Source organism: Lissotriton helveticus, chromosome 4_1, assembly GCF_964261635.1.
Source record: "Lissotriton helveticus chromosome 4_1, aLisHel1.1, whole genome shotgun sequence".
NCBI classification, from domain to species: domain Eukaryota; kingdom Metazoa; phylum Chordata; class Amphibia; order Caudata; family Salamandridae; genus Lissotriton; species Lissotriton helveticus.
Window position 1 is genome coordinate 1,741,721,189 of NC_136063.1, and position 144,179 is coordinate 1,741,865,367.

The window sequence follows — 144,179 nt, forward strand, 5'->3', positions numbered from 1 at the left end:
ACTTGGTGGTCCTTTGACCACTGCGTATATAAGAGTGCTTCCTTCGTTATTTGCTTATATAAAGAACTTGTTACTTTAATCCAACGGTGTGGTGTCTGTTCATAGTGTGGTGTGAGCTCCATGTGTACGATCCTAGACTCGAAGTCCTCCCCGGTGAGGATCTCACAATCAAGACTCGGCAAGTTCTGTGGGGGAGGTGGGTCTTGGGGTGACCGGGTGAGCATAACCTGGCCCTCGGAGATCGGCCCTTCTAACATGAGTACAGAGTAGTGAGTGCAGAGTACTGAGTGCAGAGTAGTGAGTAGTGAGTGCAGAGTAGTGAGTGCAGAGTAGTGAGTGCAGAGTAGTGAGTAGTGAGTGCAGAGTAGGGAGTAGTGAGTGCAGAGTAGTCAGTGCAGAGTAGTGAGTAGTGAGTGCAGAGTAGTGAGTAGTGAGTGCAGAGTAGTGAGTGCAGAGTAGTGAGTAGTGAGTGCAGAGTATTGAGAAGTGAGTGCAGAGTAGTGAGTAGTGAGTGCAGAGTAGTGAGTAGTGAGTGCAGAGTAGTGAGTAGTGAGTGCAGAGTAGTGAGTGCAGAGTGCAGAGTAGTGAGTGCAGAGTGCAGAGTAGTGAGTGCAGAGTAGTGAGTGCAGAGTAGTAAGTAGTGAGTGCAGAGTAGTGAGTAGTGAGTGCAGAGTAGTGAGTAGTGAGTGCAGAGTAGTGAGTAGTGAGTGCAGAGTAGTGAGCAGTGAGTGCAGAGTAGTGAGCAGGGAGTGCAGAGTAGTGAGTAGTGAGTGCAGAGTAGTGAGTGCAGAGTAGTGAGTAGTGAGTGCAGAGTAGTGAGTGCAGAGTAGTGAGTAGTGAGTGCAGAGTAGTGAGTAGTGAGTGCAGAGTAGTGAGTAGTGAGTAGTGAGTGCAGAGTAGTGTGTAGTGAGTGCTGTGTAGTGAGTAGTGAGTGCAGAGTAGTGAGTAGTGAGTGCAGAGTAGTGAGTGCAGAGTAGTGAGTGCAGAGTAGTGAGTAGTGAGTGCAGAGTAGTGAGTAGTGAGTGCAGAGTAGTGAGTGCAGAGTAGTGAGTAGTGAGTGCAGAGTAGTGAATGCAGAGTAGTGAGTAGTGAGTAGTGAGTGCAGAGTAGTGAGTGCAGAGTAGTGAATAGTGAGTAGAGAGTGCAGAGTAGTGAGTAGTGAGTAGTGAGTGCAGAGTAGTGAGTAGTGAGTGCAGAGTAGTGAGTAGTGAGTGCAGAGTAGTGAGTAGTGAGTAGTGAGTGCAGAGTAGTGAGTGCAGAGTAGTGAGTAGTGAGTAGTGAGAGCAGAGTAGTGAGTGCAGAGCAGTGAGTAGTGAGTGCAGAGTAGTGAGTAGTGAGTGCAGAGTAGTGAGTGCAGAGTAGTGAGTGCAGAGTAGTGAGTAGTGAGTGCAGAGTAGTGAGTAGTGAGTAGTGAGTGCAGAGTAGTGTGTAGTGAGTGCAGAGTAGTGAGTAGTGAGTAGTGAGTGCAGAGTAGTGAGTAGTGAGTGCAGAGTAGTGAGTAGTGAGTGCAGAGTAGTGAGTGCAGAGTAGTGAGTAGTGAGTGCAGAGTAGTGAGTAGTGAGTGCAGAGTAGTGAGTGCAGAGTAGTGAGTAGTGAGTGCAGAGTAGGGAATGCAGAGTAGTGAGTAGTGAGTAGTGAGTGCAGAGTAGTGAGTGCAGAGTAGTGAATAGTGAGTAGAGAGTGCAGAGTAGTGAGTAGTGAGTGCAGAGTAGTGAGTAGTGAGTGCAGAGTAGTGAGTAGTGAGTAGTGAGTGCAGAGTAGTGAGTAGTGAGTAGTGAGTGCACAGTAGTGAGTGCAGAGTAGTGAGTAGTGAGTAGTGAGTGCAGAGTAGTGAGTGCAGAGCAGTGAGTAGTGAGTGCAGAGTAGTGAGTAGTGAGTGCAGAGTAGTGAGTAGTGAGTGCAGAGTAGTGAGCAGTGAGTGCAGAGTAGTGAGCAGTGAGTGCAGAGTAGTGAGTGCAGAGTAGTGAGTAGTGAGTGCAGAGTAGTGAGTAGTGAGTGCAGAGTAGTGAGTAGTGAGTGCAGAGTAGTGAGTAGTGAGTAGTGAGTGCAGAGTAGTGAGTGCAGAGTAGTGAGTAGTGAGTGCAGAGTAGTGAGTGCAGAGTAGTGAGTAGTGAGTGCAGAGTAGTGAGTAGTGAGTGCAGAGTAGTGAGTGCAGAGTAGGGAGTAGTGAGTGCAGAGTAATGAGTAGTGAGTGGAGAGTAGTGAGTGAAGAATAGTGAGTGCAGGTGCAGAGTGAGTGTGCATAGCAGTGAGTGCAGGTGCAGAGCAGTGAGTGCAGGTGCAGAGCAGTGAGTGCAGGTGCAGAGCAGTGTGTGCTGTTGAGTGCAGAGTGCTCTGTATTGGCAATGTAAATGACAATGCCATTTATGTATGATTTAAAGAAAAAAAAAGAAATGTCATGAGCAATGCCAATAGCTCTACCTTTAATGATGCCGAGACCATTGCATTGTAAATGCTTGTTATAAACCCGCCTGTTAAAGCAGTATAAATTGCCTGAGTATCATACGCTCCAAGAGATTACTGAAGGTGACATGATTTATTTTCGTTATATCATAGAAACAAACGTTCTTTTTTTATGCACTAGGGCCACCCAAAACGGAATGACACGTGTACAATTATTAAGACATAAGGAGACAGGTCTGGTGGTTAGTGGACTAATGTGTCCACTGTAGCGGCCTGTGTTTGACCTTGTGGTCAATTGTTAAAATCCCAGTGGTTCCACATCCTTCTGAGGTTGATAAAATGAGTACTATTGAGCTGGGTAAAAATAAACATTTGGGGCCTCATTTATGAGGTTTTGCACTAGGCCAGCTCTGCAGGCCTACCTGCTGTGTTGCCCTACAGCAAAAGGAAAGGGCAAGAATTTGTCATGTCTAATAGATATTGGCGCATTCCTGTCCTTTTCCCCATGCCAGCGCACAATGGGATGTCATGCGCCAAGACACAGGCACCTTTGCACCATGGTGCAAGGGTCCTTGTGTTGCGAGGATGATTCTTTTTGTGCAGGAAGGGAACCCTTCCTGCACAAAAACAATCACAAAAGGCTTGTTTCTCTTTCTGTCTGTCCTGTAGAATTTAGCACCGGGGGAGGGAGGGGGGGGGGTTGGGAAGGGGTGCATAGGTTTTTGCAACTGCCTCAGATTTACGATTGTTCGTAAATCTGGGGCAGTGTCAAAAAGCCATGGATGTTGCATGGAACACCTCCAGCACACCTATTGCACACCCCTTTATCTCAGAAAACTGTGTTAAAGGGAACAATAATTATGAGGAAGCATTAAGACCAAACAATTGGCTTAGTGCTGCCTTGAAAATTTGGAGCAGGCTCCTGTGCCACGGAATGTCACAAAAAGTGACGTACCTGCGACTCAAGGGACCTCATAAATAAGGCCCCTATTATTCAGCCCCAAAATGACAGCCACCTAAAAATAACAGTTTTTTCACATAGTGCCTGCTATAATGTCTTTTTTGCTGTTTAATTTCACTGATAATAACAGGGGCCAGATCATATAAATAGTGTCAGGAGCACAAGAGGCAATTGCCCTCATTTTGCACTCAATTTAATAATGCAGAAGGGGGGGGTACAGTTTTTATAATACATATCACTTGGCAAAAAGTTGGCTCCTGTGCAATGGAAATTGGTGGCTTCCTTGTGCCTGCATCATAATGCAGATGTCACAAGGATGAAAAGTACTTGCAGTACTTCACAATGTGTGCCACACTACCAGATATCACATGCTTCCCAAGAGTGTCTTTCGGGAGGGGCAAAGAGAGTTGGTGTTAGCCAATTGGGTGCACAACCAAAGGTGAGGGATCACTTGCCAACCGTTAAATTAGGCCAATGATATTCCAGCCTAGACACTAGCAAGATGGCAATGATCACATCAGCAAGTATAGTTAATGAATCTAGGTTCAGGAGCGCGCATTTACAGAATCACAAAATAGAACGTAAGTCTCTGCTGTGTGTTTTCCTTTGTCTACTTGAAACTAATGGAGTCCACATACTAAGTGCAGATATTCCTTAGAACAAATCAAGAAAATGAACCTCATTGATAATGACCCTCCTGCCCCACTATATCACAATCAATAATCTTTCTGTGAACCTCAGAAGGATGAAATGTTGAGTCAGTCCAATATTTTGCAGACACCTATCTCGTCTCGCCTACATCATATTCACATTTTTATGTCTCAAGCCAGATATACAAGAGAAATCCTTTGCTGATGAACATTTCAAAGGACATATCTGCTGTCACTCTATGATATTAAATAATACATGTAGACACCATTCATCTAATCTATTTCAAACGTGTTGAACTTAAAGTATTCTTATACTTGACAGCTGAGGAAATTGGCATTCTATTAAATTTCAGAGGTGTGCTCTATTGAACTCAACTGTAAAGGGAAATACACATAAAATGCTATTAGATCTACAAACTCAGAGACTGCCAGATGCAGGAGTTGCAGCGTGGTGTAGCCCTGCCACATCAAGACTGTCAGCTATTCAATATGTTATATCTGATTTTAGTAAGAACTCAGAATCCTGTGCTCTTCGGCCAGGATTACTACAGTTTAAACTTCATTGAATAAATGCCAACACCATAAAGAGGAGTACTGCAAGAACCCTGAAATTCAGCAGCGAGCCTCTTCAAATCTTAATATATCAATGAAATCTCCATTTTTGCTGAGATTTGCTAAATGTCATGGTGCAGGGTACAACATTAGAGCTAACTATTCATGTTTGTGTTTAAAATACACAATCTGCAAACTTAAACATTGTGACTGAAGCTCCAAGCAATGTTTTGCTTAATCATTCAGGGATTGTTCCACCACGTTTGGGACGAAGTAACCCATCCACAAAACTCTAAATCAGGCTCTCAGTCATGAGTAGAAAATCCGATTCAGTTAGGATAACACATAACAAATTTTACTGGAGACCATTTACATAATTGTTAGTCATTCTGAAAGCCGAATGGTGGTTACTTTGGGTGGGTAAGTAACTCCTGCAGCAGATTAAATATATTGGAAATTTATATTTAATGACAGGCAGTGCCGCCACACCTTTCCTGGGCAAGCTGTTATTGAGGTGATGGAGCGAGATAGAAAACAGAAATCTGTTTAAACTTGTGAAGTCACACTTCCATAAATAAATTAATAATACTAACAATTTGTGCTGTGTGTGTGCTAATTCAATCTAGTTTAAAGTTGCATTTTCACAGAACACACGGGAAATTAACATGTGTGCTCATAAATGTGCATTATGTTGCATTCTCATGTATGTGGAAAATAATAAATTAATCTTGTCTATTGTCATGTCATAACTAATAGCAGCTGTTTTTATATAATGGCATGTGCTTATTTTGCTTTCCTTGTCTAAGTGATGTCAATTCCACTATTCTAGGTGCACATAAGGTTTTATGGATTCATGAAGACTAGTAGATATAAAATGCTGCTTTATTTGTGCTTTACTGCTGGGTAATTTAGACTAATGGGTTAATTATTAGCAATGATGGGAGGCAACAGAACAAACTGTATTTCTTTCATTAATTATTCTTTTTGTTTGTTTATATAATAGTTTTACAAATGGAGCTTAGAGAAGGCTGCAGAAAAATAGTACACTTTTAAAAGTGGCGCAGGAGAGGTGGCGCAGAAAATTGACGCTCTTTGAAAAGAGGCCTATTAACCACTTGGCTGCTAAGGCACCTGATGATCTTCCATTGACTTTCCATTGAAATCAATGGAAAGTCCATGACGAGTTACCCTTGTCATTAGCGCTGAAGTGGTTAATGAAAATGGCTCAAGAGAAAATAATTCTGAGAAGGATGGAAAAAGCCTCTGAGCTTTTATTTTGAAAGGTTTTGGAATGAACTGCTAAAAAGATGACTCTTTGGAGAAATTTGCTAACGTTTGCTAATGTGCCACGGGAGTTCAGAGCGGACAGGCTCAAGGTTGAAAGGAAGAATCGTGCTTTCGCTACAAAATGTAGCAGCCTAAGGAAGAGCTGCCAAGACTTCTACATGAACAATGAACTAGTGAATTTGCCCGGGCATGTAAGAAGGAGGTGTCACAGTTTACTGTGGTACGAGGTGGCTCAGCCAATGGAGAACTAGAATTCGTCTGCTGGAATGTGAAAAATAGTTAGCTCAGCTTAATTTAGGGTATAAGAATGGGTTCAGAGAACATATAGTTGGCTTACGCTCGAGAAATTCTGGAGGACGTGTTATGCTGATGGACTTTACACGTGAGGAAAGGAGTTTTTTATTAATTACTTTATTTCTAGGTGATGAGGGTAGAGACAGAGAGATAGTTAGGATTTTGGAAATGCTTAATTTTACTTATTCCTGCTAATGAATAATAATTCTTGATTTATGCTCTTTTTATTAATACTGAATAAATCTTTCTTTATGACATTTTCTAATGCTTACTTAATAAAATACCAAAACCTAAGTTTTACTAGATGTGTTTAAATAAACTTTCTAAAATGACAAGCTGGTCTTGATTATTGTAGATAGTTTTAAACAACATATTTAGATCTTATCGCCTCATGATTCAGTTGCTCTATTGTTGATATGGGCCTAGTGTTGTATTGTAAGTTTTGTGGTAGAAGATAGTGTCATTTGTGCAATATTTTGGTGAGAGCGCTGGAGCAATTTCATGGTAGCCATCGGACGGTTTATATATGTTGTTTTTGACATACATGTTACATGCATGATACATATATGTTGGTAAATTCATAGGATTAAATTTTAACACTTTTTGAGTTCGTTTTGTTTTGTGCTATATGTGAGTTGTACCCGTACAGTTTGTGTGATGAGAAGGCAGTCACACAAGATGTTTGTTCTGCTTCAGAAGTGATATCGTCGTGTATCACAAGTGGTATCGCCGTGTACCACGAGTGTTGTCGCCGTGCAACACAGTGTTGTCGCCGTGCAACACAGTTTTAGGGCTAGGTGTGAATCTTGTATAGTGAGGATTTTCTAAGAAATTAGAGCAGCATGAGAATAGGGACAAAGCGCCTGTTGTAAAACTCACTGTGATAAGAGTATTAGTTATATTCGAGCTTGAGTGAAGGGTAGGGTAATGTCGGTGCATGATTATCTATAAACAGGTGAGAGTCCTGTAGGGGTACATGTTTTATATCTATAAACAGGTGAGAGTCCTGTACGGATAACGTCGTTATTTTGCTAACGGTGCATGATATCTATAAACAGGTGAGAGTCCTGTAGGCGTTTCATGTGTGTTTGAATTTAGGGATTTTTCCGTGTGAAAGTGCGTGATTGTTTTGTAAGGTATGTTCAAGTGGAACTTTCGAACAGTCACTTAGTTGTGCGTTCAGAGGGAAATGAGTTAATATTTTACTTGTTAGAAGGGTAGAGTAAAAAGATTACTGTACTGGCAAATGAAAAATATTCTATGGGAATAGCGCCTTATATTCCGAGAATGAGAATACTTGAATGCATGTAAAACTATCCTAATTAGAAGAAGCAGGCAGATGAGTTCGTTTTATGTATTCACTAAATTGTACCAAAAGTAAGGTACTTAGGAAAGTTCAGAGTAAAGTCTATGCCATTCTAAGACTTTTTATGATGTTGTGCAGTGTTTAAATACACTAAAAAGCATTGCACGCTATTTAAATCAATTTAAAAGTGCCCCGATCGAAAATTGTAAGGGAGGGGCTGTTTTAGGAGTGAGAGCGTGTGGGGAGAGCCTGCAGCTGCAGCTGCTGCATATGTCACAGCCCTGCCGCGCTCTGGTTGGTAGAACTGTCTGGAGCGTCATCATAGAGTAGCTCTCTGATTGGCTAAAGCTGTCTTGTTATATAAATTTGTCCCCGTTAAAAATTTATTCATTATTATTGTTATAATTAAACTGCTGATATATTTAGAGTCAGCCAGCTGATAAAGTGGTGATGACTCGTGTGCATTCACTCTGCTTACCGAGTGAATCATAATAAACAAAATTTACCGCTTTAAATTACTTTCCTACCGAGTTGATTTAATTTGTCTGTCATTGATGATATACGACAGGCGTTGTGCGTTCTTGTATAGGAGGGGTTGAAAACGAAGGGAAAAGGTTGTAATAAAACGGAATTGTGAACGAAGGAGCCGCCTTTCTATTGGCTCAGGCCCCGACTCATCATAGAATAGCTGCGCACCCATTGGCTGGTGATGCACAGCGTCATAAGGGAGCCGCGACCGGATTGGTTGAGGCTCGAGTGTGGGCTTTGTAATTATTGCCTGCCGAGAAACTTGGGTTAGATGCATGTTGAAAAGCAGTAGATCGACTATTTGTATGGGCCAATTTCTATAAGGAACACACACCTGGGTAAAGAGATAGGTATCCACTCTGATTATCCCTGTTGCAGTCGTGGGATTGTTTTTAGAGTGTGGTATATAAATAAATAATACCGGATCTAGGTTTGACTGGACATAGCAATAACAGATAGCTCAATAAATAAGAGTCAAGATTCGAGGTAGTAGGAGTTTGCACGTTTAATACAGCATAAAGGGGCAGGAACAGGACAACCTGCACGGGAACAGGATGGCAGGGCCCTGCAGGGGGGACAGGGAATGAGCGCGCTAACTTTAATAACAGTACACAAGCATATATACTAAAACAATTGCATTACAGTGAATACAGTAGGCGGAGCAGTGGGTGTGGTCAATAGCAGTCGCGAAAGATAAGGGTGAAAGTGGGTGTAACAAGAGGCGTATACATAGACATGTGATGTAAACGTAACAGAATATGTCATAAATGGGGCGGAAACATGGAGGGGGCTACCTAAGGAGCCGGGACCTCTAACCTGATGGTGCGCGCAAACTGACAATGACGTGTTACTAGGAGAAGCTGGGGGCTATGAACTCTGCGCTAGGAGTAGAGACTGAAGTCTGGAGAGTCAGGGCGACATGTACCTAAACCCTATCTAGTATCTAATGTTTAGAGGACATGTTGATATAAACTAAGAGTCAGGAGGGGAGAGGCTAACAGACTCTAAGACTGGAGCATGCATTATTCTACATGTAGTGCGTGATGAAGAATATTAAATGACCATTAAATGCAGTATTTCTCCTACATGGAGACGTAAAGGCTAGACAATGACGGAAACTATTGATGCGATTCAGTAGCTTAGGAATGCAGAGAAGGAGGGCTGGACTGATAACTAGAATCATAACATACTCTTGGCAGACTCGTAGGCAGAGCCAGGCCGAGCCGGGCACTGTGAGGCAGGAAGTAAGTGAAAGGTGGAGGATACAGGTGGGGGCTGTATCGCTCCTCAGCGAGGGTTCAGGAGACAGGAGCTGAATCTGGTGTCCGGGCCCTTTTGAGGCCTAGAAACGGAGACTTTTCAATGAAATAACGTGCACACTGAGAAACGTGGCAACGTAACCTTACATAGGCCTAATACTCGTAGCTTTCACGAGAACTGGGAACTGGCATACTAGAGATGGACACAACTATAATTGCGTCTTTAATCAAACATGGGGGATACATATGCATATTAATCATGCACACATAGCATAAGATGGGAAATACGTAGGGACACAGAACATGGCAAAATTTACTTTTCCACAAGAGGAGAGGCGTGTTGTGACTAATGCTGACAAATAAGTGCACGCTATATAAAATTACACACATAAAATAAATTAAAAGCAAATGCGCGCTGTGTTCAAAGAAAGGACTGAGCGCGAGTACGAGAGAGAGCTGTCTGCAGCGGCTCCCTACGTCAGCCGCCGCGCTCCCATTGGTGAAGACGCCGACGCGTCATAGGCAGAGCCGCGCTCTGATTGGGCGAGGCTTTCCCATTAAGTATTCCTTGGTCTCGAGTGTCACGGAGGAGCCGTGCTCCTATTGGCTGGTGAGGCGCCTTCATTGCTTCGGAGCCACTGTGCTCCGATTAGTTAAAACGCCACAGCGTCATAAGTAAGGCCGCGACCGGATTGGTTGAGGCTCGGTGGATACTGTGGTTGGCTAAGTGTCATGAAAACAACACTCTGATTGGCTGAAAGTATCGCTAACAGCGCTTTAATTGGCTGAGACGCGCTGTTGTGTCAAATTTATTGCCGAGTAAATTATAAAGTGTAAAAACACCCGCTTTGGATTTCCTTCCTAGTCACATTATTATTCTAGTGTCACAGCTGATATATAACGAACGTGAAAGAAAGTGAAAGACTGCTTTAACAGCAGTATAACGTTACTGTTACAATCGTGCACTGTGATACACTGAAAGTATTTCAAATTATTGAAGTAGTTGTGCAATGACTGGCTAATACGTAATGCTATTGCATAGTGAATAAATTACAATTTAAAAGATATTCCGCTTTAGTTCTTATGCTCACCGCGTTATTATTTTAAAAGAAAAGGTTTGTGCAAGGAGAAGAAGACTGCAGCAATAGCAGTACATATCATGGCAAGGGCTGCGCTGTAGCTAGTTGAGCATTACAGAAACAGTGCTGTGATTGGCTGTAACTCGCTAACAGCGCTGTGATTGGCTGAAGTGTTTCAAGTATTTTGAATTTGCTTTTTCTATTTCAAGTATACAAGAACTAGCATAAAACTTAATTTTAAGGCAAGAGATAGTTTATAAGAAATGGGAGCACTGGGAACTGGTCCATAGTGCTAGGAAGGATTTGGTGTAATTAGCAGGTTACCACCACAATCACCGTGGTATAAATAAACACAACAGAATTAACTAGAGTAGAGACAGCAGTGATAAATGGTTAATAAATAGTGGCAACATTAATTGGGATTTTAGCAAAAACTATCACAGTTGTGGTTTTAAGCTGCTTAACTGAGGGAAAGAGTAAAGAGTGGTACAGCATAATTAAATAAATAAACATCACTGAACCTTTTGTTGGCTGCTGTATTACTAATGTGATCACTGTATCAAACTAAACTACATATAATTTATTGACAGCAGAATAGGAGCTATTGATTATCAAATTAGACGGAATATATTAAGAGGATTACCTGTGTTTAAAGTGGTCAGGCACGCAGAAGAATTATTTTAAAAATACAAAGTTCTGTCCTTATTTTGATTGATTAATTGGATTATTTCCATTGATGTTTTTAGTTAATTTACATTTTACTGCCCAAAATTAAAATTGAGAATTTAGAAAAAGGAGAAAGCAAATTTTAACAAAAATTATTGTTAAAGGAGTCTAAAAGTTTTTACAGCAAATTATTTTATTTAAATTAAGGCAAACAGGTCAGGTTTTCTTTTTCCACAGGTATATGTTGCAGAAGGTGTGTAAGTGAAAAATAAGTACATTTAAAACACATGTGATTATATGTTGGTATTTATTGTTATAAATAAATATTTTGCGTTGCTACTGTTTTTGCAAATTCATGTTTTCCTTTCCAGGTTATAGTGATACAGGTAAATTAGGAGAAATATTAAATTGACCAAATTATAAGATTATTCTACACCTGATAGTGTTAAATTAATTAATTAATTGATCAGCAAGTGCTGCAAGGCAAATTTAAAAAGTATATTTACCAAATTAATTGAAGAAAATGTCTTCCTTGTATAAGAAAATGAAAAAGGTTGTTACTAAATGTGAGAGTAAATTAAAGATTCCCAAATTAGCGAATGTAAATAATAAAAGTGTCAGAGTAGAAAATATTGATCAGTGTAAAATTGATGTTGTAAATATGGATCAAAACAGAAATTCAAGAAGACCCCCAGAACAGATTAATGTAACGCCAAAAATACCAGATCAGATTAAAAGAGTCCCAGCTCAGACTTCTTCTCAAATTGACGTGACCGAAAAACATGATGAGATGCTTGGTACATCTGGAATTAATATTCCTGATCATGTGAATTCAATAAATAATTTGAAACAGTCCATGAAATATATGGAAACAGTGACAGTCCCTGTGCTGAGAAAGGATGAAATTAGTTCCGCAGTTTTAAAGGTCCCATTAACTGAAAAGGTTTATTCTATTGTACTTGAAATTGAACTAGTAGGGATCAAAACTCAGCAAGAAACAGAAATGACTTCAGTTCTAGCAGGTGAGAAGTCTGATACTGATCTAATTGATTTGACACAGTTTGATGAGTCAAAATTATGGTCAAATGAAAAGGAAACTGAGATAAATGAGCTAAATAAAGAGTTGAAAATACAGCGACAGGTAATGATTCAGCAGATTGAGAGGGCTTCATTGCCATTGCAAATTTTTGTTAATGAACAGACAGAGAAAACAGTTACAGGATTAATTAAAGAACAAGAAAACAGTCCAAAAGGATTAGATGTACTTCCAGAATGTTGGAATAAAATTGATGTTCTTTTGAGTGAAGACATCAAAGTAAAGGACACAATTGATCAACAGATTGAAACATTGACTTCTGCAGGTTCACTTATCAGAAATGCAAATTTAAATAAAAGGTTGATTGATGACATTCAATTGGCAGAAAGGTTTGCTGTCATGATATGTGCAGCATACAAAAAGAATGATGAACATGCTTTGAGTTCACTAATACTAACATCTGTAGTTGAAACATGGCAGGGAGTCAAAGATTTTCAAGAAGAAGCAACTCATGAGGAGAAAAACACATTGTTGAGAAACACATGGTTGAGAACAGATTTTAGACAGCGAGATGAGGATGAGATTTGGATACACAAAGATGACAGAGTAGTTTTACCAAATAGCATGATTACTGACATGGATAGAATGTACAATGGATTTGCAGAATTTCTTTACCAGAGGTGTCTGGCTTGCCAGCAAGTGAACACAATTAAGAGAACAGTTGTGAGATTGGAAACAGAATTACAGGAGAGTGGTTCATTGACCAGATTACAAATGGATTTCTGTGAGATGTCACTGCATGACAAATTGTGCTACATTTTTGTGATTTTCTGTTTGATTACAAAATGGGTTGAAACATTTCAGATGCGATATAATGATGAAATTACTGCTGAAAAGTTATCAGATGGCAAAAGATATATTGAAAACAGACTGCTCCATTGTACAGATAGAATAGAAATTTCAGATGTTGAGGAGCATGAGAATATTACTATAAAAGACAGAGATGCAAAAATGAGCCTAGCTACAGGTACAAAGTGGATAGATGTCCTTCCACTTGTTTTGATGTTTCTGAGAAACACTACTGATAAAAAGACAGAATTAAGTCCACGTGATATTATGATGGACAAGGTCATGAGTCAGGCATTCATACCAGAGAAAAGAATGATGACTATCAATGATAGCATCAATTTGGAGAACTGCAGGAATTTATCAGATGAAATGATCTCTGTGTTTGATGAAGATGAAACTGAAGTGCAAACAAGAGAAAAAGAGCAAGCACTTGATCTGTTACCAGGTAAAAGGATCAGGAAGAAGGTTCGTCTAAAAAGAAATTCTCTAGTGCCAAGGTGGCAGAAAGGGAGGCCAGTCAGTCTTGTCACAACAAATGCAGAGAAGTGCAAAAGACTGAAGAGGTGGATTGACACTGGCCATACTTTTCGTGTATCTACACCTGAAAATCCTGATGAGAATAGTGTCACAATTGATGATTCAGATTCTGAAGAAGAGCCTGAAGAGAATCCAGATCTTGAAGATCGACAAGTTGGTCGACATCTGGAGAACATGAATAGAAAACAAGCCTTGTTTGAAGAAGACTTGAAAGTTGTGACTGAAGACTCAGAAAATGATGGAAATCTGCCAGAAAAAGAAGCAGAAGAAGAATGTGATCAGATTGTGATTCAAGACCAGGAGAGAGTATTGAAAAGCAGAAAGGAAGCTCTGAAAGCAGGAACAGGAATTCTGAAACTGGGAAGTAGAAGGTAATTGAAGAAAGAAGATGAATTACCAAGTACCAGTTACAAAGATGACGTTCCTAACGGAGTGAAGCTGCTGAGTAAAGAAGTACCTGAGTCCAGAATGAAAATTTCTGACACTGAAACTGACGAGAGTGATGAAGATTTTCAGATAAGAAAATTCGGAAAAGGAGCTTGGAGAACAGAATGTAATGTGACCAAGCAGAAGAAGAAATTACCAAGAAAATGTGATGAATGGCCAGGAGAAAATGAAGGCCTAAAATTCAAATTGAGATACAAATCAAAGAAAAAGATTGATGAAAAATCAAGTCAAAAAGATTCTGAAAAGAAAAGTGAGGCAGGAAAGAAAATAGAAGTGATACCTGTAATGGAGGTAAATAGTTGCAGTCAGGAAAAGATTGAAGAGAATAGTGACAATGATTGAAGTACTTACCTGTTAAAAATTTTTAGGTTTCTGTTTTTGGCATAAGGCTGAAGAAAATGTGTTAGATGACACAAGGTCGAAGAAATTCTGTCAGCTGAAAAATTAATTTGTGACATTAGGTCGAAGAAAAACTGTTAGAAGGTTTAAGTATATAAAAAAAAAAAAAAAAATTTGAAAAAGGGGGGTGTTAGAAATTTTTAGAAAATTTTGGTAAAATTTTTAAAATGTTTGTTTTATTTTTCTTTGCAAGCTTAATGAAAATACATTCAACAAGCTCAAGATGCTTAATTTTAAATAAATGTTGTAAGATGTCTCTGATATATGCTCTTAATAATTCTGCTTTGGTTAATTTAGGTTATTGTTCTTTTAGAAATTAACAAGGAGAAGTTTAAGGTTAATATGACAAGCAAGATACTGACACTTTATTAGTTATAGTTTTTGCAACACTTTTATTGAAGCTCAGTTGTATGTTACACAAGAGAAAGAAATAGAACTAGAGGGGTTTCTTAAAACTCAATAAGAGAATTGTAGATAAACTGATGAGATAAGTCTTTAGAAATACTAACACAGGTGAAATTGAATCATGTTCATCTTAGATAAAAAAAATTGCTAAATTTTTGGGTGGTGGTGTGGTGATTTGTTAATCACCAGATGAGGAAGTTGATGGAGCGAGATAGAAAACAGAAATCTGTTTAAACTTGTGAAGTCACACTTCCATAAATAAATTAATAATACTAACAATTTGTGCTGTGTGTGTGCTAATTCAATCTAGTTTAAAGTTGCATTTTCACAGAACACGCGGGAAATTAACATGTGTGCTCATAAATGTGCATTATGTTGCATTCTCATGTATGTGGAAAATAATAAATTAATCTTGTCTATTGTCATGTCATAACTAATAGCAGCTGTTTTTATATAATGGCATGTGCTTATTTTGCTTTCCTTGTCTATGTGATGTCATTTCTACTATTCTAGGTGCACATAAGGTTTTATGGATTCATGAAGACTAGTAGATATAAAATGCTGCTTTATTTGTGCTTTACTGCTAGGTAATTTAGACTAATGGGTTAATTATTAGCAATGATGGGAGGCAACAGAACAAACTGTATTTCTTTCATTAATTATTCTTTTTGTTTGTTTATATAATAGTTTTACAAATGGAGCTTAGAGAAGGCCGCAGAAAAATACTACACTTTTAAAAGTGGCGCAGGAGAGGTGGCGCAGAAAATTGACGCTCTTTGAAAAGAGGCCTATTAATGAAAATGGCTCAAGAGAAAATAATTCTGAGAAGGATGGAAAAAGCCTCTGAGCTTTTATTTTGAAAGGTTTTGGAATGAACTGCTAAAAAGATGACTCTTTGGAGAAATTTGCTAACGTTTGCTAACGTGCCACGGGAGTTCAGAGCGGACAGGCTCAAGGTTGAAAGGAAGAATCGTGCTTTCGCTACAAAATGTAGCAGCCTAAGGAAGAGCTGCCAAGACTTCTACATGAACAATGAACTAGTGAATTTGCCCGGGCATGTAAGAAGGAGGTGTCACAGTTTACTGTGGTACGAGGTGGCTCAGCCAATGGAGAACTAGAATTCGTCTGCTGGAATGTGAAAAATAGTTAGCTCAGCTTAATTTAGGGTATAAGAATGGGTTCAGAGAACATATAGTTGGCTTACGCTCGAGAAATTCTGGAGGACGTGTTATGCTGATGGACTTTACACGTGAGGAAAGGAGTTTTTTATTAATTACTTTATTTCTAGGTGATGAGGGTAGAGACAGAGAGATAGTTAGGATTTTGGAAATGCTTAATTTTACTTATTCCTGCTAATGAATAATAATTATTGATTTATGCTCTTTTTATTAATACTGAATAAATCTTTCTTTATGACATTTTCTAATGCTTACTTAATAAAATACCAAAACCTAAGTTTTACTAGATGTGTTTAAATAAACTTTCTAAAATGACAAGCTGGTCTTGATTATTGTAGATAGCTTTAAACAACATATTTAGATCTTATCGCCTCATGATTCAGTTGCTCTATTGTTGATATGGGCCTAGTGTTGTATTGTAAGTTTTGTGGTAGAAGATAGTGTCATTTGTGCAATATTTTGGTGAGAGCGCTGGATCAGAGGCAGTACATAGTTTCATTGATATGGTATTCGTTGGCTCCTATGAGTGATGAAGAAGTATCTACTAATAAAAACAGGCCACCAACAGAGTCACTCTGTGGTTCAGATACCGCATTTTGCTATGTGGCTTATACTTAGTCTCCATTTTAGTTGCCCGTTTTAACTTAGCATCATTTTGTAATGGTGGTTTGCACATGTTTTCTCATTGTGATAAGGGACCTTTGACGCATTTATTTTTAATAGGCATTGTTTCTCTGTAGTTTGCACATGTAGTTACCGGGTCGTAGAACCTCAAAACATTATGCATTTGTGCTATCCAAGAAAAGGACGTCACCAGGATACATTAGGATTGCTCAAAGACATTAGTTTATTCCACAGAGAAGATCTCATCCATCACACCAAGATGATGAGGGTATCTGTCACAGTTCTAACATTCTTCCTCTCAGCCCTTCTATGACATATCCCAGGACATACACAGCATTCCATTTAAAGGAAGCCTGATGACCACATGGTTTTCTCAGATGCCAAGCGTAGGTGCCACAGCATTGTTTTACTTTCTGTGCTTGTAAGAAGACAACTTTTCTGCTTTAGTCCAATTAAAACGTTGTTCTGCACATCTGGCACAGTGTGAGAAGCTTGCTGTTTTATTAAAAAAACAGCATCCATGCTGAAGTTGATGAGAGGTTGACTTCCCACCAGAGTCGTCATGAAACGCTGCTGTGAACTGTACCTAAAATCTAGTGCCTGAAAAAGATGATAGCTGTATACTCAGACGGGGGTGCATTTGTGGATGCACTGAGCCTGGCTTACTGACATACAGTACCAAGGTATGGGGTTAGGCCATTCCAACATGCCTGGCAGATGGGTACTCCCGATATGCTCCCTTTACAATAGAGATTAAAAATAAATAGGAATAACTTTAGCAACAATATGAACAATTAACATGGTTGAATTGTTTGCGTTTTTCACCATTCCAATAATGCTTATAACAATGATGTGTCCTTCTAGATTCATAGAAACTGTGCAACAATTTCAGTGCACAGAATTTGTAGAATCCATGTCGGAATTTATTTTCTACAGATCTATAATGCTCATTGACTATATTACACATTTGTTCCATGTGTATATTGTACTGTCATCCAAACACATCTGTACTAATCCTTTGTAAGATCAGAACTCACATATAGGGATGGGATATTCTTCTATGAAGGAGTGAGGCTCCCATATGTGAGTCTGCAGAAACTTGGCCAGAACTCAATTTCAAATACTGTGGAAGGGAAATATTTATTTGATTAGTTCAGTTGGTCACATGCACTTCACTCCCTACATGCACACATTGTGCTTTCACACAGATTGAAATAAGCAATGGAACTTTGGTAAAAAAGAACACTGCTACCTTATGAGCTCTGGGCCAGATGTACAAACATTAGGAATGGTGATTTTGAAATTGCAATTCTTACTGTATCGCAATTAGAAAATCACAATGTATAATGTACAAAATAGTATATTTGAAAATAGTGATTCCCAGTGGAGGTTGTAAATCGACCTTTCTCATGAATATTAACATGGTAGGTCCCAATTTGCAATCCACAAGGACTTGCTGGCATCACAGGGATGCTGGTCTGCTGGGCTCAGAAGACCACCATGTCTGTAAGTGCTTTTAAATAAAGCAATTTCGTATTTAAATGCAGCCCATTTTCATTTTCAAATAAAAACCTTTAAGTTTCTTTTTATAAGAGTAGAAAGTGGTCTGTGTGACCACTGCCTGCTCTTAAAAATGGCTTTTTTCACATTCTCAAATGGGAAGGAGTACATGGGGGACTCCCTCACATTTCCAATTGTGTGTTGTGCTGAATTTATTTGTGTAGGCTTTAAGACTCTGTGCACTTTACCACTACTAACCAGTGCTAAAGCGCTTGCACTCTTTTCCTAAAACATGGTAGAAATGGCTTACACCTGATTGATCCACTTAATTGTAAGTTCCCAGTAAAGTGGTATTACATGTACACAGGGCCTGTAAATCAAATGCTACATATTGCCTACAGTACGTATTGTGCCATCCACTGAAGCAACCCTTTACAACATATCTCAGGCTTACCATGGCAGCCTGTGTGCAGTTTTAAACTGCCATTTCAACTCAGGAAAATGAACCATTTGCAAGTCTAGACCTACATTTTTAATACATATATGTCACCCCTAGGGTAGGCCCTAAAGAGTCCATAAGGCAGGGTGCAGTGTATTTAAAAAGTTGTACATGTGTCTTTGTGTTTTGCGTGTTATGTTATTATTATGTCTATGTGCATTGCACCTGTGAGGGTTGCCACTGCATAGGAGTGGGGACGTAAGCCACTGATCCAGCGCTTCTCCAAACCAAACCTCCAAACCATCACTATATATCCTAGGAGCTATCACACTTTACTCGTCGGTGGAGCCCATAACACCGCGAGTCTTTCATTCACACAAATCACCCTGCTCCCATGATCAGTGAAAACCAGAGGAAGAGATGCTGGATTTAGCAGAATGTCTTACTTCATCTATTTTAATCTGAATTTTATACACTATATACATCTGCAGTTTATTAGATCTTATCATGGTTTTAATTTGAAGAAACATTAAAACACCCCACTATTTGGTCAATGGATCAGCTAGTAAAAGTTAACTAATGGACAACAAGACCAGCTTAATTCTCCATTTATTTAATTTTTATTCAAAGATTTAATCTCCTAGCATGACCTTATTTTATTTAACCTAAATTCAAAACCTGTTAAACATTTTAAATTCATCTATGGAAAGAGAAAATTAAATTCAAACAGTTTACATTTATTAGCAGAATAGTTCAGGAAATAAGTCAAAAACATATTACCAAGGATATCGGCAATGGAAATCAGAGTTAGCGTAGAATGGTTCCCAAAAACAGCCTCTCTATTCTTAGTTGATGTTCACCTCCCATCCGGACTCCGTTCCCATCAAAAGTTAAAGTCAAGAAAATTTCAAAGTCTTTGCACCATGGAAAATCAATCAGTCCGACAGCATGTCGTGGTGCTAAAAATTAATTCAAAAGCACGCCCTTGCTTTCCTCCAAACAACCTCCTTTATACCCTTTTTCCCTAACTATCTATCTAAAATTTGAAACTTTTAGGGTCCACGCTCAACTCTCATTGGTCCATTCAAGGGGTGGATGACGATCACCTCATCTCCTCATTGTCTATATTTCCGCCAAGTCATCGTTATGATTATAAGAAAGTTCTGATTGTTTATTATTAAATTTTTTCACACGTGTCCTTTAACTTGTCACTTCACCAAATTTTCATCTCAATCTTGGCACCATTCTGCTCATCAGGCCACGCTGACCTTGACCCTCACTGCACAGGCACAGACTGCTTGCACATCTCTCTAGCATAGTCGCGCATGAGTAGAAACCCACTGTTTCGAAGTCTCGCAAAAACCCTGCGCAGTCCTTGGTCAAAGATTTAATGTTTTTTAGACGGGGCTTGAACCCTCCTCTCTCCTCCATCTCTCCTCCATTGGCTAGCTTCCTAAACAGAGGCCAGCCATTGGAGGAGAGGGGCATCACTCCAATCAAGCACCGTCTCTTTCGGAATCGGGGGCGTGTTTTTGGCTTTCTTTCCACCTGTGACGTCATCCGTCACTCAGAACGCCAAAAACACACCCCGAATCCGAAATTTTCAGAGCTTTGAGGCCGCCATTTTGGTTCCCCTGTTGAGGAGTCCGCATCTCTGCTTTCCTTCCCTCCCCAGTCAGTCCGGGCTCCGGTGCAGTTCGGGGTTATATTTCCGTGCCCCTGGCTCACGTCGGTCCCCGCGATCACCCTTCTTCCCTTACGTCTGCAGCTCTAGTGTGCCCTCCCTCCCAAGAGCATGCACAGCGAGAAGAACTAGCACTGCAGCGCCGTCATTTCAGCGTGTGATGGACTGCAGCAGCGATTACCAGCAGATGAGCCGGCGCCTGGCAGCAGCCCCCAACAGCACGGCTATCAGCAGCAACACCCGCACGCCGGCCATGGGGAGAGCGGACAGCGCTGCCACCGAGCAAAGCTGGCCGAGGTTCGGTCGCAGACTGTCCGCATGGGGCTCCCCCCTTCACAGGTATGCAGGAACACCTCGGCACAGAAGCGGGCACGGCAGGGAAGACCACCGTTTCTACTCCAAGACACCTTTCACCCTTCTTTTCTCATGAGTTCACCCTCTCCCTGTCCTCAGTCTTTCCTCACCAGCCCCTGCTGTCCTTTACACCTGTCCGTTCCTCTTCGCCCGTCCCCTCTCCCTCATTGGTAGCTGCTCCCCATTTCACCCGTATTCTCACTCCCATATCTCTTCCTGCTGTCCTTTTTATCAGTCCAAAATCTATCTCTTGCTCATTCATCTCTGCTCTCCGTTTATCCGTCTTCCCTCTCCCTCTCTCTCACTTATTAGTCCATGGTCTCTCTTTCACTCATCTGCTCTACTAGTTCGACGTCTTCTTGCACCTGTCGGCCTCTCTCAGCTCACACATCCCCGCTCTGCCTCCCGCCTGTCGCCTCTCCCTCACTAGCCCCTGCTCTCTTAACTAGTCTGTACCCAACCCCTCGCTGGTTAGTGCTAGGCAGTCTGCTTTCCAGTGAGTGTTCCCTGCTCGCTCCTCCTTTCATCCGCATATCTACTCTCCCCGCGCTCTTCTTCTTCACCGTGCCCTCTCCTGCGCACTAGCTCCCGTGAACCATTCCCCCGTCTGCCACCCTTCTCACGCTAGTATTTTGTATCCATTCACCATTCGACCCCCCCCGGCCCCCTGCTTTCCCTCGCATCCGTCTGTCCTGCCTCTCCCTCGTTGCTATCCGCTCTCTATTTCATCCCTCTGTCCCCGCTCCCACACTGCCTCCTGCTCTTTCAGCAGGCCGTCCCCGCTCCACTCACTGGTCCTCTTCTCACCTTTTCACCCGCCTCTCCCCATTAGTCCGGGCTCCGCTTTTCATCATTGGGCCTCTCTATCAACTCTAGTTGTAGTTATCCATTCGCCAGTCTGCTCTCGCCGCCCTACCCCCCAAATTTGACCCTCTTCTCCGTTTCGTCCATCTGTCCTCTCTCCCTCATTAATATCTGTCCGCCTGTCCCTCAATCTCACCAGTGCCTGCACACTGATCTCTTTCACACCAGTCCATTATCTCCGTCCCTCGTTTGTCCCTCCTCTCTTTCTCCTCCGCTGGTCCCCTCTCCCTAGTCCGCGCTCTCTCTTTTTCCACCCATCTGTCTCCTGCTCCTCTCACTGGGTCGCGTTTTGCTTTTGGCAGCCTGTCCTCCCTCTGCGCACTCGTCCCTTCTCTCTCATATTCATTCGCCTCCATCTCCCTCACTATGATCTGCTTATCTTTTCAGCCGCCTGCTCCCTCTCCCTTACTATCCCTGCCCTCATTCCACTATATCAGCGCCCCCTCTCACTAGTCTCTGCTCACCTTTCTATACTCCTGTCTCGCTAGCCCGGCTCCCCCTTTTTCCCGTCACCAGCACCGTCTCTCCTCTTTCGGCCTTGCCCTCTCTTTGAACGGTCCATCCCTTTCACCCAACAAGTTGTTGCTTTCCTTGCCTCTCCCCGTCGGCCCCTCTCCCTCACAGTATAGATGTATTTCTGACCCGGGCCTACCCATTAGCCACCCCCTACCCATCCAGCAAGGGTGCAAGGATGTGAAATGGGCCCGCCTCCCCCAGCTGGAGTAAAGTGGGCCCCTCTCAACCCCCCTGGGCCCCGGTGCAACATCTGCACAAGTAATGTTCTCATAAATGTAATATAATGTCCTCTGCCCCCCTTGCCCCTATTCACCTTGCACCTAACCCGCATTGCCGCACTTTCCTGATGGGTGGTTCTCTTCACAGCAGGTGTCTTGGCCGGGTGCCTGGTCATTCCCCGTGGCCCTACGCCCTCTCTATCTTGGTTTCTTTTTCCCCTCACTGAGTGACCCTCCCGCATCCTGGCCCCCGGCTCGGCCCCTGCCCCCTCCCTTCTCCTCACCACGACCCCACGCCCAGCCTCGGGTTTCCAGAGCACCAGCATCAGCGATATGCCAGCCCCTCCCGGGCTCCCAGACTCGCCCCTCCCATGTCTCTCCCACCACACTCGCTGCCTTTACCAATGTTTCAGCAGTCACCTTTGTTTGGGAAATTTTGGGGATTTTGATTCTTTCGGTTTGGGCCTCCCACATTCTATTTTATCTGTGGAATAAGTTTATGTTCATTTGTCCTGACCTTTGACCTATGTTTTTACCCTTTAGGCTCCGACCTTTGAATTTGACTTTGAACTTGTGCTTCTAACCAACCAATGCCATTTGCTTTCTGTTATCTGGTTCTGATTTGTGACAGGCGCCTGCGTTGTCCTAGTCGCGACAGCTCTGTGTGTGTGTGGGGCTCTGTGTGTGTGTGGGGCTGTGTGTGTGTGTGTGAGGCTCTGTGTGTGTGTGTGTGAGGCTGTGTGTGTGTGAAGCTGTGTGTGTGTGAGGCTCTGTGTGTGGGGCTCTGTGTGTGGGGCTCTGTGTGTGGGGCTATGTGTGTGGGGCTCTTTGTGTGGGGCTCTGTGTGTGGGGCTCTGTGTGTGGGGCTCTGTGTGTGGGGCTCTGCGTGTGTGTGTGTGGTGCTCTGTGTGCGTGTGTGGCTCTGTGTCCGCGAATAATCTCTACTACACTCTAATGCTCACCTATTGCCATTGTAAATGACAATACCATTTATTTATGTTTAAAAAAAAAAAGAAAAAAGTCATGAGCAATGCCAATAGCTCTACCTTTAATAATGCCGAGACCATTGCATTGTAAATGCTTGTTATTTAGGCCGCATGGGCCATAACGGGAACTATTATAGAAACAAACACAATTAAACGTTAGAATTTGAAGTATAGCCCTTCTGTTTACCTCCCCCCATTCTAAGATAAACCTGTTCGTATTACCTAGCTTTGAAGCTACACATATGCATTGTTTTCTTACCATTCTCCATCATTTCTGCCACAATTATACATTTAGGAAGCTTACATGCATAGTTTTTCATTAGATTGTAGTGTTTACACACTATATTAGTAAAACAACTTCACATAATTAATGGATTAAGTTTGCAATACAAGCATATTAGTATCCCACGTGTATTTGTGTGTGTGCTTTCTTATTCTTCGTTGGTTCATTTTAAAACACAGGATTAATACATATTACAGTTATGGGAAGCCAATTTCACGAGGGGTATACAACAATTTTTGTTTTTCACCCTCGCTCCATCAATTCCCCCCTTTTGTGATTTATCACCAAATAGCACCCCAAAATGTTCTTAAAATTTTCAAAATTTTTTTCACATTCTTTTAATTAGTATGAGTTATACTCTAGTATCCTCTATTTTCTTTCTGTCTTGATAAAGTTTCTCCTTAAACTCTTACATTTCAATGTCCCCCTTTTCATGTTCTCTTACTTGTCTCTCTTCAAATTCCTTTTTTATAGACTTTTTAAGGTTTCTTCGTTTTCTAAGTTTACAACCTAATCATAAGACCAAAAATATCACTATTATTAGTGTTACTGGAATTAATACTTTCCCTAATATGGATCTAACTATTTAATAAAACCATTTCTTAACAGCTGAAAAACGTCTACCAAGTTTCTCAAGAACACCGTCAACCTTCAGTGGTATAATTTCTTTTTGTAATTCTGTAAGATGTGTAATATATCTTTCAATGTTTTGACTTTTATCAGGAATGTAGGTACAACAGTGCTGTACCTTTAAAATTCCACAGACTCCTCCCTCTTTTGCCAAAATTATATCAAGAGCAAGTCGATTTTGCATCACCAAAGCTCTCATAGCCACCCTTTCTGTGTTTACTATTAAAAATCCCCTGCAGTATCTGTTGACAAACGATCTACTATCGTTGACAATTTCCGAATTCCATTTGCATTAAATGATATACCCACTGCTGGTATCAATGCTCCAAAAAGATCACCTATTATTTATATTACACTTTCCCTTCTCCTACGACTTAAAGGTTTACCTATCTCATGAATTCCATTAGTTTGTCTATCTACATGGAACATTTTAGGAAATACCAGGCCTACATAACAGGACCAATACCAATGATCAATCAATCTATTATAAGCTTTGTTCCTGCATAGGAAATTTAAGGCAGGAAAAACTTGGATCATCACCTCCTTTAAATCCCCAATCCCCTTTTATAATATATGTATCTTCACATTGACTTGCTCCCACAAAATAATTATCATACACAGTGTTGTCTCTTCGAATGCATAATTTCCCTAATAATGGTGTATCTATATTTATTACAACATTCACATTATGTTCCTTTATATTATCATCCTCAAATGTCCACATTGTAGATTTAGATTTATTTGATTTTTCCTTCCTCTTGTATTGATTCCTTCTTTTCTCTACCATATCCAAAAAGTCTTTCTCCTCATTTCTCATTTTACAAGTCAAATTATGTTTGAACGCATAGTCATGGGTCAGTTCTTGTCTTTCCCAAAAATATTCTCCAAAAACTTTTGCAAGTTTGATTTGATTCAATTCAGCCACAATTTTTAATTTTGCAAAACATCATCAGAATTTGATACTCTAATTTACCTGTTCTGTAAAACAAACTAGCTAACACACTACATGTAACCCCATATGTTAATGGAAGGTGGTGACACGTCACACCCTCTGATACAGATTCTGGTAATTTCACACAGACGTAACAATCACTAGCGTCCGTTGTTCTCACATATTCAGATAATAACTTCACAAACATATTCTTCGAGTAGTCACTAATCGAATTGTCTTGATGTACTTCAGGTCTATACACATGCATTATTTCACCCTTTGACTCATAGGCCTTTTCTTTCGTACTCTCATTTGCCTTTGCTTTTTCAAAATGTAGCCTAAAAGGAATTGCAATAGCTAATATTAACGCTACCAACATCAATAGCCCTGTGCACATTAACCACATTCTACACTATTTTCTAAAAATAGTACATTTCAATCTTATTACATCATTAGTAGCCATTTTTATTTTTATTTTTTTACACAGCGCTTTCCACAAACATTTCTGTCTTTATAGTGTCTCTTTCAGATCTCTTTTGCACTTAAAAGTGTCCTTAGCATCAATAAATTCAACCATCTTGTTCCTTCACCTTTCCCTTTCTTTGGTTTCCCTTTGGTGCTCCTCTTTCCCTCTGTTGAGTTTCAGTTCACTCACTTTCTTTTTCTCCACTTTGATAATTCAAATTTTCCTGACGGCTATTTACTTCTTTTATTGGAGGCAAAACAGTGTATGACCATGTAGGTGACTCGTATTTTTGATTTGGTCTTCTTACTCTTTTTGGCTTTTGCACAATTTCTATCTTTTCACCCGACAACAACTTTTGACTGGTTATTTTATTTACTTGATCTTCTTGGATTTTTGCTTTATTAACCAGTTTGAATCTCAGACCATCGTTTTCTTTAGGCCAATTATCTCCTTTACGTGGTTTCTTGGTTTCAGGTTCAACAGGGTTACGTTCCACTCTCCAAGCTCTCTTTCTTGAGCTTCTCCTCAATTGAGTTTCATCTTCACTGTCATCAGACTCAGTTTCAGATTTCTCATCAGTTTCATTTATGGTGAACATTATAATGTCTGTTTTCTCTTTGGTCAGTTCTTTCACTCCGTTAGGAACTCCTCCATAGCTGGTACTTGGAAGCTCATCCTTATCGTGAGTTATTTCCTTTTCGCCAGTTTCAAGATTTCTGTTCCTGCTTTCAGAGCTTTCAGACTGTCCTTCAGTACTTATCTGACTACCAGTTTTGTCTTCACTTTGTTCAGGGTCCACACTGGTATCAGACCTTACCAAATCTCGACTTTCAGGTCGATCTTCAGAATTTGGTATTTTCATGACTTCACCTTCTCCTTCAGACGCAGAGCTTGCATCTGATATTTCCAGATGTCGGTGAACAGGTCGAGCTTCAGTATCTGGATTTTTATCTGGTTCACCTTCAGAATCTGAGTCAGTTGTGCTTTCTGCTTCGTCCTGTGGATTTTCAGGCTCAGGCACACGGATGGTATGGCTAGCATGTACCCATCTCTTTACACAAGCATATTTAACTGCAGTTGTGCTAACCAGCATGACTTGTCTGGGCTTCTGCCAACGAGGAACTAGGCATTTTCTTCTCCTGTGTACCTTTATACGAACCCAATCTCCGGGGACTAGATCATGAGCTGGATGTTTCTCTTTCGGGTTTGCTTCAGTTCTCACCTGATGGAACACAGAAGTTACCACGTCAGACAGCTTTTTGCAGCAATCCAGTATGATATCATCATTAATAGTCAATAGTTTATCAACTGGCATAAATGCTTGTCTCATTACTCTTCCCATCAGAATCTCATGTGGGCTCAATCCTGTATTTTTATCAGGTATGCTCCTTAGGGTCATCAGAACAAGTGGCAAAGCATCAGGCCATTTCAGTCCAGTGGCAAAACACATTTTTGCAATTCTGTTTTTTATGGTTCCATTTACCTGCTCAACTACCCCAGAAGCCTCTGGTCTGTAAGTACAATGTAATTTCTGACGAATGTCCAGTGCTTTTCAAATCATTTGCATTAACTCGTTGTGAAAATGTGTTCCACAGTCAATCTCAATGGTTACTGAGAAACCAAAACGCGGAATGATTTCTCTCAGCAATAGTTTTGCAACAGTCACTCCATCATTCCGTCTGGTAGGGCAGGCCTCCACCCACCGGGAAAATAGGCAAATGATCACAAGTACATATCAAAGTCAATTACAGGGTGGCAACTCGACAAAATCCAATTGCATTCATGTAAATGGACCTTCCTCCCTCCCTATGGTTCCCAAACTCACAACTGTTTTCTTTCTTGGGTTTAACTGCTGGCACACAAGACATCACTGACAAAGGCTCTCAGGGATCATCCTGAACTTAGAATGATACCATGTCTGTCTAAACATCCTGATCATGGCATTCCTCCCAATATGGGCTTGACCATGGTACATCATGGCCATATTAGAGATCATGCTATGAGGCATTACTGGTCTTTTATCTTTATTAACCCAAATTTCATCCTCTTCTCTTTGTCTACATCCTGATTTTAACCAAATGTCCTTCTCTTCCTCACTTGCTTCTCCTGCATCTGGTTTACTTCCTGCCAAGTCTCAACTACTGTGGTTAGCATTAAAGGACTTGAAACATGTTCAGCTTTTCTGTCCCGATTTATAGATGCAAGATTTTTAGCACAGTACTTAACAATAGAGTCAACAAGTGGTTGCCTCTGGTGACATAATCATCTACTTTCTTGTGAGCTGCACATTTTACAACAGCAATTTACTCAGGTAACTGGGATGCATCAATCAGCATTTTCACAAATTCAGCATTTCTGATGGGGGATCCCGCAGAAGTTAAATAACCTCTTTGGGACCACAGTTGACCATAATCATGGACAACCCCAAAACCATACTGACTGTCAGTCACTATGGTGACTCTTATTTCTTTTCCCAGTTCACATGCTCGAATCACAGCAGTCAACTCTGCTATTTGAGCAGAACAAATTCTTTTCAGACAAGATGTTTCTAGACCGTCTGCCACTGTACATACAACATATGCAGCACTCAGAAAACCCTCATCCATTCTCAAACATGAACCATCTACAAACATTACATAATCGGATTCAGGCAATGGCTCATCTTTAATGGTAAGTCTTGGTTTGGTACAATATTCAAGAACATCCAAACACTTATGATCAACTTAATTTCTCACCTCCACGTCCATAGCATCAGGTAACAAAGTAGATGGATTTACATTCACACATCGTGCGATTTTGACATTATTTGAACCCCGAATTACTTTGTTATACTTTGTCATCCTGTTATTGGTAAGTGTTAGACCTGTCTGCCCTTTGGGTAGCCCCTCCTATTAATCATTTATTTTGTCCCCTTTTTGCCCCTCAAAACCTTTTATCTTTTCATGTCCACTGATTTCTTTGTGGTGTTGTCCTAGGGGTTAGGTGTTTTCTTTGCCCTTATAGTCCTTTACTTGAGGCCTAGGTGCCTGTCCCTGACTAGAAGTAAGGGTCACACAAAATGGTGGTCATCAACTGCCATAACTGTCACCCCTGAGACCTGCCCATAGGATAGAATAGGGCATTCCAGAACCTTCTTGTCCCTTCTGGACCTCCTAAGGTCAGCCTATAAAAGGCGGAATACTAGGCAGCCATTATAGAGGTGACCAGTGAATTCACAGGGTGGAACTGGTGAGGAGAGAGGCACCTCTGAGGAGGAGGATAGTGCTTACTAGGAGTGGGATTGACCTGTGGGCCAGCCGATATCCTGTAATGACCCGCCCCCCCTGGTATTGACCGAACCCTGCCGTGAGGAACCACGCCTAAAAACTCTTGAGCAACCCATGAGTATTCCCAAAAAGGCTCGGGCGACTGTGTGTGTGGAGTCGCTACTGGAAGGGTGAAAAACCCCAACACTGTCGGATCATACCCAGAAACTGCGGAGCTTAACTCACCCCCACCTTTCTGTGAGAAGCTAACTGATCCCTTCAGGAAGGTCTCCCTGCGCATGGATCCGGTGAGATCGTAGGCACCTTAGCCGGGCTGATATCCTCCAGGAGCTGACAGGGGGCGGAGCCGCGTCAGAGGAAGCTGGTCGGAGGAGGCGGAACCGCCGGCGTGTGGAGACAGCGAGGAAGGAGCCGCCTGCGTGAGAGCGCCGGGAGCAATGTCTCTTCGTCGTCTACTGCGCAGGCCCAGCAGCCGTGTGAGGGCGCCGGGAGCAGTGCCTCAAAGTCGTGGTGCCGGTCCCCGAGGAGTGCATCGGGCGGCGGTGAATTGCTTCCGACTCGGAAGGAGAAAGTGCGGGGCGATCCCAGCATCGGCAACCGTTCCGTGTTGCCAGCGCCAGGTCAGAGGGCTCTTCAATACAAGAGCGCCGGGGTGAGTGAAGTGAGCGGAGCTGTGGGACCAGGACGAAACGAAACCCCTGGTAAGACTGTGGGTAGCGTGGCCGAGTCTGAATGGGTGCTGCTAGTGCCTAACAGAGCTTGGTGAGGGAGAGCCTGTGTCAGCACCGACTACCAGCGTGGGACCAAGAAAAGAGTAGAGCGCTGAGGTTGACTGAGAACAAGTCTGCGGGGTAAACTTTAGACAGTGTTTTTAATAAAAGTGAGGAAGTGAAGTGGGGGTAAAAACATTGCTAAATCCCTATCAGGGAAGGTGAACAACTTCGAGACATTACTTGGGCATTTTTCTGAATCTAACTGGTTGAGCCATAGGTGGAACTGAGCAGGCATCCTATGGAGGCGATGTACATGTGAAAATTGAATTATCTCATGCTGGGTTGCTATTAAGAGAATTAAATGTATGGCTCAATCTGGATGTCAGAGAGATTAATGCTTACTAGTTTCCAGAATTTATGATGCATGTTTTATCTGCTTAGGGCTGAGGAGGTGTTAGAGAACTTATTCTTCGAGGTGAAGGTCTCCCAGAAAATACCAGTAACGATTTATCTTTTATAAAACCTGTCTAGTTGCCAACTACTTTCATGCAAGGTAAAGTTTAGTGCTGAACTCTTATGTAATTGACGAAGGAAGTATAATATGACTTTGTAATGTGATATCAAATTCTAAAAGTGAATAGGGGCATAAGGAGAGATAATGGTGTGAAAAAGAAAAAGTGAATCAAACTATTTTTATAAACCAGTCCATATTTTTCCACAAATTTGGTGTAGTGTCGTTTTTGTGTGGAAATACATTGAGTTACTGCTGGGTGGTGCGCAAACTTTACACGTGTGCTTCTAGGATCTGACTGTCTTACCCTAGCCCAGGCTACCCTATGTGACTTGGTAACACTAGGTCCAACAGTAAGGAACTGTGTTCTGGTCCTAGTAAGGAGAATTTCCACTGAATGAGGTACATATACCCTCAACGGATATCCCTTCACTATCCTTTCACTCTGTTCCAAGCTCACACTTGCAGCAGCTACTGCTTTCAAACATCCTGGCAATGCTTTGGCAACTGGACCCAAAACCGCTGAGAAATATGCATTTGGCTTTCTCAGTTTTCGATGTCTGTGAATTAGAACTGATAATGCACATCCCTCTCGTTCACTGCAATACAGTTCAAACTCTTTCTCATAATCAGGCATTTCCAATGCTGGTGCTTCACACACACTGGTTTTTAGTCGTTCAAAAGCCTCCATTTCTGTTTTATACAGCACTATGGGGTCTCTTCCATCTGCTCTTGTCAGCCTCTGCAATGGTTTTGCTATCAGGGAAAATCCATTGATCCATTTTCGACTTTAATACACCATTCCTAGGAAAATTCTCACCTGTTTCTGAGTTTTAGGAGGTTTCATTCCCTGTATCATTCTGATTCTTACTTTGGTAACTGGTCTGACTCCTTGGGCAATCTTGTGACCTAGATACTGTACTTCTTTCGGACAGAACTGTAATTTTGATGGTGATACCTTATGTCCTCCTTCTGCTAAATGATTCAGTAATGCAATGGTATCTGAAACACATGCATCCTTGGTTCTTGATGCCACTAACAGGTCATCAACATATTGAACCAGTACTGAATTTCCAGGCATGTTTATGCTCTTCAATGACTTCGTTAGCAGCTGATTAAAGATGGAAGGACTCTCAGTATACCCCTGAGGAATTCGGCACAATGCCAAAATACGGTCTCCAAACTGGAAAGCAAATATTGGCTGGCTATCTGGGTGTAATGGACCTGTGAAGAATGCATTACATAAATCAATGACTGTATACCATTCTGCATCATGTGGAATTTGGTACAGGATTACTGCTAGGTTTGGCACAACAGGGCAACAATGTTATTAAGTCTTCGTAATTCCTGCACTATCCTAAATGTTCCATTAGGCTTCTTCAATCCCATTATTGGTGAATTATATGGACTGCTTATTATTTCTCTCGAAATTCCTTGTTCAATTATTTTGTTTATCACTGGAGTTATTCCTTCGATTATTTCTGCTGTCAATTTATATAGGGGAATATTTGTGTAACTCACTCCTTCCTTTAAAGAAGTTTTCACAGGATCCACACCTTTTATTAATCCAATATCCTCTCCTGTGAAATCCCACACGTTTTCTTTGACTGACTCTTAACTCTCCAGGTATCTTTTCTTTGTCAAATACAGGAAACATGCTATTTTGTCCTGAGTCTATCAGTGACATAGACCATTTATGCAATCCATATTCATCTGGTGTTTGGAGTTCAATGCCATCTGGTGAACAGTAAATGGCACAATCCATTTTACACAGTATGTCCCTTCCAAGAAGGTTATCAGGACTACTGTCACACAATACAATCCGATGCATATCTTTGAAATTTCCAACTTCCACTTCAATTGGTTCTGTCAGGGATGTTTTAATCTGTCTATTTGCTACTCCTACTACTTGGATGCTGTCTCCTGAGAGAGGAATATTTTGTACATCTACTGATTTAACAGTAGAACGGGTAGCACCTGTGTCCACTAGGAAAGTCACATTTACATCATTCACCTTTCCATTCACAAAAGGACCAGATTGATCTACCTCTAGAGTTGTGCCAAGAACGCACTCTTCTCCCTCTCCTAGGCACCGTCAGTAGCTATCATCAGACTCACTCCCATCTTCCTTCAGCCAATACTGTGAACTCACATTCACTCTAGGTGATCTTGTTACCTGTTCTCCTCTGAAGAATCCTGTCTGCACTGTATTTCAGTAGATTTACCCGGTGTGGAAGTGGTGGTTGTGGCACCTGACTCTGTAGGGTAACTACCTGTTGCTGTGGTGATGACTGCTGAATTACCTCATTCTGCACCTGCACATTTAAGGATGTATTTTCAGGATTATCTCTTGCTGGCAACTGACATTCTTTCTTCCAATGCCCTAACCTGCCCCAAGTGTGACATGGAAACTTTTTCTTTGCTTCTTCCAAATTACCCATTCCTTTTCCTTTATTTAAATTTCCCTCCATCTTCACATGACCTCCTTCAGGACTTTTATTCTCTAATTGAGCTACTTGATGTTCAGCCACTTTCACCTGTGCCCACATGACTTTCTCTTTAGGCTTTCTTTGCTTAACCTCATTCTCATCACTGCAATATTTCGCATGCCTCAACACTTCGTCGACAGAACATGACTGCCAACCCATCAAGTTATGCTTGATCATATCTCCTATCTCGGGTCTTAATCCAAAGACAAAACGATACACAAAATGACTCATGTCCTTTTCACTCAATTCCTCAAATCCACTGTATTGCTTAAACACTAGCAACAATCTCTCATAAAATGAATGTACTGATTCTTTAGGTTCTTGCAATGTCCTATCTATCTTTATCCAGTCTGTTTCTTGTGGAGGGATTTTATTCTCCAAGAAAACTACTACTTGTTCATACTTCCACATCACCTCAGGTCCTGGAGCACCTTTTTTAGGATCTCTTGGATATTCAGCTTTTGGCCAATCCACCGTTATTTTACATTCAGACCATAGGTCTGCTGGTACTACTATGTCAATCAACCCATTTAAATCTTCCCATAGTACTTTTGAGACTTTTACAAATCGATCCACTTGTCGGTACCATTCTACTGGTTTCTCTCGCAACCTAGGGAAATCAATTGTAAATGACAATATATCCTGTCTAGCCCAAGGAAGATGCGCATACCCTCCTCCTGGTATTTCTCTCATAGGAAATTCATTCGCTACAGGTTCCTTTTCTCTAACTGGTAACGTTCATGATGTTTTATCATTGCTTTCTTCCCTTTTCTTTGTCCATTTATTCTTCCACCGTTCTACATCCCCCCACTTCCTCAACAACACAATCAATTCCTTTATCTGGGTTAATCTTCCGGCAGTATTCATATTGTCAATATCTTTTTCAGTAAAATCTACTCTGTAAGGCTTTTGTAATTTTTTTGTCTTTGCAAAGTCTATATTGAGTTCATTTGCCAATCCTTATAGTCGATCGTGCAGATTTTTAGCTCTCTATGTAATGCTTTTACACATGAACATTAATTCATCATCTTGGTATGCTTTTACCCTAATTGTTCCAATTAATAATTTTTCCTTGTCAATTTTCAAACTAACCGCATCTAACACTTTAGGTTCTTGAACCTTTACTATTAGTGTTTTAAGCCAATCACTTAATTCCTGTTCTGTTGGTTCTACAGGAGTTTGTGACAAATCAATTTTCTCTATACTTCTTTCGGGTGTTGCAGAATCTGATTCCGCAACCGTTGGAAACTTATATGAGAGACTTTGTTTAAAGGTCAAATCAGGCGGAGTCATCTGACTAGAATGCCTAACTTCAGATAAATCTGGGTAAACCTTTTCTCTTACTTTTTGCAAACTTTGATTCAAAGGGATAGTTAACAATGGGTCTTTTATTTTCTGGTTTTTGAACACTGGAATCAAGGGACCTATTATTACTGGGACAGTCACAGCTTCTATATTTTTTGTGAGTTCCTGTATCTTTTCAGTCAATTCATTAGTAGACCACACATATTCGGACGTACTTGGGTTTCCTTCAAATCTCCTCTCTGCTCTATCCATGATACCTCTAATTTCACAATTTTGTCTGGGAGTACCAGTAAGTCTGGTTTCCATTAACGGGGCATTAGAATCATATCTCAATTCCTCTCTCTATGCAGTCTTTATTTTATGAAAATCATCTTGGGGTACCAGAAAATCTGGTCTCCATTGGCGGATCATTTGGGGTCTCTGTTACAGAACTCGGTTGATATGGAGGGGGTCTTTTATTTAATATCTCCTCCAGTACTTCATCTTCTGTTTCACAATCCCCATAACTCTTCCTTTCCGGTTCTACATTATATCTCTTTTCCGTACACTTCTGTCCTACCATTTCATCAACTGTCCTTACCGGATACATTCCATAACACATATCAGCGTTTCTCCATCTCCGCATTCTAGTCTCAAGAGTCTATCCCCATCAACCTCGCAATCTACTCCTAGGTCCTCTGAACTCCTCAAACCTTTCTCGCTCCAATTCATGCACCTCATCTTCCCACTCGGTCAGTGCCTCAAATTGAGTTGGTCTAGGTCTGGGTTTAAGCTTAGTCATCATCTTTTCTCTCAAATTTCGTAGTACAGCAGTGCTAAAAGAACCTACTTCTGGAAATGCTAATACGCTGTCATTCTTAATGTATCTAGCCCAATTTTCTAACCATATACAGGTATGATAGCCATATTTTGTCATCATGTACGATGCAGGTGTTTTAGGTTGAGGAAGCAATTTTCCCTCTCTTGTCACTATCTCCTTATCCTTCTTAAATACGTTCTTACATTTCTAAAACCATGTAGGTTTTTCCCTTTCTTCTCCATAATAAAACTACATTTTTCCGACGGTTTCCTGACTTTCCAACAATTGCACACTCTCCTGCAGAATCTCCGCTGCACCAACCTATCGCAGCGCGGTTCACACTAACGCACCAATCAGAATAGATTACATTCCCATCACTCTCAACCAATGCTTACACAACTTTTGCTAGCGCACCAATCAGTGTTCACTCCGTTCTAGTCACGCGGACCAATCCCAGTGCGATACTTCTGACGTCAGCCCTGCTCGGCTTCTGCAGCTTCGGCTGACCCTCCTTTACAAAATTTATCGGCACACTGTATTTACACCTTTATACAACTAAAACCAGTTAGTAACCATATAAAACATCTTCATTCATCTGTTTCTCTAAAAACCAAAGTGATAGTTTCCTCAAACTCACAAGTATTCTGTATTTCCAGTAGACAGCGCTTACCTCTTCTCTACCACAGAATTTTAGTTTTGCCGATAAAGTAGCACTGCCCTCTACCTTACCCTTCTCTCAGGCTCCGGTATCAACTCTGTTACTCTCTTAGGGCTATGTTTTATGCAGAGTACATCTGAGTTTACAGGTATCCTTCGCTATACATTCGCTACTTGAACATGTAAAATGTCCCTAACTTATAACAAACAACGATGTTACTACTTTGAAACAGACTATGTGATGTGTGACTTACATGCCACACTTTCCTCTTCCTAGGCAGAGTAACCAGCTTCCTACTTCCAGAAGCCTCAAAATTCCGACTACACATAACGTAATACAGACTCAACATATAATGTTAGTCATAATTTCTGTACATCAAAACTCTATATACATTACCCTACTAATTCTAAACATTACTTATCCAAGTTAACCTATAGCAACCAGACTCCTGCTACCAAGAAAAACTGATCCAGCACTGCTCCAAACCAAACCTCCAAACCATCACTATATATCCTAGGAGCTATCACACTTCAGTCGTCGGTGGGGCCCATAACACAGCGAGTCATTCATTCACACAAATCACCCTGCTCCCAAGATCAGTGATAACCAGAGGAAGAGATGCTGGATTTAGCGGAGTGTCTTACTTCATCTATTTTAATCTGAATTGTATACACTATATACATCTGCAGTTTATTAGACCTTACCATGGTTTTACTTTTAATAAACATTAAAACACCCCACTATTTGGTCACTGGATCAGCTAGTGAAAGTTAACTAATGGACAACAAGACCAGCTTAATTCTCCATGTATTTAATTTTTATTCAAAGATGTAATCTCCTAGAATGACCTTATTTTATTTAACCTAAATTCAAAACCCCTTAAACATTTTAAACTCACCTAAAGAAAGAGAAAATTAAATTCAAACAGTTTACCTTTATTAGCAGAATAGTTCAGAAAATAAGTCAAAAATATATTACCAAGGATATCGGCAATGGAAATCAGAGTTAGCGTAGAATGGTTCCCAAAAACAGCCTCTCTATTCTTCCTTGCCGTTCACCTCCCTTCCGGACACTGTTCCCATCAAAAGTTAAAGTCAAGAAAATTTCAAAGTCTTTGCACGATGGAAAATCAATCAGTCCGACAGCATGTCGTGGTGCGAAAAATAAATTCAAAAGCATGCCCTTTCTTTCCTCTAAACAACCTCTTTATACACTTTTTCCCTAACTATCTATCTACATGTTGAAACTTTTAGGGTCCCCGCTCAACTCTCATTGGTCCATTCATATTTCCGCCAAGACATCATTATGATCATAAGAAAGTTCAGATTTTTTATTATTCCATTTTTTTCACTCGTGTCCTTTAACTTGTCACTTCAATAACTTTTCTCAGGCTCATGACTCGGACATCTCAATCTTGGCACCATTCTGCTCTTCATGCCACGCTGTCCTTGACCCACTCTGCACAGGCACAGACTTCTTGCACATCTCTCGAGAATAGTCGCGCATGCGTGGAAACCCACTGTTTTGAAGTCTCACAAACCCTCCATTTTTATTTAGGCCGCATGGGCCATAACGGGAACTATTATAGAAACAAACACAATTAAACGTTAGATTTCGAAGTATAGCCCTTCTGTTTACCTCCCCCCATTCTAAGATAACCCTGTTAGTTATTACCTAGCTTTGAAGCTACACATATGCATTGTTTTCTTTCCATTCTCCATCATTTCTGCGCACAATTATACATTTAGGACGCTTACATGCATAGTTTTTCTTTTGATTATAGCATTTACGCACTATATTAGTAAAACAACTTCACATAATTAATGGATTAAGTTTGCAACACAAGCATGTTAGTATCCCACGTGTATTTGTGTGTGTGCTTTCTTATTCTACGTTGGTTAATTTTAAAACCACACGATTAATACATATTACAGTTATGGGAAGACAACTTCACGAGGGGTATACAAAAATGTTTGTTTTCACCCTTGCTCCATCACATGCAGAGCTCCTAGTGAACAGCCAGGTCTTCAGCTTCTTGCTGAAGTTAAGAAGTGAAGGAGCTGTCCTGATGTGCTGAGGAAGTTCTTTCCAGTTATTGGTGGTGATGAAGAAGAAGGTGCACCCTTCTGACTAACTTCTGCAGATCCATGGGACCCATGTGAGGGTGATAGAGGTAGACAGTAGTTGTCTGGAAAATTGATAGAGCTGAAGTTGGTTGTTGAGGTATGCTGGTCTGATGTTGTGGAGAGCTTTGTAGGTGTTGATTAGCAGCACGATTTTGTGAATTCCGGAGCTGCCGCACAAGACGCCGAGGACCGATATGGGATCCCAGTGAAGTGCAAGATTCCCTCGCATATTGGCAACATCTGAGGTCCCCTACCTATATATGGGAGGAACGAGGACCAATAGGCGTACCTTTTTCCAGTTTTATTACAAACGCTGAAGCTTGCATCGCTTATATATGACATTCTGAGGGGAACAACACTAAATATGGTGATTGGTTGCCTAACTGGAGCTAAAGATATTTGAGGTACAGCTTCTGACAACGTTTTAGGTTTTCACATCGCGCTGGAGCCCTAAGGAGCCCTGCGTATAGTGAATTAAGGATTATTATAAAACCTTGCTCTGGAATTGATAAGGGTTGTATTTCGTGTTTTCATACAAGAGAGACTATTATTCCATGAGTCTTGAAGAAGGTGGTTGTTATCAAGGCAGTACCACCGAAACGCGTCAACGCCTTTTTGTCTTACTTATGTGGTTGTATCCAAGGAACATGTTGATGTCCAATAGATGATTTTATTGATGGACATTTGAACAGATAAATGAAATGAATTCCATGTGGAATAACCTGAATGTGATGTGACTAATAGATTGCACTTTTTCTGTGTCTCTCATAAATTATATATATATAGTATTGTGGTTTTATACATTGTTGGAAATCTGATCAATCTATGATCCCCTTTTTTTAAATAAATAGAAAAAGTAGTTGATAAATTGTTTTTAATAACTATATATATTGCATATATATTTGGTTACTTATGAGTGTTTGTACTATAATTGCCAAATAGGGTCAGTTTTTCTACTCTGTGTGTGAGGATTGTGTGCATCTGACCCAATGTATGTCAGGAGTTATATGAATTTATGTGTTAGTTTAAAACCTTTTGGTTGTTCCAAGAAAACATTAGACTTCTATTTACCTGTGGTACCCCTTCTCTTGGGTAGTGGGGTCACTCCCTGTTTTAACAAGTAAGATATTTAGGGTGAGACTGGCAGCTGTGTTTAGGATGGTCTGGAGTCTTTGTGTAAGCTGTTTGGGGATGCTGATGTAGAGTGCACTGCTGTATTCATGTTTGCTTGTTATGATGGCCTAGGTGACTGTGTGTCAGGCATGTGTTTGGGGAGCCATTTGAAAATCTCTCAAAGCATTCTGAGAATTAGCCAGCAGGATGTGGTCACAGCATTGGCATATTTATTCATTGCGAGTTTGCTGTCTAGGATGATGCTGAGGTTTCTGGCTTGGTCTGTGGGGATGAGAATAGACCTAATTTGGATGGCCACCGGAAGTAGTCCCATGGGGAACGCCAAGGGCTGTGAAGGTCCCTTGGGGTACATTTCCTCACTTTCTACACTGCCAATGTCCTCCTGATATCTGTGGCTGTCCCCCGTGGGTCTGGGATGTCAGCCAGTATATTTGGAACTTTCTAGGCCACCTAGACTTGGACTTGCAGTGGTTTCTGCAGGTCTGGACCAAGTACCTCTCCTTTCCCCCGCGTTCATAGAGCCAAGTGGGGTGGCAGAGCTTTTTCGAGCCTTGCTCCGAAGTTGTGGAACACTTTGCCGGCGGAAATTAAGTCCCTACCCTCAATGCAAGCTTTTAGGAGGGCTCTTAAGACCTGGCTATTTGCCAAAGCCTACCCTTAGCTCTGGATTTTGCCTTTTGTATGATTCCCTTTTTGGTTAGGCGCCTTGATGCCTTCGGGCTTAGTAGCGCGTTATAAGTTACATTTTCATTTCATTTCAATGTATATAGTATGTACCTGCACAGCACACAGAGAAGGGCTTGTGCCGACAAACTTATCAACAGGTCCCCATTATTCACTTGCCTCTCTGTGACCTGGAGTGTGAAATCTAGTTTGAGGGAGGAGGGAGTGTGCTGGGATGACTAAGGGAAGCTAGGGAGAGGAGCCGAGGTGGTACATCTGTGAGGAGGACCATTGAGGAAAGTACTTTGAATCATTTGGGAGATAGAATGATAGTTATCAAGGATTGGCGAAAAGAAAAGGGCTACCGAAGCATCTGGTGTGCTTGTGACACAACATCCTCAGGCTTACATGATTGTCTGTGCCATAGGACTAGCTTTATTCAGCTGAGTTCAGCTGGGTTGCTGAACTTGTTAGCTTAAAAGCAGTGATCGTCGGTGCCCATAAGCAGGTTGTGGTAGTTGGTGGGCCTTTAAACCAGAAGAGGCATCCCTGGTGCAGATTGTGGCCAATTAAATGCCTCAAAGCACTCCCAACCTTTCCTAACAGCCATACCATAAGAAACCGTGGGGCATATTATCAAGGGGGTTTATCTCCGCTTTTTTGGCTTTAAAAGCCAAGAAAGCGGAGATAAAATTATCTCCCTATTACCAAGCTGTCGCTAACACCAGTTAGCGACAGCTAATAGGAGATAGCGACCATCTTGGGCCCCGCTTTGCATGTCAGTGATATTTATCACTAATGACATGCAAAGTGGGCGTGCCAAGAAGTTAGCGACTGGAAACAGTCGCTAACATCGCTATCTCCTATTACCAACTTTTGGAGATATTCGTGCTAAGCGCGAATATCTCCAAAAGCTAACACCTGCCCTGAGCAGTTCTTAGCCATGTTATCCAATGGGAGGTGGATAACATGGCTAAGAGCATTTGCTCGATAATGCATGAATATCGCTGACTTTTCAGCGATATTCATGCATTGCTGCCGTTTTTTATCGCATTTGCGATAAACCTTGCTAATAGCAAGGTTTATCTGCGATAAAAATCGCCGATTTGCGGCGATAATATTTGTCTCTAAACAAGTTAGAGACAAAAATTATCTCTGTTGGTTGGTAATATGCCCCCAGGAGAAGTCTGCTATTGCTGGAAAGAAGGTGCACTGCATCATCCTATACTTGACTGAGAAAATGGAAAAAGCACAAGTTCTACCCATACATTAAGGTCCAGTAAAGATTGTTACAGAGTCCAAGCAAAAAGGTAAAGCATAAAAGCAGTGCATAAAGGACATCAAAGCCCCATCAGTAAACAGTGAAGATGAATTGGGGAAAAATGCCACATTTGCAAATGGGAAAGATAATGGATCCTCTTAATCAGATTCTGTCAGAAAATTTGTATCACAGTGTCCCAGTAAATAACGTGACAAATGTGATTGAAGGTCCAGAGGGTTAGTCAAAATAGTATGAACATTGCAGGATCACTTGGTTTATTTGATGGTTTTGCAAGACCCACACTATCATTATCGCCATGTATGCAAGAGATAATGTTGAACGTCACATAAGGTCCAACCACAGAGCAGGGGTAGAAAATTCCCACGTGTCCAAAGAACAACTACTTCCAGTAGATGCCCGGTTTAAATACAGATCAGTGAATTTTAGGTGAAAGAAAATTTACCCACTTTACCGACATTCAGTGTAAACATAAGTCCTTCAAAGTCTCCCGCTCCCAGGTTGTATTGTTTGTGATGCAAGGAACTCTTAAGGGTATTTTCAAACTCATAGAAGATGTATAAAAGAAACCAACACACTCAAACAACTCTACTGCAAAATATAACTGGGGAACCACAAAAATGAATATTTGCTTACCCATTTTAATAAAAACAATAACTGTGAGGCCAGAGAACGTGCTTATCAATTTGCAGAGCAATCTGGTACAAAATCGAATTCCAGTAGTTGTTTACTCTAGGCATGGGTGTAAAACTTCACCCTGCTCATGGAGTTTGCGGAATTCGGCAACTCCGCACTCCATATAGAACGTTACGTTACCAATAAACTCTGCACTCCACAACGGAGCAGATTTTTTTTGTTAGCGCCCTCAAAATGTCCTTTTGCACACACAGGAGTGATTTGGAGTGATGTGGAGAAGTGTGGCTCAATGGTTAGAGCGGCAGATCCTGATGCAGAGGTCGGCCCGGGACCAGGGTTCAATTCCCGCCTCAGCAGGTCTCGGGCTCAATTTCCTTGGACCTGATACATCTCGCCTCGGTGCCTATTCTAACCATGGGTCCCACGCTGCGACTCTGGGCAATAGCTTGCTTAATCTCCACAACGGCCCCAACAGCGCTGGGATGCCTGGCTTCACCTTGGGGGTGCCCAGGACTAAGCATTTCACAGGGAAAAGCCAGGAAGGGTTCCACAGCGGTATGCGTATAGCGCCAAGACACTCATGAGTATAAGTGCGCTTTACAAGTACGAATCATTTCATTTCATTTAATTTCATTTGCAAGGCGCTCATGATTAACCATGAAATTTCCTAGGCGTTCAGGAGCACCACGAGATTTACTATAGATCCGCAAGCTCCCGCAAGATTTACCAGTCGCTAGCTTGTCTTTCGGCTGTGCCAGCTAGTTCCAGCAGATGTTTTGTGACATAGACAATCACAAATGTGCACGATCTACCATGGCTGTAATCTGGGAAAGATTCTCTCATCGAGAAGTATCAAAACATTCCGGAAATAATGATTTGAAGAAGCAAAATCCTCAAAAGGACCGTTAGCGTTGGTTTTTTGTGCAAGGAGTCCTTTATTTAAACTTTTTTTTCCAACAGGAAGGAAGTGCCCCAGAGTCTCCAACTTTCTGTTCCTGTCCAGCAGGCTCCTTTAAGGGCATTGTCCATCTCCTGGTCACTTTTCATTTGGATTTAGAGCTGGCAGGACGTCTCTCTGTGTCCGCTGCATATATAACATTTGAATTTGTATTTGGATTTCACAGGTAAGTAAAAAAAACATTGCGTAAGGGGTTGGTTTCATTTGTTTGGTAGAGGCTTAAAACAGGATTTATTTTTTTTTTTTTAATTCATTTTTTAAATTTATTTTGGTGGGGTGGCCTGCAGTTTCAGCAGGGGCCTAGTTATTTTCCGTGTGTCCTTTTTCCTAATTTTTACAGGAAAAATGTTGAACAGTTTAGTACATTTTCTCCATGTTTTCTAACAATTTTGCAATAATCTTTTAATTCACTATGTGGCCTAGTCTGCCAATGAGCCTTCCAGCCAGTAGGCCCAGTACTAGTCACGGATGCATGAAACAACAGTTTCTGTGGTGCCTGTTGAATTTAAGAATCATTTAGGCTATGGATGGCATTGGATTAAAATACAAAATGTGTTTTTGTAGTATTTCTCATATTTTTTATTCTGTAAACAGTGTATAGGTGGGTTAATGCCTTTGGAGGATGAGTGTTGTTGTAAACATTTGAAGCCCTGTTAATTTTCGCTTCTGGCATTGCTGAATTAATGCTGTGTTCTCTGTATTACCATGCCACCTTTGTCTGACCAGTGTGTGTGTGTTTGTCATAGGCCACTATTTGCCTTCGTTCCCCAATCAATGTGGCTAGGGGCCATGTTGTATAGTCAGTGCACATAGGACAGCATATTTTCTTTGTTTTCCAGGCATCCTGCTTGTTGTTGTGACCATGTGTCTGGCAACCATTTTGTGTAGCCAGCCAGTATGCTTTTACCATTGTCCTGCATGTCTTCTTTGTGGCCATGCTTTCTTGCTTGCTGTTGTAGTTGTGATTATGTAGCTGGTGGCCATTTTGTGTAGAGACCCAGTGTGCTTTTACTATAGACCTGCATGTGTTCTTTGTTTTCCACGCCTCTTGCTTTTTGCTGTAACCATTTTTCTAAGCTTTTCCCGTAGCCTTGCATTTGTTTTTGTTTGTGGCCATGCCTTCTTGCTGGTTGTTGTTTTTTTGCATGCAATTCTTCTTTTGTACAGGAAAAATGTTGTACAGTTTAGTACATTTTCTCCATGTTTTCTACAAAATTTGCAATAATCTTTTATTTCACTATTTTGCCTAGTCTGCCAATGTGTCTTCCAGACAGTAGGCCCAGTAGTAGGCATGGGTACATGAAACAACAGTTTGTGTTGTGTCTGTTGAATTTATACATCATTTAGGCCATGGATGGCCCTGGATGTGTTTTATTGTGGTATTTTATGTTTTTTTCCTGCAAACAGTGTATAGGTGGGTTAATGCCCTTGGAGGATGTGTGCCGTTGTAAACCTTTTAAGCCCTGTTAATTTTTGTTTTTGACATTACCAAAGTCATGCTGTGTTCTCTGTGTCACCATCCCTCCTTTGTCTAGCCAGTGTGTGTGAGTGTTTGCCATAGACCACCATTTGCCTTTGTTCCCCATGCCATGTGGCCAGGGGGGATTGTTCATAAACAATGTCCATAGGCCAGCATGTGTTCTTTGTTTTCCATGCCTTCTGCTTCTTGTTGTGAATGACCATGTGGCTGGTGGCCATTTTATGTAGCCAGCCAGTGTGCTTTTGCTGTATGCCTGCATGTCTTCTTTGTTGTGACCATGCCTTCTTGATGGCTGTTGTGACCATGTGACTGGCGGCCAATTTGTGTAGGTAGCCAGTGTGCTTTTGCCATAGGCCTGCATGTGTTCATTCTTCCCCATGCCTTCTTGCTTGTTGTTGTGACTATGTGGCTGCGGTCCATTTTGCATAGTCATCCAGTGTGCTTTATCCATAGCCTTGCATTTGTATTTGTTTTTGGCCATGCCTTCTTGCTGGTTGCTGTTGTTTCTTATTTTGTACAGGAAAAATGTTGCACAGTTTAGTAAATTTTTCCATGTATTCTAAAACAATTACAATAATCTTTTAATTCACTATGTGGCCTAGTCTGCCAATGAGACTTCCAACCAATAGGCCCAGTACTAGTCAAGGGGGAATGAAACAACTGTTTCTGTGGTGTCTGTTGAATTTAAACATCAATTGGGCCATGGATGGCAATTGATTTTTTGTGGTGTTTCACATTTTTTTCCTGCAAACATTGTATAGGAGGGGTGATGCCTTTGGAGGATGTGTGTTGTTGTAAACCTTTTTAGCCCTGTTAATTTTTTATTTTTACATTGCTGAATTAATGCTGTTTATCTGTGTCACCACATGCCTCCTTTGTCTGGTCAGTATGTGTGTGCGTGTATGAAGGGGGTGTGTGTATGTGTTTGCCCTAGGCCACCATTTGCCTTTGTTGCCCATGCCATGTGACCAGGGGGCATTTTGCATAGTTAGTGTCTATAGCCCAGCATCTATTATTTGTTTTTCATGTCTCCTCCATCTTCCTGTGAAATGGCTGGCAGCCATTTTGTATAGCCAGCCAGTGTGCTTTTGCCATATACCTGCATGTGTTGTTCTTTTATCATTATGTTGTGGCCATGCCTCCTTGCTTACTGTTTCACCATGTGGTCGGTGGCCATCTTGTGTAGGCAGCCCGTGTGCCTTTGCCATAGGCCTGCATGTCTTCTCTTTGTTCTCAATGCCTTCTTACTCAGTTTTGTTATCGTTGATGACCATATGGCAGTGGCTGACAGCCATTCTGTGCGTTCAGCCAGTGTGGCCCTTAGCCATAGGCTTGCATGGAAGGTTGAGAAATGAGATAGCAGGTTAATAAATGATATTATTATTTATTTATTTTTTAAATAATTTTTATTGTTTTTATTAGTTTTTATTTAATTTTTTTAATTTTACTTTTGTTATTTTTTTAATTAATTGTAATTTTTTTAGTTTTATATTTTAATTTTTTGTTCATTCATTTTAATTTGTTTATTTAGTTTATGTAATTTTTTTAAAGTTTAATTTCCTTCCCCATTTTCATAACATCTAGCATCAATCTACCCCATGTCTGCTATAGATGCACAACAGCATTCCTCGTCTAAGGATAATTCCATAGTCATTTGTCTGCTTCACCTGCCTAAGTGACACATTCCACGTGATGCACATAGAGCAAACAGTTACATCTGTAAGTTCATGTTGTTGCTCTTTCTTATCCTTCCTGAGTGTATACCATGAAAGTTTATGTTTGTGTGGTTTTATGACAAGATACACTGTATTGTTAAATATGTGTTCAATATTTATAATAACTTAAGTATCCAGTAAGTGACCACACTAAATTATATTTTTTGTTTGTACTGCTAATTGAAGTACAACAATGCCACATTTTACAGATGTTTTTCTTTTAGCTTGTTTGCTTTTTGGTTCACGAAACATCACCTGTATTGCTGCCAGACAGAAGGCCTATGCACGACGTGACACATGACTGACCACACATCACAGACACCTCTTTAGAGCTTGTGAAGGTAAGTGTCACTGCCATCTGACATCTTCAAAGTGGCCCCAAAGAAAGGTTTGATCAAGAAAGTGGCCAGTGATTTGAAGGAGCTTACTACCACTGGTATGCCGACCAGACCTTTCACAGGCAAAACAAACGTATGCCTGCTGTACCAGCATCCGTAGAGCAAGCTGGGATGAGCACCCCTGCATTAGCAGACCCAAAATAAACTAGGCCAAAGCCCATGTCTGTCACTGAGGCAGCCAGCATAATCACTGGAACGCTGATGAGCACTGACGTTGAAATGGATTTCTCTCTTTCGCAAAGTAGTACCCAATCAGTGTAGGAAACTCAGATAAATTGACAACAACTGCCGCAGCTAGCAATTGTAGTTCCTCCAGAAGTAGGAGGAGTTCAGGAGATTGAGCTACATGCTGAGGTAGTAGAAGAAGCCTCTCTTTCAGAAGATCTATTGTCTTCCAGATCCCCAGCAAGAAAAAAGGAGGGTTAGTCTTCCATCTTCTTCTCCAAACCCCCTTTTGATAATCAAGACTCCACTTGGATACCACCATAGTCTGAGAGTGAGACACGCCACAAGACAAGGCTAGGGAAAAGGATTTTTCCTGAAGGCCTTAGACTTTTGGATGTAGAAGAGAAGGATGACAACCAGCCAGTAATCATGGATGTTATCCCAGCACCAGTGAAGACCAACGTCACCCTATCCAAACCTACTCTGAGGTATGTGGCACCACAGATATCACCAGCACCACCACCGTCAGCTGCTATATTTGCAAAGCCCCGGCAGCAACCTACATCCACAACCACCACAGTAGAAGTAGGTACTGCAGAGAGACAAACATCAAAATGCCCACCTACTGCCAGTACACCCGACATTGGCATCGCCAGTTGGCAGTAGCGTCAGAAAGTGGACCTCGCCAGTTTGGGACTTCTTTATGGTTGGCAAGAAGGAGTCGAACATTGCCATATGCTTTATTTGCAGAGAAAGTGTTAGTTGTGGTAAGCTTGGTACAAACGATGGTACCGGAGGCCAAATAACCCACAATCCAGTGTGAGGAGCTCACTAGCAGCCAAAAAAACTGCAAGTGGTGTTGGGAAAGGGGTTTGAAAGGCTGAGCAGGGAATCTGATCCCATCATGGTGAAAGGTGAAGAAGAGGAAGACATTTTTTTGTTACGCAATTCAACCATGTCCCCAGCATTACAGTAGTATTACCCGCATCAGCAACATCACAATGGCGCATGACTTAGGTCAAGGCACCAAGGTAAGAGTGGACATTGACTGCCCCCTTAAGATGCACATTGAGCTTAGAACTGTCTGCTCTCAAGATGTCAGTGGTACCAGAAAAGGAAAAAATCCAGGCCATTATTCGCGGCAGGTTTTGGCAGGAGGGGCAGATTGAACGCAACCACCCATTTGTACAATGGTAAGCTGGCTATGTTAGCGCAGGACCTCCTCCCTTTTTTATAGAAGAGTTGCATTTTCTAGAATTTGTGATAGCGTGCTGCCTGAAATAGAAGGCCAGAGCGCTACATCATGATGTGCTGAAATTGCTTGGACATGCTTTGCAGCAGAGTGATGTTCATACTATCTACTTGACGACAGACATGTGGACCCATTGCCAAGACACTGATTACACTGGATCTCTTTTGTGGGGGTGAGAGCAAAGATATCTGTAGGTTTTGGCACTGCGGAGATTTCTAATGGCGCTCTGAAGCATGCAACAGTAGCCATGATTGCGATGGAGAAATCCCATACGGCTGCAATCATCTTGGAAGACTTTAACAACAAGGTCTTTGAGTGGGCTGAACATTGGATTTGTTGCCACATACAATGGCAGTAAAATACTTAAGGCCATGTCAAATAGTGGCTATTTCAGGGTCCTGTGTTTGGTGCAGTACATCAACATCATTGTACAGGACTTTCTCACAAAAGAAGACCAAATTAGCAACTTACTGTCCACCTGGAGAAGAATCTGCACTCATTTCAGCCATTCTTTTAAAGCCCAGAAGCAGCTGCAGGTCATTCAGCGTAATAATGGAATGCCAATTAAAGCACTCATACAGGAAGTGCCAACAGGTTGGAACTTGACTTATTACATGTTGCAACATCTGTTTGAGCAGTACAGACCGATCAATGAATATGTCATGCAAAGAGGGAATGCAACTGTGAAAGACATGATCATTGAGATGGACCAATGGGGCCTAGTCAAATGCTTGAAAGAGATGGTGCTTTCTTCTGAGGTTTTCACACAGAAAGTCAGCAAGGAGGATAGCACCATTTGCCAAGCTATCATGTTAAGCTTCAGGACCAGGTTAAGAAGGTGTCTAAAATGTACGCAGGTGAAGACGAAAAAAAGATGTGTATGAGTTGGCGGAGAGCTTAATCCTTTGATTATCTGTTAATACAAGAGTGCAAAGAGACATTGTGTCATCTAAACATTACATCTGTGTGACATTTCTTGATCCACTGAACAAAGATGGGGATGTTTCAAACTACAAAACGTGGATTGCTGAGCAAGCCAGTGACCTAGAAAAATAACGGCTTGGAATTAGAGTCCCACTCCTCCAGTGCACAAGTGCAATAAAGCTAAAAAGTTATAGTTAAAAAAACATCCAGTGTCACTACATGTCACCACATGAATCATCTCAATACACTCACAAGCAACAATCACTCAGCATGCAATACAGTTTACCTGATATAATTCCAGCGTGGTCAATGTGGTATAATGCCAATCCATTGATTCATGAAACAGGCATTGGCCAGGCTTGTAAAGCAAATAATGTGGGGCAATTAACTAAGGGGAAATAAACAAAGAAAGGATAGATAAGCACAGAATGGAGGCAAGCACACATTTGTATCTCCAATGTCCTTGAGGAAAATGGGAGGAGGTGGGAGGAAGGCTTCTTCACTGCACACTGGTGCAACTCCAATCTAGCAAAAAACCTTTCTAAAACTGTGGGGCTGCATTAGTCAGTCAGACACAAGCAAACAAAATCAAAAATGATGTTCCCCTAGCTATGTCTTTTTTTTTTTTTGTCATCAAAGCAGTTCAGCGATAGAGAGAGAAAGTTCTATGGTTGGTGGCCCAGGCCTAGTAGTCATGAAAGTAGAGTTTCTGCCTCAAACTCAGGTGGTTCAACAAGAAGTAGGTCAGCTAACATACTACTACCATGGCAAGAGTCTGACCAATCACCCTCATCCTCCTCCTATTGTACTTCAGGTATGGTGTAATCCAGTCGTATAAAGTGCTGATTCATTTTGATCATAGCTAATCTCTCCATGTTTTGGGGCAAGATACTGGTCCTTCTAACTGTGACAACTGCACCAGCAGCACTGAAAACATGCTGAGCAGACACACGGACGAGCCAGATAGTTTATTGCCAGCCTGCTTAGCACTGGCCTTTAGTGCCTATTCTCATACCAATACATTAATGTGTTTTGATCAAGATAGACCTCTATTGCGTCATCCAGATAGGCTTGGCCATTCTCTCAATAGTCATTGGTGCTCCACCTTGCTCTATATCTTTTGCCTTTGCCTCTGTGCTGGAATTAAGCCCTGCCTTTAGAAACCAATATTATGCATATTTGGGGCCGATGCTCTGATTCCTATTGTTGCTGATGTTCTTGTTGATTTTGTCTGCTGCGAGCTACCAGCCCTGCTCTCAGGCTCTGAAGTCGTAGGCTTCACCACAGAACTTGTGCTCATCCACACTTACACCATCCAATCAATACATCCATCCAAACATAGCTCCGAGAAAACCTTTAACCAACATCCATTTACCCAACCATGCATCCTTGCTTTCACCCATTCCATTCACCCATCCTACTTTGCCTTATCCCACCCAGGCATTCCTTTCAACCACGCACCCACCAAGGCAGGCATCCTTACAGTTTCACACATATATATCCTTTCAGCCATCCTTCCGCCAGCCATACAGATTGATTCCTATCATCATCACCCACCTATATGCATCCTTTCACCCACGTATCCTTTCACTCATATATTACATACATTTCACCGATTCTTTCACCCTCCATCCTGTTTTGCCTTTCCATCAACCCATCATTCTTAAAGTTCATTTATGAAACTTTGTCTGCTGAGTAGCAGATAGAAGAGGACATAAGAACTCAACTCCTGCTGTATATCTGTGAAAGCGAGGCGTTCATAAGTCACTATATTACTATTTGTCAATAAGCAAGCAACAAGACTTACCAAAGCCTGCCCCTCCTGCCACTGGTACTCCCCCCTCAGCGGTGACCGCTGCAGCTGCGTCCCCTCTGCTGGTGCCATCCCTGGTATTGGGGGCCTGTGCGGTTAGAAAAACATTACACATTTTTAATGTTAGATGCCAGCTACGCCTCCCCCTATTTTTTTTAAAGCAAAATAAAACAACGACAAAAACACCACGGCAGTTCGGTTACTGTATTTTTATGTTCTATCAAAAATTCAAAACATCATGTTGGGTGTTTAGGAAACAGATCAAAGTGGAGTTGGAAAAAAATAGGAGACAGGCACAATAAATAATAGGAAAAATAATAATTCTAAATGGGGAGCGGTAAAAGAATCAAGATAGGGAAATAATAATAATATTAACAGGAGGATTACTGGGCCCAACAGAGCCATCAGCACTCGTGGAGGCACTTCCTGCCTCCCTGCCTGCGGGGGGCTCGGTGGCAGTATTAGCCGGATCCCTCCTGCTCCTGGATGCTGATGTAAGAAATAAACAAAAACAAATAAAAAAAAGATTAGTAGTACAGTTTAATCTCCCCAGGGTTGAGGCAAACCCAGTAACATTTTTTTATTAACTTTTATGAATCAGTTCTTCTGTTCTATTATTATTGTGAACCTATTCCTTAATTTCCTAACCCTCTTCCAATTTCCTAAACTACATTTTGAAACTACTAATAAAGTGTAACTAATGTTCTTTGCATCTCATCTCATTCTCGATCTTTCACCCTTTGACGGGTCAGCTCAGTCTGCATTTTCTTTCAATGCATACATTCTGACGCATGCATAGTTACTAGTTACTTACTACACATTACCTGGAAATTGCTTGGTGTTGGGAGTTGGTACGAGCTACAAAAATAAAGGCACAGAGAAGTGAGAGCAATATTCTTTGCCTTGGAATGATGCAATGCTCCACAGCCAGGATTTAAGGCACTTTTTTGAGCTAGACAACTTGGGGCCAGATGTAGGAGCCCAAATGCCGGTCTTTGGGTTTTGCAATGTAGGGGGCTTCAAATTACAGAATCAGTATATTTACCAAATCGGTAAAATTACTGATTTGGTAAATTACCGAATCGGAAAATATGCCGATTCTGTAATTCTAGATGTAGCTAGCACTTCGAAGAGTGCCACAGGCCCTTAAGAGTCGGTATTTTACCACACAATCCTATTGTGTGGTAAAATACCGAATTCAGGTGTGCATGCACCTCTGTGCATGCACACTTGTGCCATGTGACACACAGACATGCCCTTAGGGCATGCATGTGTGCCACATGTCACACAAGCCTGTACTTGGGGTGCTAGAGGGTGTCAAAGTGACACCCCCTGCACCCTTGCAGGATTCGGTATTTACCGATTTGGTAAATACCGAATCGGTATTGCCCATTGATTCCTATGGGCTTCAAGGCCCATAGGAATCAATGGGCAATACCGATTCGGTATTTACCGAATCGGTAAATACCGAATCATTGTTATTTAAAAATTACCTACATCTGCATCCTTCTAATTTACCGATTCATAAATACCGAATCGGTAAAATTCGGTATTTATGAATCGGTAAATTAGAATTACCTACATCTAGCCCTTGGTCCCTGTAGCTGGCCCACGCTCGTCCGTGGTTGGCCTGAACTTGTGACTTTGTCCCGGTCTGGTGTGACCAGATATCCCTTGTTGGCAGTTTGTGCTTTTGCCCTATTTTACCCTAAAAATTTGAAATTAAATTTCTCCCGTTTCCCTTATTGGATTTTTTGTCCGTTTGATCTTGTTTTTTATTTATTAAATTAATCTCTATTTTTCTAACCTTCTGTGCAGTCACGTTGGATGGTCTTATCACTGTTTCACTGTTTGAAGTGTTGCACAAATACTTTACACATTGCCCTCAAGTCAAGCCTGACTGCTCCGTGCCAAGCTACCAGAGGGTGAGCATAGGATAATTTAGGGCTTACCCTGATTAGGATTGCGGATAATGCTTGATTAGGGCTCACATTTCAGTTAAGCAGAAACCCAATTTCTAATAATTACATGAATAAATGTATGTTGGAGAGGGGCCTGTCTGAGGGAGAGTTAGAGTAACTACTAAATACTGAATACAAGTTTTGGTATTTAAAGAGACAGCAATGGTTTTGCTCACTAATGTTCCTGCAGTTGAGAGCTAAACAAAAATATTTGCCGCAGGAAAATCGGAACTGATTGAAGTTTGAGTACAAGTGTTCTAAACACGATATCTATTGCCATCAATCAACATAGCAAAACAATTAACTTCAGTCAGTGCTTTTGTGAAGGTCAATTAAACATTTGGCATTGAGAAGCATCGCCATCTGCAACCGCACACTGGGCCTAAATGCAGAGCTATTCTGCCCAGTACATCTTTTGGCAAAGAAGTGCTACTAACGAACCTAATCAAAACTGTGAGACCTACTAAATTTGTATATCACGCCTTAATTGATTGGAGTGAGGGTAACTGCACCACCTGGAGCCCTCACATGAGGGTAGGCGGGTGGGGTGCGGGGGAGAAGGGAAAGATAAAACAATTAAACCATCACGCAACTTGGGATGTTTGAAATGGTGAGCAAAGTGAAATATTATGAACTATACATGGAAGTGGAAGGCCTGCACAAATATTTATTTCCCTGACAATAGACGGCTCTTTATACAAAAAAACGCCCCCTCATCAGTGCAGCATTACTCATTGGTGAGCCACAGTTTACACGGAAGCAATACGTTTTTCCTTTTACATTGGTTTGTAGAAAAAGTACATAGATAACAATTTAACTATTTTAATAGAGGTAAAGTTATCCTGTAAAAGTATGATTTTATGTTACCGTGAAATGACTCTCAGCACATTTTAGTCTTTGATTATACATTTAATATTTGAAGATTTTACTTTTGCATATTTGGATCAGACTAGTTAAGTTTACTTCAATAATTCTACACCCACCATAAATCTGCATGTCAAAGCTCCTTTTTACTTTTTAGGTCTTCCCAGCTGAAATGGACATTTTTATGTCTATGATGTAGAATTACCAGAAACATGCTCTCTTTTTACAGGTTTTACAAGAGAAATTGATCACAAAAAGGCGCTGCATAAAGAAAAATGGTTTGTCAAGCGCGAAACCGAGTGAATTATATGGACACATATAGGTTTTGCAGTCCGAAGATAAAGAAAGTGATGTTAGTATAGTTTGTATTAAGCTTACATTTCAATAGCATATTGAAAAAATTTGTCAGAGGCGACAGGCATATTGTAATCAATGGGTCTGGTAGTGAATTAGGAAAGATGGAGACGCTACTTAGAAAGGAACAGGTTATTTTTTTCTGATACTGACTGAGACATTTAAATTGCTAAAATAGCAAAATGTAATAAACTCTGCATAGAAGCTCTCAACACAAGGGTGAATTGCTTTTGATGATTTGGAACTCCTGGTGAAATATCACATAGTCTCATATTAATAAATAAATGATTATGTATACCTTTATCTCTATGCTTCTGTCATCACTGCACCAACGACTTTGATGTGATTTAAAGAACAAGAGGTAATCTGTTTAAAAAATATATGTTTCAAATTATTCATAGATTTCTGTCCATATTTGGGGTACATTTCCAAATTCGAAATTCACGGAAGATACCAGAAATACTCATATGATCCTGCAATTGTCACAGTTTTCCAGGAATTACTTTGAAATAGTTTTGAGTTACTCACGTGAAGAGATTTTTCTACATGCATGTGGTATGCAGTTATGCGTGCGGTGTGTCTTGCAATAGTGCACTTACACCTTACCTTTTGTTTTGCTCCATAAGGAATCTATATGTATACCTGTGGGGACATATCTTTACTAATTTTGGCAGTGTGCCCTACCCATTTTCGCCCGGGATTTATTTGGATTACCTCGGCAAAATAAAGTTTGTAATTTGTCGGCATGAACTCTTTGACACGCTGTAGTAGAGAGTGATATGGTGGCATCCAGATTTTCCCTCTGTCGTCTTTCAAAGGGAAAACGTTGGCTAAAAACACTGAACATTTATTGTTCAATTCAGCTTTAACCCCTTCGCTGCTAGGCCTTTTCCCCTCCTGTGCTAAGGCTTTTTATGGCGTTTTGGAGTAGTGCGCGCTTAGGCCCTTGTAACTTTTTGACCACATAAGGTATCCACGCCAAATTTGCGTCCTTTTCTTCCAACATCATGTGGATTCTAAATGCGCCCAGGGTTTGTGGATTCCCTTGGAGGGGTCCCAGAAATTAACCAAAATATAGTGTTTTTTTTGTTTTTTTCAGAAAAATGGGAAAAACGGGCTGCAAATGAAAGCCTCTGGGTTTTTCCCTGAAAATGGTATCAAAAAAGGGTTTGTGGGGCTGAAATCTCCATCTTCTCAGCTTTTAGGGAATGACAGTCTTTTGTCAGAGAACCGAAATTTTTCACTCAGTTTTGGCATTTTTCTGGGACATAGCCTATTTTTGCTATTTTTAGAGCTTTCCACCTCCTTCCAGTTAATGGTATAAATGAGTTTGAAAGCAATAATGGATTCTGGAAAGCTTTACATTTTCGAAAAGTAGACAAAATTCTGAATTCAGAAAGGGGTAATTTGTCTAAATCCATGAAGGTTTCGTTATAGAAACTAACAGTTAGATATTGGAATAATTGAAAATTTGTTGAAAAAAACAGCCTTTTGTCTCAACGTTTTCACCTATAACTTTTCTAATTTTGACAGCTCTTGAAAAGCAATATACCGTTACATCCGTTAGACCTTCCTGGTTGTGGGGATATATAGGACTTGTAGTTTCACCAAGAACCCGACGAACCCAGATCCAAAAACTGAGCAGCAACTTGCAATGGTATTTTTTCATTTACTGGGTATAGAGCACTTTGTCTTGGAAAATGTATACATGGAATAATCTGTATGAAAGACACCTATGTATTTCTGAATTGGGTACAAATTATAGAGTTCAGAACAGTATATAATTGCACATTTTCAAAATTGGGAATACTCATACTAGCATGAGAATTATTGGTCATTTTTCAAAAAGATTTTTTTTTACACAATGTCTTTCATTGAAAGGGAGAAATGCATGAAAGCTCAATTGGTAATAACAGTTGATTTACAAATCTGAATTACCCCAAGTGTCCCGATAAAAACGGTACCTCACTTGTGTGGGTCGGCCTTGTGCCTGCGACAGGAAACGGCGCAAAATGCAACGTGGTCACACCTAAATTTTGCAGTTACAAATTGACCCTTTTTTGGCAAAGTGCCTACCTGTAGTTTTTGCACCCTAGCTCTGCCGGCACCTAGGGAAACCTAGCAAACCTATACATTTTTGAAAAGTACACACCCAGGGAAATTAAGGATGGGGTGATTCGACTGCCTACCACCAGGTTTTGTTACCCAGAATCCCTTGCAAAGCTAAGATTTTGACAACAAAAAGCACATTTTCCTCACATTTCTGTGGTGGAAAGTTCTGGAATCTGCGTGGATCAACAAATTTCCACCCACCCAGCGTTCCCCCAGGTCTCCCGATAAAAACGGTACCTCACTTGTGTGGGTCGGCCTTGTGCCTACGACAGGAAACGGCACAAAGTGCAACGTGGTCGCACCTCAATTTCCCAGTGAAATCTTGCGCTCTTTGGACAAAGAGACTACCTTTTGTTTTTGAGCCCTAGCTGAGCCGGCACCTAGGGAAACCTAGCAAACCTATATATTTTTGAAAAGTAGACACCCAGGGGAATTCAGGATGGGGTGACTTGACTGCCTATCACCAGGTTTTGTTACCCAGAATCCCTGCAAAGCTAAGAATTTGACAAAAAAAACAAATTTTCCTCACATTTCTGTGGTAGAAAGTTCTGGAATCTGCGTGGATCAACAAATTTCCACCCACCCATCGTTCCCCTAGGTCTCCCGATAAAAATGGTACCTCACTTGCGTGGGTAGGCATAGTGGCTGCGACACGAAACAGCGCAAAACGCAACATGGTCGCACCTCAATTTCCCAGTGAAATTTAGCACGTTTTGGACAAAAAGACTACCTTTTGTTTTTGCGCCATAGCTCTGCCAGCACCTAGGGAAACCTAGCAAACCTATACATTTTTTAAAACTAGACACGCAGGGGAATTCAGTATGGGGTGACTCATCTGCCTACCCCCAGGTTTTGTTACCCAGAATCCCTTGCAAACCTAAAAATTTGACAAAAAAAAACATTTTCCTCACATTTCTGTGGTGGAAAGTTCTGGAATCTGCGTGGATCAACAAATTTCCACCCACCCAGCGTGCCCCCAGGTCTCCCAAAAAAAATGGTACCTCACTTGCATGGGTAGGCATAGTGGCTGCGACATGAAACAGCGCAAAACGCAGCATGGTCGCACCTCAATTTCCCAGTGAAATTTAGCACGTTTTGGACAAAAAGACTACCTTTTGTTTTTGCGCCGTAGCTCTGCCAGCACCTAGAGAAACCTAGAAAACCTATATATTTTTGAAAACTAGACAACCAGGGAAATTCAGGATGGGATGACTCGTCTGCCTACCCCCAGGTTTTGTTACCCAGAATCCCTTGCAAACCTAAAAATTTGACCAAAAAAAACACATTTTCCTCACATTTCTGTGGTGGAAAGTTCTGGAATCTGCGTGGATCAACAAATTTCCACCCACCCAGCGTGCCCCCAGGTCTCCCACAAAAAATGGTACCTCACTTGCGTGGGTAGGCATAGTGGCTGCGACATGAAACAGCGCAAAACGCAGCATGGTCGCACCTCAATTTCCCAGTGAAATTTAGCACGTTTTGGACAAAAAGACTACCTTTTGTTTTTGCGCCGTAGCTCTGCCAGCACCTAGGGAAACCTAGGTAACCTATACATTTTTTAAAACTAGACACCCAGGGAAATTCAGGATGGGGTGACTCGTCTGCCTACCACCAGGTTTTGTTACCCAGAATCCCTTGCAAATCTAAGATTTTGACAAAAAAACACATTTTCCTCACATTTCTGTGGTGTAAAGTTCTGGAATCTGCGTGGATCAACAAATTTCCACCCACCCAGCGTTCCCCCAGGTCTCCCGATAAAAACAGTACCTCACTTGTGTGGGTCGGCTTTGTGCCTACGACAGGAAACGGCACAAAGTGCAACGTGGTTGCACCTCAATTTCCCAGTGAAATCTTGCGCTCTTTGGACAAAGAGACTACCTTTTGTTTTTGAGCCCTAGCTCAGCCGGCACCTAGGGAAACCTAGCAAACCTATATATTTTTGAAAAGTAGACACCCAGGGAAATTTAGGATGGGGTGACTCGACTGCCTATCACCAGGTTTTGTTACCCAGAATCCCTTGCAAAGCTAAGAATTTGACAAAAAAAACAAATTTTCCTCACATTTCTGTGGTGGAAAGTTCTGGAATCTGCGTGGATCAACAAATTTCCACCCACCCATCGTTCCCCCAGGTCTCCCGATAAAAACGGTACCTCACTTGGGTGGGTAGGCATAGTGGCTGCGACACGAAACAGCGCAAAACGCAACATGGTCGCACCTCAATTTCCCAGTGAAATTTAGCACGTTTAGGACAATAAGACTACCTTTTGTTTTTGCGCCGTAGCTCTGCCAGCACCTAGGGAAACCTAGCAAACCTATACATTTTTTAAAACTAAACACCCAGGGAAATTCAGGATGGGGTGACTCGTCTGCCTACCCCCAGGTTTTGTTACCCAGAATCCCTTGCAAACCTAAAAATTTGACAAAAAAAACAAATTTTCCTCACATTTCTGTGGTGGAAAGTTCTGGAATCTGCGTGGATCAACAAATTTCCACCCACCCAGCGTGCCCCCAGGTCTCCCAAAAAAAATGGTACCTCACTTGCGTGGGTAGGCATAGTGGCTGCGACATGAAACAGCGCAATACGCAACATGGCTGCACCTCAATTTCCCAGTGAAATATAGCACGTTTTGGCCAAAAAGACTACCTTTAGTTTTTGCGCCGTAGCTCTGCCCGCACCTAGGGAAACCTAGCAAACCTATACATTTTTTAAAACTAGACACACAGGGGAATTCAGGATGGGGTGACTCGTCTGCCTATCCCCAGGTTTTGTTACCCAGAATCCCTTGCAAACCTAAAAATTTGACAAAAAAAACACATTTTCCTCACATTTCTGTGGTGGAAAGTTCTGGAATCTGCGTGGATCAACAAATTTCCACCCACCCAGCGTGCCCCCAGGTCTCTCGAAAAAAATGGTACCTCACTTGCGTGGGTAGGCATAGTGGCTGCGACATGAAACAGCGCAATACGCAACATGGCTGCACCTCAATTTCCCAGTGAAATCTAGCACGTTTTGGCCAAAAAGACTACATTTTGTTTTTGCGCCGTAGCTCTGCCAGCACCTAGGGAAACCTAGCAAACCTATACATTTTTTAAAACTAGACACACAGGGGAATTCAGGATGGGGTGACTCGACTGCCTCCCCCCAGGTTCTGTTACCCAGAATCCCTTGCAAACCGAAACATTTGACCAAAAAAACACATTTTCGTCACATTTCTGTGGTGGAAAGTTCTGGAATCTGCGTGGATCCACAAAATTCCACCCACCCAGCGTTCCCCTAGGTCTCCTGAAAAAAATGGTACCTCACTTGCGTGGATAGACATAGTAGCTGCAACAGGAAACGGTTCAAATCATACGGTGGTGAATTTACATTACCCTATTGCAAAACTACCTTGATTTTGGGGGGGGGCATCTGAGTTTGTGGCCCAGGGCTCGGTGGTATTCTTTGCAAAGTAGCAAACCCAAACAGTTCTGAAAACTAGACACCCGGGGGAGTCCAGGGAGGTATGGCATGCGTGGGTCCCCCAATGTTTTCCTACCGAGAACTCCTTGCAAACCTTAAAATTAGGTAAAAATAGCACTTTTCCAAACTTTTTGGCGTGGGATCGCCGTGCCGGCAAAAATGCTCTACCACCCAGCGTTCCCCTTGTTCTCCCGAGTAAAAGGATACCTCCCTTGTGTGGGTGCCTCAAAGCAGAACACGCCAAAAATGAATTTTGAAAAAAGTAGTATTTAGTAGTATTTAAGTTTTACAAATTAAGCCCCCCAGCCTGAGTCACATGCCTTGTGCCCACCCACACAACTGAGGTATCATTTTACTCGGGAGAACAAGGGAAACGCTGGGTGGTAGGACATTTGTGCCGGCAGCGAGATCCCACCCAAAAAAGTACGGAAAAGTGGGTTTTTTGACCAAAATTTAAGGTTTGCAGGGGTTTCTGGGTAGGAAAACATTGGGGGACCCACGCATGCCATACCTCCCTGGACTCCCCCGGGTGTCTAGTTCTCAGAACTGTTTGGGTTTTGTAGTTTGCAAAGATGCCCGCCAAGCCCGGGGCCAAAAGCTCAGGTGACCCCCTCAAAAAATAAGATTGTTTGGCTAAAGGAAATTTTTTGGTCTCCACAGTAAGAATTGGGCCTTTTCCTGTTGCAGCCACTATGCCTACCCACGCAAGTGAGGTACCATTTTTATTGGGAGACCTTGGGGAACGCTGGGTGGGAGGTAATTTGTGTGAGCCCAGTGATGCCACGCTTTCCCACACTAAAACGTGTGAAAACATTGATTTTTTCCAGCTAAAAATGAGGTTTGCAAGGGATTCTGGGTAAAGGAACGTTGGAGGATCCACGCAAGCCATACCTCCTTGGAAGCACCTGGGTGTCTACTTTTCAGAAATGTGTGGGTTTGGTAGGTTTCCCTAGATGGCTGTCTCGCACGGGGCCAAAAACCCAGGTAAACCCTCTTGCAAAAGCTGGTGGACTTGACATTGTCACCATTGTCAAATTCACCAGCTTTTGCAAGAGGGGTTACCTGGATTTCTGGCCCCGTGCGAGACAGCCATCTATGGAAACCTACCAAACCCACACATTTCTGAAAAGTAGACACCCAGGGGCTTCCAAGGAGGTATGGCTTGCGTGGATCCACCAACGTTCCTTTACCCAGAATCCCTTGCAAACCGAAACATTTGACTAAAAAAACACATTTTTGTCACTTTCTGTGGTGGAAAGTTCTGGAATCTGCGTGGATCCACAAAATTCCACCCACCCAGCGTTCCCCTAGGTCTCCTGAAAAAAATGATACCTCACTTGCGTGGATAGACATAGTAGCTGCAACAGGAAACGGTTCAAATCATACGGTGGTGAATTTACATTACCCTATTGCAAAACTACCTTGATTTTGGGGGGGGGGCATCTGAGTTTGTGGCCCGGGGCTCGGCGGTATTCTTTGCAAAGTAGCAAACCCAAACAGTTCTGAAAACTAGACACCCGGGGGAGTCCAGGGAGGTATGGCATGCGTGGGTCCCCCAATGTTTTCCTACCCAGAACTCCTTGCAAACCTTAAAATTAGGTAAAAATAGCAGTTTTCCAAACTTTTTGGCGTGGGATCGCCGTGCCGGCAAAAATGCCCTACCACCCAGCGTTCCCCTTGTTCTTCCGAGTAAAAGGATACCTCACTTGTGTGGGTGCCCCAAAGCAGAACACGCCAAAAATGAATTTTGAAAAAAGTAGTATTTAGTAGTATTTAAGTTTTACAAATTAAGCCCCCCAGCCTGAGTCACATGCCTTGTGCCCACCCACACAAGTGAGGTATCATTTTACTCGGGAGAACAAGGGAAACGCTGGGTGGTAGGACATTTGTGCCGGCAGCGAGATCCCATCCAAAAAAGTACGGAAAAGTGGGTTTTTTGACCAAAATTTAAGGTTTGCAGGGGTTTCTGGGTAGGAAAACATTGGGGGACCCACGCATGCCATACCTCCCTGGACTCCCCCGGGTGTCTAGTTCTCAGAACTGTTTGGGTTTGGTAGTTTGCAAGGATGCCCGCCAAGCCCCGGGCCAAAAGCTCAGGTGACCCCCTCAAAAAATAAGATTGTTTGGCTAAAGGAAATTTTTTGGTCTCCACAGTCAGAATTGGGCCTTTTCCTAAAGCAGCCACTATGCCTACCCACGCAAGTGAGGTACCATTTTTTATCGGGAGACCTTTCAGGAACGCTGGGTGGGAGGTCATTTGTGTGAGCCCAGTGATGCCACGCTTTCCCACACTAAAACGTGTGAAAACATTGATTTTTTCCAGCTAAAAATGAGGTTTGCAAGGGATTCTGGGTAAAGGAAGGTTGGAGGATCCACGCAAGCCATATCTCCTTAGAAGCCCCCGGGTGTCTACTTTTCAGAAATGTGTGGGTTTGGTAGGTTTCCCTAGATGGCTGTCTCGCACGGGGCCAAAAACCCAGGTAACCCCTCTTGCAAAAGCTAGTGGACTTGACATTGTCACCATTGTCAAATTCACCAGCTTTTGCAAGAGGGGTTACCTGGGTTTCTGGCCCCGTGCGAGACAGCCATCTATGGAAACCTACCAAACCCACACATTTCTGAAAAGTAGACACCGGGGGCTTCCAAGGAGGTATGGCTTGCGTGGATCCTCCAATGTTCCTTTACCCAGAATCCCTTGCAAACCTCAATTTTAGCAGAAAAAAAAACTATTTTTTCACACGTTGTAATGTGGGAAAGCGTGTCATCACTGGGCTCACACAAATTACCTCCCACCCAGCGTTCCCCCAGGTCTCCCGATAAAAACGGTACCTCACTTGCGTGGGTAGCCATAGTGGCTGCACCAGGAAAAGGTCCAAAACGTACGGTGGTGAATTTAAAATACCCTGAAGCAATATAACTTTGATTTTGGGGGGGGCACCTGAGTTTTTGGCCTGGGGCTGGGTGGTATTCTTTGGAAAGTAGCAAACCCTAACAGTTCTGAAAACTAGACACCCGGGCGAGTCCAGGGAGGTATGGCATGCGTGGGTCCCCCAATGTTTTCCTACCCAGAACTCCTTTGCAAACCTTAAAATTAGGTAAAAATAGCACTTTTTCAAACTTTTTGGCGTGGGATCACCGTGCCGGCAAAAATGTCCTACCACCCTGCATTCCCCTTGTTCTCCCGAGTAAAAGGATACCTCACTTGTGTGGGTGCCCCAAAGCAGAACACGCCAAAAATGTATTTTGAAAAAAGTAGTATTTAGTCGTATTTAAGTTTTACAAACTAAGCCCCCCAGCCTGAGTCACATGCCTTGGGCCCACCCACACAAGTGAGGTATAGTTTTACTCGGGAGAACAAGGGAAACGCTGGGTGGTAGGACATTTGTGCCGGCAGCGAGATCCCACCCAAAAAAGTACGGAAAAGTGGGTTTTTTGACCAAAATTTAAGGTTTGCAGGGGTTTCTGGGTAGGAAAACATTGGGGGACCCATGCATGCCATACCTCCCTGGACTCCCCCGGGTGTCTAGTTCTCAGAACTGTTTGGGTTTGGTAGTTTCCAAAGATGCCCGCCAAGCCCCGGGCCAAAAGCTCAGGTGACCCCCTCAAAAAATAAGAATATTTGGCTAAAGGTAATTTTTTGGTCTCCACAGTAAGAATTGGGCCTTTTCCTAAAGCAGCCACTATGCGTACCCACGCAAGTGAGGTACCATTTTTATCGGGAGACCTTGGGGAACGTGGGTGGGAGGTAATTTGTGTGAGCCCAGTGATGCCACGCTTTCCCACACTAAAACGTGTGAAAAAACGGATTTTTTCCAGCAAAAAATGAGGTTTGCAAGGGATTCTGGGTAAAGGAACGTTGGAGGATCCACACAAGCAATACCTCCTTGGAAGCCCCCGGGTGTCTACTTTTCAGAAATGTGTGGGTTTGGTAGGTTTCCCTAGATGGCTGTCTCGCACGGGGCCAAAAACCCAGGTAACCCCTCTTGCAAAAGCTGGTGGACTTGAAATTGTCATCATTGTCAAATTCAAAATAGCACTTTTCCAAACTTTTTGCCGTGGAATCGCCGTGCCGGCAAAGATGTCCTACCACCCTGCGTTCCCCTTGTTCTCCCGAGTAAAATGATACCACACCTTAACAGAGTTACTCAAAAGTCAAACATTCAAGCACTGCTATCTATTCCTCAAAGACACATATACAGGTAGGATTTGGCACGAGGGCGAGTGATGGTTCAGTACATAAAATTTTATTAACAAGATATTTCAAAAAAATTAAATGCTCTGTCAATAAATAAATGCATAAAAACTGAACCAGTGACTCGCAACTCGTGAGCTGTAAAGCCACGACAAGGCACCAACCGTTTTACAGGCCATTCACGCACCTTTCATACCTGATACAAACCAGACCATTGACACCATCCGAATGGAAAAGCAACACATAACAACAATCACAATAAGGGACAAGGTACACCCTACTGCAGAAAGAGAAAAAAAACAATTATTACTGCACACCCATCTAATCCGCAAGCACACACACATACTGGTTGGATTTGGCACGAGGGTGAGTGATGATTCAGTACATACAATTGGATACGCAAGTAATTTCATAAAAAATGAAATACACTGCGTATAATTGAAAGTATGATAAACTGAACCAGTGACTCACAGCTCGTGAGCTGTAAAGCCACGTCAAGGCACCAACCTCTTTACAGGCCATTCATACACCTTTCGTATGCGTGACACATACAAAACATTCACACCGCCAGCCGCGGACCCATCACATTTAAACACTCACACCAGCAACCAGCGCCATTCAATGGCCCATCACTTTCACACGCCCACATTTCTGACACTGCAACTACACAAAATGATGGACTGTGTGGAGTGTCACTCAACTAGCAGTGTGTGTAGTGACCAACAGAAAGTAACTTCTCACACACCGCCTGCCGAGCGCCAGTCCACCCACACCACCATCCAAGCACCAGACCATGCACACCGCCAGCCAAACACCACTCAGCGCACACCGACAGCCAAGTACCACTCCACACACACCACCAGCCAAGCATCACTCCACGCACACCACCAGCCAAGCGCCACTCCACAAACACAACACCAGCCAAGCACCACTCCGTGCACAGACAGCCAAGTACCACTCCACGCACACCGTCAAGCCAAGCGCCACTCCACACACACCGCCAGCCAAGCGCCACTCCACACACTCTGCCAGCCAAGCACCACTCCGTGCACAGACAGCCAAGTACCACTCCATGCACACCACCAGCCAAGCGCCCCTCCACACACACCACCAGCCAAGCACCACTCCACAAACACAACCCCAGCCAAGCACCACTCCACAAACACAACACCAGCCAAGCACCACTCCGTGCACAGACAGCAAAGTACCACTCCACGCACACCACCAGCCAAGCGCCACTCCACACACACGACCAGCCAAGCGCCACTCAACACACACCACCAGCCAAGCACAACTCCACACACACCGCCAGCCAAGCACCACTCCACGAACACCACCAGCCAAAGACAAATCCAAACACAACACCAGGCAAGCGCAAGAGCACGCACACCGCCAACCAAACACCAGACCACGCACACCGCCAGTCAAGCACCAGTCCGCAGACACCGCCAGACAAGCAACAGTCCACAGACACCGGCAGCCAAGCGCCAAACCATGCACACAGTCAGACAATGGACACTACACGCAAACCAACATCATACTTTAGTTTTTTTTTTTAAATAAAAGAGAAACAAAAACAAATTGCAAATTGATACAAATCTACTAACTCGACAACTAAATCTAAAAAGACTACACAAATACAAACTTTGAAACTGAACAATAAGTTTTACAGAATAAAGACCAACCAGTTCACTTTACCACTCATTGATACTCCCAAAAATTATTTTGCGTGTGGTACAATCTAAAACAAGCAGGTACACACAGCCCGGGGTTTGAAGGGCAGTCGGGGCAGTACATGCGAACCTCCTTCCGCAAACCTCTTCGCCAACAGACTCTACATCTCCGACTGGGAAAGTCTTTTGAGGTTGTAGGAGGAATTGTATCAGGAAAGTGGCGATCTTTCAATCTGGCAACATCCTCCACCACTCCAACTCTAGGAACACTTGCCTGTTCCACTAAAACAAGACTGCCTATTACAGACTCCTGAAACTTTACAAAAGTCATCTTTGACTGGGGACAAGATTTCTGGAACACAACAAAAGCATTAAAGGTTGCCAAGTAAAAAAGATGGATAGCCAACTTCTTGTACCAAATGTAAGCCTTACGAAGAGCAGCATACGGTTCCAACCTCTGATCTACTCTGTCAACACCACCCATGTACTTATTGTAGTGCAGTATGCACACAGGTTTGCGCACTTCTGCAATCTGACCCCAAACAGTCACCGGTTCAGTGCTTTCATCATGTATTGTAGTCAACATGTAGACATCTCTCCTGTCCGAAAACTTCACAGCTAGAAGCTCCTCACAACGCAATGCACTGCACTGTCCCCGAGCAAGCTTTCGACAAACAAGTTCTTTTGGGAAACCTTTACGGTTTGAGCGGATTGTGCCACAAGCAACAGTGTCCACTTTGGCCAATTCCCTGAACAACCGCACACCAGTGTAGAAGTTATCAACATACAAATGATGGCCTTTGTTAAACAATCCACGACCAAGTTCCCACACAATTTTCTCAGTCACTCCAAAAGTCGACGGACAACCAGGGGGGTTAATCCTGGATTCCTTACCAGTGTACACCCTGAAATTAGAGACATATCCAGTCTCACTGTCACACAGCATATACAGTTTGATTCCATAGCGTGCCCTCTTACTAGGAATGTATTGCCGAAATACCAAGCGGCCCTTGAACAACAGCAAAGACTCATCCACTGCAATTTCTTTCCCAGGATAAAAGAACTCAGAAAATCGATCAACCAAATGATCAATGACAGGCCGGATCTTGAAAAGACGGTCACAATCAGGGTGATCTCGTGGCAAAGCAAGACTATTGTCAACAAAATGCATCATCCGCAGCAGAAGCAAATACCTATCACGACTCATGACTGCCGGAAATATAGCTGTTGCCATCAAGGGACTAGTAGACCAATATGAAGCCATTGATGGTTTCCTAAGCAAGCCCATCAAGAAAGTTAAACCCAAAAACTTTTTAATCTCCTCCAAATTTGTGGGAGTCCACCGGGTAGCTCTAGCGTGGGGCTTAAGGCTGGCACTGTTCACCCTCAAAAAATTTTCAGCATACAAATTAGTCTGCTCTACAATCTCTGCCAAAAACACATCATCCATAAACAACTTGAAAAAATCAATAGGCAAAAAGTTTTCAGTGTTCACCCTACACCCTGGAACACGAGTAAATTCAGGCAATGCCGGCTGCACCATGCCTGGTGCAACCCAGAGGTCAGAGCTTTCATCGTAAAGTCTTGCAGCCGCAGGCCGCCGCCCAGCTGCCTCTTGTCTCACTACACCAACTGGAAGTCTAGCAGCCCCGGGCTGCAGCCCAGATGTCTCTTGCCGCACTATTGGCACAGCAATGTCCTCCGCAACCACAGGCACAACAATGTCCTTCCCAACCACAACCACAGCAATGTCCTCCCCAACCACAGGCACAACAATGTCCTCCCCAACCACAACCACAGCAATGTCCTCCCCAACCACAGGCACATCATCCACACCAAAAGTAGCTTCATCAGCACTCAAAGTGTCTTCATCATCAGATGAAGCCATGTGTAGAGAAAACTCACTACCTGAATCTTCACCTCCCACCTCTGGCTCAGAATCAGACTCAGACTCTGGACCATGGTCAGAGGAAGAATCAAAAAGCATTCCAACAACTTGCTGAGCAGTAATCCGGCGGCTAGCCATTATCCTTACAAATAAAGGAGTCTGCACAAACAACTCAACAACCCCAACACTGCGCAAAGTAAGATAAAAAATGTAAGACTTTTTCACAAAAAACTATATTTAGAAAAAATATATAATTCACTTACAAGACACAACTACACTCACCAGCACCTACTCTGCAAAGACACAGCAAATAGGCAACAATACCCCACTAGAAAGAAGAAAAAAAACTAACATCTACAGAAGGACACATCAAAAACAAATGCAAAACATGTTTTACAATCACAACAAACAGAAACAAAACATACTCGTATTAATACACACTTTGCAAAATAAACAATTACATTACAATTGAACAAAAAAAAGGTCTCTTACCAAACACATGCAACTACAGAAACAGCAGAACAACAGAACCACCAGTAACAGAACCGCACACTGCAACAATCTAAAGAGAAAAAAAACAATACACATTAGAAGAAACAAAAACAACACACATTACAACAGGCTATGTCACAGGGTATGTCACAAATGGGGTGTCTGTCCCCAAGGGGGGAAGATTATAAATCATTATAAACGTGGGCCCCCTGGAAGCAACCCTACGGAGGGCAGAGAGGCCAAATAAAGACACGGCAGAACATACTGAAAACAAATGGGCCCAAGGAAGTAACCCTTGGCCAAGGGGTCGCTCCCTATAAAAAAAAATAACCCTGGAGTCTAGTGGGCTTTTCTATTCTCTCCCCTGGGTCCAGAAACGGTAAAAAAAAACAGCCAATCTGCCCCCAGGGGGGGGCAGAAAAGTCTATAAAAAAATTAGGGCCACTAGGAAGCGACCCTTCCCCAAGGGGTCGCTTCCTTTTCAAATCCAAACAAATCCCTGGTGACTAGTGGGCTTTTCTGCTCCCCCTGGGTGCAGATCGGCCGAAAAAACGGTCGATCTGCCCCAGGGGGGGCAGAAAAGTCTGAAAAAATATTAGGGCCACTAGGAAGCGACCCTTCCCCAAGGGGTCGCTTCCTTTTCAAATCCAAACAAATCCCTGGTGACTAGTGGGGTTTTCTGCCCCCCCCTGGGTGCAGATCAGCCCAAAAAAACGCCAATCTGCCCCAGGTGGGGCAGAAAAATCTGAAAAATATTACATCCTTCTAAGGAAGCAACCCTTGCCCAAGGGGTCGCTTCCTTTATAAATATAAATCAATCCCTGGTGTCTAGTGGGCTCTTCTGCCCCCCCTTGGTCCAGATGCGGCCCAAAAAAACGGCTGATCTACCCCCGGGGGGGCAGAAAAGTCTAAAAAAATATTAGGGCCACTAGGAAGCGACCCTTCCCCAAGGGGTCGCTTCCTTTTCAAATAAAAAACAAATCCCTGGTGACTAGTGGGCTTTTCTGCTCCCCCTGGGTGCAGATCGGCCGAAAAAACGGCCGATCTGCCCCAGGGGGGGCAGAAAAGTCTGAAAATTATTTTATCCCCCTAAGGAAGCGACCCTTGCCCAAGGGGTCGCTTCCTTTATAAATATAAATCAATCCCTGGTGTCTAGTGGGCTTTTCTGCCCCCCCCTGGGTCCAGATGCGGCCCAAAAAAGCGGCTGATCTGCCCCCGGGGGGGCAGAAAAGTCTAAAAAAATATTAGGGCCACTAGGAAGCGACCCTTCCCCAAGGGGTCGCTTCCTTTTCAAATAAAAAACAAATCCCTGGTGACTAGTGGGCTTTTCTGCTCCCCCTGGGTGCAGATCGGCTGACAAAACGGCCGATCTGCCCCAGGGGGGGCAGAAAAGTCTGAAAATTATTTTATCCCCCTAAGGAAGCGACCCTTGCCCAAGGGGTCGCTTCCTTTATAAATAAAAATCAATCCCTGGTGTCTAGTGGGCTTTTCTGCCCCCCAGGGTGCAGATCGGCCAAAAAAAAGGCCGATCTGCCCCAGGGGGGGGCAGAAAAGTCTGAGAAACATTATAGCCCCCAAAGGAAGCGACCCTTGCCCAAGGGGTCGCTTCCTGCACAAATATTTATTGTCAAATACAATCCCTGGTGTCTAGTGGGGCATTCCTTGCGCACGATCGCGACGCTGTGCACGATCGTGCACCAGGAATGCCCTGCATTGGGACAGCAGGGGAGAGGAAACACAGTTTCCTCCCCCCGATGCCTCAAGGCACCGAAAACCGCCCCCCCCACCCCACCGGAGCACAAAACACGCACCTCTTTGCTGGACGCGCTGGAAAGAAATGGCTTCCAGCGCGTCCAGCGCTTCCTGATGACGTCGGCGCGCGCTGTGCGCGCTGACGTCACCAAGAAGCGTGGGGGGGCCATGGGGTGGCAGCGGAAAGTCTTCCGCTGCCACCCCTGCAAAAAAACACAAGATCGCTGCACAGGGGGGTGAGCGCCAGCACTCCCCCCCCAGGGCTGTACTGATGACGGAACGGTTCCGTCATCAGCACAGCCCAACCGATGCTGATGACGGAACCGCTCCGTCATCAGCATCGAAGGGGTTAAGGACATGAGTTGTTAGCACCTACAGAGCTAAATCTGTCCTTCAAACTGCTCGGTGAATCGCTGCATGACTCAGACAAGGCTTACAACCAACCTGCTGACAACATGTGTCTGTATTTATTATATTATTGGAATTTGCCAGCATTACATTCTCACAATTAATGGCTAAATATTAAACACAATTCCACGCCACTTCCCGAGGCAAAACCCTCCAAAATACAAATTTATTGCATATTTTCTCTCCAAAATCCAATTTCCCTCTCTTGCATAACTACTGATGAAGCAGGGTTTTCGCAAAAAGAAACCTGTTCATATTAACACCCCCGTTATACATACTAACATTGTGCAGTGGAAACTAACCTCCAAATCACATGAAACACATGGGAAACCTCTTCGTGCAGGCGTGCACTAATGTGAAATAATGCATGACCCCCAACTCCTCCTTGGCCAGGGAGTGGTATTTTGCTGATCTTTGGGTTAATATTATTCTTGCTGACTCATACTTTGCCTAAACATTTGCAAAATATATTGTTGTCACTGAAACTTATGTCTCTTCATCTTTCCTGTCCGTCATATGTATATCGTTTCACATTATTTTGTTGAAACTTATGTCACTGCATCTATCAACTCCTTCATATGCATATCGTTTATTTAATAATGAGTATGAAACTGTTTGCATTTTGCTGATGTTTTTCTCCTCTTTTTGTGAGATTCCTTGTTTGCATTTGTAACTTGTATGCGATGAGGATTAATTATTCACATTTATTTGAGATAAACTTTATTAATCTTATCAAGAGTCTGTGATTATTTAGCTAACTGGATAGATAGGTAGATAGGTATAATATTATCATCAACTTCTCAACTAATGGTCCATCGACCAGAGGAAAGAGAGTTGATATGCAGGTTCAAGTTATGTATTTATGAGCCTGTATGAAGAAAACAACTGAACATCATCATTAAAACTTGACCCCCAGCGCATCAGGGATTTGGTGTAATGTGTATGGGCCAATGGTATGTGATGTTATTGAGTATTGATCCCTGATTAGGTCTCGCGCTGAATCAGTTTTCTGGTAGCAGAGGATGGTTTAATTATTGATTAGTTTGGTAAAAATTATTGATTATATGTTCTTAACATGAAAAGTAGGTGTCCTGTTCTATGTTGTCTAGAAGTACAGGTACGGAGTTATCTGAGAAATCCCAGGATGGAAATTTAGCCTGAAGTAGGCAGAGGAAGAGTGTGGATTAAGAAATCACACTGCAGAAGTACCTTGTTTTTTGTTATAATACTGTACGGCGGCAGGCTGTAAGTGTTATTTTTAGGGAGTATTTTGTATGTGAGCAGAGTTTTTGAAATAGGGAAAGGTCCACTTCCGAATCTCTGGCCTTACCCCCAGAGGAGTACCAATACCTCTTTTACACCAAAAAGTCATCTTGCTAAACTTTGGCCTTATCCCTAGAGGAGTACTAAGTCCACCTGTAGCTTGTTTGAAAGGTAAAACAGTGCAGGTCATTATTCTTACTTGAAGTGGAAGAATTATTTTTGAAAACGTGAAGACTATCTCTTTATTTAGTGAAGCACACAAGGTAGCATTGTTTTATGTTGTTTCTAAGAAGAATTTGATTAAGAGAACTTAGTAATACATTGCCGTATTATTTTGTAAAGGAGGGTCAGTAGCAGGAGTAACACTGACGTCACAAAAAGGCAGAGCTTGCATTGGTCAGGTAGCGAGCATGTACTGAGCTCTGATTGGTTGGTTGGTGTGACCACGCTAGTATTGGTTGAGATAGCAGATTCGTAAAGAACCGTATTTGGACGGTTGAAGTGAACCGCGCTGGTATAGGATGAACATTGTCAAATAGAATAAGTAGAATTACGGATGAGTTTCTTTATTTGTTTACTGGGATACCTTAGCGTAAAAGAGTCGGAAAAATGTACTTGCTTAAGAAAATGAATTAAATGAAATGAAAGAGGCATTTATATAGCGCATGGCTACCCGGAAGCATTCCAGCGCTGGATGATGATAGAGAAAGGAAACAGAACTTTAGGGAAAGAGAATAGTCTTTAATTGTTTGCGAAAGGCGAGTTGATTAGATTGCCTGCGAAGGAACAAAGGCAGAGAGTACCAGAGTTTGGCAGCCTTATACGAGAACAGCCGACCTCCACTTCTGGCTTTCTTGATTCTAGGAACCTCAACTAGATGGAGCTCATCCGATCGCAGTTTCCTCTTGGCCTTGTATGGGTAAATCATGGCTGAATTTATTGGTGGCCCATTCCTTACAGGGATTTATGGACAATGCAAAGGGCCTTAAAACTGATTCTTTCTTGCACTGGGCGCCAGTGAAGGGAGTGAAGTGCAGGTTTAGCTGAAAGGAGATTGGAAGCTCCCATCAGCGAACTGGCTGCACAATTTTGTACTGTCTGAAGTTTCGAGCCTACTGCAATTGGGGCACCCAAATATAAAGCATTGCCATAGTCTATCCTGGACAGTATGAGCGATTGAACTAATACTTTTTTAGCTTGAAAGGGAAGGAGGGGAAGGACTTTGCATGCCCTTCTGAGCAGGCCGTAGCAAGTGGTCGCAGTCTTTCTCGCCTGCGCCTTATAGTTTAAGTTCTGATCTAACCAGATGCCCAAGCTTTTTATCTCGGTTTTTGGGACCGGTGCTGGGCCCATGCAAGCTGGCCACATAGTGATAGATTTTAAAATTTAGAGGATTGCCGAGGATCTTAAGTTCAGTTTTCTCACCGTTAAGCTTGAGCTTTGACATACCCATCCACTTAGAAACTTCTTCAAGACATTGGTGGAGGTCTTTAGACTTCTGATCTTCATAATTCAATGCTACGACCAGTTGAGTGTCATCAGCGTACATCACCATATGGATCCCAAATGGGGCTACAATGTCCGCCAACGGAGCCATGGAAACATTTAAAAATAGTCGGGCTCACCGATGAGCCCTGAGGGACTCCACACTGTAAGGGGCAGGGCTTTGAAACCTTGTCATCCTTGAATACTTGAAAGAATCTCCCCTCCAGAAAGGAATGTAGCTATTGAAGCGCAGTACCAGTTACTCCGGTGCTCCTGAGACGGTGAACCAAGATGCAGTGGTTCACCATGTCAAAGGCCGCGCTTAGGTCGAGAAGTATGATGGCTGAAGACCCACCTGAATCTAGAATCTTTATGCATTCTTCCACCACAGCTAACAGAGCAGTTTCAGTCCTCTGTCGCGGGCGGAATCCTGTTTGGGAGGGATGGAGCAAGTTGTGTGATTCAAGAAAACCAGACAAGATTTAGTTTATGTTTTTCTCAGTGATCCTGCTGATCCCTGGGAAAAGGGAAATGGGGCAATAATTGCCCAGATCTGCAGGATCCAGGCTGAGTTTCTTTAGTAGCGTTTTCACCATAGCCCTTTTCCAATTGGTGGGGACTAATCCTGTAGAAAGTGAGGCATTAATCAGGGACGTGATATGGGAGCAATTATGGGTGCTACCAGTTTCAAGGTCTTTGGTGGTGCCGGGTCACTGAGTGACCCACTTTTAACCAAGGACAACAAAGTGAGAACTCATTCCTGTAGAAGAGGTGAAAAGTCTTCCAATGAATGTTTAATTACATGTGGAACCAGATCCGCGGGCATGCTAGTAGAATCGTGCTCACCGTCAGTCGGGGGAAGGCATTTAAGAATATTCTGTACTTTAGCTGTGAAGTACTCTGCCTGTTAATTACAGTGCTGATCCGAGATGTCTGGTGCAACAGGAGGGGTGAGGACTTTGAGCAGTTTTTTTTATAATAAGAAAGTTTTCTCTAGGGGAATTAGCTACTAACAAGATATTTTCCTCGTAATAGGAGGCATGGGCTGTTTTTATTTCTACCTTATAAACGCTGATAGCCACCCTAAATTCCAACTTCTTGTTTAGGTGAGAAACCTTTCCTCCAAATTCTTTCCAATGCTTTGCAGCGCTGTTCTAAAATGCGTAGTTCGGGAGAAAACCAAGGTGACTTATGGGATCCACTAGTCTTTTTTATCGATGTTTTAGGAAGTACTACATTCAGTGAATCCTCTATCAAGTTACACAAATTATCATTGATTGTGACGAAAAAGAAAGAAGAGGCAGCTGTTAAAGGAGCATCTATGTTTCCATTGAGAGAGACAAAACACATTGAAAGGGCATGACGATGAGAGAAGTTCCAGATGGTAGATATTGTCATGTTCCGTGGACAAGACAGGATATATTATCGTTTACAAACGATTTTCCCAGGTAACAGGAGAAACCAGTTGAGTGGTACAAACAGGTACCACAATGTAAGATTGCAATGCTATAAGAGACTCATCTTACTGACAGTGATATTAGCTCTCTTAAGAAGCATTGGATGGGTCCTGTTTATTGTTCTCCTGCTACGGAGAAAAAGAATGGAGTGGTGACATTATTTCATAAGCTTCTTTCTCTAACTACTGAAAAGGAGGAGAAGGATGCTGATTTGGCAGATGGCTTCTGTTTCACCTCGTTATTAATGGTGCCCCACTTTCCCTCCTTAACATTTATGGTCCCACTGGTTTAGATGTACAGTCCTGGCAATCCATGTCACATATCCTACACTCTTGTTCTAACTCTAATCTTCTTGTTGGTGGAGACTGTAATCAAAATGAGGACCCTTTTATTGATAGGAAATCTCTCTCTATATGTGTGCCAAATAAAATGTGAAAATCATTTTTCAAACACTATTCACTCTAGAGGCTCGGTAGGTGCTTGGAGGATATATAACCTCGATGATTTTGAATTCACTTTTTATTCCCAGACAGATAATTCAAAATCTAGAATTAACTACTTTTTTGTATCTCCTCAACTTCTTACTAACTAACTTAATTCATGCTGAAATTAGATCTATCATGTGCTGGTTTTAATTGATGTTGATCACCCATCTCAACCCTCTAAACTTCGTAGGTGGTGTTTTATTAATTATCCACTCAAAGATCATATTTTGTGGAGCAATTTAAAAGTTTAGTAGATTTTTTTCATACTAACATTACCCTTGACATACTATTTAGCACTGTATGAGATGCTTTCAAGGCAACGGCCAGAGGTTATATCATTGATTATGTTGCAGTTAAAAGGAAAAAAACTTCTCAATTAATCTTCATCCTTATTGTTATCTATTAAGCAACTCAAAAACGCGTATTACACCTCCAACAATGATGATACTCTCAAGCAACTTGTTCAGGCTAAATTGAATTTAAACAGGAAGTTGACTAAGTGGTACTTAAGATCACTGGTGGGCGCAAAAGAACAGGTTAACTGCCAGGAAATTTTTTGCCTTGGACTCATTTATTGATTCTCTTTCTCCTAGGTCTTCCCTCCTTCAGGATTGTTCCTTTCTTGAACAAGACTTATCATTTTCTAAGATTAAGGCCGCTATTGCTCAGTTACCTAGGGACAACACTCCAGGTCTAGAGGGTTTTACAGCCAAATCGTATTCTTGTTTTTCTCAGATTTTTCTCCCACATCTCCTCCCACTATATCAGCACTTCATCTCTCATAATGAACCTTGCAGCTCTTTTTTGGAAGCAATGATCTGTTTGATTCCAAAGAAGGACAAGGACCCAACATCTTGTGCTGATTATCGCCCTATTTCTCTTATAAACTTTAACTGCAAAATCTTTGCTAAAGTGTTAGCTCTCCGCCTTAATCAGGTAATTCCTGACCTGATTGGTATTGAGCGAACTGTTTTTTTTAAGGGTAGAACTTTGGCTGACAATTCTAGAACTTTTTTGAACATTAACTAAGAGTTCCTTTAGCTGCTATTACCCTAGACGCTGAAAAAGCCTTTGATCGCCTTCATTGGCCTTTTATGATGAGGGCCATTAAATGGCATGGTTTTGGCCCTGTTATTATTTTTTTTTATTAGATTGCTTTATTCTTCCCAACTACTTAGGTTTTTGTTAACGGATCCCAATCCTCCTACTTTACCCTTCAGTGGGGCACATGTCAAGGTTGTCATCTTTCTCCTTTACTTTTTATACTGTCACCTGAACCTTTTCTTCATTCTTTACAACATTCTTCCTTATTTTGGGGTTTTCTTCGAAAATCCACGGAAATCAAATTCAGATGCTGATGACATTTTGTTATATGTTTCGCACCCCTTTGTTTCCATACCTGATTTTACTGGTCTTTTATCCTCGTATTCTACTTTGTCGGGCTATAAATTACATTTTACAAAATTTAAGATTCTTCCATTAAATAAATATTGCTTAAAAGAAATGTTTGCGGATAATGGTTTTAGAGTTTAGATGACTTGTTTAGAGGTTAAATATTTATCCTCAATCGCTAAAATAGTTTGACTCAATCTGGATGATGTCCTGCAAAAAGTGCTCCATATGTCAGAGAAATGGTCAACCTTATGCTTATCTTGGTGGGGTATGTAATTCTTACATGACGGTGAGGACGCGTTTGGAAGTGGAGTGAATGGGACTTCCTCCGTGGACTTATTAGGGTTCCGGTGTTTTTCCTATGTTGTGTATGTTACAAGCGCATCATAATTTTGTTCTAGGAGGATTTGAAGTTTTAATATTTTTCTCTGCGAACACAAATATGAAACAACATCGTACTTTTGGTGGCTCTACTTACCAGTGGACTTATTAGGGAACCAGTTTTATTCATCGTTGTGTTTGTTACAAGCTCATTAGAAATACCTTCTAGGAGGACTGAAAATCATATTATTTTCTATTCGAAACACAAGTATCCATTCTACATCGTACCCCTGGTGGTTTTACTAAACCAAGAGGACCAAACATGATATTATCATCATACTGAACATGAGTGGTTATTGCACGCTGTACCTCGGGTGTTTATTTCGATATGAAATTAACGGAGAATGTTTTGACAGTAGTATACGATTAGACTGGACTGCTTTGAAGGACCCAATTTGTGTTTAATATCACTCCGCCCGTGCCTTGACAAAGTCTAAGGGAAAACGAAACACGTGTTGGCTGTCGTTTGATTGCTTTGGGAGATATCAACAAAAAAATAAAAATAAAGGAATTTTACGCATCTGAATATACTGATTGATATGGACTCTGTCTTCGGAAAAGAATATGGGAATTGTGACAGTCTGCTCTCATGTTGCATGATTGATGAATGATTTTTTTTCCAGACTATAACCTTGACAAAAACCTTGTCTTCAATTGTTTGATAGATTATAGAGTGTGCTGTATATTTTCTTCTTCATTATGACAATTAAAATGATGATACTTCCCGTTCTCGATTTGTATCTGTCCATGCTTCCAGTGAAGATTCCATTAAAGTTTTTTAAAACCCTTAATACTGCCCTAGGAAAATTGTATGGAATAAACGGAAAGCATGTATCTCTTTGTCTTCTTTATCTACATCTAAGGATAGGCAGGAGTCAATTTTCCAAACTTCCAACAGTACCATTCTTCTTTTTTTGATACGACAAATTTGACCTCATCTCTCTTCTTCAGCGCATACTCCTTTAACGGTTTGGCGTAAATTCGAGAACTCTTTCATTTGGCCTTTTTACTTTTCCTCATTGGCTAACTTTTTGCATCCTCCTCTTCCTTTAAATCACCCACCATTTCACAGTTTATATTGGCTATTTACCCAGCCCTTACCAAATCTCTCTCACCACTGTAGGTGTTCCTATATTCTTCTATATGACATACTAAATTCATTAAACTTTCAAATCATACCCTTTTTGGAATGATTGGGTAACTAAGGGAATAGTTCAAATTTAACATTTATTTTAAGAAGCGCACCTTCTCTCCTCCCATTAAGTCCAATCTAAATTTGGTTTGTCCTCCGCCTCCCTACTTAAGTATGACTCTTTAAAAATGATCCTAAATTAACAATTTTTCCTCCTTTCCCGACATTCCTCTTGTTCACTGGGTCCTCCTTTAGAGCCGCTGTCTACCACCTCCTCCCTTTGGGCCTCTCACATCTATAAATACCTTCATTATTCTCTTTCGAAGTGCCCTAAGAGTGAGGTTGAACTTTTATGGGAGTTGGATTTGCAACATACTTTCTCTGTAAACACTTAGAACTCCATCTGGTTATGAATACATCACACATCCTGCAATGCTAGCACCACTTAGACTTTATCTTACTTTTATCATAGGTTGTATTTAACCCCAACGTCAATTTCTAAATACAAACCCGGTTTAGCACCTTGCATTTTCGACCTGCTCAAACACTCTGGGCACATACCTACATTCTTTCTTCCTCTGTCCAAGCAATACCTCTTTTTGTATAAAGGTTTGTAAAACTATTTCCTCTATATGTTCTATTAGTTTCCCATTTACGATCAATTGAGATCCCAAATTTGGTTTGGTGCTCGCGAGTTGGGATTGTTTGTGGATTTATTACTTGCTATTGGCCTTCAAATTATTACTACTAATTGGAAGGAAACCACTAATGTCCCTTTTCCTGGTTGGTGGAACCCTCTCTGTCATCATCAAAGGTTGGATAGAGCATCGTCACGTCCACTCGCCAACTTCTTCCAAAAGAAGCCTTTTGGTCTCCTCTTACTAATTATGTATCCTCTCATTAATGCAGATCCAGGACAGTACCTCAGTTTTTCAACCGGCATGAGTTTTTGGGTTTATTTTTCCTATATAGTTCATACCAGGATATTTTAATGTTACCTTTTTGTTCTTTGAATACTTATAGTGCAAGTTATTGGGTTTGAACATTGATTATCTTTTTCACAGTTGCAGATTTCTCTTTATTTTCTATTTTTCTCTTCTCCCCCTTTCTTCTACTTATAAATCATTATGGTACTTTATATTTTATTGTTTTTCCTGACTACTTGCTTAATAATGCTATGGTAATGTGCTATTCTTATTTTGGATATATATATTGTGTACTATTTTTCATTGTTTACCTCTAATCGTTGTTGTAAGATATACCTTTTGTTTTTTTATATATTTCATAAATACTAAACAAAAAAAAAAAGAATGGCAGTTCTGCTTTAGCATGTGCAGACTGTAACATTTTACATTTGTATTACAGCAGGTGCACTGCAAGTCACCTATATAGCACAGATCACTTTCACTCCTGAGTGACAAATTGTTTTTTTATGTGGAGCACACAGAAACACTGTTGTCTTAATTTGACAACCATAGCTCACTTGGGTTTCATCTCAAATTACAGAAAAATCAAGGGATGACCCTGAGTATGACTAACGCTGGTTGTTGAATAATGTGTTTCATAATGTAAGCATGCAATAAAGACCTTCAAGCTATGTTAGCACAGTCTGTGTTTGGGCATTGAAGATGTGGCTGAACATCATACAGTTAACTCAGCTGAAGTGTGCAAGCCCTGAAAATCATGCCTTAGAATTTAAGTTGAGTTTTTCTTGATTCACTTTGAAAGCAAACAGAAGGTTTCTGGGTGCAAGATTGCCACAGGTTTTCTGTTTCCGATTGCTTCAACGGAAAGCTTCCGCATTCTGTCTTCACACAGTCCCAAGCTAAGGAAGCTTAAAAGTAGCAGAGGTCTAATATTTCAGAGCTGACTAATGCTTCCACCACGAGTACACCCCTGCCCGCTACATAGACTTGTTAAGGCGAAAAGGGTGCATTGTTGGTATGTGGTAAAGAGAGACGCTGCTTGGCGGGAGAAATTTTGTTAGTTGGAATGCTGAATTGAAGGCCATTTGGTCGGCAGGTAGCAGGAGGGGTTATTACATGCCACTGTAATAAATTAAACAATGCTAATAGGATTCTGCCAGGGAGACAGTGGGTTTTAGACTAATTGTGTAGATATGTCTAAAGAGCAATGATTTCGGTGCATCTTTTTCTTCACCGTTATACTCTTACTCTGCAATTGTTATGATATTTAATATTATGATTTTAAGTTTCACTGACATTATTTGCAGAATTATAGGTTATGATAAATTCAAGATTTTAGAAAATACCAAAGTGTGTTTGTGCACTGATTCTGGGGGTTCAGAATAAGGCTAATTTTATCTTTCACCTTTAAGAGAAATACATTCTCACAGGTTTGTTGGATTCCAAGCACCGTTTTGCCCCTGTAAGTAGAATTCAGAGTCAGAGAAAAGAAACACCTATCAGCTACAGTTTCCACTGGGGTCTCAAGAAATCTACTAGGGTGTGACCCCTACCAACCCCTCAAAAATTAGGGATTCTCACAACAATAGAGTACATGCAGGGCAATGTCACTAAGATATGGCAAAGGTAGATATTGTGTATTTAGATCTATATGCACTAGAATCTAGGCAGAAGGTAAATTACTATGTAGGACAGAGTTACTAGAGTAATGGGAGTGACAGAACTTATAGGTTTTTGATGGGGGTGAGAGCCTGAGGTATTTAGCATTGGTAGTGGTATATGTGTAGAGATAGGGCTGGATATACTGGGGTGGATGTACTCGGGCATAGACAGGGCTCGATAATCGGATTCGGATATTTGACTATAAGTAGACGTACTAGGCTGTAAGTTGAAATGTCAATGTATGTGTAATTGCACTAGTATTAGGAAGTAGGTAAGGTTAAAGAAGCTTAAGTGTAAGGGTATACATATTAGGTTATAGGAAGCAATAAGGATGCTAGAATATCTGTAGGATTAGAGGACAGGCAGGGATAAAGGCAATACGGTATGGGCAGTAGTGGAGATAGAAGGGTGTAGGAGAGTGGTAATGGTATTAGTCAGTAGGCAGAGTTAGAGGTATTTAGGTAAGGGGCTTGGTAAAGTTTCCAGGGTATGGGAAGGGACAGATGTACTAGGATACTGGAAGGGTAGAGACTGTAGTGTAAGTGGGTTAAGGTTGCTAGTCTATAGACAAAAAAAGAGGAACTTGGGTAAAGGTACTTGAGTAGTGGTAGTGTTACCAGGGTATAGGTAGGGACAGATGTGTTTCCTTTTCTCCCAGATTCCACACGTAAAACCCTTATTCAGTCAATGGTATTCAGCCACTTAGACTACTGCAACGCTCTCCTGGTCTCAGCCGAGTCCTCGTTGTGCAGATTGCAGGTGGTTCAGAACACCGCAGCACGCCTTGTATTGAATGTTCCCCCCAGAAAACTGCCTACCTTTCTATCCTCCAACAGCTTCATTGGCTCCCGTGCGTAAGCGGATTAAGTTCAAAGCCTGCTTCACCGTTCACAAGGCCTTGGATTGTTGCGGGGATTCTGCTCATGCACAGAACTATGCACAGGAAACCAGGACCTCAGTGAATGGTGGTGTACCAAAAAACTCACCGCAGTGCCCAGAACCCCTAACCGACTAGCATCAGTGTCACATTAGCTCTCCTTTCTATAGCAAAGCTGCCAATGATTAGACAACCCAGAACATGCGACATAGGGTACTCTCAGGAATGGTGGGAATCAAGAACACTCGCTTTTGTTCTCATAACAGCCCACCAAGTAATTAATCAGAGACACGGAAAAGTTTAAAATGTTTATTTTAACGACGTGCTCTAACATGCAGTATTTTGGCTAACATAAGCAAACATCTGATAAGAAATCATATGATCAGCATTTTTACAATTCCATAAAACACAAATGGAAGAATCATGTTATAATGATAGTGGAAACAAGTCATATAGGGCCAGATGTAGGTGGCCAATTACCGGTCGGTAACGGCCGAATTCGGCCGTTACCGACCGGTAATTGGATTTTGAGATGTAGGGCATGCATATACAGAATCGGTATTTTACCGATTCTGTATTTACCGATTCGGTATAATTACCGAATCGGTAAATACAGACTCTGTAAAATACCGATTCTGTAAATGCAGATGTAGCTGGCACATGTCAGAGTGCCACAGGGCTTTAAGAATCGGTATTTTACCACCCAATCCAAATGGGTGGTAAAATACCGAATCCAGGTGTGCATGCACATGTGTGCATGCACACCTGTGCCATGTGGCACACAGACATGCCCTTAGGGCATGTCTGTGTGCCACATGGCGCACATGCCTATTTTTGGGGTGCTAGAGGGTGTCAAAGTGACACCCCCTGAACCCTTGCTAAAATCGGTATTTACCGAATCTGTAATTACAGATTCGGTATTGCCCATTGATTCCTATGGGCTTCAGGGCCCATAGGAATCAATGGGCAATACCGAATCGGTATTTACAGAATCGGTAAATACCGAATCTTAACGATTCGGTATTTACCGAATCTGAAATACCTACATCTCCCCCCTCTATTTTACCACTTCTTAAATGCCGATTCGGTATGATCGGTATTTAAGAAGTGGTAAAATAAAATTACCTACATCTGGCCCATAGTGCCTTGTGAACCACCCTCCCCTGCTAGGAACTAGGTTTTATAATAATAGGAGGTCTCTTAGGCTTGAATGGGGAACCCCGTGTCTCCTAGATCAGCAGTGGTGAATCAGATCACAGCATTAGCAAAAGATCTCTCACTGGAAAAGGTTGTCTTCCAAGTGCCCAAATCATGCATGCAGTGCAATATTAAAGGCACTAGAATTTCAGTTGGTTGCAGCTGTGTGCTTGTTGTGTCTAGAGCGGGGGGCGATCAACCTGAATAACAGCATACATTGTAATGGTGACCTTGAAGGCTTCTGCACGCAGTGTACAGACTAAAGTTGCGATGTAAGTCTAGGGATATGAAAACCAGACCGTTCTCATGGAAGGAAACCAAGCAGTCTAACTTACAACAACAGTTACATGTAGTGTTGTGTGCAAAAGCTGCAAAGTGGCAAAATGGTGTTTAAACTTCTAATAAGCCTATGCTAATATAACAATGTGTGCACGCAGGGCCCTGTCTTTACTACAGTATAACAATGGCCCCTCTATCTCGCTGAGAATTGTAATCACTATGTTCCCTCCAGAACTCTTTGCTCAATAACCAAATCTCTTCTCTTGGTCCCCTGGGCCAGGAAGTAAAGTCTGGGTGTGAAAGCTTTTTCCTACCTTGCCCTCCTTTATTGGAAACATCTCCAATTCAGAAAGCTTCTCATGACTGTTCTGTTCTAAAAACTGCCCGCCAGCCTTCCTGCAGCACTGTTCGAAGCGCAGAGATACCCCTTCTGGGGTGATTCAGGCGCTATAACAAAACCTATAAATCAATAAGATGTACTAAGTTACTGGAAGGGTATCAATCAATCAATCAGGGATTTATGAAGCAAGCTACTCACCCGTGAGGGTCTCAAGGCGCAGGGGGGGAAGTCTTTCTGCTCCGTTTCAGCCAAAGAGCCAGGTCTTGCAGAAAGTGTGCAGAGTGGGGGAACATCTGATATTGAGCGGGACTTTGTTCCAGGTCTTTGCTGCGATAAAGGAGTAGGCTGCTCCACCTGTTCTGGCTCTGCGTATGCATGGGGTTTTGGTGAGGGTGAAATCGTCGGAGCTGAGGTTTCTCTTGAGTGCGTGGAAGGATACTCTTCATTGAGGTATTGTGGTCAGGTGTTGTGTAGGAACTTTTAGTTATGACTGAGTAGCTTGAAGGTCTTTTCGACAGGGAGCTAGTGGATGTGTCATAGGTGCTGGGTGATGTGTTCATGTCGTGGGATGCAGAGGACGAGCATGGTGGCGCTGCTCTGGATGGTCTGGAGTTTCTAGAGCTGGGATTTGTTGATTCCGGGATAGATGGTGTTTCCGTAGTCCAATCGGCTGGTTTTGAGTGTGTGGCTGGCTGTCTTTCTGGATTTGGCGGGGATCCACTTGAAGGTCTTGCGAAGGATGTGGAGGGAGTTGGGGCATGAGGAGGAGACAGAGTTGATCCGTGGGATTAAGGGGGCTGCCATGGGTGGAGGGCCACCATGTGTTGTCCCACTCTGAGGGGGTGTGTCGGAGGATGAGGACTTCTGTCTTCTCTGAGTTGAGCTTCAGACAGCTGCTGCTCATCCAGGATGCAACGTCTTTCATTCCTTCCCGGAAACTGAGTCTGGTAGTGTTGGGTTGCCTCATGAGGAAGAGAATGAGCTGGGTGTCGTTGATGTAGGGTACTATGCTGAGCCCATGTTTTCTGACAATGGCAGTGAGGGGGCCATGCAGAATATGAAAAGCATGGGGCTGAGCGACGATCCTTGGGGTAATCCGCAGTTGATCTCAATGGGTTCGGAGAGGAAAGGCAGGAGTCTGGTCCTTTGGGTACGGCCGGTGAGGAAAGAGCCGATCCAGTCGAGGTCAGTTCCCTGTATACCAGCGTCATGGAGTCTGGCGGTGAGAGTGCGGTGGGAGATGGTATTGAAGGCTGCAGAGAGGTCAAGTAAGCTGAGGGCTGCTGTGTGGCCCTGGTCAAGCAGGGTGCATATGTCGTCTGTGGTGGTGAGGAGGGCAGTCTCAGTGCTGTGGTTGCTCAGGAATCCGAAGTGGGAAGAGTCGAAGATGGAGTTGGCTTCCATAAAGTTCATGATTTGGGTGTTGACGACAGGTAGAGACTATAGTGTCAGTGGGGTAAGGTTGCTAGTGTATATGCAACAAGGGAGGTACTTGGGTAAAGGTACTTGAGTAATGCTGGAGTTACAAGGGTATAGGTAGGGACAGATGTACTAGGACAATGGATAGAGTTACAAGCAGCCACGGCCCGTGTAGGGCGTACCACCGGGAGGTGACGTGGGGGCGGGAGGTTGTAAAATGCTGGATACGGACAATTTCAGGTAAGCACCGAAAAATATAAATAAAACGAATTTTGTTGTACGTGCTGCATCACATTTGGCGCTTCCGTATTCCGTTTCTTACCTGAAATCGTCTGTTTCCCGCATTTTACAACCCCCCACCCTGTCCCACGTCACCGCCTGGTGGCACACCCTACACAGGCCGTGGCTGGTTACAAGGGTTTAGCTAGGGGGTGGATGGGGATGATGTATAGTTGTTGAACCAGTCCTTTGCCCTTTATCCCCATTTTAGTCCTGGCACCATTGGTGTGGGTCTCCCTTCCATTTTTATTGTTGCCTCATGTATTTTTGCTGGTGTTAGATGATTTGGGCACTGTGCCACTGCTACCCAGTGCCACAGTGCAAGTGCTCCCTATTGTAAATTGAGATATTAATCAGGGGTTCCATCGTTGGCTATTTGGTTTACTTGTCAGACCCTAGTCTAGTGCACTGAGTGTGCCCAGGGCGTGTAAATCCAAATGCTGCTGGTGGGCCTGCAGCACTGGTTGTGCCACCCACAGAAGCAGCCTTGTACAATGTGTCCAAGGCCTGTTATTTCAAAGCCTGCGTGCAGTCTGGTACTGTCATGGTGACTGGGCAAGTGCACCCACTTCCCAGTCCCTAAACCTTCCCTTTTCTTCATATCAGTCACCCCTACGGTAGGCCCAAGGGCAGGGTGCATTGTAAGGATAAGGTAGGACAAGCCCTGGTGTGTGTGGCATGTCCTAATAGTGAATTACAGCCATATTCGTTTTTCACTATTGCAAGGCTACCTGTTCTCCATAGGACAGAATGGGCTGTTAGGGTTATTACGCTTTATAATATTAACTGTCTCAGAGAACATGGTAGAAATTTGATTTAGTATGCCTGAACTCAGAATAATAAAATACATCTTTTAGTGAAGTTGGTTTTAATATTCTGTGTTCCACTTTTAGAAAGTATGTATTTGCTTGTCTAACCATTCAAACCTGCCTCTGCTAGGTTGTTTATTCCTATGTCTGCTTTTGTGAGTGACAGGGCTGGGGAATTCCAAGAGACAGGCTGAGTCACCCAGTGGTGAATAGAGAGATCTGCATCTAGATTGGAGGTAGGAGTTGCACCTGAACGTTGAATGGGGCTGTGCCTGCCTTCCACAATACTGGCTCCACCCCGTGGGAAGCGGCTGATGTCTCTGCCCTGCACACTGAAAGAAGAGAAGAGTGCTGTAAACAAAGTGCTCCAGGACTGTACTTGCCTTCCACAATGCTGGCTCCACCTCCTGTGAGGCGTCTGATGTGCCCGCCCTGCACTGTGAAAGGAAAGGAGAAGTCTGGTAAACAGAGTGCTTCAGAACTGGTTTGGACTGGGCAAAGGCCCCTCTCCCCTCAAAGAACAAGATATTTGGGGGTATAAATACTGGGACCCTGATCCCATGAAATTAGATCACTTTTGGACTACAAGAAGAAACCTTTACTGAGGAGTGGAACCTGGAGAAACTGAGGAGAGACTATTCCCAAGCTGAAGTGCTGCTTGGGGGATTGGCCTGCAGTGGTTGCCTTACTGCCAAAGGAAGGAGAAAGGAACTTTGTGTACTTTGCTTTCAACTTGTGAAGGATCTCCAAGGGCTTGTAAAAGAGCTTGCCTCCTGCTGAAGTCCCAGGGACAACAGACTTCACCCCCCAGCTCCCCAGAGTTCTTTGGAAGTGGCTGCTGCTGTTTTGGGCCTTTTGAGTACTGCGTGTTGCAAGGAGCTGGAAGTGCGACTCAATGAGAAGAAGCGTGTCACCGTCACTGTGCCTGCCGTCGCAACTCCGAAGGAGGGTGTCGCCGCGTAGACTGTCGCACTGCACCGCATCAGAGAGAAGCGTGCCGCAACGAAGAGGAAGCGTGTTGCCGCCGCTGCTGCTGCCGTCCCAACTCCGAAGGAGGGTGTCGCCGCTGTAGTTGTCGCACTGCACCGTATCAGGAAAATAATTTAACAACGGGGTCGGAGCATGTCGCCGTCGCTGTGCCTGCCGTCGCAACTCCAAAGGAGCTGCTGCCGTCGCATCTTGGATGTCGCCACTGTAGTTGTCGCATTGAGCGGAAGCTTCACGCATCGTACGTAGGAGAAGACCGTCGCCACTGGAGCTGTTGCCGTCGCATCGTAATGGTGTTCCCGCTGCAGTCCATGCATCGAACCGAGGATTTCTCGCATCCCCGAGAAGCGGGCCGTATCTGGAAGATCTTCACGTCTTTATTTTTTTGTATCTGAACTTTGCCGCATTTCCCATCGCTGCACCATTGCTTGTCATGGAAGCGCAATGCTACTTAAGGTAATTTAATGCAGAGTGTCGCATCTAAGAACTGAACTGAACTAATCTTAAATCTACCATCTTAAAGTAATCATAGTGTGTATTTTTGTCGTTTATGGTCTTGTGGTAACTCTATATAAATTCTGCTTGTTTTTTATATAAAACCTGTGTGGTGTCCATTTGTAGTGTTGTCACTGGGTTACTGAATGTGGTCACAACTGCTTAACTTACAACACCTCTGAAGTAAAGCCCTTCTGCTCGTGCTAAACTACCAAGGGGGTGAGCAGGGGTTATTTTAGGAGTGTAATCCCCTTATCCTGACTAGAGGAGAGGGTCCCTATTTGTCACAAGTACCTACCTGTGCCAACTTGACACCCCCAAATCTAACACCCCATGGCAGGCAGTTGCAGCAAACAAGCATCAGTAAAAGAAAAATGGAAAGATATGATGTCATTATGAGACATCTAGAGGCTTCTCAGTTATATAGGAAATAATCATACGAATGTATTCATATTAACACATGATTTCCAATATGATTGCTGTAAAAGGGTGGAGTTTCACACGTCTGAGAACCTCGCAGTTATGAACCTCACATTTTAATTAGAGAAACTGGAAACTTTCAGCAGCGGCAGTGCAATAATTACCAGACATCATTATCCGTTCCATTTTTTACAGAGCATAACATTTCACATGAGTTTTCATAGTTATTTCACAGGGAATAAGGTCAGGAGAATTAAATAACGAAAGATTATCATCCATATTTTAATTACAACTTCGAGGCAGAAATGTTTGCCAATTAGATACAAAACAAAAAAAACATTCAGTCGACAAATACATGTTGTTACCTACAGTATTTAATTCCTAATCACTTTTCTATTGACGGAAATATAAAATATTTACTAACCACGCTATGCAGCAGCATCTCATAGGTGTTCTAGTCAGTCATTCAGCGGAATGTCGCCTTCAGCTGCACAGCTGGAAGGAACCGAGCTATGAATATTCACCATCCGACGCGGAAGTGCAACCTCAGCATTGCACTAATTACTACGACATGTGCCATCACCTTCAAGTGCCATGCGTTTAGGTGTTCGATGTAGCTGCAAGTCTCTTATTCGGGGTGGCAGGCCATATATTGTACACATTTTTTGTGTATAAATGAGGAGAGGAAAGCTGAATCTTCATGTGGCAAATTCAGCCGATCGCTGCAGGTGACAATTAATCCGTGGAAAGCAGCTCAGCTTTCATAGCTTATCGCCTTCGGAGCTTCATTTAAAAGTCAGCATTAGGCGACCACTCACTGTGCGCAATTAACTCTTCCAATAATACCGTACAAAGATGCGCCAGGGAGACCTCTTATAACGAAATCTCCGAATTAGCCTTGACATTTTATTAGCCTCGACATTTTGTAAAAAGTGTTTGATAATTTGATAAAGGGTAATAATTCAGTTGATTGTAAAAACGAGCTTTTGTTTAAAGGGGGTAAGCACGTGGAAGGATACGTAACAATTTCTAAAAGTGTGAAGAAAACAAGGACACATAACCCTACAGACCATTACATTAGTATTTGGGCATTAACTAATGACAAGGCCCGAGCCAGGTTTTAATTACGCCTTGCATTATATTTGTGGAATTTCGCGCAATTATGATCAAGCAAGTGAGGAGAATTCCGCACACCCTCAGAGTACATTACGTTCAACATAACTTGGGGGTATATTAGCTAGAACCTCGTTAAAATTATCGCCGTTTTAGCAGCAGGAAATTGCAGCTAAAAAGGTGATAATGGGCTTGCTAATATGCGTTATAGAATGCCAATAGAAGCCCAGGTTAGATGTCCTGCATATCTAACCTGGGCTCTATTGGAATGCTACAACGCATATTAGCAAGTCAATAATTGCCGTTTTAGCGGCAGGTTCCTGCCGCTAAAACAGCGATAATTTTAACGAGGTTCTTGCTAATATGCCCCTGTGGGGCATATCATCAAGAACGGCGATAAAATTATCGCCGCTTTAGCGGCAGGAAACTTCCGCTAAAACGGCGATAATGGGCTTGATAATATGTCCTTGTGAATTCCCATAGCAGCCCAGGTTCTGGTGTTAACCTGGGCTGCTATGGGAATGCACAAGGGCGGCTTGATAATATGTCCTTGTGAATTCCCATAGCAGCCCAGGTTCTGGTGTTAACCTGGGCTGCTAAGGGAATTCACAAGGGCGGCTTGATAATATGTCCTTGTGAATTCCCATAGCAGCCCAGGTTCTGGTGTTAACCTGGGCTGCTATGGGAATGCACAAGGGCATATTATCAAGACTATTATCGCCGTTTTAGCGTCAGTTTCCTGCCGCTAAAGCGGTGATAATTTTATCGCCGTTCTTGATAATATGCCCCTTTGTTTTTTAAGAAAAAGAAGAGTGGATATCTGTGATGTTTAAGAATGAAATATAAATGATATTTCTTTGCTCATCAAATGTTAATTTGGAGAATCTGAACGCCATCTATGCCTCTGTACCAGATAATCTAATATCATAAATGTATTCTCTTAAAGGAATGCACAGTTCTGGTATGTGGTAAATAAGTGCTCAATTTAAAACATCCTTTAAACTCATAGGGCCATATTATCAAGAAAGGGCGATACGTTATCGCTGCTTTTATCGGCAGGAAACTGCTGCTAAAGCGGCGTTAATGGGATTGATAATATCCCCTTGTGAATTCCTATAGAAGCCCAGTTTAACACCAGAACCTGGGATTCTATGGGAATTCACATGGGAATTCACAAGGGCATATTATCAAGCCCGTTATCGCTGCTTTAGCGGCAGTTTCCTGCCGATAAAAGTGGTGATAATGTATCGCCCTTTCTTGATAATATGGCCCATAGAGCACAAACAGAACAGAGTACCACACAGCCCTTAAATAGCACTAGAGGCCTCGTAATAAGTGCCTGATAATTCTGAAAGGGGCGGTACTCACAGGCCTGATCTGAATTGAAAAATCTGCAATAAATCTGCCAATCTGAGTCATTCACCCAGGCACTCCACATACTGAGGAGAAATGTCTGGGTGAAATTCTGAGAATCAGCACAGGATTCCGGTACGCAATTCCCAACCCCCACCAGTAATTTCATAGTTTCTTGGGGAAACTTCAGGGCTCAGCTTGTAATCCTGCAGTATCCCCGCCTCTCCCCCCCTGCAGCTTTTGATGCCTATGATATCAGTAGTTCTAGGCAGTGTAGAGATACCAGACTGTTTTCTGGTCAAGAGAGAATGGAACACTGTGAAAAATTAACAGAGGGCCTTATGTACAAAGAAATATTTCAACCACTGTCCGTGAGATTTGCAAAAGCAATTGGTTTGTGACCGCAAAATAGCTTTTTCCTACACACTAAATTCATTTTCCGAGTTGTAAAAACATTTCCAATTAACAAAATGACTATATAGGGAATTTCCAAATCAAAATTAGGATGGGGCATGCAATGGGCAGCCTCCCTAATTTCAGAATAGTTTGCAAACACACTTTTCAACTTCCCCAAGGAGGTGTGTTAGAAAGTTATCCGTTTTCCCTGTTCACCCCCATTTCTTGCTGAATGATACTGGTGGTAACTGACTATGACTGTACCCTGGGCTCTGGTAACCAGGCCCTGGGTCAGTGCTATGTGTAAAAAGGCAACTATATTGGAGCTCATTTGAGAGTCAAATCTTAATAAAGAATTGCATTGAATTGTAAAAAGGTAAGCGTAATAGGGTACACTTACAGTTGGCAATGATAGATCCTATAAGACCCTAATAAATAGTAGGGCAGGGGTGCAATCTACCTATAGGTCCCCAGTATATAATGGGGCATGGAGGTTTAGAGACCTAGCAGATTTCTCGCATTTGCATGTGTTCACTGCTGTTCTTTTGGTTTAAATTTCTTTTATTGATTTTGCAAAAAACAAGAACAACTGAGCCAGTGTGCTCAACAATCATCGTGTTACAACCCGGTATTTTGCTATGGCATGTAATAGGCGTGAAACAATAAAGGAAAAGGTAAAAAAAAAAACTCTCCCCCCTCCTCAAAATTAAAAACAACCACCCCAAGAAAACGGAGAAAGGAATGGCGCTCCAGAAGGAAACCCCCAGAGTACGCTAGATAGCGGGTGCAGCCGTAGCAGATGGTAAAGGAGGATCTGCAAGTCTCAGGAGTCTAAGATATTTGGGGCAGGTGAGCTCCATGAATTCAGATGTCAACAGTGCTAGGAAGGGCGCCCACAAGTCATGAAAGGAAGGCCCTGGGTAGTTCAAGGAAAGGGAAATCTTCGCCATCCCTAGAAAAGTCCATAATCTGTGGAGCCAGCCTAGTCGTGTAGGGACGGTCCTAGTACCCCAGTGCGTCAGGACATTCTGGACTGCCGCGCCCAAGGCCAGCGCCATCTGCTTGCCCCTCCTGGATTTAAGAGGGAAAGTAATAGCATTAAGGAGGCCCAGAAGGATGTAAGCAGGGAATCTTGGAATCTGAGTATCGAAATGTAAATCCACCTCATACAGAACTTGTTGCCAATAGGACCTCACGACAGGGCACTCCCAAAGTAGGTGGGTAAGAGTGCCCAGGGAACCGCAGGCTCGCCAGCACAATGGGCTATGTGAAGAATTGCCCTTATGAAGCCTCACTGGAGTTAAATACTAATAGGTGGCCAGTTTAGTGGCGGTCTCGATATAGGCTACGTTGCGTGCGGTGCGGTGGGCCCAGTAATAGATATCCATCCATTCTTTTCGTGAAAGTTCCCTACCCAACTCCCCCTCCCACCGCAGTTGCCTGGCGGATTTCCCATTATCCGAAGCACCTCGAGTGAGTTTGTACAGGTCCGATGTCAGTCGTGCGTCGTTGTGTCGTGTTAGTAGCCATTTCTCACTGCTGTCCTTTTAAAGGCAGTCTTGCCTTGCAGCCTGTCTTTAAAAGTAAACTCTCACAACTGGTATTGATAAACCCTATAAGTCCCTAGTATATATTGGGCCAGGGGGGTCAAACTACCTATAAGCATATAACCATAGAGCACGAAAGTTTAGAGGCCCAGCAGATTTCCTGCACTTGCATGTGTGCACTGCTGCCTGCTGCCATTTTAAATGCAGCCTGTCTTTAACAGTAAATTGTGTGCAAACTTGACTTTGCTGGTATGGGCATTTTAAAAGCAATATTCTACCTTATTATTTACATATTACACATCCCCATGTCTCCCCTAGGTGTCCCAGGGGTGATGGCCATATAATCAAAAGCAGGGATCTTATAAAATATGTTTATGTTGTATATGCTGTGGTGAGGAAAGACTGACAATTTCATTTTTTCCTTATTGTAGATACTTAGCTTCATAGGCTAATCTTGTAATATTTTATTTAGACATAACTATTGCTAGGAAAGGAGAAATATCATTCAAGGATCTAAGAGATTGGTATTGATAAAGTCAACAACTTGCCACGGTTGAATTTATCATAACTAGTACACAAGGAAAGTTATAGAACTTTCTCTTTGGTAAGCCAAAATCCAGCCGTCTAGTGGTCTCCGCTGATTGGTTAGCCTTAACAGGCTTACCCAGTATGCTTTGATTAGGTGATAAGTGGCCTGGCTGTAGCAGATGTTATCTGATGAAGATCCTAACATAAGACTCCAATGTTTGTATATGTTTGTTTTATCTTGTTAGACAGTGTGCCGAAAGTTGAGACTCATACCAAACGTGATTCTGTTTGTCATCCTTTATTTTCCGAAAAGGCTTCCTGTTGTTATACCATGCCCTCTTCATTGACTTGCATAAATGTCTGAATGGGTAGCCACAGGCTTTGAATATTTTTTTGTCAGTGTGCCTCTGTGAAATAATTCTCTTTCTTAAAGCAATTCCTTTTCAAAGATAAACATTTTCCAAAGGGTAAATTGTCTTTTAGTGCTTTAGGATGATGGCTAGCCAACTTTAAAAGTGTATCCCTTTCTATGTCTTAGTAAATAAGCTGGTATATTGTTTCTTGTCTTCTGATTAAATTATAATATCTAACAAATTCATGCTGATGTTGTTTTACTCAATGGTGATTTTTAAATTGGGATTCAACACATTAATCCACTCATGACATCTGACTGGATTCTCAGTATCACCCTTCCATATCAAAAAGTTGTGGTCTATGTATTGCATCCATTTGCCTATGTATGGTTTATATGGATTAGCGGTAAACTCTATATATTTTGACTCAAAGTTTGTCACATAAATATTTGCTATGCCTGGGGCAAAAACAGCCCCCATTTCCATGCCCTTAACTTGTTTGTAGAACTGATCCTCAAGGAGAAAATATTTTTTACTTAAAGCCAATTCTGTACATTCCAGGATAAAAGAGGGACATGGTGTGGATGTGTTCTTGCTTCCAACAGTTCACCTAGCAATGTTAGACCCTCATGTTAGGGTATGTTCGTATACAAACTTTCAATACCCATAGTGACTAAGATTTCCGCATAGGGGTCAAATGGATAGTTTTCAATGGAGATTATAACTGCTGTACTATCTCTAATGAAGGTTGGATTATTGATGGCATACGGTCTGATAAAAACAGAATTATAACCTGTAACTATGAGCCTACCTTGGGGAATGAAAAAATGAAATTTATACTTGTAAAGCACACTGGGGTGTCCTGGCGCTGTACACATACCACTGTGGAAACCTTCCTGGCTTTTCCCTGTGAAATGTCCACTCCTGGGCACCCCCAAGGTGAAGCAAGATATCCCAGCGCTGTTGGGGCCGTTGTGGAGATTAAGCAAGCTATTGCCCAGAGTTGCTGAGTGGGACCCGTAATTAGAATAGGTACCGAGGTGAGAATGATCCGAGGAAATTGAGCCCAAGAGCCGCCGAGGCGGGAATTGAACCATGGTTCCGGGCCAGACCTCTGTATCAGGATCTGCTGCTCTAACCATTGACCCACAATTCTCCGACAGGATGTTTGTTTGTGCATTGCCAGGACAGTTGACGCTGTATAAATCAAGATGGTAGACTCTTTGGCACTTAGCCTACCTTAATCCAAGCCTCTGGTGGTGCTCAGAGCAAGGATTTCCTTCCTCCATTTGTCTGTTGGGTTTTCTAGAAGCTCTCTATAGTGTTCTGCCACCTGGAGTTGTTTCAGTAATTCCTCATTGTATGATGTTTTGTCCATAAAGACAATACCCACAGCCTTATCTGACAGTTTTATTACTACATTTTGTAGTGATTGGAGATGTTGCAGGGAAATATGTTGATTTTCAAGAGATTATATTTAGTGTAATATGGATTCCTAAATAGGTTATCTATCTCTGTAAGTATGGTGTTTTCAAAAGCCATAATCTCTTTTGATTTAAAATTGTTGGGAGTACAGAAAGTAGAGGCATTATGAAAACCTGTGACATCTTGTTCCTGTATAGCTTCATGTTTTGAAAAAAACTCTTTAAATGCACTGATCTAAAAATCGGCTGAAGTTCGATCTTAGTTTAAAATAAGTCATTCTTATACGGTGCAAACAATGAAAGTTCTGATGATGGTATTGCACTTTCTGTATCTGCGAGAACATGAGAAGATAGACGAAAAATTGTTATGGTTAGATCTTGATTTATCATTCATAGTACTGATACCTGGTTTAACTCTGGCCGGGGGTATATTGGTTCTGGTACCATCCTTGTCTCCCTCCCCCGTTGTCTTCTGCGTGGACCTGGGCCCCTGTGGATCTGTCCTTCAAAAGCTGATGTGATCTGGAGCGTTGATTGTTATAATCGTTCTGATGTGAGCCACTTGAGGCTTGGTCGCTATCTGTATCAGAACCTGTATCTGAAAAAGTGATCCTTTCAAATGGATTCATATTAGGGCCTGTGTTGAATAAAAGTATTTTCTTAACTATGGATAGGTGTGCTCTTTACCGTATCTCTTCTTGTCCATTTGCAGATGACCAGTTTTCTTGTTGATATTGAAGTGTTCAAAATAATTTATGGTGGATGCTATTTTGTCTAAGAGAGTCTCTGAGTTCACTATACTAGCATCATTGCTGATTTTCTTCTCCAGATCAATTTCTCTGAGAAGTTTAATATGTATGAGGTTAAGCGTCAACGTTTGGGTCTCCATTGACAAGCGACTGTAAGACCATCTTCAGGACTGTCTGGTTTTGTGACGATTAAAGACCCCCTCCTGTAAACATTTGAGAAGGGAAATCATTACTGATAAAGACAATATCTTCTATGAATACGCATGTGGTAAAGTGATAGAAACATTATCCAGAGATCTTTTAGTTATAGTACCATTACTTTTTGTTAGGATAAACATTTGTCTAGCACAGGAAGTCAGACCTTATGTCCCGAAATCATAAGAATAAAGCGTTGTCACCTTTGTTATTAGTTAAAAAATTGTTCTAAAAGTTGCCATAAATACCAGACGTTAGTGTGAGATCAGAAGAAAATGTGTGAGATCAGAAGTTTTTTTTATTTAATGGCGTTTGCTTATTGGAAGGTGAGTCAAATGATAACTTAGATCTGTTAATTATTTCTTTGTTTGAGGCATCACGTAAGATAATCATCTGCAATTTACCTAATAGAAAAATAATCATTTTTAGAAGCATAAATAGGGGCATTATACTTGTGAAAGTAAGGCGATATACTAACACTACGAAATTGCGACATTGTTTTCTTTGTGTTAAAGAAACAGATTCAAGTTTAATGTATGTCGTATGGTAAAGATACAAATAGAAACAATTTTATATAAACCTTGTACGGGGGCAGCTCATTTCTACAGTGTGGTTAAAGATGCAAAAAATAAACCTGTTACCCATTAGCCATTTATGTCATCCAGGGCCAGATGTAGGTAGCCAAATACCGGTCGGTAACGGCCGATTTCGGCCGTTACCGACCGGTATTTGGCTTTTGACATGTAGGTGGGTCGGAATTTACAGAATTGGTATATTTACCGATTCGGTAAATTTACCACTTCGGTATTTTTCCGAATCGGTAAATATACCGATTCTGTAAATCCATATGTAGGTGGCACAGTTTGCAGTGCCACAGGCCCTTAGGATTTCTTATTTTACCACCCAATCCTATTGGGTGGTAAAATACCGAATTCCAGTGTACATGCACATCTGTGCATGTACACCTATGCCACCTATGCTTGTGTGCCACATGGCACACAAGCCTGCAATTGGGGTGCTACAGGGTGTCAAAGTGACACCCCGTTCCCCCTGCCAGGATTTGGTATTTATCGATTCTGTAAATACCGAATCGGTATTTCCCATTGATTCCTATGGGCTTCAAGGCCCATAGGAATCAATGGGAAATACCGATTCGGTATTTACGAATCGGTAATTGTAAAAAGAAAATTACCTACATCTGCCTCCTTCCAATTTACCTACTCTTAAATACCGATTCGGTATGATTCGGTATTTAAGAGTAGGTAAATCGGAATTACCTACATCTGGCCCTAAATCTTTATACAGGTATATTGTTGTGTTAATTTATTGGAATGACATCCTTCTGATCAAGAATTCAATAGTGGTATCTAGTAGAAAAAATGTGAGACTGAGCTTCTCTCTGTGTAGTTTTACACAAGTGTCATCAAGAGACCCATGCTTTCATATTTTTTCAAGATTGAATGAGGTATTTTTGCGTTAAAACGGTGCATGGCACCCCAAAGGTAATCAACGGCACATGAGTTCACCACAAAACTATCTTGACTCTAAGCATTATATGAATACTCATGTATACTGGGAAGATTTAGCATCATTTCTTTTGATCGGAACACCATGTTACAAAAAGCCGGCACTTGCACAAGTGTGATTTTTTTGTAATGTACCTCAAATAAACTGGTCTGCTCTTTTTACTTGCTGCATACATTATGAATCACAGCTTAGCACATAGATTTAGTTAAGAAATGTCCCTGGTTACTCACTGAGGGCCACGTTTATGAGGCCCTACTTGCACTATTGAACCGCCTGGAACTTCACTTTTGTGACGTTAGGTGGCGCAATGTGCCTCTGACATATTTATAAAACCACGTAAAGCCATGTTACGTGGCTTTTCTTGGCCTTATAAATATGTGCCCCTTTCATGCAGAAAAATATGGAAAAGGAGCATTCCACAGGTGTTGCAGGGAGCATTCCAAGCAACATCCAGAGTTTTTTTACACTGCCCCAGATTTAAGAGAAATCGAAAGTCTGTGGCAGAGCCAAAAACGTACTCCGGGGCGTAAGGGAGGCACAACGAGGAAAAATATATTTATTTCTCCTTGGTTTTTCTATTCTATGTGTGTTGTCAAAAAGGAGGGAAAAGTACTAGGGCTTTTTGTTTAGGTCCAGCGTACCTGCCCTAAGCGCAATGTACACAAGGAAGGGGTACGTAGTTCCTAGGTGAAATACTAATCACCGCAACCTACCAGGACAAGTATGTCCGGTGGAGAAAGTAAAACAGGGGTCTACAAAAGGGAGGAGGAGGGGAATTCCTCCTTTTGGAACTAGGGCTCTCACACACCCAGCAAGCTAGGTGTCATGCTTCATCATATGAGCCTGCTCATCGGTGGGCCGGCGCTGCAATGCCCAACGGGCACCCTTAAAGGGGCTCTTTATCGGAGATCTTTTGTTCCTTACCATAAGGGTGCAGAGGGGGTGAGGGGGCCTAGTCAGATGTAGATGAAAGTACAGTGTGCTAAAATAGGTGATTATTGTGATTATTGCAGGGATAATTATTTTTATGCAGGAAGGCAAACCTTCCTGCATAGATATAATTATCCCTGCAAGGCAGGCAACATGCACCATGGTGCAAAAGTGCCTGTGTTGGGGCACGGCATCCCATTGAGCACCTGCGCAGGTGAAAAGGATAGCAATGCACGCTTCTCATAGATATGGTGCATTCCTGCCCTTTACTATAGCCGTAAGGCAGACCAAGAGGAAGGCCTGCTGCACTGCCTTATGTTAAAAAAAAACATAAATTAGGCCCTCTATGTTAAAAAAAGCTGTGGCTTGAACCGGCGGTCTACATCGGCGTTCAACACAAGATGGAAGCTTTTGGAAGGGGCAGAGAGTGGAGCATTTTAAAGTGGATTGCTCGAAGGGGAAACTCTTTCCACCATCCTAAGTAAGAAAGCAGAGTATAAGTCCTCTTTCTAGCTCTCATGTTGTGCCAGAGTTGTGTGCAATGTGTCTTATAAGTTAAGTGACTGGTGAATATAAATGATTTACACCCGATGTGGGGCATGTTGCTTTTTTAAAAGTTTTATGGAAATCACTGAAACTCATTTATTGAGGAAAATTTCACCACTTTTATATACGTGAAAATGTTTTATTTTTATTTAAAATGTGTGTAATCTGGTGAACGACCCAAAATACAAAGGGGAGCATATTAGTCTCTTGAATAGGTGTCTCAATGAGTTAGTATGTAAGCAGTTCAGGAATACATCTCGTAGAAAAGGAGACAAACTTAAATTTGAAACACCAAATACAGAAACAGTCAGCAAATTTGCATATTCACAGTTCCTTGTATAATGCAGAGACTATATATACAAACTTGGTGTTAGAAGTCATCATTTTGCCCTGATTACTCCCATTTTGCTTTTTCCTGAAGAATGGTGGTGGTAACTGACTCTGCCTGTACCCTGGGCTCTGCTAACCAGGTCCAGGGCCAGTGTTATGTTTAAGAAGGCACATGTAATAGGGTACATTTAAATTGGCAATTACTGACCCTTTAAGACCCTAGTAGATAATAGGGCTAGGGGGGCGTAATCTACCTATAAGTCACTAGGATATAATAGGAAATAGAGGTGTAGAGGCCCAGAAGATTTCCTGGACTTGCATGAGTCCCCTTCTGTGAGCCTGCTGTCCTTTTGAAGGCCGTCTTGCCTCGCATCCCGTCTTGAAAAGTAAATTCTCACAATTGGTATTGACAGACCGTATAAGTCCCTATTATAGAATAGGGATAGGGGATTCAAACTACCTATAAGTCCCGAGTATATAATAGGGCATGGACGTTTGAGGCCCAGGAGATTTCCTGTGCTTGCATGTGTGCACTGCTGAGTGCCTGCTGTCATTTTAAAGGCAGTCTGGCTTTGCAGACTGTCTTTAAAAGTAAATTGTGTGCAAACTCGACTTTGGTGGCATGGGCACTTTTAAAGTGAAGATCGACCTTGGGTTTACATATTGAGCACCCCCAGGTCTCCCCTGGGTGTCCCAGGGGTGAGTGGTAAGTAACTATAAGCAGGGACCTTATAAAATATGTTTGAAATGCCCTGGTGAGGGAGAAACTGCACATCTGATTGTTCCCAATTGTAGATACTCCATAGGCTAATATTGCATTTTTTTATTTGAATATAACTATTGCTAGGACAAGAGTGCATATCCTTTAATGACTTAAAACACTGCTATTGATAAATTCAACAACTTGCCACTGTTGAATGTGCTTCTTCAGGGAGGGAGCCAGAGAGTCACTGAACGCCGAAAACGCCACATCGCCATTCTTCCATCATTCGGAAACGGGAGCAGGCTGCTGTTTGCCGTTTTGCCGTCTTCATCCCGTCGCCATCCCGTTGTGCCCGCCAACGGACCTGCAGGGGTTCAAGAAGAAATCAGGGAAGAAGCGGCGGAACGGGAGCGGGAGCGAGAGCACCGGGGCCGACCAGCGGCCAGCCTGACCACAGCCGACCGCACAGCTACGTAATCGGTGAGTAGGAGTCGAGGAGGGCGGGTGAGACTCCGCGGAAGCAGGCGAGTTGCAGGCAGGTGTGAGCGCAGCAATGCGCTGAGACAACAACACCGCCTCCACTCTGCCACCGCCACCACCATTGCCATCTCCTCCTCAATCTCCGTAAGAATCCACACCACGAGCCACGAGCCCCAAGCCTCCAGCAATGCGCAAGGTAAAAGGTGCCACAGGTGGGGGTGAGCGCTATTCCAAAGCTACCCCAAAAGCGCCGAGAGCCCAATGCCAGCCCCCGTTGTTGATGCGCTGGAGGTGGGCGTGAGCGCTGAGCTCCACGGCGGAAGGGGAGCCTGCCTGCCTGTCTAGCCTTGCTAGTCTTGCCCAGCTTGCCTTGCCCCTGAGCGGTCCGGCCCCCAAAAAGCCCCAAGGGGCCCCAAAAAGCCGAGCCAGAACCCTAAAGTTGGAAGCAGAGGAAGGGCGTTGGGGATACAGAGAGAATTGGATCCAATGCTGAAGTCGGAGTCGGAGGATAAGAGGACCCACCCACTCAGCCGCCCCATCCATCGGTGTGCCAAAACAGAGGCAGCCAGACAGCAAGCACCAGCCGGGGTCAGGACGGGGGGGGGGGGTACTCGCAGCGCACGCACGCAGAGTAAGATGAAGACCAAGAGCGAGAGCAAAGTTTCATTCCCCTCACAAGGCCGTGCTGATCCGAGACCGACTTATACCGGACCACGCCAAGACACCGAGTCTATTGCACCCCTCTTTTAATGATCAGGGGTGAAGGGGGTAAGGAACACAGAGAAGTGGGCTAAGAGCCCTAACCGGGGGATAATGAGGTCAGGGAGAACTCGACGCCCGGTGGAAAACAAAAAGCCCCCAAAAAATTTAAAGAAGTCAAACGTAGCAGACACATCTTTGGGGGCTCAAGCCGGCCTAAGGAAGAGGTTGGTCCCAGCGCTCACCCCCGAAATGACATCAAAACTCACAAGTAAGTCGGGGCTCCTAAAATTCTTTTACTTAAAAGACCCAATTGCAGCGATCTACGCGCCATCAGCTGAAGCCAGCAACTTACCAAACCCAATTTCCCCAATTAATGTACTATCCTCTCCGGACAAAAACAAGCCAAGCATGAGCGGCGGGCCAAATCCCTGCCCACAATCCAAGGGTCCCACGCCCAAGGGAAGCACACTGACTGTTACCGCACAAGTACACCATCTAAACCCCCACTCAGGGGAAAACGACCACGCAGAATCTCGAAAGCACACCTTGGCTGATGCCACCATAAAGGACTGCAGCCGGAAAACAATTGATAGTACAACACTTACCGACGTGGTGGAAGTAAATGATCCCAAAGGTCCGATAAGACCCAATGAGGGCCCAACAAGCCACAGCAACCTACATGCAGAATCCCCGTGTGACAGTGACCCATGGCATAAACCATTGTTTTTGTCAAACGACTCCGAATTGGAAGAACTGACGGAAAGAATATCAATGTACCTAGAAACTCAAGGCAGAGCATTACGAACTGAGCCAAGTCCGAAAAATCTACACCCGAGTCTAGGACTGGCAATGTCTACTCCCAGAGGGCCAGTAGAAAAAAGGAACCATCAAAACCTTACTATAAATGACAGTAACATCATGACAATAAACGATCCTTACGTAAATCAAACTGCACCAATAACCATCTCGTCGGGCAGCTCGATGGACATTGATACTAAAGTTCCAAACAAGACACAAGGAGATCAGTCGTCCATTTGGATTAAGACCTTACTAAGCTCTTTAGATCAAGCCATAAAAGTCCTGAACTTTCAATCAAATAAAATGGAGGTGCAAATCGACCTCATCACCTTAGTGGCAGGTCACATTGCGGGCTTAAACTCAAAAATGGAGGCACTTACTTCACTTTTAAAAAATCAGGGGAAATTAGAGGCCCAAACAGGCTCCAATAAACAACAGCTTTGTTGTGGTTGTGGTTCAATAATTGAAAAATTAGCAAGCCTGCCGGCCATTCTGATGGACATTTTACGGGAGGTAAGACACCCTCATAATCCAGCCGAAAAAAACATAAATCTTACCCCGGAAAAATCATACTCCCCCCACAGGCCAATCATAAAGGAGCATTCAACCAGTAACTACCTAAAGGATTTAGAATACAACCTGAGGGAAGCGGGGCTAGAAAGATCAGCACAAGACCAGGAAACATCACTGCCCCCCCAAATATCAGTTGAAGAGGAAAAAATTGTCGTTAAAGAGGAAAAAATAGCAACCAAGAGACAAAAGAAAAAGGCCAGGAAAGCCAGACTAAAGTACAAACAGCAACAAAATACAGAACCAGGCAAGCTGTTTCCGATCTTCAACGCAAACTCCGCCCAGGACTCTAACTCCTATTCTCCTACCACGCCGCAAGACGGCAAGGAGGGACTAATTCAGCCGCCAGTAAAACGTGAGTCCCAAATCCCCTCGAGGGAGGATGAACCAAAGCAGAGCGCGACAATAATATCCGTTAACCAATCCTGCTCAATGAACTTCGTACCAGCCAAAGCTCTTAGCGGCCCAAAGGAAACAACACCAGTACCAAAGAACGACCAGATTCACAGGGAAGGAACTGCTAATTTTACCTAGATTACTGAAAAGGGAGCCCCAGAGCAAATAAGGCCCAGAGAAAACACGGGAGACCACACAGGGGGACAACGTCTGTCAAAATTGGCTGACAATAACGGCCCGAATTCCACCGGAACACAGTCCAGCCTCCTGAAACCGGTAACCCTCCTAATTAAAAAGTCAGGAGAAAGTCTAGGACCACAGTTAAAAATTGTACCTACCCGCATGTGCGTTACCGTTTCGGAAAATGAGCGCACCTGTGCCCTACTACAAACTCGGCAAAACTCTTTTTCAAAGGAGCATCGTAACCCAGGTCTAAACCAAAGTCCAACAAATCTGACGACGTCAGCAAATACGGACCGGGAACGAGACCCCCCCTCTACAATACCCAAATTCAATGAATTTCCGAAGCCTCAACTGTCTAAAGATCACAACGAATTCCTTCATCATCCTGAATCTATACACCACAAGCTAACATTCATCCCGGAATGCCCATCAGAGGGGCCTCAGGACTCCTTAAACCGAGGCAACCTGCTAAAACTGTTCCAGGAAATAAAGGCGCTAAACAAGATAACATCACAGGACCTTCTGACAGTCGATTTAAAAGAAACTTTCATCACACAGAGTCTGAAGTCACCGTCACAACATCGGCCTCAAAAGCCATCGCTGACAAGATATTCTCCACAAAAGACCACTTCGAAACATGGGGAATCTTGCTTGTACGAAACACATGCCCAAGATATCCATTTCCGTTACAAAAAAACACCCACAACGAATCAAAGGGCAACGGAAAAAAATGTCCCCCGTTCTCCTGTCTACTAGGAGCACGTGCTATCTCACCAGCCGCTGCAAGTTCAGCGGACGGGGTAATCTCGATAGATACCAACCAACCAACCAGGCAGCACGGCCGGGACAAAACTGACTGGTCCTGGGTTCCCACGTTTCTGTGTAAAAAGGGACCCTAACACGGAGAAACATTTGTCATCGTCTCCATGTAGGAGGGAGGAAACGCAGAGTGCCAAAATAATCTCAACAAATATCTCAGTATGCGCATGGAACGTACATGGATTCCAAGAAATGGAGCTGGACTACGATACACAATCCTTTTTTTCCAACCAAGACATAATCCTGATTCAGGAGTCATGGAAATTAGCACCAACTGTAATACCAGGCTTTAAGACCCACCATATCCCGGCAGAAAGACACTCAAACTTTGGGCACCCCCGGGGAGGTCTATCAACTCACATAACTCAGAAATTTAACTGGTCATCAGAAGCCCTGGATGTAGGCCTCAATTGGGTACAAGTGACCAGAATCACTGAATCCATGTCAGCTGGGCCTAAACAGTGGCAAATCATAATCCTCAATATTTATATCCACCCGGATCGGAAGTTACACCAAGAAAAACAAATTAGCCTGACGTCGCTGATTAAAATGATGCAAAAAACCCATTTAGGATGTCCACTATTAATCTCTGGGGACTTCAACTGCGACCTCATCGGTAAACATAGGGCAAAAGGAATCACGCGACAGCCCAAAGGAGGCCTCAGGTTAGCCTTCGATCTAAGAGACCTGGGTCTGACGATCTTGAACGGCAACACGACGGGGGATAGGCCGGCAGGTATTACGTACCTGAGGGTCCACTCAACAATAGATTACACAATAGTAAGTGACGACCTAATTCCAGGCATTGAGACCTTCAAAATTGTCCAACGGCCAGAAAGTGACCACTTCCCTAAATACTGCGCCCAACGTGGCACCGAAAATATCAAGTTTACTTCACCAAGCTTCTAAATTCAATTTAAAGAACCTAAAATGGCAAGGAGAAACGCTGGAAAAAATCCAGCTCGCCGCAACAGCTCGAAAACTCGAGTTAGGGCTGCAAAAAAAGGAGGACCTGGTAAAAAATTGGGAGCAATTGGTCCTGGACCTTCTCCACAAATTTCCAGCAACTTCAGGTGTACAGAGCAAGTCTACCCTTAAAAAGGAGCCCTGGTTTTCCAACGAACTTAGAACAAAAAAAAGGAGGGTAGAGAATGAGGTCCGACTTCTAGCTCGGCAAAAAAGACTGGGGTTACAAACAAACAAGGGGGACCTGATAGAAGCCAGAAGCGCTTATAGGTAGTCACTAAACATCGCAAAATCAGCCTATAAGAAGAAGCTATGGAATAAACTGCTAAGTGCAGGAAAACACCCCAACAGTCGAGAATTTTGGGGCATCATTAACGAACTAAATAAAGGACCAAAACTCCACCAGGAAGCGGGAGTAGGAGCCGACTCTTGGTCCCAACATGTACAATCCCTTTACAGCACAACAACAGCAGGCCTCTCGAACAATACACGGGTAATAAATCCAGTCGAGAATGGCCAGTTGGGAATTTACAACATAGGTACAGTAGGACCAGGGATAAAGAATTGTTCAAAAGAGGAGACGATAGTCCCAGAACTAACCACCAGAGGGGAACTCTGTAAAATCATCACAAGGCTAAAGGCTGAAGGAGCACCAGGCCCGAACGGGCTTCCCAACACCATCTTTAAACACAACCCGGAATTCTGGGCAGAAACCCTAACGCCACTTTTTAATCAAATCTATCATGGCACACAGGGACCTGCATCTTGGAAGGGCAACGTGATTCATCCAATATTTAAACATGGCGATCATGGCAACCCAATAAATTACAGACTTATATCGCTGATAGACATAGAAGCAAAGCTCTACGCCTCTTGTATCCTCCTAAAGCTGCAAGACTGGATTGAAGAATCTCACAGAATCCCCTGGTTCCAGGCAGGCTTCAGGTGGAAAATGGGAACAATTACCAACTTAACTTGCCTGTCACTATTAATGGACAGAACAGCAGCAATGGGCGCACAATTGTATGCCTGTTTTGTAGATATTAAATCTGCCTTCGACAGAGTTAACCGAGAGCGTCTATGGGGTAAACTGAAGCTTTGGGGGACGCCAACAAAACTAATACAGGCAATAACAGTTTTATATGAAGACACATGGGCAAAGGTTAAATTGGGAAATGGAGCTTATACAACGAGGAACATACCAACGCACCAGGGCCTAAAACAAGGTTGTGTTTTAGCACCCACCCTTTTTAACCTTTTCCTTTCCGATCTCGCAACAGTGCTGGACACAGATGAAGTGCACCTACCTTCATTGGCAAACCTGCGAATTCCTTGCCTGCAATACGCAGATGACATAGTCCTGCTGAGCAAAACCCCAGTTGGTCTACAAAGAGCCTTAAACATACTAGCAGCGTACTTAAAAACAAGAAGGTCTGGATCTAAATAAAGAAAAAACTAAAGTGGTCCGTCTAGTAGACCCCAAAAAACTTAGATACACATGGACGTTCAACGGGACGAAGGTGAACGAACAAGGTTCGTATAAATACCTCGGAGTTACAATATCCCAGGGAGCAAATCAAACGGAGCACATAACTGCAATACGCGCAAAAGCCCAAAGCCTAATTTTTGCTTACCGGTTGCTAAAAACAAAAATGGACTGTCCGACCCGAACCACAATCACCTCTTGAAGGTCATGTCGGCACAAACTTTACCATCCTTGTCTTATGGTCTCGTCACCTGGTGTGGCAAGGAAATAGACCTACTAAATGAGCTCCCAACCAAAATCTATAAAGCAGTTTTTAACCTTCCAAAGTGTGCTTCAGCCCCGCAAGTCAGGCTGGAATTTGGTCTGCAAAACCAGAAATATAGGAGCATGAGCGGCTTCATAAAACTGTGTTATAAGCTAAGATCAGCAGATCCGGATTCAATGGATTGGTTAAACTGGGAAGTTATAAAAAATCAAGGAGTGAAGGGAACCCCGTGCCCTTGGGGAAAACATCTGAAAATCTGCATAAAAGAGCTGGGGTTGGAAGCCGCATGGGAGTCCGTGACGGATAAAGCAACCATAAGTAGATTAGCCAATAAGGCAGCAAGGACGAAATCTTTCCAAGATGACAAAGCGTCACTTCTTAAACGGCGACATGGTTGGACCATAATCAACTGCTTCAAAGCTGGATTACCGCATGCTTACTTATCCTCTCACTTCAATGTGCACATAAAAAGAGCCTTTACAGACTATAGGATGGGTATGCACATCTCGAAGGATCTAGCGCCATCCTGGAAAGGCAACTACCAGACCGAGAGTTGTAGACTATGTGGCTACAAAACAGAATCACTAGCTCACTTTTTGTGTATCTGTCCGGCCCTCCGGGCACAACGTCGTCGATTATTAAAACAGATCTGCAACGAGCTAAATATCCGCTTCTGCAGAGAAGCGGTAACTTGTTGGCTGGGAGGGAGCTCAATCATTATGGCTTGTCGGGGAACAAAATTCTTGGCAGAAGTGAAAAAATGCCTGAGTCTCGTGGAACAAGGACAGGGTTAAGAAGCGGGTCACCAACGCTGCCTTGATCCTAATGACTGGTAAACCTTGCACAAACATGTAAAAACATTTTGACCTTCTAAGCCAGTGGGAGTATCCCCGGAAGAAATTTTTTACACTGTGTTACATCATTTTAACAAAGGAGGAGTCTAATCTTTTTAGTAAACATATTGACTTTTTGTACCATAAAATTATCATGTGGAAATTGTAATGATTTTAATTATTTATGCAATAAATCTTTTTGACCTTTGACCTTTTTGTGTCATCACTAGTACACAAAAGAAGTTATGGAACTTTCTCTTCTGTAAGTCAAAATCCAGCCTTCTAGTTGTCTCTGCTGATTGGTCAGTCTTAACAGGCTTAAGTAGGCTGCTTTCATTAGGTGATAAATGTCCTGACCGGAGCAGGGGTTATGTGATGAAGAGAGCTCTGAAGCTGAGGAAGATGGGTCCTGCAGAGGGGGCTGGGTAAATAAAAACTGATTAAAAGAGAGAGCGGATCAGTAAAAAATGGCAGGCATACCTATCCCCACATCCTGTGCCCCAGCCAGATGACAGGTTTAAGACAAGAATTTGCAGAGGTCACAGTGCGGAGAGCTAATAGAAATGAGCCACACTACAGGTTGGTTTAGTGAGCTGTTACTCTTCTGGATATAAATCCTCCAAGTTGGAGTTTGGAAGTGCAGTGCTTTTTGGGACAAGTAGATACCACACTTTGGAGGAAGTTGTCATGCTTTGGGTGGCACCCAGCATCTCATTGGACAAAGGTGCCCCCCTGCTTGTCGCCCCAAAACATTGATTAATTATGTGAGAGCTGCATAGTCTCTCAGATCTGCTTCCTGAAACAACAAGGAGAAGAAGGACTGCCCTGCTCTAATCTGGATTTGCACCCAAAGGCATACATTCTGACTGTCTGCGCATGCTGCACAATCTAGTACAACGGCCCTGGAGACTGTACCTTGCTTCAATAATGATTAAGGAGTGGCCTCCCTGCAAGCTACAGGTTTACAGAGACCACCTGTAAGAGTCCCATCCTGGAGGGCTTCCAGTGGACCTTTAAGGGTTTGACCAGGTGTATTGTGGGAATTATGGACCAGATATCCCAGAGACTATCTAGGAGATTCCAGACCTTTGGATTGGTATTTTCAACACTTTGAACCTACAAGGAGACCTTCAAAAATCACCTCCTAAAGTTTGGAGAACTTTGGAGGCATTTAGTGAAAAAGCTCCATGAGTCAAGCTAACTACCTTCAAACGAGACCCGGCCAGGATTTTGGGTTTGTCCCGCTGAAAGCTCCGGAGCTCCAGTCTATCAAGATTTGACAGGGGCCTCACAGGAAGTCAAGCCAGCAAACACTCTCAGAATCAGGATGCTGTGACGTGTTGGGAGACGGCGTAAGAAAAAGCTCCAGAAAGGTTTCCAACCAGGGCTCCATCGCGATCAGCCTCAAACTTTGACTTTTTCTCTGGGACATCTGGTCAAGCATGACCAGATGTCCCAGAGCGCGGCTATATGCTTTTAAGCACTGTAAAGTGATTATTTTTTAAACATTTATATCTCCTGTTCCCTAGATTGGATTTTTGTTGTTTTGGTGTCTTTTTAATCCTAAAAATAATTCTTATGCTTATAAATTGGCATGGGATTTTTATTGTGTGTTGTACCTTCAGCATTTGATGTATTGATGTTGTTAAATACTTTACACTCCTGTCTCCCAAGTTAGGCCTGACTACTTGTTGTTAGCTACCAAGGGTTGAGCAAGGGGCTAATTTACTGAGACCTTTATTAGACCCTATACCGTGTTGTTGGCATTATTACTAGTGATAGGTGTATACTTACTCCTACCAATAACCCACGTTCCAACACATGGTGACTGATCACAGCTACAAAGAGACTGCTATTAAACAAATGTCATCTTACACGGAAGGGGAATGTTTTTCAAAGTCTATATACAAATATGTGTTAGAAGAACTATGGGCATATTGGAAGTACAAAAAACATGAATTACAGTGTAGGAAGAGTCTGCCATTCTACAGAGAGATGCAAGCCCTTATTGTCACTGTCCACTTTGCAAATTCAGTGATTTTCATTTACAGCAAGTCGGCGTTTAAAGTTTGGAGACCTGCTTTTTAGTTTCATAAGGTCTATCACCCACCATGTCATGCCTTTTACAGAGTGTTTCAGTTGTTTGTAATGTTCAACCAGGAGGGCATGTTAAACTCAGCATCTAACCCTTGACTGATGTTGGACTATACATTTACATACTGTGTGAGTTATCATGCCTTTATATGGAATGCCACATGCAATCATTGCATTTCATCATGTGCAATCAGCATGTCCTGAGTCTAGCCTCCCTGACCCCACAATCTGTAGAAACAAAGCAGCAGCACATACACCAAGTCCACAAGCCAACCCTACCTATACACCAGTGGACTCCGCACTAGGTGACCCCATCAACAAATATCACTGTACACTTTCATGCATCCTGTTCATCCTGGTCATTGTCAAAGTCCGGAGTCCTATATGTATTGAAGTCATCCAACACGGTGCCCACTCATCAGTACTAAAGAGACATATGTGATGCTCCTCTGCAGTCCACCCATTCCAACAAATCACAGACCCAGAGGTCCACACTTGGCACCCGAGAGCAATGCTAATTCCAGAAATGTTTAGGATGTCTTGCATTTTCTGAGCCTCTTCATCATCCCTAAGAAACATACCCTTGTTGTCCAGGGGACAACCACACCCCGGGTACCCCATCTCTCTGGAACACCTCCTTCCAGAATCCATGTATCTGAGCACACTTCCATATCAAGTGCAAAAAGGTGGCATTCAACGCCTCGCAACGCACGCTTTTCACTGCCCTTGTGGGGTTTATTCTATGAAGATGAACGAGAGTCATGTATGTACAATGCAGAATATTAAAGTGTAGCAGCTTAAATTTGTTATAGCAGGAGACCTCTTTAACCAGACCACATACCAGATCTCAATCTGAGTCCTCAAACACATACCCTAACTCTGTTTTCCATGTTGCCAACCCCCTATAGGGAAAGAGTGCTGCTCATCCTGGAAAGTAGAGGTCCCCTGCCAGCAGGCATCCTTCCTTCATCCATCTGTTCATGGACATATCCTGCTCTATGGACCAAAAGGGTTCAAGGTGCCTGATCTGCAGTTCCCTATCAATGGGGGCCTGACACAGTACCTTCTTCACTGTCATCTCCCGCACCAGAACCTTGTGCCGTACCAGGTGGGGGGTTGGCCTGTGAGTTTGACCACCCATCATTGGTAGGCGCGCTAGGGTGTCCACCCCGGACTTGCCCTGCAGCAACCTCTTCTCCAAATTATCTGTGTCTGTTAACCATCGAGCCGTATGATATAGGTGCACTGCAAAATAATGAAGTTGCATGTCCGGAAGCACCAACCCCCTCCTCCGTGTCCCTCTTATGAACCGATAGGCAACCTGACTGTACTTCCTCACCCACACCAGGTAGATCAACAGGTTGTCAAGGCAACGAAAAAAAAGGCGAATCCAGAGGGAACAGGGAGTTCTGGACAAGATAAAGAGAATTATTAGAGTGGTCACCTTGCACCAGTCCACACAACCCTTATGGTGATTTAAGTCAAAGATAGCCTTAGAAATGTGAAGGAATGTGAAGCATCTTGTTTTACCAGAATGCAACCTTATAGTATTGGTTAAATGAAAGGAGAACCACACAGTAGTTATACAAATATATATTAATATTATTACACTATCTAGTATGACACAGTATCTCCTACACAGAGATAATCACAAAGCACACAATACTCAAGCTTAGAAATGACAGTAAATATCACTAATACACAGTGGGCCCCAGGGGGGGGGGACCAAACAATGCACTAAAAGAGTGGTGTAAGAACCTCAACTCGAGTCAAGACAGTATTGAGAGGTTGTAAAATCAATGGGAACCAAAGGAACCACCCAAGGGGAATTAGTAGGGACCCCACAGAGGATGGGTGCAGTGTGGGAACTCAACCACATGCTCCGTACAATTCTATGGGAAAGTCACGGTTGAAGTATTAGAGTTTAAGGACCCTTCCCAGTGGACTTCAAAGAAACCCTGTGGAAGTTAGGGGGTTGGAGAGTCACCCGACCCGTGGACACCGAGGTACCTGAGTTACCTATCCCAGTGAAGCCGGGTGGATAGGTCTGAAGTGGCGTCAGAAATTACAGTCAAACACAATGGAGGATTTCAAATGAGAGCCACTGCTGGAAGAAAGAAAAGTGTCAGTTGGAATCCAATGGTAGATTCTTGTCAAAGAGTACCTGAAAGTAGAGGGGACAGAGTCTGGGTAACTCAGGAGTGACCAGGGGTGTGGTAGACGAATGCCCACTGATGTTGGGTGCTTTATGTGCATTGAGGGAGTTCTTGACTCTGCAGCAACAGGGATCAGGAGATGTCAAGGACAACCAGGAGCTGGATACGAGCTGTCCCACGAAAGATATTGAGTACTATAGGGGTTGGTGTCCGGCTGGAGCACCAACAAGTCTTGTCAATGGGAACCTATGCAGAAGGTCAAGGAGGAATACGGTTCGGACCAGCAAAGTCAAGGAGACTCACCACAGCCAGGGGAGCCACGGCAGGCCTGGAGCAACCAGGGGAGCCCAAGATAAGCAAAGTTGACCCTCAAGTGGACCCACAGGCCGGAGGCACAGGAGTCGCAAGAGGACCTTGAGCGATTTCACCAAAAAGCAGTGCACTGAGCACTTCGTGAGAGGAGGCCGGAGTTTTTGTTGGGAAATGGTGCCAGGGGTTGGGTCTAGTTGGAGCCCAATGGACTTGTTTGGGAAATGCCAAAAAGCATATGCATGCACTTGCAAATGTATGCAGTGCACAGGCGTTTGGGTATTGCAGCCCCCACAAAAAATTCGGACCTCAGGCTTGGTGAAAGGGAAGCTCAGACCTCAAGGGACATAGAAACTCACGTACAATGTTGCTGAAGCCTTCAGAGTCCATAGGAGTTCAGGGTCAGTGGACCGGACAGCAGTGTTGCAGTGCCTGTGATTGCAGGGGAGTGGCTCCTTCACTCCAAAGGAGATATCTTCAGCTGTCCTTGATGCGCCACAGGCCCTGCGCGGATCCTGTATGGTGCACGAGCACAGACGATGCTTCAGACTGAGAGGGTGACAAAGTCAGGCCCAAACGAAGTCCAGCAAAGTCCAGAGTGTCCAGACAGTTGAAGTTCAGTGGTTTCTGGTTCAGAATCTTGTCCACATCGAATCTAGGGTCCTACAGTGAGGTAGGCCCTTAAGTACCCACAGGAGAAGGTTGGACAGATTCAGGGGACCCTTCCAGGGGAAGGTCTGGACAGTGGGTTGGTTACTCCTATGTCCTTTGTCCAGTGTTGCACCAGAGCGGGAGCAAACGGCTCGCACGACTGGTTTGAACTGGACTATGTTCACCAAAACCAAATGTGCCCCTCAGGCAGACTTTCGGTCACTGGCAAGCGCACCCACACAGCCCTAATATACTAAATCCTGCCTGGGAGGTTGTCACACCTCCCTATGACAGGATGGCTATTGTTCTGCTTTCCACTGCTCAAGCTTGGCTCAGCAGCAGGAGGGCAGTAATGTGTCTCTGGTCAACAGCAACCATTTTGTGCTGTCTGGGACTAGAAGGCTGGTAACCCAAACATCAGGGACCCAACAAAGCTCACTTCTGAGGAGTGGAATCATACCTCCCTCACTGGCTACTGGTGTGAGGGCATGATTCCAACATATTTGACACCAAACACAATAGGGTTAGTTTCAGCTATTTTAGAGTTGGTCATTACGCGGTTGCATAATGCCACTCTATCTTTCGTAAATGGCTGCCTCACTGAAAACCCAGTAGAATGGACTCCATAGGCTGCAGGGGTGTCCTGCTGATGCAGTGGCACCCTCTCACTTAGAAAAAAGCACCTTGCCCTTATGTTTGTTATGGCCTGCACGAGGGGTGGCTTATAGGTTTTAGGTGCAGTGACCATTAGATAAAGTAAACCTATATCTTAAGTAAGTGGTACATGCACCAATTTACACAGCCTGTAATGGCACTCCACGTTGCATGGCCTCTCATGGGTGGCATATAACATGCTTCAACCCTTGGGAGGTCTCTGGGGTACCTATGCCCTGGGTACATGGGTACCATATACTAGGGACTGACAAGAGTACCCCAGTATCCAATCTGGAGTGTACCTAAGTACATATCATAACAGTTTAGGGAGAAATCAGATAGACTGGGGTCCTGATTAGAAGGATCCCAGTCAGACTAGTCAAAAACAGTATCACAGGTAGCAAAACACGTGAGTAACCCTAAGTAACAGATCCTACTTTCCTTCAGGGAGGAAGACCATCTTGGTAATGGCTGCCCATCCAATCACTGATGGAGGAGTGTCTTCTAGAATTCTATTGACTATTCAAGCTCTTCAACACTGAATTCACATTCAGGCGCTTGTATGCATCCTTGGTATCTATGACTATGAGTCCTTGGTAACAGAACTCTCCCTCTCCCAGAGAATTCCAAGCTCAGGCAGTCGCTTGGGCAGCGCCGCTGCCAACCTTACCAGCTGGAACAGTAGGGTCTAACAAATGATGACCTGTATGCACGAGACTTTACCAAAAGACGCATATGCTGTAGCAGAGATAACACTGATTCTGTGGGCGAATGGGGGTAAATCAGGGCATCATCCCTATATAAGAAGACAATGTGGTTCCGCTGACCTTCTCATATCCCCCAGGGTTCCAACTCCCTGTGCAGCAGGATTGCCATCAGACATTGGCATATAGCTGAACAATGTAGAAAAGGAGGTAGTTTTATTGCTAATGTATGTTTTGAGATGTGAATTTAGTTCTGATGCCATGAGCTGACATGGCATACTGGCATAATTGTAGGAATTTGCCAAATTCGAAATTGACAAAATTATGCAAGATTACGTAAACATAATGGAAATTTTGCCTGTGCCTAGTTGGGAAGAGACTATACTAAATATTTCATGTTCACTCATAGAAACATAGAAGACCACTATAGTTTATAGTCTGAAATGGGCTGGCAATATTGCATCAGTAGTCCTAATCCCAAAATTACTAATACCTTCGGTATTGATAGCTTGTTGATGCAGAAATATTGCAGTATTGCAAGTTATGTCCTGTGGTACCCTTAGAAATGGGGAATTGCTATGGAAATTGAAGTTTAAATTCCTTATTCCTATGTTAATTGCACATTTTAAGCTGGTTTACCAACCGAAATCTTAGCAACGTTTACCTGGTGACATGACGGCATCAGAATCATCAGGGTGTGGTATTCCTTCATTTGCAGTAATCTCAGTTTATCCAGTTACCCCTTCAACTGGTCGAACTAGGATTAATGAACCGCTTGCAATGAAAACATTTATCTGACTCCTCCTCTGTGAAATTATTCTTACCCATTAGGCTTCTGCGGGCTGGAGTTTTCTTCTGTCTGGAAACTGTTCAGCAACAAGGAAATGGATATACAGGGTATCCCCACATCTGATACTGAAGGGCATATATAGTGCTTATCACCACCAGAACATCACTTTTTATGGTGTTCTGGTGGCAATAAGCCCTTTGCCTTATTTACATGGTGGTGTTAAGACATTTAACATGGTTTAACACTGCCTTGTAAATAAGGCCCCGTTCACACAGCACTTAGAGTGAAGGGGGGGCAATAAAGTGTTGCATTGGGCGTTCTGCCGCAATACCCATTGCTTGTGAAGCTGCCTCCTAGTCACAGGGGTGGCATAACAACGAGGTGGATGAAAAAATAAGACTAGGGGAAACCTGGTCTTAACCTGGCGAAGCGAAGAGAAATGGTTGAATTCTCCTCATTTTTGCTTTTTCTCTGTATGCTGTATTACAACAAACAGCAAATCACCATTAGTGATTGTTCATGTGCAGGAAGGTTTCCCAAACAAACAAAGTAGGACACAAAGAAGTTACAAATGGTCATTATGATTTATTTATGTGCAGGAAGGGACACCTTCCTACACATGAACAATCATTCCCTGCAACACAGACACCCTTGCACTATGGTGCAAGGGGGCCTGGGTTGGCGCTAGGCAGCTAGATTTAGTGCCAGCACTAGGAGAAATGCAGGGATGTACCACATTCTTGTGAATATGGCGCAACCGTGCATTTTTAAACTGCCAAAGCGCAGCGTTAGCAATTTTGGAGCTACACCACATTCCACCAGTTTATTGTAAATATGCCCCTTAATGTTTTTTGTGTGTCTATTTAAATGTGGCTCATTTGTTTCAGCAGCAAGATGTTGCCGTCAGGTGTATGCTGTTTCCTTTACATGTGTCTTTGTTGCTTCTTTTTTTTTAAACAGATTTTATTGGCATTTTTATTTCTTATCACAATTCAGTATACATACATTTAATCATCATTGGTACATATCTTGGTTGTTCCGCAGTGTACTCGCTACCTAGTTGACAATAGTTCCTGGTGTTTTTACTCTTCACTATTCATCGTTGGATCATATTCCTAGCCATGCTATTCTCCTGATCTCCATCAAGAACTGTCTCCCCCCCAACTCTCCAACTAAACCCCCCTCCGACCCCCGCGCTGCTGTCAACTAAGAAATCTATGGCGCTCTGTTGTGTGCGCGAGTTCTGGGTCTTCTTCTACTGTGGCCAGGTGTGTTGGGCCGTGTACTTCCCTCCGGGGCTACTGGTGCAGCCTATCAGTGCATTCCATGTTACGCATGCTGTTCCCCCTCAGGACCTACTTGGGCTGGGCTCACAGGTCGGGATGGTCCCTGAAGTGTGCCAGGCGCAGAGTCCTGTCCCTTGTTGCTTATGTAATTGAGTATTGTTCCCCACGCCTGTGCCCTCTCCTGCCTCCCTATTCCTCATTCCGCATTTCTAAGCAATATTCTGTGCTCACAGCCTGCCCATTTTGGTAACTCGCTCTTCAACCCGGCGACCCCAGGGCCCGCTGGGGCCTTCCACCTGCTGGTCAGTTCTCGCTTCGCTAGTATGAAGGCCAAGTCCTGGAACCTCGCAGTCACTTTAGTCTTCGCTGAGTGGGAGAACAGGTTGAGCAACACGTGGCTTGGCATGCATGGTACCACCCTTCCTTTGAGTCATGCTGTTTCCTGAGTCACTTCCTGCCAATATATGTCTAAGTGTGGGCAACTCCATATCATGTGGATGTAATTATCATTTCTTTCTCCACAACGTGGGCAGCCTGCATCATCTCTATCGAAATATCGATTAATTCTATCTGGGGTGATGTATGCACGATGTAAGGTGTAGAAACTGATCAACCAAAATTGTTCGTCACAGGATACTTTAGTGGACCTCTGAAGTGCATTTTCCCATTCCTTATCTTCAAAAGGGTGCCCCAGGTCTGTTTCCCATTTGGTTCTCATCACCTCCAGCGGTTTCGTGGAGGGAATCCCTCTGAATAACTCTGTAGAGGCATGAAACCGCTTTGATCACACCGTCCGCAAGGCTAATGTATTCACATGTGGAATGTGTGGGTGGTTCTGTTGTTCCCCTCTTCCATTGTCTACAAATGGCCCCCGTTACAACCCCATAGAGTAAAAAGTGCCCCTGAGGGATGTCCCAAACCGCACAAAATTCCTCAAATGTGAGCAGTTCTCCGTCCCTATAAAGATCACCTATTTTGGTCCCCCCTGCTTGCAGCCATTCTTGAGCCCAATCCAGAGCCCGCCATGTGGGAGCACCTCAGGTAGTGTCACTAGCATCTCAGGTAAATAAGGGCGCCTGGTCTTTGTTTTTGTAAACATCTGCCCCAGCAGCACCTCAGCACTTTGTGCTCAGAGGAGCATTCCCTTCTCGGTTAAATAGTGCTCATGAGTGTGTTCAGTACGTCTGCTCTATCAGGGTTGAATGGCAGGTGTCTATGGTCCAGGTCAAGGGCTCCCTGCTACCCACTGTGTAAACCTCTGAAGCTGTCCTGCCAAATCATAATTCTCCATTTCGGGGACTGCCAGGCCCCCGTCAATTGTCGCCCTCGTCAGCGTGGTCAGGGCAACCCGCCGCCTACCAGTTCCCTAGATAAAGGCCGTGATAAGAGAATCAAGGGTGCGGAATCATCCACTGGGGATCCATATAGGTAGTGTGGTGAAGAAGTACAGCAGTCTGGGGAGGCCTATCATTTTTAGTAAGGAGATCTGCCCCACTACTGATAGGGGCAGGTTTCCGAAGGCCATACTAACCAATGCGCGTAGGGCCCCTCCCACATTTCCTTCTTGGACATCTGCCAGGGTGTGGTACACTTTCACTTCTAAGTATCTGAAGCAGCTGTGTTCCCACGTCAGGCCATGTAAATCCGCCGGGGTATTCCCTTTTATCGGGAATAGTTGGGGCTTCTTCCAGTTGACGTGCAACTCCGATAGGGCCCCAAACTCATTCATCATGTCTCTAGCTCCCCTCAGGGCAGTTGTTGTGTCGTTTAAAAATAGTAAGAGGTCGTCTGCGTGTAGTGCTATATGATGTAGTTGATAAAGCTTTTGTACAGATGTACGTAATAGTCTTGAAATCGGGTACTAATCGCTGCTTGGCTATATAGGGGCTTCTCCATCTGATCGTGAATTGCCACAATATTATTACCCTGCCTTAGTGGATTGGCAAGCCACGCCAGCAGTCACTCCCGCCTTATCCCGCTCTGCATGTGCCCTATCTGTGTATGCCTGATAGTCAAAGCAACGCAGTCGTTCCACCTGCATTGTCACAGCCTCTTTAGCGTCTAATAGTTCTTGCCTTAGCTCCGGGTGTTCTGGGCATCATGTTTCTAGGTCTCTAAGTGCCTTGTCTGCCTTATCTACATCTGCTATGAGCGTCCTGCGCACTCCAATCGACGTGGCCATGCACCTGCTCCTAATAATGGCCTTAAAGGCCTCCCACTCTGTAGCCCTGGAGTCCGTGGAGCCGGCGTTATCGGTGAAATATTGTTCAAAGAGGTCTTTAACCTTCTGCCTGAATGTGTGATCTTCCAGAGACTCTGGTTTGAGGTACCACATAGGGATTGGTTGTGGCTGCACCCCCCGTATAGTCTAATCAGTAGTGGATTATGGTCAGAGACTGTTCTAGTCAAGTATTCTACCTCTCCCAGTGAGGCGTGTATATCGGGAAAGCTCAAGGGAGGTGTCTAGGCGGACATGTAATTCATGGGCATTAGAGAGGTGTGAGTATTCCCTGTGGAGTGGGTGTGTACGGCGCCATGTATCCACCAATCCCCAATGAGTTTGCAATTCTCTGAAAGTTCTGGCCACTTTATATACTGGGGAGTCTCGGAGCAGAGGGTGTGACCTATCCAAGTGGGGATCAGCAATACCATTAAAGTCTCCCCCAATTAGGACAGGTCCTGTCATGTACGGTGCTAGGACCCCTACCATCTGTTCCAGAAAGTGGGCCTGATCTATATTCGGGCCATATAGATTAATGAGGGTAATGCCCCTGACCGTCCAGTCGCCAGCACACAATTACATATCCTCCCTCTGGATCTATTTTGTGCCCGACGGACTGGAAGGGGACGCCTGCCAGTATCCAAAGCAACACCCCCCTGGCATATGCTGAGTAAGATGTGTAAAATGCCTGACTGCCTCTGTAATGCTGCCCCCTCTGCGGCCAGTGTATGGGTCTCCTGGAGCATAGCTATGTGTACTCCCCGCAGAGTCAGTAGGGAGAATATTTGATACCTTTTGAGCATGGAGTGGATGTCCCTACTGTTCCAAGAATGTATGTTACATGCAGCCCGCTGCATCTGTGGTATTGCTCAACGCCGCCCCCCTTGGAGCTCCTATACCCAGACCAGCATTAAGATTTTCAAGATCCCCCCGTAAGGGATATCGTGGCTTGTTTCCTTCCCCGGTTGACAGCAGTGCCCCCGTGATTCTTCTAAAACTATGAAAACATCCCAACTCCCCTTCCCCCAGGACAAGCGAGAACAGCTCCCCCATCCAAATCTTGCGCTCTCCTGCCAAAACAGTCAGTATCTGATAGTGTTGGCTAGGCCAGTATCCGCTTGGAGGGAAGTCCTCTGCCCCGCCTCCCCTGGATCCTCCCACCCAGTATTTATTGCTTATGCTGCTGTGTTGGGGTGGGGGCCCACACTGTATTACTCATTGCAGTGGTAGTCCATACCCCCTTCCCTTGCCAAAAATGTCCGATTTGTACTTGCGTGCCGGGGTTGGCTCACATCAGGTCGCTTCGGTTGATCTGGGGGTTACATCTGGGAGGATCTGGCTGGCGTCCCAATTGTACTCAAGCTGGCCTCAGAGTCTCAGTCTTTCTGCTCCTCCCCAGAAGGCGAGGTAGCGTCTTGCGAACTTACAACGCTCAGGGAGGCCACCGCCGCCACGGCATTCTCTCTGTCTTGGCGGACTTCTGCAAGGGTTGGGTGGCTCTTGGGTTGCATCCCTCTTCCTGGCGATCGTGGGGCCCTTTCTCCAGTGACGCTGTTCCATTGCGCCTTCGGTCGCGCGGGTTCTGCTCTTCTATCCAGTCCCAGACGTCCTGGGGCGCAGTGAAGAATATAGTCCCCTCTGCATGCACTCCACGGAGTCCAGCTGGAAAAACCATGGAGTAGGACACCCCCATTTGGAGCAGTTTCCTTTTGGCAGGGACAAAAGAGGCTTGCTATCACTGCATATCCTTGGAAAAATCTGGGAAAATCCTGACCACACTATTGTCTATTTTGAGTTGCCCTTTGAGTCGTGCTTGGCTCAGTACGTGGTCCCTATCCTTATAAAATAAGAGGCGAGCCTCCACCGGCCTCGGTGGCCTTCCAGATAGTGGTGCCCTGGCAGGGACTCTATGTGCTATCTCTAGGGCGAGGAACGACGAGAGGCCCTCTTCTACCACCTCAGTGCGGAGACAGTTTTCGAGGTATGCCACCATGTTGTTGCCTTCCACTTTTTCGGGCAGCCACGTGACCCTGATGTTGTTTCACTACCAGGGCATGTAAAACTTAAACGTAGATGTTCTACTTTTTAAATACATTGCACCCAATCCCTTGTTCTGTCCAGGGCCTACCTTAGGGATGATCTACATGTACTAAAAAGGAAGGTTTGGGCCTGACAGGAGGGTTAAATGACAGTTTAGAAACTGCACACACAGGCTTTTCAATGGAAGGCCTGAGACACATTTGAAGGGCTACTTATGTCGGTGGCACAATCAGTACTGCAGGCCCACTATTAGCATTTCATTTACATACCCTTCGGCACATGGAATGAACTTTACTAGGGACTTACAGGTAAATTAACTATGCATGTTGTGTACAAGCCAATGTTACCATGATTTAGGCAGAGAGCACATGCACCTTAGCAGTGGTTAGCAGTGGTAAAGTGCCCGGATTCCTAAAACCGAAGTCAGCAAAGGAAGAGGTCTAAAGGAAAAATGATGCCAGGTCTAACAATGATCATGGATTTTTAAAATATTTGTATACAGTATCCATGGTGAGGATTAGAGTTTTATGATTTGACTCCAAAATTCCTTTGGTGTGGAGAATACATGCTGGAGTTATAAAGGCAGGAATACTAATCTGCCCCACTTACGTATTACTTATTTATAGATTACTGGGCATTTCCAGTTAATTGCATGTGATAATACAAATGGACTCCAGTTTGAGATATTATGTGTTGCAAATTTGCTAAAATTAGGGTAATTATGATGATGAGTCTACTTATAAAGTGATCTACCACCCAGCAAGTTATCCTGGTGCTAGGTGAAACATCTGATAATACGAAGCGAGGGATCAAAGAGAATAAAAAAGATAGATTTTAAGGGCTTTGCAGAAGGCAAAATGTTTGCTGATCAAACACAGTGAGAGCAGGAGAGAGTCCAGATTTTGTGTCCAAGATAGGAGAAAGGCTAACCTCCTATCCCAGAGCGATATATCCTGGGGATAGTCAAAATATGGAGGGAAGAAGACCAAAGATCACAGAAGGGACAGTAGGGAGAAACTTTGTTTTCTAAGAAGAGATGGTTTGGCACAGGGTTTTAGGGTAGCAGGTGTGTGGCGCTCAGGCAGGTAACCTTGTCGTGTACTGACAAAGTGAGGATCAAAGCCTGTGGTGCTGCCAGGTCAGAGGTAGACCCAAAACCCCTGAGTAAAAGAAGAACAGAGCCCTTCACCCAATAAACATGAACAAATCCTGGGCACACAAATGTCATCAATAGTAAAATACTTGTTTGTAACAATGATACAGTTGACACCGGTGGTTATTTTCTTAAGTGATGTTTATGTTTCATGAGAAAAATGAAACGCCAGCCGACACGTGGTTCGTCAACAGGTCTGTGCCTGTGACTCTTCAGGGCTTGCAGCATGTGACTTGGGTATTTCAACACCGGGGATATTTCCAACCCAGAATGCGGGTATCTAGACAGCCGAAAGGCGGTTGTCCTGAAAACCAGGTAATATCGGCTGGTATGACCTGCCAAACTTTTTCTGGGAATGTGATTTATCACAAAACGTATACTTTAAATATGAGCAGTAATAGGAGTTACCAAACATATCTGAAGTTATAGGGCAATTTGTAATGAGGAGCTAAGAGTGATGATAAAGCCCCGATTATGTACACCAGTAACCCTAGGATGAGTTTACCTAACACTCTTGCTGCTTTTTTTTCTTCTGCAGTTTTATATAGTGCAAACTCTACCCAAAGGTTTCAGAGCACTTTATATGAGTACCAGTTACATTACAAATGGACACATTAAGTTTTAGGCATAGGAAGATTAAGTGATTTGTCCAGAATCACAGGATGCTTGAGCCTCCCGCCAGACTCAAACCCTGTTCCTCAGCTTCAAAGTCGGTGGCTCTAGCCATTAAGCCACATCCACAACTGATAGGATCTCTGCTTCAATAAAATTGAATTAAAACAAGTGTTTGGTATTTGCTTTAAGTGCTATAAATGCTGATATATTTGGTGTACAGATAATAGAGGAGAAGCAGCTCAGGAAGATAGGTCACTGTGAATTCTAATACAAACTTATAAAGAAGACATAAAGGGCCAGATGTACGACCATTCACTTTTGTGAGTCACAAATTACGTCGAATTGCAACTCGCAATTTCAAACTCGCAAAAGTGAATGTACAACAGTGTCTCAGCCACTGTGAGGGATTCCTAATTGTGTGGCAAATTGCATGCCTCATTAATATTCATGAGGCAAGCACAATTTGTGACCCCATTGGGAATGGCTAGCACACCCAGGGATGATGGCCTGCTGGGTTCAGCAGATCACCATGCCTGGGACTGCTTTTTAAATAAAGCAGTTAATTTTTTTTTTTAATACAGCCCTTTTTCCTTAAAGGAAAACGGGAGGCATTTAAAAAAGAAAAATTAAACTTTTCAGTTTCATTCTTAAAAAATATTTACGCACTCATTCACAAAAGTGTTGCATGTGTGATAAACGATGTTTGCCCTCTTAATTGGCAGCCTTATTAGCTTACTGGTCTAAATCTACTTTCTCGAAGTTCCGAAATGAGGATAAGGTTTCAGTAGATTAATGTAATGAGTTTTTTAGGATTAAGGGATATTAGGCACTCTAATTGTCAGTATAGCATCTGTTCACTTTCTTAATAGTCTTTATCCCATGTTAGTATGATATGTCTGAGGCTCTTACAATTGAGGAGAGATTACTTGTTCTCAAACGTTAAAGCATATGGAATACATTCCTGTATGGAAGTCTTAGTTGTGGTCCTATGGCCCATCGAATATATTTCACAAAGTGGTAACCTTTATCCCAGAAGCTACTATAATTCTCATATAACAATTAGTTGCAGGAGCATGGTAACTAATTGTGCTGTGATTACTTAAAATTGTGGTTTCTTAATGTATAGTCACAACATTTTGGGTATTGGGACTAGAAATAACACCGCAACGTTTGATATAACATGTTTAGGTCAATCTTGTGTTACTTTTGAACACGTTATTGGAATTTAAGATGAAAAACGTGAATCTAATTGATTTTGTTTAAACATAATTTTTGATTGTGCTAATCCTCAATGCTAATACTTAACCTGATTTAAGTATACTCAAGGTATAATATTAAGCAACCACCTGGTAGACCGATTGTTTCGTCTAATAGTAGTCTTCCTGAATTTCCTTAAAAATACAGTGACCATTTCTTTGGAACTTTTGCTCACGTTTTGCAATCATATGTTGGGGAAAGAATTAATTTGCTTATCAAAAGTAAATGACGTTCCATGGAATAATCCTTATCATAGGATTACAATTGATGCTTTATCCCTGTACGTTTCATTTGAGCATAAAAAAAGGAATTGCTGCTTTTCAATCATTGCAGTATCTTCATCAAACAAATATGGTGATACCAGTGTTGGAGTTTCGCCTATCTAGCAATATTTCTATATTTCAGGATACACTTTATATGGAAGTATGTGGCACTGTGCTGAGCACATGTGTCACACTCATCTATGCTAAAGATGTATGGCCTGGTGGGAAAAGTGGGTCATCTGGTGTAAAGAAAAGACCAAGGGCCTTATTTATGAAGGCCTTGCACCACCGGTGCGTCACTTTTTTCCATTTTAAAAGTGGCGCACCGGCGGCGCAAGGAATTCATATATGAGGCCCCAAGTACACTGAACATGTGGTCTTAAGGTTACAATATATAAATTACCTTTTCTTGATATGAAAGAAGGGTCGTGGAAATGCAAAAGAGTCTTAGGCAAGATTAAATCAAATTGAAATTCCAGTATATAATTGATAAACACTGGATTACATATGTAGATGTATCTTTTGACACTCAACAAGGGATATTGAAAACTAAACTTTGCAGGATGTCATCGGCAGGCAACAGTGTTTGTGATGTTAAAAGTTGTCATTGTCCTAAACTAAAGTGGAAATTGTAGCAATGATGCAGATTTTCAAAAATATTAAGCAGTATTCTTATCTTGTTTTAGAGAGAGAGAATATCCAGAACATGTTCTCCTTGAGGCCTAAAGGAAAACTGAAAATGTGAACAGAGATCAACGTTTGGCACTAAAGCCAAAGTCATAAGTTATCACATTTCATTACTACACATAGGACTCAGGCCCCAAACTGTAAGATGCTATTAAAAAAGTCACGTCTTTTAACTTTAGAAAAACTACATTGGTAAAGGATAAATGATCTGAGAATATTTTTTATGAATTTGCAGGATTTTACAGATGTTATAAAATATATTCAAGTCATCATGGAATATATAATTTTGGAAACTAGAACATTAGAAAGATTAACAAATGAGTTACCTGTATGACACCTTCTAATGTTCATGTGCTGAAATGTCCATGTGGGAAATGGTATTTTGGGAGCACCATTTTCCCCATAAAGAAACTAATTTCGGAACATCAAAGAGCAATTAAAACCACCACAAGACACTGCCACGATGCATAACTCCGATTGAAATTAATTGTACTACCTTGGAATTGACAGAACTCATAATAAGCCAAGAGGAGGCAACAAAGAATTGATGTTGAGACAACTTGAGTAAAAATACATTATAATCATTCAGAGCTGTGGTGAATATGAAATGAACGCTGACTGATGAAGAGGTAATGCGTCATTTAAAGTAAATGTGCAAGTAGAGTTAGTCAGGGAAACAGCTGTTGAGATTTAATATGATTTTAACTTTGCAAACATGAATGCAAATATGGTCTGTCAGGAGGCATAATATCCTCCTCTTTGATTCAAGGTGAGATATGGCTTAGAATTGCAGCAGATAAATATGCAGTTACAAAAAACATTTTCTTTAATTCTTAGTCACCCACTTAGGTGGCATTTTTAAGTTATGACGAAATAAGAGATTAAAATTAATATACATGATTACTTGATGTCTATACAAGAGGCATATGTATTCTGTTTTGAGCAATTTTAGATAAAGCAAGTAATATTCACATGTAAGTATTTCCGACTTGTGCAGTGACAAGCTGAGCGCCAATGATTTGCAAAGAGAGGGCTTCCAGACTGTCTGCAGGACTTAGATAGCAATACAAGATGTTTACATTAACGCATTTCTATGTACTTATTGTAATGATGTATTGATTGTTTTAGTCCTTTGTTGATATTCCTCAATTATTCAAGGAAGCAATATCGTGTAATGTAATTAATTTCCAAATTTGAAAAAAGCAGTGTTGTGGAAACGCTTTACTGTTTGCCTGAATGAACTCTGATATATATATATATATAAATATCGATTTATTATGTGCATAATACCATGAGAGGTGTGCATTGCAGAATTTACTGTGATTATGTTTGATTATACTCAGTTTGGTCTGCCCTGTTCCCATGATGCACTGGGCCAGGGACAGACTAATTTGCATATAGCCAGGTTCTGAGCTGGGATGGGGCAGTGAGCTAAATAACGGTGATGGATCAAGCCCTGATATTTGGACTGGGTAAGAGTGGTCTGCTTAATTCAGACACTCTGTTCATCACCACCCCCTTTTCTGAATCGTTTTTGGCCACTATAGGTGTGGCAGGGTATACTCAGACATGAGTCCCTTGCTCACTGCTCCATCAGGATTCAAGCAAGCCGGGCCGACGAGGCTGAAATGCCAGAAACCGGTCCCCAGTAGCTTGTCTCCTTTCTGGTGAAGAATTGGCTTGGTAGTTTGGTCTGCCCTGTTCCCATGATGCACTGGGCCAGGGACAGACTAATTTGCATATAGCCAGGTTCTGAGCTGGGATGGGGCAGTGAGCTAAATAACGGTGATGGATCAAGCCCTGATCTTTGGACTGGGTAAGAGTGGTCTGCTTAATTCAGACACTCTGTTCATCACCAGCCCCTTTTCTGAATCATTTTTGGCCACTATAGGTGTGGCAGGGTATACTCAGACATGAGTCCCTTGCTTACTGCTCCATCAGGATTCAAGCAAGCCGGGCCGACGAGGCTGAAATGCCAGAAACCGGTCCCCGGTAGCTTGTCTCCTTTCTGGTGAAGAATTGGCTTGGTAGTTTGGTCTGCCCTGTTCCCTTGATGCACTGGGCCAGGGACAGACTAATTTGCATATAGCCAGGTTCTGAGTTGGGATGGGGCAGTGAGCTAAATAACGGTGATGGATCAAGCCCTGATCTTTGGACTGGGTAAGAGTGGTCTGCTTAATTCAGACACTCTGTTCATCACCACCCCCTTTTCTGAATCGTTTTTGGCCACTATAGGTGTGGCAGGGTATACTCAGACATGAGTCCCTTGCTCACTGCTCCATCAGGATTCAAGCAAGCCGGGCCGACGAGGCTGAAATGCCACAAATCGGTCCCCGGTATCTTGTCTCCTTTCTGGTGAAGAATTGGCTTGGTAGTTTGGTCTGCCCTGTTCCCATGATGCACTGGGCCAGGGACAGACTAATTTGCATATAGCCAGGTTCTGAGCTGGGATGGGGCAGTGAGCTAAATAACGGTGATGGATCAAGCCCTGATCTTTGGACTGGGTAAGAATGGTCTGCTTAATTCAGACACTCTGTTCATCACCACCCCCTTTTCTGAATCGTTTTTGGCCACTATAGGTGTGGCAGGGTATACTCAGACATGAGTCCCTTGCTCACTGCTCCATCAGGATTCAAGCAAGCCGGGCCGACGAGGCTGAAATGCCAGAAACCGGTCCCCGGTAGCTTGTCTCCTTTCTGGTGAAGAATTGGCTTGGTAGTTTGGTCTGCCCTGTTCCCATGATGCACTGGGCCAGGGACAGACTAATTTGCATATAGCCAGGTTCTGAGCTGGGATGGGGCAGTGAGCTAAATAACGGTGATGGATCAAGCCCTGATCTTTGGACTGGGTAAGAGTGGTCTGCTTAATTCAGACACTCTGTTCATCACCACCCCCTTTTCTGAATCGTTTTTGGCCACGAAGGGTGTGGCAGGGTATACTCAGACATGAGTCCCTTGCTCACTGCTCCATCAGGATTCAAGCAAGCCGGGCCGACGAGGCTGAAATGCCAGAAACCGGTCCCCGGTAGCTTGTCTCCTTTCTGGTGAAGAATTGGCTTGGTAGTTTGGTCTGCCCTGTTCCCATGATGCACTGGGCCAGGGACAGACTAATTTGCATATAGCCTGGTTCTGAGCTGGGATGGGGCAGTGAGCTAAATAACGGCGATGGATCAAGCCCTGATCTTTGGACTGGGTAAGAGTGGTCTGCTTAATTCAGACACTCTGTTCATCACCACCCCCTTTTCTGAATTGTTTTTGGCCACTATAGGTGTGGCAGGGTATACTCAGACATGAGTCCCTTGCTCACTGCTCCATCAGGATTCAAGCAAGCCGGGCCGACGAGGCTGAAATGCCAGAAACCGGTCCCCGGTAGCTTGTCTCCTTTCTGGTGAAGAATTGGCTTGGTAGTTTGGTCTGCCCTGTTCCCATGATGCACTGGGCCAGGGACAGACTAATTTGCATATAGCCAGGTTCTGAGCTGGGATGGGGCAGTGAGCTAAATAACGGTGATGGATCAAGCCCTGATCTTTGGACTGGGTAAGAGTGGTCTGCTTAATTCAGACACTCTGTTCATCACCACCCCCTTTTCTGAATTATGTTTGATGGGCAGCAGTATTCCACATTATGCTCATTCAGGGCGAGTTGTGAAGAATGTAAATGCTTTGTAAATATATTTATATTGTTACAAAACTTGAAGTATTTATGTACTCAATATGGGGATACATTTTGCTATATGCTGCTAAATGTAGAATCTGCTTGCACTGCAATATGCTATACCATGTTAAAATATGGCGATGTATTTATGAGGTTTTACTGGTCCCTCCTTTGTGTTGTTACTCGGAACGGGAAATGATGATGTATGTATGAAAAAACATCCACTTCAGTTTCGCCCATGTACCATCGAGAAAGGTGACTGCCGAAATGCCTCTGGTGCTGCTGGAGTCCTAAATAAATCTTGTGGACTCTTCCCCCGTGAGTGCTGTGTCTTTGTGCTTAAAGAATGAGAAGAGTAGCTTTGATATTGGCGGGTGCACCCCCCGCTGGAACGGCACCCGTTCGTGAGTGCGCGAGCCTGGTGCAGGTGAAACGTGAATATATATAGTTATGTAAGAGATACAGGTGATTTTCTGGAAAAGATCGGAGAAGTGGAGTGGAGTGAAGACATGTGGCTCATGACGCTTGCTGTTGAGTCGCTTTATACAAGCATCAATCATGAACAGGGAGTGTCTGCTGCAAAATATTTTTTGTCCAACCGACCATGTGAATAACATGAACATAATAAGGCCATTGTTAAACTAATGGAGTGGTGTTTAAATAATAACTTTTTTCTGTTTGGTAAAGACATGTACAAATAGCGATGTGGCGTTGCAATGGGTTCCTGTTTCTCCCCCAGCTATGTGTTTACACGTATTCTGGTGGGAGAAACAGGTGCTCAATCAACAGCACAAGATCTGGGTCAATGAAAAGATCATATGTTACCTTCGTTATATTGACAATATATTTATTTTGTGGCAAGGTGACAAGTCTGAAGCCCTTTTGTTCCTAGATGAAATTAATCAAAATGATCTAAATCTTCACTTTACATCGCATATTGATAAGAACAGTGTTGAATTTTTGGATGTTAAGGTATACATCAAAAACTCGCGTATTGAAACATCATTACATAGGAAGGCTACGACGGGAAATACTATCCTTCACGCCACCAGTCACCACCCCCAACATTTGATTGCTAGTATTCCTTATGGGAAAATATTGAGGCTAAAACAAATATGTAGTACTAATAGTGATTTTGACATATGCCTTGAGCAAATGCTCGCTAGACTAAAAGCACGGGGTTACTCAGATAGACTATTGGAACAGGCTGTGGAAAAGGCAAAGATTAGAACACGTGAGAGTCTTTTGAAACCTAGGGACGAGCACGATGTGGAGGTGGGGTTGCCTATAATGATTAGGGATAAGACTGATAACACCAGTCCCAGGCTCATCACCACCTTCTGTAAAGAGGAGAGGAAGATCATAGCCATAGTAAAGAAAAGCTGGCCCATTTTGCTAACTGACAATATTCTCAGTCTTACCTTATCTGATAACCCTGCCATTACTTTTAGACGAGCTAACAACATGGGGAGAGTACTGGATAAAACCAGTCCTGAGTCAATTGACAAATCTATATGGCTCAAACCAGTAACTGGCTTTCGTAAATGCAGTAGCTGTCGAGCTTGTAAATTTGGAGTAAATATGACTCACTACCAGACTCCTTTTAACACTCAGAAGGTAGCCATCCGCGGCAGCTACAATTGCAAGACGGAATTTGCCATATATGTCCTTGCATGCACCTGCGGTTTGAAATACATTGGTAGTACCAAGCTACAGGTACATGTAAGGATTTTGCAACACTTACCGGCTATCTTACTGACCCTGCATACTCCATAGCTCGCCATTTTAAGAAAAGTCACAAAAACGATTTGGCATGCCTACAATATTACGTAATTGATGCCATTCCGAAATTATGTAGATTAGGTAACCGTGAGGGCCAGGTTCGTCGACTGGAAACAAAGATGATATTAGAGTTCGATAGCAAGTGGCCGAATGGATTAAACAATACAGAGGAAATGCATAACTTTTTATAATCCTCTGAATACCTCTTTTCCTCTCTGATACTCTTTATTTACGTTGGTATTACACGGTATAAGTCTCTTGTTCCTTAATGACCTATGTTTTCATAGTATGTAATACAGATGGCCAGGGTGCCAACATTCTGATATATAGGTTCCCTAATATCATGAATTTCCATACTTCTGTTGGTGCCATTGTAAATAGTTCGCTTTTACTTCTTTATATATTAATATATATAAATTGGTATTATATTTTTTTAGCACCTCCTTGCACACTGGTTTTACCGATAGGATTATTTAAGATGTTTTTTAACAAATTACTATTTATATGCTTTTTTAACAATGAAATTCTGATCAATGAATACTTGTTAACAATATTTATAGAAGAATGTTTTCCTAATTGGTTTTTTGCACTTTCCAAGCTTATTTGCACACAATTTGCACAGTTTTTGCACAGTGGATATGTTTACCTTGCACAGTGTTTTAGTATACGATTTTTGTTATTTATGGGCATGAATTTAATAGAACTGGATAATTGAGAGCAGAAACGTATATTTAAAATAGTAATAGTTACCTCTAATCTATAAATTTGTGGACTTGAATGTTGGCAGAAACAGTATTTATACAGTTATAGCTGGTGCTGGTCAAGACAAACCATCTCGTGTTTATACAGTCATATGTGCTGCTATTTCCAGAAATGTTTATTGATGAATGCACAATGAATTGTATTTCTATATTGTCCTGTAGGTATTTATACAGTGATAATATGCTTGTTAATTACAAGTGAAAAATCTTTGTATACTATGTAAACGCAAATATTTTTTCTATGTCTATGGTCAGGTGCCCCAATCACATGGTGTCAGTAGGTGTGCACTAATAAAAAAAAGCACTTTAAAAAAGTACTATTTCCATGTATCCGATGTGTGATCAAGGGCTATCTAGCCCGAAACACGTCACTGCTGGGAACTGGTCGAAATAAATACGAACTTGCCTCAACTTGAGTGGTCCGTCCTCCTTCTTCGCCGGCGTTGCGCTGGAAGTGGTTTGGAGTATTGTGTTGGATATATATATATATATATATATATATATATATATATATATATATATATATATATATATATATATATATATATATCCAAAAGTAACCTTCTCAAAGAAAAGGCAGAGGCCAGCAGTAGGAGACACCATGGAGGAACTTTATTCAAGATACATCTTCACCGAGCGAATGCATTTCGGCATCTAGCCTTCATCAGCGCCCTCGATGTTATCAGCAACAGTCAGAGTGGTTGTGGCCTCACTATCAGTGTCCTGCTTCGCACGGATTGGATGAGTATCCGCCCCGCCCCCCATAATGGTTCAGCACACCTGTGGCACTCCTCGAAGCCTCGAGGAACTGCAAATCCCAGCATCCCATGTCCGGAGCCAGGTAAGGAGTGCAGGGGGAAATGCCGAATAAATGTTCGTGCGACCAGGATAGTCTGAGGCGCTGCAAAAGAATGTTCCATTAGACCTCTGACATGCGAATTCCTCCTCGGGTCTCCCGGACCGCATACCATCCCAGACTGGTGTAGTTTTAAGCGGGGGCAGGAGACAGTGCTACCCGCCCGGCGTGGAGTTGGATAACTCCCTCACCGCCTTCTCCATCTTCCAGTAGGGACAGGGGCCTTGGCAAACCAATACCTTGGTGAAAAGAATACAGCCGAAGCAGCTCCAGAACGCCAAGGCCAACTTTACATGCGGGGGCCTCTGAGCACGATTCTGGCACTCGTGCAAAATATCCAAAAGTAACCTTCTCAAAGAAAAGGCAGAGGCCAGCAGTAGGAGACACCATGGAGGAACTTTATTCAAGATACATCTTCACCAAGCGAATGCATTTCGGCATCTAGCCTTCATCAGCGCCCTCGATGTTATCAGCAACAGTCAGAGTGGTTGTGGCCTCACTATCAGTGTCCTGCTTCGCACGGATTGGATGAGTATCCGCCCCGCCCCCCGTAATGGTTCAGCACACCTGTGGCACTCCTCGAAGCCTCGAGGAACTGCAAATCCCAGCATCCCATGTCCGGAGCCAGGTAAGGAGTAGAATATATATATATTACCTACTGGCAGTCGCCAGTAGGTAGTTATAGTTAGGACCTAGTTTTAGTTTCCATAGGAAATCCACAACATTCTATTTGGAATAACGTTGGCGCCGGTGGACGAATCTTCGTGAAATTCTCCAAGAAAATGGCCTGCTCGGTTCCGCTTCTTCCCTGAAAGTTTGGGGGTGATTCATCAAGAGGGGGCCGAGAAACTTGTTTTCCCCATGCAATTTTCCATAGGGACATTTAGCCAGGGCTACAGCCCGAACGGCTGAACGGAATTACATGAAATCTGGCAGAGAGGTAGAGTTCTGTTCGCAGATTGTGCTTTTTATTAAATGGTGTAAATCTGTTAAGTAGTTTCTGAGAAAATTACAAGTAAAATCATAGCGATATCTAGAGACAGAGTTCAGCATGTGTATGGAAATCTGTTCAATTACGAGCGCGAGATGCATGCTGATTGGCTGTGAACTGTCTGTCAACACTCGGAACCAGGAAGTGTTGGTGGCCATCTTGTGCCTCGCTAGAACCGAGTCACAAGAAAAGAGTAAAGCAAAGTTGAGAAATAAGGGAAGGAGGTAGGCTAGAAACATTCTGACCATCTAGGCTTGCTCAGGGGGTCGTACATGGATGTTTAGGCTCTATTTTTTATTTTTATTTTTTTAAAGGAAAATCGAGGCGTACGCGTATGGAAATACGTACAATTACGAGCAAGAGCTGCATGCTGATTGGTTGTCAATACTCCAAAAGAGGAAATGTTGGCAGCCATCTTGTTTGTCGCGAGAGCCGAGTCACAAGAAAACAGTAAAACAAAGTTGAGAAATAAGGAAAGGGAGCAGGGTAGAAACATTCTGACCCTATAGTCTTGGTCAGGGGGGTGGTACATGGATCTTTAGGCTCAATTTTTATTTGAAAAAAAAAAAAATGGCGGGGTACTCGTGCAGTACTTGTACGTGGTGGAAAAGTTGGAAAAAACCTAGAAGTTCGTTTTGTTTATTAGGTCCCGGGGGGGGCAAATTACGGGGGCAATTTTTAGAGCTATATTTCTATGACAGTATGTAAAACTTTCTGATTTTTTTTCCTGCATCAGTTGTACTCTCTACGCATGCGCAGCCTTGTTTGCAAGTGCACTTTTTTTTATTTTTCTTCAAGTTCGCCAAGCAAATCTCTCCTGATTTTAGGTATTAAATTTGACGCTTTCTTTTCCCGGGTCATGTGTGTCATCCGGTGCTATACTTTTGTAATATATTAATAAACATATTGTATGTATATTTATTTGAAATGTAGTGTCGAGGTGCCAAACGTTGATTACATACTCCGTCCAACTGCCATTTTAGTAGTTTTCCTCCATTATTTTTATTATACCTGTTACTTTCATTTTACCCTGCGCATATTTTCTCTGTGATCGATGAGGTTTCGTGCCACAGATACCACGGTGTTTGTCCTTGGCCTCCGATCTTATGAGACTTGGTCACACGTATATTTAGAAACTAATTTGAAGGACGTAAGACACAGGCATTACAACACGTGTTGGTCAACAAAAAAACATTATTAAGATTATGCATTTATCATGTGTGGTAAATGCATACTAGTTGTGAAAGCATGTGTGGAAAAGCGATATGCGTGCTAATGGTTTTGTGGTGATGATCACGCGTTCTTATAAACCGGGTCTGGGAGTGGTGGAGTCTAGGGTACCAGGCGAGGGGCACTCAGCTGCACTCATACAATATAGAAGTAATATAGGATTTTTAAAACTTAAAAAAAAATGATTCCATAATTATCCTAGATTAATCTTCTTTTAGTATGTTCATTAAATATATGAATATATGTTTTTAAACAATTAAAAACATTTGCGTCTTTTTTGCACGGGGCGCCGTACATGACGTCACACAGAAGCTTTGATGCGACGTGTAACGTCAAAGGATATTCGTAGCGTATGCTGAGAATGATTAGCAGTACAAACTATGGTGTGATCACGCTCTCACTGTCAGATCAGAGCACAGGGCACGCTTTGAGAATGGTTAGAAGTGGTCACTCATTGGAGAATCAATTCAGGTGTGTGGCTTATCCACAGTAGCATAACGTTATTTTTTAACCTGGTTAAGTTTGAGGTTTGCATGAAATACTATGCTATAGGCAGATATGGATGTTTAGGGAGCGCTTATCTGCATGAAGCTTGGTTATTACCATTTACATATAGGTGTCTGAGAGAGGGAAAAGAAGTCTATGTGAATGGCGAGGATTGCACAATAGTACCAGATCACTCCTTAATTTGTAGACACATACAATTGCATGGCTCTTGTATACAAGATGCGCCTAATTTGGACTGAGTTTTGAAAGGTAGTCCGACACCTGCTATCATAACAATGTTCAGTTTACTGGAAACAGGAGTTATTTACTTTGAAATAATGGAGATTTTTGTGCAATGTTAGCAGGCATCGCTTACATGATTACGGTAACTGAGTGTGTGGTTTGATTAAAAAAAGTTGTATAAACTCATCTGCATGGGAAGCTGGATGTTTCCATTTGGCTGTCGATTTCGACCTTGAAAGCAGAGTCAACCAAATGAGTCGTATAAGAGCGCTATTGTCTCAAAAAGAGATCACTCTTATATCTGGTACAGAAACATTTGTCCTTCATGTAGCAAACAACCGCACAGAAGTGCATGATTTATTAAATACAGACGTGCTCTTGAATTTTGGGAAGTTAATTTAGAGTATCTTTAATGTGTCCTTGACTACGGGGTTACCTTACTTTTTTAAAGTTAGAAGCAGTGGCCTTGTGACTTCTGTAGAAAGTATATTTGGTGTCTTTTTGGGATTTTTTATTCAATTTTTTTCCAGCATCTTTGGTGGATTGCGCTTACTACTCGCATTAGTTGCTGGTGTGCTTTTATTAACGGCGCGAATTTTCGCGCTGTGCTGAAGGTTCTAATGAGCCAATGGGCTCATGACAGAACTGTTCTGTCATGAGCACCGGCCAACCGACGCTCATGAAGGAACCGTTCCTTCATGAGCATCGAAGGGGTTAATTTGTTTACATAAATATGGATGCACATCCTGCAGCAGACGATAATATGTCCCGGTTGTTGCTGCTTCGCAACCGAATGATTAGTTATTACGGAGCGCTGCCTTTGGCTACATTGAGTGCAGCTTATGGATTATCGTTACGATTTTCCTTTTTCACATGCGTTCAACCTGTGTTCCATTGCCTGAGCTGTGATTTCGACTGGGCCCTGGATTTGTGTCTCTGCAGTACGGTGTCTCCCAACGCGGATTATGACCAGCTGATGAGCCCCTTACTGGTTCATGACGTGCTCTGTTCTGGCGGCGGGATTAGGGCCTTAGCAGCGACACATGCAATAATGGAACGTGTGAATGTTGTTGCAGCGGCGCTTGAGTTCCTGGCACGCAGTTACATTGAAGATGACCCAAGTTTTCCTCCGATGGTGATAGAGGCTCCGGCCGTTGAGGAACATGTATGTTCATTCCCACTATTGAATTGGATGGCTGAAATGTTTTCAGAAGAGAACAATGACTTCCTGTTGGAGGCTGTTGCTACATACTGTGCTTACACGCTGTTGGATTAAGACTCTTTGATTTTTCTACGTATTCTTGATTATTTAGTTACTGCTTTCTATCAAAGAGCGAATAACTTTTTTTGGGAAATGTGAACTTGACTCTGCTTTTTAAGCTTGGACTCTGCGTTCCTAATTCGCCCACGTTTATATCACATGATTTGATCAAGAAAGGGTGCCGTGGGGCTGAGCGTTGCACTCACACCCTGTTAAGTTAGCATGGGTTTATTAGAAGCTTACACACTATTTTTGCTTTCCAGCTATGCTTTGCACACAACACGTACTTGTGATATTGTTTAGAGAAGGCTGAATATTTTGCTTTATATTAGAATAATTTGTTATGCTAGATTTGTAAACTGCCTCGCTAGTTTTGTGTGTATAGTGAGAGCATGGAACATCAAGGTTATCTTGAATACTGTGTCTGTTATTCAGAATGATCCTCGCACGCTTGAGCCATAATACATATGGAGCTGTGGCCACCTCTGATACTTGCGCGTTTCATAATCCATTATGGAGGCAAAGTTACAGACAGTTGGAGAACATTCGGAACATGACAGTTTGTGGAGCACTGAATGTGATCCACTACTGCTGAGTACCAGAGGTATGGGTCTGCCCATGTAATCCTATGAGACTTTCTGTAGTTATAAACTAATCTGCTAGGTAGGGAGGGTGAAATGTAGGTATATTTTAAATTTGTTTACCTTTATCATTATAAGATCCTTTTTCCGTTTGTATTTCATAGAATAGTAACAATGCTGACAACCTTGTTTCTGATAATATGTCTGGTTGTATTTTTTAAGGTACTCTGCATGAGAATATGGCGTTAGAAATAAACATTTCAAAGTTACACGTGTCTTTATTTACATCTTGTTTTTGACTGGTGTAAGACTATATTGAAAGAGTGTTTTTGTTATCCACTTTACTTCATGTAATCTAAGTCGCATGTTCTGGGTTGACTAGTCATTGGTGTTTTTGCTCTAGGGCGAAGAACCAATGAGTCACTGATTGCTAGTTTGGTAGGGGGTTTGTGTAGTAAGGTGGGTTTTGGTACACCGTAATTCACTGAGGTCCTAAGTCTTTATGCACAGTTCTGTGTATGAGCAGAATTCCTGGAACAGTAGTTACAACAAAAAGGCTCGATAAAGGGCTTGCACTTTGAATATGAATATAAAATAGAAGAATAGTTGATAATCACAGCTAAGCAATGCAGCAATTAGATGTGTGTATGTGTGGATGATGTGTAGATTGAGTGGAAGATGAAAAACTTGAAAAATAAGGAAGGTTGGAGAGACGCAAACTACCCACTGCATTGTCAGTGAAGTGGATCTTTGGATTTCCAGGTCATTATACAGATAGGGTGTTGGATTCCGCAGTGGGAGCAAGAGAAACTAGTACAACAACTAAGGAAGAAAGCTAGTGCATAAAGTACACACAGTTGGGCAGATTTACATGGTTGTGGGAAAAATGATGCAAAAGTGGTGCAAGGGGCTTGTAAACGTGCTGCAGTGTGTGGAAGAAAAGACGCAAGAAAGGACAGAAGTGTGCAAATTACCCACTGCTATTCATGGATAGTAGTTACCAAGAAGGCTGAATAAAGGGCCTGTAATTTGAATTTGAATTAAAGAAGAATAATTGATAAGCTTAAGCAAGAATGGTAGCAAGCAGGTGTGTGTATTTGTGGTTGTTGTGTTGATTGAGTGGAAGATGACTAAGGTGAAAAATTAGAGAGGTTGCAGAGATGCAAACTTTCCATTTCTTTGTAAAGGAAGTGGGTGTTTAGTTTTCCAGTGCATATATATATTCACTACAAAAACCATAGGTTTCAGGCACATTATAGTTACGAATTAGCACCTTAGAAATTCACTGAAAAACCCATAGGTCCTAGTTACCATAGGAAATCCGCAACATTCTATTGGGAATAACTCTTGCGCCGGATGAAGAATTTGCGTGTAATTTTCCAAAACTTTGCCCAGCTCCGCTCCGCTCCTTCCCTGAAAGTTTCGGGGGGATTCGTGAAGTGGGGGCTGAGAAAAAAGGGGGGTCCCAAAACGTGTTTTCCCCATGTTCATTTAAATAAGACGTTCTGACAAGTCTACAGCCCGAACCGCTGAACGGAATTACGCGAAACTTTGCAAAATTGTAGGGACTGGTACGCAGATGTGCCTTTGCTATATTTGGTGAAAATTGCTCCAGTGTTTTTTTTTTAATTAACTTAAAAACACATATATATCTCTAGGCGCGCTCCGAGCGCTCACCGGTACGCGTACTGGGGAGGGCACCCGGCGCGCTACGGGAGTGCGCCAGCGGAAAGCTGATTGGCTGTCGGATGTCTGTCAACATTCTAAACAGTCCGGAGAGTCCGCCATCTTGTGTCTCGGTAGAATCGAGACACAAGAGGTTAAAAAAAAGGGGGAAATGATTAAAGTCCAATCCACACAATGTCCACATTTGGTAAATCAAGATTGTAAATACCTCTGTTACTTGCAAATTTTTCACTCCAGAAGACATAGCTATGACCCACAAACCAGACTTTTGGCATCTTGAAGGTAGATGTGCTTGTATTCAGATGAGTTGTGGAAATGAAATGGCAGTTTCATTATGAAAAAAAGTGGTTGAGATTCAGTGCACTTGAAAAATCAGAAATGATTGGTGCTTTCTTAAAATTCACCACTGAAAATTAGGGTGCATGCTTTTTTTTTTAAAGAAGTCATTTCAATGGTTGAGAAAAAGTAATTTAAAGAAACATTGCACTTGATTAGCTAGTACATTGAGAGGTGAAACACCCTTGCTGGATTTGTATGCAACATTCTATGATGAACTTCTGAACTGTGTGCTGGGTTAGGAGGGAGTTACCATGGTAACAGGGTGAATGAGCACTGGGGGGATGGGTGAATGTTATGTGAGTTTCAAAGTGTAATCTACCATGTCTTCAAAAAACATGTACTTACATATTTTTAAAGACATCAACTAATCACATTATTAACCCAGATCCATTTAAAATCAAACTTGACTCACAGTGTGATCTTAGGCACATGACCAGCATACTCCCACACTCACCTTCTTTCAGACCTTCTCCTTTACTTTCCTTCCTCTCTCTTCCCTTCCTTCGCTCCTTCGCTCCTTCACTCTTTTCCCTTCCCTTACTCTCCTTACTCCACTTCACTAACTCCTTCTCTTACTCCATCTGTCCTCTTACTTCTACACTCCTCTTCCCTCATTCTCTCTCTGTTAGCCTCATTCTCTCCGTCCTCTTAGTCTCTCACTCCTCTTCTGTCACGCTCACTCCCTATAACTCAGCCATACTCCCACACTCACCTTCTTTCAGACCTTCTCCTTTTCTTTCCTTCCTCTCTCTTCCCTTCCTTCACTCCTTCACTCTTTTCCCTTCCCTTACTCTCCTTACTCCAATTCACTAACTCCTTCTCTTACTCCCTTTGTCCTCTTACTTCTACACTCCCCTTCCCTCATTCTCTCTCTGTTAGCCTCATTCTCTCCGTCCCCTTAGTCTCTCACTCATCTTCTGTCACGCTCACTTCCTATAACTCAGCCATACTCCCACACTCACCTTCTTTCAAACCTTCTCCTTTACTTCCCTTACTCTCTCTTCCCTCCCTTCGCTCCTTCACTCTTTTCCCTTCCCTTATTCTGCTTATTCCACTTGACTAACTCTTTCTCTTACTCCCTCTGTCCTCTTAGTTCTACACTCCTTTTCCCTCATTCTCTCTCTGTTAGCATTATTCTCTCCGTCCCCTTAGTCTCTCACTCCTCTTCTGTTACGCTCACTCCCTATAACACAGCCATACTTCCACACTCACCTTCTTTCAAACCTTCTCCTTTATTTCCCTTCCTCTCTCTTCCCTTCCTTCGCTCCTTCACTCTTTTCCCTTCCCTTACTCTGCTTACTCCACTTCACTAACTCCTTCTCTTACTCCCTCTGTCCTCTTAGTTCTACACTCCTTTTCCCTCATTCTCTCTCTGTTAGCCTTATTCTCTCCGTCCCCTTAGTCTCTCACTCCTTTTCTGTTACGCTCACTCCCTATAACACAGCCATACTTCCACACTCACCTTCTTTCAAACCTTCTCCTTTACTTCCCTTCCTCTCTCTTCCCTTCCTTCACTCTTTTCCCTTCCCTTACTCTGCTTACTCCACTACACTAACTCTTTCTCTTACTCCCTCTGTCCTCTTAGTTCTACACTCCTTTTCCCTCATTCTCTCTCTGTTAGCCTCATTCTCTCCGTCCCCTTAGTCTCTCACTCCTCTTCTGTCACGCTCACTCCCTATAACTCAGCGATACTCCCACACTCACCTTCTTTCAGACCTTCTCCTTTACTTTCCTTCCTCTCTCTTCCCTTGTTTTGCTCCTTCACTCTTTCCCCTTCCCTTACTCTCCTTACTCCACTACACTAACTCTTTCTCTTACTCCCTCTGTCCTCTTAGTTCTACACTCCTTTTCCCTCATTCTCTCTCTGTTAGCCTCATTCTCTCCGTCCCCTTAGTCTCTCACTCCTCTTCTGTCACGCTCACTCCCTATAACTCAGCCATACTCCCACACTCACCTTCTTTCAGACCTTCTCCTTTACTTTCCTTCCTCTCTCTTCCCTTGTTTTGCTCCTTCACTCTTTTCCCTTCTCTTACTCTCCTTACTCCACTACACTAACTCTTTCTCTTACTCCCTCTGTCCTCTTAGTTCTACACTCCTTTTCCCTCATTCTCTCTCTGTTAGCCTTATTCTCTCCGTCCCCTTAGTCTCTCACTCCTTTTCTGTTACGCTCACTCCCTATAACACAGCCATACTTCCACACTCACCTTCTTTCAAACCTTCTCCTTTACTTCCCTTCCTCTCTCTTCCCTTCCTTCACTCCTTCACTCTTTTCCCTTCCCTTACTCTGCTTACTCCACTTCACTAACTCCTTCTCTTACTCCCTCTGTCCTCTTAGTTCTACACTCCCCTTTCCTCATTATCTCTCTGTTAGCCTCATTCTCTCCATCCCCTTAGTCTCTCACTCCTCTTCTGTTACGCTTACTCCCTATAACTCAGCCACACTCCCTCACTTATCTTTCTTTCCTCTCTCATTCAGTCCTCTACTCTCACTTTTTCCTTCACTTCCCCTGTCTCATTACTCCCTTACACCCCTTGTCTCACGCTCGCTTGCCTTTATCCACTCTCTATCACCACTCTTTCCTCAACATCACTGCTCTTCTCTTACCCTTCCACACCCCCATTCCCTTACTCTGTTTTCTTCACTTATCCTCATTCACCTTGTTCACTCCCCTTCTCCTCACTCACCTCCCACACTCACCGTCTTTCAGTCCCCCTAGTTCACTTCCCTTCCCTTCCCCTCTCGTCCCTTTCTTTGCTCCCTCACTCATTTTCCTTTCCTCTCTCACTGCACTCAACTTTACTCACTCCTTTTGAATTTGTTAAGAATACAGCTCTTTTTGAAGATTTGGAGGTAGTTCTAAAAAGAACTGTTTGTTTTTCTTCTTTTTTAGTTTTTTTTCTGAACAAACACAAAAACAGGGTATGTCAAACTGCTCAACAGGAGCAAAAAAAAGGGGGGAAATTAGGGCTGGGGACGGCAGCGGTGGTTTTCCCTTGTACGTACAATGTTCATGATGCTCTGCTCTCCATAGCAAAGCAGTTCATCACACTGCTTACATTTTATAACGATGTCATCGAAAACTGGCTGAATGTTAGGGATCAGCTGCTCAGGTCTCCCTCTCACGGATGATGTTGTTGGTACTCCAGTAGATGTTGAGGCGCCATCCCTTGGGGGATTACGTGACAGGGCCCTGACACTCTCCCAGGCATAGTTCTGAGGGTGCCTCCTCTGAACATGGCGAATCATCGTAGAGTTGCCAAAACTGTACTTCCTTCTAGGCTCTCCCCGTGAAAGCACAGTTTGGCAAATTTTACACTCCACCTTTTGAGCATTAACCTTTTTCAAACATTCAGGTATGGAAAAACCTTCCATATAAAGTGCTCCTTGATCTTGGGCTGAGGAGGCTCTTCCTGAATGAACTCATCCGAGTCCTCACTGCTGCTGGGTGGTCTAGCAGCCATTCTTTTCACAAAAAGGTAGAACAGAAAAGAACAGGTCTTGCTGTCTCCAAAGTGAAAGAAGAAGTGAAGGAAATGGGTGGGGTTTTCATTATTTGTAAAACAAAACTGTTAACAACCAATGAAAAGAGTTATTTTAAGGTCACATGTCTTGACATGCTTACGCTGCGCGCACCGGAGCACTTCCGGGGGCGCTTATGCAGCACAAACGTAGGCGCTTCTGGGGGTGCTTATGCGGCGCGCCTAAATGACGTTTTGCTAGCTTTTCGGAAATGTAAAATCATTTTAATTCAGAAAATCAAAAATACTACTTTTATAAGTATGGTACTGAATGTCTTGCATTATTATTTAGTTGAAATACATTTTTTTTTTTAGGCACGGCGAAAGAGTGCTCTCGCTGCGCTCTTGGGTGAGCTTACTGGTGCGCGCACCCTGAGCGCTTCAAGACAAAATGATTAAAAAAAAACATGAAAAATACTTTGAAAAAATATTTTTTGATAAAAATAATAATAATAATTAATAGTTATAAAAAACAGCTAATAAAAATAAAAACTTTAAAAATCGTAGGTTACAAACTCGATATACAAAGGAATTAGCTTTTAAAAAACTTTGAAATTCACTGAAAAAACCATAGGTTTCACAACCGTTATAATTAGGAATTAGCCTTTAAAAAACCTTTGAAATTCACTGAAAAAAACATAGGTTTCACATTTGTTATAGTTAGGAATTAGCATTTAAAAAACCTTTGAAATTCACTGAAAAAACCATAGGTTTCACACCAGTTATAGTTAGCTAAACATTTTACTCATACAAAACCAATGACATTCCCACGTTATAGTTTGTTGGACTCACTATACCTCGCGCGCCCGCAATCGACTGCTGATGATGTCACATATTACATCATTAATGACATGGTCAGTGACATCACTGATGACATCTCAAATGACATCACTGATGACATCACTGATGACATCATCCATGTGATAATATAATGCACCTCCTCACACTCTAATCTAACCTTTGATACATCCAGTGTTGAATACAGACTACCATTCCTGAAACCATTGACACACCAAGACCATTTACTACATACACACTCACTGATTCCTAAGTCTACACACACATCCACTCATTCATCCATACAATCACTCATACATACAGACAATCATCAATACAACACTATCATATGCACTCATACACCTATACAGACACTCACACAGTGCCACTCATCCATGGAGTTACTCACAAACCTAGTCAGTTATGCAAAGGATCAATCACACTCCCATTTCCTCATCTATACAGTTATACACACATAACCTTACTTATTGAAACATATACTAACACATACTTACTCTCTTTTACAATCACTGATACAACTACACATTGATCCGTACAGCCACTTACGCAATCACAGGCTCCCATGTATAGTCATTGATATATGCCAACTCTCACATGCACTGTGTTTTACATATGTTCTTACTTGGACATGTACACTGAGATATCCATTCACTCACCAACACACCCATGCACACAGTCAACCGCCCATACAGCTGTTTCCACATGCACTCTTGAACCCATACACCAAGTAAATCAACTGCTCACACATCTAGGCACAGAGTCACACACCTCCCAGCCACTCCCACACACACTCACCCTCACATACAAACACTTGGGCAACCAATCAATAACCCATATAGCCAGTCATATAGCTACTAATCAATATATGCAGCAGCTTACACAACAACAGACATAATGATGCACACATCCAAACAGTTTAGTCACTAACCCATGCACTCAGTAAGACACATTTAATCACCCACTCATACAGTCAGACACGCACCTACTAAATCCTTTATCCAGACACTCATACATACACTCATTCTTCAATATGTTAAACATATTTTAACTTTACAGAAACACACAGACACTGGATGATGTCATCAGTGATGTCATCAGTGATGTCATTTGAGATGTCATCAGGGATGTCATCAGTGATGTCACTGACCATGTCATGAATGATGTAATATGTGACATCATCAGCAGTGGATTGCGGGCGCGCGAGTTATAGTGAGTCCAACTAACTATAACCTGGTAATTTCATTGGTTTTGCATGAGTAAAATGTTTAGCTAACTATAACTGGTGTGAAACCTATGGTTTTTTCAGTGAATATATATATATATATATATATATATATATATATATATTCTCCCAGTCCTGTGTCAGTGTTCCTTTTGCCTCAATAGTCCTAGTCCAGGTACAATGTGAAGAGCTAATGAAACAGATGGTGATTTCCTCTCCACTTCTTCCTTTCCCAGTAACTGGTTCAAGCACTGTTAAGTCTCAGACGTACAGCCCCCACATGTGTGTGCTCATGTGTAACCAGCCTCTAACCCTCGGTGCACAGCAGAGACCTTATCTAGAATGGAAAATACTGGGGTTTAGCACTCTCAGTCCGATTACCATGAATATAATATCAGTGAGACTGAGGTAGTGAGACTCAGCCATAGTAAAAGTAAAAAAATCAGCTAGTCAAATGCAAAAATGCAAACAATCTTGGGGACTAAAGGGGCAGAACCCAGTTTGGGTGCGCAACTTATAGTTACTTTAGTGCACGAGTTAAAGTTCCTTGAGATAACTATAATTTTTATATTTCAGAAGCTTGTTTAAAACAGTATGTTTTGACTGACATTTTCTCCTAACTTTAACATTGTTTTATCTTTGTTGCTTTCAGTGAACAGATATATATATATATGGATTTCTATTGATAACGATGGACATCACAGTTCTATACACGAGCATTAGCCACAAAGATGGTTTGAGGCCAGTGAAACATTATCTTAGAAAATGATCTGCTGTACATGAACAACATACCAAAATGCTCATTGACATGATTGATATTTTGCCTCAACAATAATATTTTTTTATTTCAGAATGTTCTCTACCTACAATTACGGGGAGTTGCTATGGGGGCCAGCTTCTCCCCCAGCTACGCCTGCCTTCACATGGGCTGGTGGGAGGAACTGGTCCTACATAGAAAATTCTCAAACACCCTGGAACAAAATGTGGAATGTTGGGTGCGCTATATTGATGATTTTTTTTTAATATGGCATGGTTCTGAAATGGAGGCCAATATGTTTATTGATGAATTGAATCTAAATGACATTATTTGCAGTTCACTGCCAAAATCAGTACTGAAATGGTCACTTTTCTAGATGTAGCGGTGTACATAGTTAATTTGGTGTTGCATGCAACCAGTCTACACCCAAGAAACCTTATTCAAAGTATCCCCTATGGGGAAATGATTCGAAAAGGATCTGTAGCACTGTAGCTCTCAATTACCAACAAAAGGGCTCCCAATATGAGAGATAGGCTGGTTCAGAATAATCCAGTTGACAAACCAAAAAGAAATTGGCTAAGCCAAAGAAAAGGTTTTTTCAGATGTAGAACCTGCAAAGCCTGTCAATTTGGCATCAACACTCTCACATATAAAACCGCCTTTAGCGGGAAAGAACAAGCCATCAAAAGAGCTCGGTCTTGTAGGACTGAATTTGTTGTATATGTTCTCGAGTGCCCCTGTGAGCTTTGGTACGTGGGAAGTACCAAGCTGCACGGCCACAAGCTGATTTTGCAACATATCAGAGCTATCAGTAACCAAGGCCCTGTGTATCCTGTCACCCGTCATTTTAGGCAACATCGTCAATCAGACCCCAAACACTCAAAATATTTCATAATTGACTGTGTACCTTTCAATAGATGAGGTGGGGACAGGGAGAGAATCTTATGAAAATTAGAAACCCGATATATTCTGGAACTGTATTCCAAGAGCCCCAAGTGCCTTAAGATAACAGAAGATCTGCACACATGTCTCTAACTGTTAAGAACACATGCTCGGCTCTTGACATAAATCTCTGTTTGTCTTCTTTACTTCTCTCTGCATGTTACTTTTACGTATAAAGAATCAAATCAAACATCCAAAAAACTAACAGCATTTTGGAGCTTTACACTGTAACAATGCAGCCAAACATAGCCTCAGGTCACACAGAAGTCCCAACAAGATAATGGCTTTTATCTTGTCTTTTGATCCACCATGTTCTTAGTTATTTAGTAACTATTGGCAAAGGCTTTTGTCAAAAAGATATTGCATTTTGCATTTTATTTGTACATTTTGCACACTGTGTTGACAGGCCAAGTATACCACATGTGGACAGAGTACAGCACACTGAATCAACAACATTTACACAGATCAAGTCCATACACCAAGTCCCATGTAGAGGATCATATCAAAGGGGCACTAACATCAAATGCACAATATGATTTTATAAATGATTTTAGACCAAGGTTTTTTACAATGAAATCTATGTCTATTATTTATTTATTTATCTATTTAGTGAGTACACAGATGTGCGTTGTACCTGCTGAGGTAGATGCTTTGGTATTTAAACCGTGATTGCAACTTCCTTCCTCTCTAGACTGATTTTATGACATTTTTAAATCTTTTTATACAGGTATTCTGTTTATTCATTTATTTATGATAATATGCATGGATTTTTGCACATGGTATTGAAAGTTTGTGAAATATGATCGCCAAACATGGATAGAATATTCATAATGTATTGGTGTCCATTGATTGAATAGGTATTTATACCATTATCTAATATACTAACTGGTTCAGTATGAAATGCAAATATTCAACATTATATTGGCCCGGTTAACAACACAACA